Source organism: Ornithorhynchus anatinus, chromosome 7 (assembly GCF_004115215.2).
Source record: "Ornithorhynchus anatinus isolate Pmale09 chromosome 7, mOrnAna1.pri.v4, whole genome shotgun sequence".
NCBI lineage: Eukaryota > Metazoa > Chordata > Mammalia > Monotremata > Ornithorhynchidae > Ornithorhynchus > Ornithorhynchus anatinus.
In genome coordinates this window covers 67,210,309-67,312,263 of record NC_041734.1, presented here as the reverse complement: position 1 = coordinate 67,312,263, position 101,955 = coordinate 67,210,309, and the positions used below count along the sequence as shown (strand labels likewise).

The window sequence follows — 101,955 nt, the reverse complement described above, 5'->3', positions numbered from 1 at the left end:
GCACTCACAGTCATAAGCAGGAAGAACAGTTATTGAATCTCCACTTCACAGTTGAGGAAATTGAGGTACAGAGAAGTCAAATGACTTGCCCGAAGACATACGAAAGCAATTGGCAGAGCTGGGATTAGAACTCAGGTCCTCTGACGCCCAGGCTTGGGTTCTTTCCACTAGGTCACGCTGCTTCCTTGGTTCTAGGGTCTTGGGGGACATTAAGAGGATGATTTTCTGGGCCACTGAGAAAAAGGTGGGCACGGGAGGATAGAGATGTGAGCAAGAAGACAAGCGTAAGGAGGTGATTCTTGGCTCTTGCTGTCATGGGATCCTAAAGCGGGGTGGGACCTCGGTGACCTCTGGACGTGACCTCCTGACCTTCCTCCGGCTACACAGGAGCCTAGGTCATCACGGTCCTGCTAAAGGCCTGGGAACCAACCAACTGCGACTCCGAATCAGGGCCCAGGCCTTCCCGTGGGGTCCCGGTCCAGGGGCCGGGTCTGTGTGCTTCCTTCAGGCCCCGACTCGGGGCTTCACTGGGGGCGAAGGGGAGACGAGCAGACCCAAGCTTTGCATCCTCGTGTGACTGTGCCGCTGGGGTGCCCAAACTCCGGACCCAAACAACCCACTGCACGTGAGTGAGCGGGCCACCTGGAAGGGTATCCTGGGGCCCTTCTGGCCCGGCTCACGCCCGCTCCCACCTCAGGCCCGATGCAGGAGGAGCTGGCAGCGTGAGTCCAGGATTCCTCTTGGGCAAAGAGAGCGGAGTTAGTTTTCCAGGGCGGGCCGGGTTTCCTTGCTGACTCCCTTGCAGGAGCGCCCATCCACCCCTTTCCTCCATCACCACCAGCAGATAGCTCTGAGCTCCTGGCATCGAGCCAGGTCTCAACTTCAATCAGTCGTATTTACTGATTTGTTCATTTCATTCAAGTGTATTTATTGACTGCTTACTCTGTGCTTGGGAAAGCACAACAGTAAACACACACATTCCCTGCCCACAGTGAGCTTGCTAGAGGGGGAGGTGGGCATTAATATAAATATAATGAAATATATATTTTTACATATTATAAATAAACCCAACACCAGGGCACATAATAATAACGATGGTATGTGTTAAGCGCTTACTACGTGCCAAGCACTGTTCTAAGCGCTGTTTTAAGCACATGCTTGGCCCCTCCTTTCTTGGTCACAGAGCTGGGAAGAGGGCTCACACACCACACAGCCTGAAGTCCCTGTTTTAGACATGGCCCTCCTGAACCTTTTGGGGGTAGCCATGGTCCCCTAGCCATAACCCCCCAGTGGATTCAGCTCCAGCTACAGAGAGTAGGGGATCCCTGGCCAGGGGAAGAAGGGTTGTGGATGGACCCGCCTCATTCCCCCGGTAGCTGCCTGGACATAATTAATTGCTCCTTGCAGAGAGCGGGCTCCTGACGAGGCTTTCAGAGAAGATGACCCTGCCCGGGATTAGATCATTCCAGGATCTCTTTGCTTCCATCCTCTAAACACAAAAGCTTTTGTTTTCAAAACCTAACTCTCACAGTACCCCTGGGCAGAAAGCTGCAAAACCCCCTTATGACCAAGAGGAGACAAGGCAGCCTGGGTGACTCGCGGGCAAAGCAGGAGTGTGGCGACCCAAGAAATGAAAGGATTATTATTACGGTTATTATTATCACAGTTATATTACTACTGTTATATGTATCCAGCACTGTTCTAAGCCTGGGGTAGATGCAAATTAATCAAGTGGGAGACAGTCCCTCTCCCACATGGGGCTTGGTGCCTAAGTAGGAGGGAGAACGGGCAGTGAATTCCCATTTTACAGTTGAGGAAACTGAGACACAGAGCAGTAAAATGAATTGCTCAAGAACACACAGCAAGCATTCGGCAGACGCAGGATGAGAACCCAGATCCTCTGACTACCAGGCCAGGGCTCTTTCCATTAGGCCATGCTGTTACTCCAGCACCTATCACTGCCTTCTTTATCCTTCCAAGCACAAGCCCCTCATCCAAAGCTCTGGTCCTCATGCCCCTCTATGTACTGGGGGTGAAAGCCAAGCTTTGGAAAACTGACCGGAGGTTTTCCAAAATGGGTTCCGCAGAGAAAAAGACTGTGTCGGGGTTCACCCGGCCAGTGAGAAGTACAGAGCCGGGGTGGGAACGCAGCCATCCCCACTGCCCCTCCGGGGGCACGTCGGCAATCAAACAGGAGTCTTAAAACCCCGACCAATCTCGTCACCTTTCCGTGCTGCCAGGTCATCGAGGCGCTCCAGGCCTTTGGGCAGAATCCCTGGCAGCTCCAACGCTCTCCCCAGCTGCACTGAGCTTTTTACTCTGCATGGGAAAGGGCAGGAAGCAGACTAATAAAACAAAGGGCAGAGCAGAGCTCATCGGCAGCTCATCAGAACAATCTCGGCTTCTGACTTTGGATGTAAAAATCAACATCCTCCGTGGCCAAAATATGACCCAGAAGATGAAGCAAGGAGATGGAAGCCATGGGCTCTGGAGGCTAGGGCGGGGAGGGAAAGGAAGAGATGAGCCAGTGGGACACATTTGGAGTTGAACGGGAGCCAGGTGGGATGACTTGCAGCTGGATTCTGGCCTGTTTAATAGCCATATTTTTTATGGTATTTATTAAGTCCTTACTATGCGCCAGGCACTATACGAAGCGCTGGGGCAGATGCAAGCTAATCAGGCTGGACATAGTGCACGACCCACATGGGGCTCACGGTTTTAATCCCCATTTCCCAGATGAGGCAACTGAGGCACGGAGAAGTGAAGTGACTTCCCCAAGATCACACGGCAGACAAGCGGCAGAGCCGGGATTAGAACCCAGGTCCTCTGACTCCCAGGCTCGGGCTCTTTCCACTAGACCACGCTGCTTCTCATATTTCTCCTCACTTTCCCATTTCCTTCCTGAGTCCCCATGAAATGGGCTCACACCAAATCATCTACGGCTAACCGAGCAACAAAATACCATCGCCGCACACCCGAGGCAGTTGGAATTTCCCTCGACCTTTCATTTACAGCTCCAAAGGACAACCTTACAAGCAGGTGTCTGTTTGGACTTTCTAATGCCCAGGGTCCAAAGTAGGGTAAAGCAAGGAAGAGGGAAAGGTTGGGTGTCCAATTATGTGCCTTGAGCTGGGGTATATACAAGATAATCAGGATAAGATAAAGTTCCTGTCCCCCACGGGGCTCTTAGACTCGCAGAACGGGTGGTTTATTCCCATTTTACAGATTAGGAAATGAGCCACAGAGAGGCTCAATGCCTTGACCGAGGTCACGCAGAGGGCAAGTGATGGAATTGGTATCAGAAGCCAGATCTCCTGCCTCCTGGGCCCGTGCTCTTTCCACTAAGCCATGCTGTCCTTTCACCCGGAGAAACACCTGGAAGTGGGATGATTTTTTGACAGGGACAGGCCACACCCCTAGAATAATAATAATTGTGGTATTTGTTAAGCACTTAGTAAGTGCCAGGAACTGTACTAAACGCTGGAGGGGACACAAGCAAATCGGGTTAGACACAATCCGACCCAGGTGGGGCTCAGGGTCTCTATCCCCATTTTGCCGATGAAGTAACTGCGACACAGAGAAGTGAAATGACTTATCCAGTGCTCAAAACGAACAAGTAGCAGAGCCGGGATTAGAACCCATGACCTCTGACTCCCGGGCCCGTTCTCCATCCACTACACCGTGCTGCTTCGCCGAAGGAAGCGTGCGACCCTTCCCCTTCTCCCTGCAGCAAACTCTAATATCCTTTCCCTTCCCGTGTCCGAGCCCCCTTAATGGGATGGAGAGGTTTCCCTGTAGCCTGCCCCAAACAATGACAGCTCTCTCCGTCACTCCCCATCCCGACTCCCTGACAGGTTGAGAGTCCTGAACGGTATGAGGAAACTCGCTAAAATCCGGCAGCCTGCAGAAGGCAGCGAGCCAAGGTTTCCCAATAGTACGGACGTGAGAATCGAGCCTGGGGAGGCAGCGCAGGCCGCCCTCACGATCGAGCAATTAACCAGATAATTATGCCGACGCGAACCCGGCCTTGGCGACCCTCTCCTTCTGAGAGCGGAGCAGAGTGGATGGCAGCCGATGTTTCCCTTCCGCGGTGCGCGTTAACCAAATGAAAAATCGGGCAATCGCGCACCACAACGCGGCGGAGGGTGTTAATTCCCTTTTAATGCCTGCATTATTAACACCATCGTTACAAAACAATATTTCTCCTTCCCGGCCTTTTGAAGTACAACTCTGGGGCTGGTTTACTGCGAGCATTTCGCCGTGCCCTTTCTCTTCCCTGCCTTTCCCTCCTCCTTGGGGGGGGGGGCTCATTTCCATAAAGAGAACGGAGGGCTCCGGCAAGTTCGGAAACAGATTTCCACGGCTCGGGAGACGGCTCCTCGGCGCTGGGCTCGGGAGAGGGAGGATGTTCTCTCCCTCCTCGGGCCAGGACCACGTCCGGCGAGCACCAGAGGGTCATGAACTCCCCTGGCGACGGCCCCGACCACACCCCCCACCGCCTGTTAATGTGGCGTGGCTGGATATCCGCTCAAGTGGTCAAACGGTCAAGTCTCTGATTGCTCAGGCAACCGTTTCTAGCCGGGGACGGCGGCAGAAAGGACTGAAGGTGGGGTGAACCCTCCACCGCATCACAAGTTCGCTGTGGGCAGGGAATGTGTTTACCGATTCTGATGCATTCCAAGCACTTAATACGGTGCTCCGCACACAGTAAATACCATTTATTAATTAATTGATTGAACAAAAAGGGTGCTCTTTAACCCATCACCTTCTGACTCCCACGCCCGTGCTAGTGGAAAGAGCCCAGGCTTGGGAGTCAGAGTTCATGAGTTCGAATCCTGGCTCCGCCGCTTTGCCAGCTGTGTGATTTTGGGCAAGTCACAACTTCTCTGTGCCTCAGTTACCTCATCTGTCAAATGGGGATTAAAAACTGTGAGCCCCACGTGGGACAACCTGATCACCTTGTATCCCCCAGCGCTTAGAACAGTGCTTTGCACATAGTAAGCGCTTAACAAATACCACCATTTTAGTCACTACACCATGCTGCTTCTATGGCCCCCGCGGTGCTCTGAGCTAGAATCCCAACCTCGCTTATCCTAGGTCTCTGACAAAACCCGAGCTTCCAATCCAGGCTGAAATGACCTAAAATGGTGAGAAGGAATATGGCCTAGTAGATAGAGCACGGGCCTGGACGTCAGAAGGACCTGGGTTCTAATCCCGGCTCTGCCATTTGTCTGCTGTGAGACCTTCGGCAAGTCATTTCACTTCTCAGTGCCTCAGTTACCTCATCTGCAAAATGGGGATAAAGACTGTAAGCCCCAGGTGGGACAGGGGGCCCATGTGTCCAACCTGATTAGCTATCTACCTACCCCAGAGCTTAGTACAGTGCTTGGTACATAGCACATGAAAAGTACCGTTACAAAAGACAACTGGAGGAAAGGGCCGGGGGCTGAGTTGCGGAGCGGGGCCTCTGAAGGACAGAGAACAGGAAGCAGAGACACAGATTGTAATGATGGCATTTTGTAATGACTGTATTGGTTAGGCGCTTACTATGTGCCAAGCACTGTCCTAAGCGCTGGGGTAGATACAAGGTTAGTTGACCCAGGTGGGGCTCACAGTCTTCATCCCCATTCTCCAGATGAGGTAACTGAGGCTCAGAGAAGTGAAGTGACTTGTCCACAGTGACTCAGCTGACAAGTGGCGGAGGCGGGATTAGAACCCCCGACCTCTGACTCCCAAGGCCGCAGTGCTCCTTCCACTGAGCCACGCTGCTTCTCATTGAAAGCAGCGTCTTCTAAAAGATGAGAAAGGTAGGAGGGCAGGGAGCACAGTGGAGGAGGAGGACTGCAATTTATTCGAATTCCTGTCTTCCCCTCTAGAAGGTGAGCGCCTTGTGAGCAGGTTTCGGGTCTACTGACTCTGTTAGGACTAGGCTCTGCACACAGTAAATACTCACGAGATGCCACTGATTGAAACTGAGAATACGATCCCGGAGGAAAGGAGTTAGGTCTGAGGAAGAGAGTTTAAGATTAGGGACACTTGGGGGAGAGGGGAGGGAACCTCGATTGGGAATGCTATGGAGAGGACAGACATTCCAGGGGTTGAGGGAATAAGGGCTGGGGATATTAGGGGAGAGGGACGAGGCGTGTGATGATGTTGGTATTTGTTAAGCGCTAACTATGTGTCACGCGCTTTTCTAAGCGCTGGGGTGGATACAGGGTCATCAGGTTGTCCCACATGGGGCTCGCACTTTTAATCCCCATTTTACAGGTGAGGGAACTGAGGCACAGAGAAGCTAAGTGACTTGCCTAAGGTCACATAGCAGACAAGTGGCAGAGTCGGGATTAGAACCCACATCTCCTGCCTCCCAAGCCCGGGATCTTTCCACTGAGCCACTCTGCTTCTGGACCCAGGGAGAGAGAAGCAAAGAATAGGGGCCAAAGACTCACCTCCTCCAGGTCACTTCCAACGAATCTATCTTCTCCCCAATTCTCTTCTCCTCCGAATTACCTTTACGCACGCTCACGATCAGTCGAATAATCGTACTCACCGAGCGCCTACTGTGTGCAGCGTACCATACTAAGCGCTTGAGCGAGTACAGTGAAAAAGAGTTGGTAGACATGTTTCCTACTCACGATGAGTTTATAGTCTAGAGGGGGACATCAACGTAAATAACATCAACATAAAAAACACATGAGGGATAGGTACAAAAGTGCTGTGGGGCTCAGGGTGGGGTGAATACCTAGTGCCCAAAGGGAATAGATAATAATGTTGGTATTCGTTAAGCTCTTACTATGTGCAGAGCACTGTTCTAAGCGCTGGGGGAGATACGGGGTAATCAGGTTGTCCCACGTGAGGCTCACATTTAATCCCCATTTTACAGATGAGGGAACTGAGGCATGGAGAAGTGAAGGGACTTGCCCACCGTCACACAGCTGACAAGTGGCAGAGGCAGGATTTGAACCCATGACCTCGGACTCCCAAGCTCGGCCTCTGTCCACTGAGCCACGAGATCCAAGTGGACAGGTAATTCAGAAGAGACAATCCGCCAAACTAAGTCTCTTCCCCCCTTCAAAGCCCTACTGAGAGCTCACCCCCTCCAGGAGGCCTTCCCAGCCTGAGCCGCCCTTTCCCTCCGCCCCTCCTCCCGTCCCCATCGCCCCGACTCCCTCCCTCTGCTCTACCCCCTTCCCCGCCCCACAGCACTTGGGTACATTTGTATATATTATTTATTACTCTATTTTATTAATGATGTGTATATATTTATCTTGATGATATTGATGCCAGACTACTTGTTTTGTTTCACGGTCTGTCCCCCCCTCCTAGACTGTGAGGCCGCTGTTGGGCAGGGATGGTCTCTATCTGTTGCCGGGTTGTCCATTCCAAGCGCTTAGTTCAGTGCTCTGCACACAGTAAGTGCTCAATCAATATTGAATGAAGGCCATGCTGCTTCTCCACATAGTGGGCACTTAACAGAAGCAGCGTGGCTCGCTGGAAAGAGCCCGGGCTTGGGAGTCAGAGGTCGTGGGTTCTAATCCTGACTCCGCCACGTGTCAGCTGTGTGACTGTGGGCAAGTCACAACTTCTCTGGGCCTCAGTTACTTCATCTGTAAAATGAGGATGAAGACTGTGAGCCTCACGTGGGACAACCTGATGACCCTGTATCTATCCCAGCGCTTAGAACAGTGCTCTGCACAAAGTAAGCGCTTAACAAATACCAACATCATTACTATTAACAAATACTGTTATTATTATCATTATTATTATTAACAGGCACCACTACTCTCATGGTTGTTATTATCATTGACCTCAACCCTTTTGGGCAAAATCCCATTAACGAACTCAACAGCCTGATGTTCTGAGGAGAAGCTGGCTGGTTTTAAAAATTATTATTATTTAAATCAGGGTCTCCCAGAGGAGGGTGTCGGATATTAGAGAAGCAGCGTGGCTCAGTGGAAAGAGCCCGGGCTTGGGAGTCAGAGGTCGTGGGTTCTAATGCCTGCTCTGCCACTTGTCAGCTATGTGACTTTGGGCAAATAGCTTAATTTCTCTGTGCCTCAGTTACCTCATCTGTAAAATGGGGATGAAGACTGTGAGCCCCATGTGGGATAACTTGATTCCCCTGTGTCTACCCCAGCGCTTAGAACAGTGCTCGGCACATAGTAAGCGCTTAACAAATACCAACATTATTATTACCCCAGTGCTCAGAACAGTGCTCTGCACATAGTAAGCGCTTAACAAATACCAACATTATTATTATTTTTCTCTGGGTCTCAGTTCCCTCATCTGTAAAATGGGAATGAAGACTGGGAGCCCCATGAGGGACAACATGATCACCTAATATCCTCCCCCAGCGCTTAAAACAGTGTTTTGCACATAGTAAGCGCTTACTAATAATAATAATAATAATGTTGGTATTTGTTAAGCACTTACCGTGTGCAGAGCACCGTTCTAAGCGCTGGGGTAGATACAGGGTCATCAGGTTGTCCCACGTGAAGCTCACAGTTAATCCTCATTTTCCAGATGAGGGAACTGAGGCCCAGTGAAGTGACTTGCCCACAGTCACACAGCTGACAAGTGGCAGAGCCGGAATTCAAACCCATGACCTCTGACTCCCAAACCCGGGCTCTTTGCAGTGAGCCACGCTGCTTAACAGATACCAACATTATTATTATTATTCTCTGAGCCTCAGTTCCCTCATCTGTAAAATGGGAATGAAGACTAGGAGCCCCATGAGGGACAACCTGATGACCTTGTCTCCCCCCGCCCCCCAGGCGCTTAGAACAGTGCTTTGCAAATAGTAAGCGCTTAACAAATACCAATATTGTTATTCTCTGTGCCTCAGTTCTCTCATCTCTAAAATGGGGATGAAGACTGTGAGCCCCATGAGGGAGAACCTGATCACCTTGTAATAATAATAATGTTGGTATTTGTTAAGCCCTTACTATGTGCCGAGCACTGTTCCAAGCGCTGGGGGAGATACAGGGTAATCATTCGGCCCACGTGAGGCTCACAGTTAATCCCCATTTTACAGATGAGGTCACTGAGGCCCAGAGAAGTGAAGTGACTTGCCCACAGTCACACAGCTGATAAGTGGCAGAGCTGGGAGTCGAACCCATGACCTCTGACTCCGAAGCCCAGGCTCGTTTCCACTGAGCCACGCCTTGTATCCCCCCCAGCGCTTAGAACAGTGCTTTGCACATAGTAAGAGCTTAAGAAATACCAATATTATTATTATTATTATTATTATTATTGAGGCGGGCACAACGCCTGCCCAAAGGCAGAGCGAGGCAGCAGCGCCCCTGAAGGGGACGGTCAGGGCAGGACCGACCGCGCATGCGCCAACCCTACCCTCTCTCTCCCTCCTCGGGGTGAAGGCGGGGGTTCGGCCGCCCTACGGCGCATGCTCCGTCCTACCGCGCATGCCCCGTCGCGCCCGCCGGCCGCGCCCTACCGCGCATGCCCCGTCCCGCCCGGGAGGCGCAGGAGGGGGCCGCCAACATGGCCGCCAGCCGCTACCGGCGTTTCCTCAAGCTGTGTGAGGAATGGCCGCTGGACGAGACGAAGCGGGGCCGGGACCTGGGCGCTCATCTGCGGCAGCGGGTGGCCCAGGCCTTCCGGGAGGGCGAGAACACGCAGGTGACCCGGCTCAGGGGGGGGCGGAGGGCAAGGGGGATGGCGGCCCGGCCCACGTGACCGAGCACGTGGCCGCGCACGTGGCCGCGCCGGGGCTCGCCGGCGCCCCCTCTCGGTTCTCTTCCGAACCCCGCCCCGTGCGGCCCCCAGACGGCAGCCTCCTTCCTGGGCGGCTACTACAGTGCCCGGCCCGTAGTAAGCAACAGAGATCATCCCCACCCAACAACGGGCTAACAGTCTAGAAGAGGAGAGAGACAGCAGAGCAAGCAGGCCTCAATACCATCAAAATAATCATAATGATGGTATTTGTTAAGCGCTTACCATGTGCCAAGCACTGTTCTAGGCCCTGGGGTTGATACAGCGTCTTCAGGTTGTTCCACGTGGGACTCACAGTCGTGTTCCCCTTTTAATAATAATAATAATGGTATTTAAGTGCTTACTATGTGGAAAGCACTGTTCTAAACGCTGGAGTTGATACAGCGTCATCAGGTTGTCCCACGTGGGGCTCACAGTCTTAATCCCCATTTTACAGAGGATGTAACAGAGGCATAGAGAAAGGAAGCGGCTTGCCCAAAGTCACACAGCTGATAAGCGGCGGAGCGGGGATTAGAACCCATGATCTCCGACTCCCAATCCTGGGCTCCTTCCACTGAGCCCCGCTGAACCATAGATAAATGCACTTCGTTAGCAAAATAGAGCAATAAATGTGTGCATATACACACACAAGGGCTGCAGAGGGTAGAGCAGAAGGAGGGAGTAGGGGGAATGGGGAGGGGAAGAGGGGCAGAGGAAAAAGCGGTGGGGGGGGGGGGGCTCAGTCTGGGAAGGCCTCCTGGAGGAGGTGAGCTCTCAGGAGGGCTTTGAAGAGGGGAAGAGAGTTTGGCGGAGGTGAGGAGGGAGGACGTTCCGGGACAGCGGGAGGACGTGGGCCAGGGGTCGACGGCGGGATGGGGAGAACGGGGGACGGTGAGGAGGTGGGCTGGAGAAGGAGAGAAGGGAGGTGAGGTAGGAGGGGGCAAGGGGATGGACAGCTTTGAAGCCAAGAGTGAGGAACGCTGCCGCTGTCATAAACTGCAGGACCTAGTGTCAGGAGCCCGGGCTTGGGAGTCAGAGGACGTGAGTTCTTACCCCCACCTCGGCACTTGTCCGCTGTGCAACCTTGGGGAAGTCGTTTCACTTCCTCTGCGCCTCAGTTAAATCGTCTGTAAAATGGGGGTTAAGACCGAGAGCCCCACCCGGGACAACCTGATGACCTTGTATCTACCTCAGCGCTTAGAACAGTACTTGGCACATAGGGCTTAGCAAATACCATAGTCATTAATTATCATTACCAACCCTGTTGCACTGCACTAGCTCGTCGTGGGCCAGTACAGCGCCCGGCACGTCGTAAGCACTTAAATACCATAATTATTCATTGTTATTACTAACTCGGTTGCATTTCACACAAATACCATAATTATTAATTATTATTACCAACTCGGTTGCATTGCATTAGCTCAGATTGGGCCAGCACAGTGCCTGGCACATAGTAAGCACCTAACAAATAACATAATTGTTTATTATTTCCAACTCACTTGCTCTGCCCTAGCTCATGGGCTAGTACAGTGCCCGGCACATAGTAAGCGCTTAACGGATACCATAATTACGAATTTATTATTACCAACTCTTTTGTACTGCACTATCCCGAGCGCTTAGTACGGTCCTCGGCATGCAGAAAGTGCTCGGCAAATACCGACGATGATGACGTGCGTTAAATAGAGAAGCAGCGTGGCTCGGTGGAAGGAGCACGGGCTTTGGAGTCGGAGGTCATGGGTTCGAATCCCATCTCGGCCACTTGTCAGCTGTGTGACTTTGGGCGAGTCACTTCACTTCTCGGTGCCTCAGTTCCCTCATCTGTAAAATGGGGTTGAAGACTGTGAGCCCCACGTGGGACAACCTCATTCCCCTGTGTCCACCCCAGTGCTTAGAACAGTGCTTGGCACATAGTAAGCGCTTAACAAATACCAACATTATTATTAAATACCTCCATTATTATTAGGATTTTCTGTTCCACAAACCCATTGCTAAACCGCTCAGCTTTTCTTTCTCCCCTTCCTGGAGCCAGACCAAACCTTGCTTCTCACAATGGGCCTGCTCCCGCCTTGCCAAAAAGTGCTCACCCCTTCCTTTTAGGGCCCGGCCGAAACGAGCGCTGTCACCACCTGTAATTGCGTTGTGAACATCGAAGTCTGTGCCTGGGGCCCTGATGTGAATTTGCCCGTACATAAAAGTTTAATATGGTAAAGAGGAATTTACTGACACCGGGCGGGGGGGATGCCGAAAGAGCAGAAATGGATCTAGGAAGGGTGCTTTGTCAGCATGACATCTTTTTCATTCACATGCAGCGAACAGGGCTGAACTGTTCATCATCCTCTTTTTTTCCCAATCTAGTGCTGCTATTAAGCCCCAACATTTTAGCGATCTCGTGAGGTGTGAATACCAGATTAGGTCATTTAGAGACCTTCAGGATTCACACTGTATATCATTAGCAGGACTGATGGCGTTAAAAATCCAGAAGGGTTTGAGCCGGGACCTGGGGACAAAGTAGAATGCCAGAAAGCAACTTCTGACCTGTCCAGATTAAACAGAAATCTGTAATAATGTGCCCTTGGGTTGGAAGCGGGGCTGTTTTGGATATCGGCTAAACTGAGGCAGTGGGGAGGAGCATGGCCTAGCGGAAAGAAAACACTCCTGGGCATTAGAAGGACTTGGTTTCTAATCCTGGCTTTGTGACCTTGGGTAAGTCACTTCACTGGACCTCAGTTTACACAACTGTAAAATGGAAAGTAAACCCTCCTCCCTCCTACTCAGACTGTGAGCCCCATGTGGAATAGGGACTGTGACCAACCTGATAAAGTTGTACCTACCCCAGTGCTTAGAAAAGTGCTTGACACTTAGTAAGCACTTAAGTATCATAAAAATAAACGAAAAGCAGGCAACAGGCCCCTGCTGCAGCAATTCCTCCTTGGCCAGAAGCAGACTGGGGCGTGAAACTCCGCAGCTTGGAGATGGCCCCTTCTCACCCTGCGGAGAGCCTTCCTCCTTGATGGCTTGGAGCCTTTGGGAGGACATCGGGCCTGGCCCTGCAGTGGAGCTTCTCGCTGTGAGGCCCAGGATTTCCAACAAGTGGAGAAGAAAGAAGGGGAATAAAAAAGCAGAAGAGGGCATCAGACACCCTGGAACCCACCTTTCACCTCGAGAATGGTGGTAAATTTAGGATGGGGTCTCAAGCCGGGGCGGGACTTCCCAAAGATAGACAAAGGAGAGAGCAAAAACAGATCCGGAGGACAGAGAAGTTGGACAAACCCAGGGAGACAGAGGAGAGAGAGGAAAAAGAAGATGCAAACACAGATCTCACCCCACTCTACCCCCAGGTCGCTGAGCAAAGGGCAGATGTAGAGATGAATCCCCCAAGGGGGCCGGGGTAGAGGGCCAGGGGCATCCTCTTCCAGCCATTGTCAAGAGAGCCTCGTCCTCGGTCCTGATATCGCGGAGCAACCAGAAGCCTACTTCTGGAAGTGGAGTACTGATAGTATTTATTGAGCACTTACTTTGTGCCGAGCACTGTATGAACTGCTGGGAAACTGTATACTGGTGGGAAATAGACAAGGACCCTATCCCTGGAAGGGCTCACGATCAGTGAGTGTAGAAGGTTGGGGAGGACTGGAGACAGACACAGCAGGAGCAATGAAAATCTAAAATATTAAAAGCGGCATAAGGGATAAGGACAAATACACAAAATGGGCCTTTTGTATGCAGCACTTGGGAGAGCATGAGAGAACAGATTCTGTTTCAAGTGCCTTCCTTTTCTTCCTTCAATCCAAGGCATTTATTGAGCATGTACCATATGCTGAGCATAATACTGAGCACTTAGGAGAGTACAGTAGAGTAAATAGGCTTGGTTGATACCTGTTCTCAAGGTGGGGATCTCTCTTTTCCACTTCTCTTTCTTCTCCTCTCCTGTTGCTCGACTTAATTCTTTTATGACGCGCTTAATAGCCCCACCACTGCTTTAGCGTTACAAGAATTAATGCTAAAAAGAAGGCAGTTGAGCAAGGAAAGGCAGTATATCAAAATCAACATAGAGCTGCCTATACATCGAGTCTCGGTGAAATATCACTTGCCCTCCGTTAAGGCCATCGAACGCGGGAACCAAAACGCAGTCCATCAGCTGAAAATACTGTGACCCTCTGAAGGCAATTTCAAAAAAGCACCAGCACTTCAGAGGAACTGGCCCACTGGGTCATCAGAGAAGGGGCAAGTGGGCAAGCCGTCATTGCAGAATGGCTCCCTCCTGGCGTCCGGCGCTCTCAACCCTTTTGGCCAGTGTCAAATGCAAAAAGCCAGCTGTGGGGACTGTGGGGACCCTTCTGGTGGTCTAGAATTTAAGCCAGAATAAAGCTTGTGGTGGGCAGGAAATGTGTCTGTTCTCTGTTATACTGTACTCTCCCGAGCATCTAGTGCTTTACATTCAGTCGTTCAGTCGTATTTATCGAGCGCCTACTGTGCGCAGAGCACTTTACTGAGCTCTTGGAAACTGCCACATAGCAATAGAGACACTCCCTGCTCGAAACAGGCTCACAGTCTAGAGGAATACAGTAAGCACTCAACCAGTACAATTGAATGAATGAATTACGGTTCTTGTTACTTTGTGCCAAACGCTGTTCTAAGCACTGGGGCAGATACAGGTTTATCAGGTCGGATTCGCTCCCTGTCTCCCATGGGGCTCGCGGTCTAAGTAGGAGGGAGAACAGGTTTTGAATCCCCATTTTACCAATGAGGAAACGGAGGCCCAGAGACATGAAGAGACTTGCCCAGGGTCACACGGCAGACACGTGGGAGAGCCTGGATTAGAACCCAGATCCTCTGATTCCCAGGCCCATCCACAGAAGCAGCGTGGCTCAGTGGAAAGAGGCCGGGCTTGGGAGTCAGAGTTCATGGGCTCTAATCCCGGGCTCCGCTGCTTGCCAGCTGTGTGACTTTGGGCAGGTCACTTAACTTCTCGGTGCCTCGGTCACCTCATCTGTAAAATGGGAATGAAGACCGTGAGCCCCACGTGGGACAACCTGATCACCTTGTATCCCCCCGGTGCTTAGAACAGTGCTTTGCACATAGTAAGCGCTTAACAAATACCACCACCACCACCATTTCCATTAGGCCATGCTGCTTCCTGAAGTCCATACAGACCTTGGCATTCGGGGAGCCTAGGCTGGAAGTTTCCAGAGGGTAGAGATCATGTCTCCCCACAGTATTGTCCTCTTCCAAGGACTTCGGACAGTGCAGAGCGCACAAGAAGCATTCAACGAAGGCCACGTCTTGGCAGGGTCGCTCTAGCTGGCCTTCGTCCACCTCTGTGAGGCGAGGCGAGGCGGGCTGGCCACCGTCCCCCTCTCTCAGGAAGCCGAGAGAGGAGCTAAGGGCTTCACTCCCAGACCCCCAGATCCACAGGGCTGATCGTCACCGCCTCCGTCCACCAGTCAGGCCAAGGTATTCGTCCTTCCTTACTAAGCGTGGCGTAGTGGCTAGAGCACGGACCTGGGAGTCTGAAGGTCGTGAGTTCTAATCCCGGCTCTGTCACTTGTCTGCGTTGACCTTGGGCAAACCATTTCACTTCTCCATGCCTCAGTGACCTCGTCTGTAAAGCGGGGATTGAGACTGAGCCCCACATGGGTCGGGGACCGTGTCCAACTTGATTTGCTTGTATCCGTCCCAGCGCTTAGGACAGTGAAGCGGCGTGGCTCAGTGGAAGGAGCCCGGGCTTGGGAGTCAGAGGTCGTGGGTTCTAATCCCGGCTCCGCCACGGGTCAGTTGGGTGACTCTGGGCAAGTCACTTCACTTCTCTGGGCCTCAGTTACCTCATCTGTAAAAAATGGGGATTAAGACCGTGAGCCCCACGTGGGACAACCCGATTACCCTGTATCCACCCCAGCACTTAGAATAGTGCTTGGCACATAGTAAGCACTTAAGAAATGCCATCATTATCATTATTACAGTGCCTGGCACATAGCACTAAACAAATACCGTCATTATCATTACTAAGTGCTTGGGAGAGTCCAGCAGAGTAAGTAGACAGGATCCCTGCCCTCGAGGAGCTGACAATCCAGTGGGGAAGACAGACCCTACAAGAAATGGTACCCGTCACGCCGTGCTTTCTGGAAGTGAGCTGAATCCCAGGCAGAGGGGAGAATTTTCCATCAGGGATTGGTCCCGGAGCAAAAATTCTTTTTCCAGTCTCAGAATTTCTTTTATCCTTTCCTCTAAGAGCATCATTTCCCGTTCCTTAAACGCGGTGACCAATAGGCCGACCTCGGCCGCTCCCTCTCTTTGATGTGAGCGCCCAGGTCTGATGGCGAAAGATTGGTGGACGGGCGGGGATCGAATCAAGTCGGTCTGCCCGGGGGGAGGCGAGGAATCCCTCAGTGGTTGATGAGAAATAATGATAATTGCGGTATTTGTTAAGCGTTTCCTATGTGTCAGGCACTGTACTAAGCACTGAGGTGAGTACAGGCAAGTCAGGTTGGACACAGTCCCTGTCCCTTATGGAGGCCACGGGGGGCTGACGCTTTTACCGTCTGCAGTGCGGGAAGTCGTTCAGGTTCAGACCTCATTGCGTGCCTAGTGTGGTCCTAATCGCCTGGGAGAGTGCAGTACGACAGGGATGGATCATTACTATTATTATTATTATGAATCCCCATTTTACAAATGAGGTCACTAAGGCACAAAGAAGTGAAGTGTCTTGCCCAAGACCACACAGCAGACAAAGGAGATGGGGGGGTGGTCTCAGGATGCCAGGGGAATGTGATAAAATGACAGAGGGAGCCCCAGAACGGAGCAATGGGGGTGGACTCACCTCTGCCAGCACTGACCCCAGATGCCCGTGGCCAGGCTTCCAGTCGGCTGGGATCCTTTTCTGAGGACCGTCTTCGGGGGAGCGGGAGGTCCAGAGCCGGGGACCTAGCTTACCCCCCCCCCCCCCCCCCCCCCCCCCCCCGCCCCGTGGACTGTTTCCTTTTGCAGGTAGCGGAGCCGGAGGCCTGCGACCAAATGTACGAGAGCCTAGCCCGGCTCCACTCCAACTACTACAAACACAAGGTGAGAGGCCCGGGTCCCTCGGGGAGGTGGGGGGCAGGCGAAGCACTCTCCCCGTGCCAACCTCCCCCATCCCCAGAGCCCGCCCAAGGAGGGGCCCGACCAGCCGGGCTCTGCCCAAGGAGCGTCAGCCGTGGGGATGCTTTTTCCAAAGCGACTCTGGTGGCCGGCATTGGAAGGGATGCCACAGCAGTCAGGCCTCACTCCTTCCCTGGCAACCCAGAGAAGTCGCTGTTTGGTTTTTGGTTCTTACGATTTTTTTTTAAGCGCTTCCTATGTTCCAGGCACTGCAATAATAATAATAATGATGGTATTTGTTAAGGGCTTACTATGTGTGAAGGACTGTTCTAAGCGCTGGGGGGGAATGGAAGGTGATCAGGTTGTCCCATGTGGGACTCACAGTCGTAATCCCCATTTTACAGACGAGGGAACTGAGGCATAGAGAAGTGAAGTGACGTCCTAAGGTCACACAGCTGACAAGTGGCGGAGGCGGGATTAGAACCCATGACCTCTGACTCCCAAGCCCGGCCTCTTGCCACTGAGCCACACTGGGGTAGATACAGGCAAATCGGGTTGGGTACGGTCCCTGTCTCCCTTGGAGCTCACAGTCTTAATCCCCTTTGTGTGGATGAGGTAACTGAGACCCAGAGAAGTGAAGTGACTTGCCCAAGGTCACACAGCAAACAGACGGTTCTCCGGGAGAGCAGAGAAGCAGCGTGGCCTAGTGGCTAGAGTCCGGGCCTGGGAGTCAGAGGGTCATTGATTCTAATCCCAGCTCTGTCACTTGTCTGCTCTGTGACCTTGGGCAAGTCACTTTGCTTCTCTGTGCCTCAGTTACCTCATCTGTAAAATGGGGATTAAGACTGTGAGTCCAATATGGGACGAGGGACTGGGCCCAACCAGATTACCTTGTATCTACTCCAATGCTTAGAACAGTGCCTGGTACATAGTAAGCGCTTAACCAATACTACCGTTATTTAGCGGGGGAGCCGGGGATTAGAACCTAGGTCCTTCTGACAGCCGGGACACTAGACCACGGGGTTTGTCTGTTCTCCCGGAGGAAGCCGGGAGTTTGGCTCGGCTGGCTCGGGGTGCCTGATGAGGGCCTGGCACTCTCCTGGGAGGTGGACGGGGTCTGGGGTCCACAGGGCCGGGATGTTCATCCTCCCCTTCTGTCTTCCTCTCCTCTCTGCCGCCCCCGGGACCGGCCAAGTACCCTCGCCCCAGAGACACGGGCTTCAGCGGACTGACCGTGGAACAATGCAGAACCGTTCTGGCAACAGGTACCAAGGCCAGGGCGGGAGGAGACCCGCGGGTGGGCGGGGGCCAGGAGAATCTCCTCATCGCTGCCGGGCAGCCACCGGGCAGCCGGCCGGCCGAGCCCGGGGAGACACCGAGGCCGCTGAGCTCCGGTTAGCTGCGCTTGGTTCCGGGCGGGACCGGGCCGAACGCCCGAGCTACACAGATCCATCTTGGTTCTGTTCGGTCAGAGGGTCGGGGGTAACGGAGGGGGTCAGGAGGGCAAGCTTTTGCCAGATGCAAGTGGTCGAAGTCAGGGTGGAAGGAAAGTGATCGTATTTTTGAAGTCCCAAGGGGGCTTTTGGAACAATGAAGGTTTAATCCACGCCGAAGCCATTCAGTCAGAGTGGCTGCGGATATCCTCCCGACCGTCGTCGGCCCCCGGGGACGGGGTCGGGGGTGGGGGCGAGCGAGGCGGGTTCAGCTGGGGGCCGAGCGGAGAATAGCGAGGCGCTTCGGAGACCCCGTGAACGTGGAAGGAAACCTGCCCCTGCAAACCTGACTTCCTTCTGGGGACTTCCTTCTCCATTGTCCTTGCTCGTCCATGGGGAGTGGGCGAGGAGGGTGCTGCAACGGGGCTATTTATATCGCTCTGAAAGTCGAATACAAAAATAGGCCAGCTTTTTTCCCGGGTTTTGATGTGGTCATTTTGATGTGCCCCACATACCGAACAGAACTCGTCAAAAAAAAGGCACTCTCTCTTTCTGCCCCGCTTCCGTTTCTCGCTCTCTCTTCTCCCTGCCAACGCCCCCACCCCCGCCCTCCACTGACCACCTCCGGTCTCATTCTGCCTCCATTCCTGTAGTAGCACCCGAACTCCATGGGGTTAGGATTTGGGCTTTTCCAAGCCCTTCATCCCCCAAGCAAGGGAAACTTGAATCCCAGATCTGCCTCTCTTGCAGTGGTAGAAGAAATGAGTTTTCCCTCCCTCTTCTTTCCCCATCCTCAACAGCCTTCTGAGAACACACCTCCTCCAGGTGGCCTTCCTTGAGTAATCTCTAATCTCACCACTTTCGGTGCCCCCCAGCTGCCGCCTCGGCCCCTCTGGGCCACCCAGACGCTTCGGCTCCCCCGGTCTCCGCGCGCTTAATGTACATCGCCTACGTCCTCTCCGTCATTCATTTTCACTTGTCGATCGGTCATATTTATCGAGCGCTTACAGCACACTGTACTAAGCGCTTGGGAGAGTACAGCGTAAACGGTGCTGTTAGACAAATTCCCTGCCCACAACAAGCTTATGGTACGTCTCCCCCGCTGCTTGGAAAGCCAGCCCCTCAAGGGACTTCCAAATGAAATTTAAAATTAGGAAAGCAACGAGGGAGGATTTGGGGCGATCATGGCAGAACCTCTTCAAGAGCGGAGCTGCCAATCCCCCAACCCTCAGTTCAGCCTGGCCCGGCCCAGTTGCACCTCCCAAAATAGATGATCGGTTTCATCCGATGGGCACACGCGGTCACGCCCCGCATCTCGAGCCGTAAAGGGGATTGTTTCGGCCCAAACTACCCAGTTTGGCGCTCTGCCCTGAGCAGATGAACCAGACATTGGCCAATACCTGCTTGGCTCTGTGTCGAGTACCCCGTCCCACCCACACTGCCTAGGCGTCTTTCCAAAGAAAGGAAGTTCCAGAGAAAAAGGTACCCGGAAAGAGCGCCGCAGAACTGTTTTGCAAATGTTTGCCACCAGCGGGGAGTCAACGTTCTGGCTGTTTTCAGAAGAGGGAGAAGATGTCCATAAATAAAGCCCATTGATTGATGCAATAAATCCCAAAGACATTCCTTTCTCAGAAACTCTCTGCCACTTTTTCTTTCCTCCATGTAGATGCCTTGGAAGAATTTAAGGAAATGAATAAAGGGCTGTGGAAAAAACTGCAGGAGAGGTTTGCCGCCAAGAACCAAGAAGACAAGACTAAGGAATGATGGAGATGACCCAGAATGACCGTATATTGCCCCCGTGAATAAACTTCCCTGTCACCGGGGACTCGTTCCTTCCCAACCGGTATCCGTATCTGGTGGCAGGGACTGGGCAGGCACTCGCCCTGATTGAAAACCCCAGTCGTCATGGTGGGAGGTTGACATGTGAGGTTGGATGTGGGGGGCAGGGGGTATGTCTGTTGGCAACGCTCAGTTTGCAGTGGAGAGGGTGGGTTCTGAAATAATCTGGAAGCCGCGGTCCCTACCCTTGCATGACAGGACCATCACGGCTCACATAAAGATAGGGGAGGGAGGGAGAGCGGCCCCGGGAAGGTAGACATCCTGCTTGGCCCTGAGCCTTAAGGGCTCCTGGGCTCTCCCCGACTCCATTTCCTCACATTATTGAGTGGGGAGGCAGCTGGAACAGGAAGCTGACAGTAGGTCAGCACCGGATCGGGCCTCCCCGGTGCCCAGCCTAACAGCAGGCAGCGCGAGGCGGGCCTGCTACAGGTCTGGGCCCTGCCTCGACCCCCGACCTCCACGGGCCAAAGAAAGACTCAGCCCCTGACTCCTTCCACTCACTAGCCTTCAGCCTGGCGGCCACGGTTCCGAACCGTTCTGAGTCACAGAGGGAAAGAGGGCGGTGGCTCCATCGTAGAGGATTCCGCCCCGCTCACAGCTCCGTGGAAGGCCTGCCGGAGGGTGGGTCGGGAAAGCTTGAAGCAGCGGCATCTGCCAGGAGAGAGCATGACCCCCCCCCCCCACTGGCCCGTTCCCCTTCAGCACGCTGGAGTCCGGCCCAGATTGCTCAGTCAAGAGGATTCGAATTTAAATTTATTTAAGGCGATTAACGTATTAGTTCTCAGCCATAGAAATTTGTAAAACGTCACCCCAGAGAAGGGAAGGAAAAAAAAAACCCCAAACCACCCTTCACAGCAAGCCGGCCCGGCACCTGCAGGCCCCGCCTCGACTCAGAGGAAGCGTCTTCCTGACCAGAGACGGCCCCGTGAACCACAGCCTCGGTCGTCCCCGTCATCTCCGACGCACCCCGCTGCGGGGCGGCGACGAATCCGCACCTGACGGCTTCCGGCCCGGCGGCTCCCGGCGGCCGGGGGCGGGCGGTGGTAGGCCGGGGGCCTGACGCCTCGGCCGCGGGTCTGGGGCCCCAAGAGCCCGGGCGGGCGTCAGGCGGCATCCGTGGAATAAATTACGGGACGAAGCCCGAAGGTGGCCGGTAACGGTACCGGGGCTAGCTAGGCTCCCGGGATGTAGTGCGTGAAGGCCGGGGTGAGCTCCCCCACGTAAAGGAGTAAAAAGCCCTTCGAACCAATGTTAGGGCCACAGGGAAACGAGTGCCACGTTCCTCTTGCTCCAAGGCAGGGACGGAGTGAACGGTCCAGGAAGGGGAACCCGGTCCCGGCCCCCTTCCACCCCCGGAGGCCCGGCCCCACGTCGGGGGAGAGTGGCGCGGAGCCTGACCCCGCCGGAGGCGGCCGATCCTCGGCGGGGCCGCAGAGCAGTGGCTTCCAAGCCGGGCGTGGGTGTCCAGGAGCCCTCGGGGGTTGGGGGCGCGGCAGGTCTCCCCGCTGAGGGGAGGACAGTTGGGTCTCAGCGGCTCATGCAGTTCTGGACGTCCACGAAGCCCATCCTCTGCCTGCGCTTCCTTTGCTCCGTCATCTGGAGTTCAAACCACAGTCAGATGGCCCGGCGGGGCCTGATCCATCCCCCGGCTCCCCACCAAGGGACCGCCCGCCATCTCTTCTCTATGGGACGAGCAGGGCTGAGCCTGGGGGCCCAGCAAGCGTGGGAGAGGTTCCCCGCCCAAGGAACGTAGAAGCCGGGAGCTGGCGATCTGCTCAGTCGTCCCCCCGCGTCTGGGCAGGGCAACACCAAACCCATCCTAAGCGGAGGGGAGCTGCCCTCTACCCAGGAGGGGCCGCGTTCAGCTGGGAGACGGGGCCGGCGCCGAGGAGGGCAGGGGGAGGGTGAGCTCTTGAGGGAGACGGACCGGTTGGAAGTCGGCAAAAGTGACCCCTGCCGCCCTAGCAGAGCCAGGCCCACGGGCACCCGGCGGGGGCCCGGGCCCCAGGCCTGAAAGGACACCGTGGCAGAAGATCTCGTCCCGAAGGGAAATGGGCCGCAGCAGGGGCGACGGAAGCAAGATGCTAGCTCCTGAGGGACGCTGGGATGCTCAGAGCCCCTCGTGGACTGATTCCCGGGTCTGGCCCTGCCTCGGCCTGGAACCGGCGTCAGGCAGCCTGGCCGAATATCCCAGGGGCAAGAGAAGGGGAAGGGTGGGGCGGAGTGGGTGGGTGGTCGTCCCTGGGGATTGCTGGGTCTTGAGTTTAAGTAGGTACTCAGGAACTTCTAAGCCTATGCACCATCTCCCCAGTTCCTTCAGCAGGGGTGGGCTGAAAAGACCCAAAATGGGATGTGGGCCCAGGCGGAGCTCAACAGGGAGGGGTGGCCTGGTGGGAAGGGAGGAGAGGAGCCAGGCACCCGGCGTTTAGAACGGTGTTCGGCCTATAGTAAGCGTTTAACAAGTACCACGGTGGTTCTATTTTGTAGTCTTGTGAACGCCTCCAATCCAGAGGTCCGGAGCCTTGGGGCCGTGGGTGGGGCGCGGGGCCGGGACTGTGGGGCCGGGGACAAGGTGACCGCGGCCGGGACCCGCGTGAGGGGCTCCTGACCTGCTCCTTGAGCTCATTGAGCTGCGAGGTGAGGTGAGACACCAGCTTCATGGTGGAGTTGAGCTTGTCCTGCAGGCTGCGGATTTCATTCTGCTCGCCTTCGCCCTCGTTGCTGACCAGCGACATGGCTCGCATGCGCGGGAACCAGTCCAGGTTCTTGTTCTGGGGAAGGAGGCCACGGCTCACAGGGTCACAGGAGCTCAGGGGTCAGCGTGCGCCCCGAGGGGCCCCTCGGGTCCGTCCGAGGACCGGCATGAAAACAGCCCGGGCCGACTGGGCCCGTGGCAGAGATGGTGGACTAGCCTGGGTGGGAAGTGACTTCTGCACCATCTGTCCAGTTGGCTGACATATAAGTCTTTCCTTTCAGCTTCTGAGGCTGGAGGGACCTCAAGGCGAAGCAGGAGAGCCCTGAGAAAAGAGCAGCCCAGAGACAGAGCAGGAGAGCCCCAAAAGAAGAGTAGCCCGGACACAGCGGAGCAGGAGAGGCTCAAGAGAAGAGCAGCCTGGACGTGGAGCAGGCGAGCCCTGGGGGAGCGGGTCTGACACAGAACAAGAGAGCACTGAGAAAAGAGCAGCCCGGACACAGAGCACAAGAACCCCAAGAGAAGAGCAGCCTAGAGGCCGGAGCTCCCTCCGGGCCCCCTTTCCCCGACGTCGCCCATGGTTCAGCCATGATGCCAGGGCTCTTGGACCCCTCAGGCTCTGGGCGAGAAGATCCAGCTGGACCAGTGGCTCAGCCAACAGCCCACCTTCCACCGGGGCTCCTTGAGGCCGGGCAATCTATGTAGACCAGTCAAGAGCCGGGGCCTCCGACTCCAGCCGGCCCAGGGTAACTCTGCCCCAGTGGCATGGACACTCCAGCCGCTGGCATCCTCTGCCGCCAGGGACAGGGTCCTGACCCGGCAGAACCCCGCCTGCGGTCCTGGCCCCAGGTACCCGGGACCCCAGATCGCTAAGGCCAACACCAGGAGCTCCTACCAAGACGGAAGGAGAAGCATCTCGAGGCCCCTGAATTCTGCCAGGAGGCGACAGAAAGAGAAGGTCCAGGAATTGGGAGAGACCATCGCCATGATCACACCCCGATAGCGAGACCCTCTCCAGACCCTCCCTCTCCAGACCCTCGCACCTTGATCATCTGGGCCACGTAGCTCTCGGGGCCTGTGTAGTCGGTCTTATTCTTCACACGCACGAGCACGATGAAATACAGGTAGTTCCACATGTTGTGCTCGAATTTGATGTGCTCCTCGAAGGACACTGTTTTGTTGTCAAACTTGTCCCTCTCCAGACCTGCGGGAGGGCTTGGAGTTGGGCCCAGTCGTCTCTCCGCTCGCACCCGTGCTCCCCGCCCACCCGGCCAGGGGGTCAGTTGGGGCTCGCCCCAGGAGCCGGTGCTGGTCCCGCCCCCTTGGGTCTGCCCCGCCTGAGCGAATGCTGGCAGAGTCCAGGCGTCGGCCCCGAGGGCTGATTCTCAGCCCCGGGGTGAGGGGATCTGGGGCTCCCAGTGGCCGGCGACTGGACTCGGAGGGGACGGAGGGACTCTGGGGAGAGGTTCAAGGCCTCGTTGCCCTCAAAGGGCCCCTGAGGGCCACGGGCAGAGGAGGGGCAGACCCAAGGGGGCCGGCCTTGGGGCACAGGTGGCAGAGAATCAGTCGACACTCGGGGAGGCGGCTGGGAAGGTGGAGAGCCCGGGGGTCTGGAGCAAATGTGAGCCTTAATTCGGGAGGGCTTCACGGGAGAGGTAGATTTTGAGTAAGGCCTCAGTGGGGAGGGTTTAGCTTTGGCCAACGAAATTGAAAACTTCTTGAGAGCAGGAAGCGTGACTCTTGCTTCTGTTATACTCTCCCAAGTGCTTCGCACAGGGCTTTGTATTCAGCCCGAGGAGGACAGAATGACCACGTATCGACCGAGAGAGAAAGAGGAGGGAGAGGGGCTGCTACGCAGACTCAGGAGGGCTCAGGTTGGAGGAGGGGTGAAGCGGAGGGAGGGAAGGGAGGGAGAGGAGACCTCTCACCACAGATGAAGCACGTGGTTTTGAGGATCTCCTCCTTCTTCTGCTTCTCGCTCCTCAAGTCGGCAAAGGTGTCAATGATGACCCCGAAGATGAGGTTCAGAACGATGATGATGACGATGAAGAAGAACAAGAGGTCGTAGATGACCCGGGCGGGGAACAGGGACTCCTGTAGGGCCAGGGAAGAGAGACGCCTGAGACAGAGTGCGGGGCTGGGAGCCAGGACTCCCGGGTCTCCCTCCTGGCTGTCTGGCTGTGTGGCCCCGGACCAGACGTTTACCCTCTCTGATCCTCGGCGTCCCCCCACGTACAGAGTGGGGCGGGGGGGGGATGATCCCTGCCCCGCCCCTACACGCAGGAGGCCGCCTAGGACCGGCCCACAGGCCGGGAGGCTTGTCAGAATTCAGACCGCGGGCAAGCCTTGTCTTCCTGGAGCCCGCTGTTCCCGCCTCCCCAGGCGGGATGACAGGACCACACGGATGGGGAGGCAGGAGGGGGACAGACCAAAGAGAGGCAAGGTTTCCCAGACCGGCGTTGTCGAAGGAGAATCCCCTAGAGGGGGCTCGGGCCTTCTCAGACCCTCCTTGGCACTCGGGGCCTGTGCTGGGCGGGGTGCCAATGCCAGGCGGAGTGCCAGTGCTGGGTGAGGATTCCAAGTGCCAGGCAGAGGGGAACGGTGCCCGATGGGGGAGCCCGTGTTGGGAGCCTGCCCCGAGCCCGGTCCAGAAACCCCAACACTGCTCATCTCCCCACAGGCAGCAGCTTCGAGCCCACCCCTGCCCCGGCTAGCCGCCGCCCGGCCCGGTGGGAAGATCGGGGTGCCGGTGGGAGACTGCGGGGCGGAGGGGGGGATGGACTCACGTCTTTGGACGGCTTGCGGAGGATGTCCCCGACGCCCCCGCCGTTGCGCAGCCCGTGGTTCATCACCGTGACGATGCACATGAGCAGGGTGTCGCAGGCTCGCTCCGTGCCGCCCTCATCCTCCTCTGCAACCCCAGCACACCACATGGTGGTCCAGCGCAGTGGCTCCCGTTTCCGCCCGTCACCAGCCACCGGGTCACCGGGTCACCCAGCGCCTCACCCGTTTTTACCTTCCTGAGCCTCGGGCACAGAGATGCCACTGGAACAGCCGACCCGGTCCGCGCCGCACGTGTCCCCGAAGGCCGCCGAGCCATGGGGCATTCCCAGGGGGCTGGCTGGAGAGAGGAGCAAGACAGACCCGGGCGGGCCCTCGGTCTCAGGCCCCCATAGCGACTAACCACCTTCCGGTCCCGGCTCGGGAAGCTGGCGGGCTTGGGCAGGTGCTGAAGGGGTGCCAGGGCCCAGTGGGGACAGGCAGAAGTGGGCACAGAGGGAAGCCAGTGGGGGATGACTCCGCTCCCCCTCCAGATGGCCACGAGTCCGAAGGGGGAAGGTGGTCCCACCCTGGGAGCTTTCCCCAGGTAGGAGGTGGGCAACAGAGATGGGAGAAGTATCTGAGGGACTGTACCCCATCCAGGTCTCAGGGCTGAAGGAGGGGGAAGATGGGGGTGAGTACTTGATATTCATCCTCTCTCAGTCCCCCAGCACTTAAGACCATATCTTTACTCTCAGTGCCTCAGTTACCTCATCTGGAAAATGGGGATGAAGACTGTGAGCCCCTCGTGGGACAACCTGATTCCCCTGTGTCTACCCCAGCGCTTAGAACGGTGCTCTGCACATAGTAAGCGCTTAACAAATACTAACATTATTATCATTATTATTATTATTACACTCTGCCTTTTCCCCTATATCATTATGATATTTGTTAAGCGCTCACTACGTGCCGATCACTAAGCACCGGGGTAAGTACAAGACGGCCAAGTTGGAAACAGGTCCTGTCCCACATGGGACTCACACTCTTAATCCTCATTTTACACATGAGGTAACTGAGGCCCAGAGAAGTTATGTGACTAGACCAGGGTCACACAGCAGACACGCGGCAGAACTGGGATGAGAACCAAGGTCCTTCGGACTCCCAGACCCATACATACTCTATCCACTAAACCATGCTGCCATCCCCCTTTCTAGACTGTAAGCTCGTTGTGGGCAGGGAACGGGTATAATCTCCCCCGATTAGACTGTGAGCCCGTCAAAGGGCAGGGACTGTATCTGTTACCGATTTGTACATTCCAAATGCTCAGTACAGTGCTCTGCACATAGTAAGCGCTCAATAAATACTATTGAATGAAATGAACGAATACCAACTCTGTTGTACCGTACTCTCCCAAATGCTTAGTCAAGAGCTCCGCACACAGTAAGCGCTCAGTAAATACCAATGACTGATTGAAAGCGAGAGGGGTAAGGCCAAAGGAGCGGATGGAGACCTTTGGACTTGTTGTCAGGGAGCCGATCCACCTCCAGGATGAAGTCGTCCTTGAGGAAGAGGAAGCCGACGATGGAGAAGAGGTAGACCAGGATGAGGGCCAGCAGGGCGGTCAGCAGGATGGACCGGCCGTTGCGGGTGACGCTCTTGATCACGTTGAACAGGGTCTCCTCGCGGTAGATCAGGTCAAAGAGCTGAAAGGGGCGGCGGGCTCAGCGGCGGGGGAGGGCAGCGTCCAGGACGCGGGCTTTCTTGCCTCTCCTCCCCCTGCCAGAGAGGGGCGACCCCTCCCCTGGGGGAGAAGCCCAAACCGGGGGAACCCCATAGAGCTAGCAAGGGGTCCGGGAGGGCCTGGGGAGCCAGAGGTGAGGATGCCGGGAGAGAGGGAACTCCCAGCTGTGGCAGAGCCCAGCCTGAAACAGCACGGGGGGGAAGGACGGGTGTGGGTGTACCTTGGCCCAGGTTGGGCTTTCAGCAGGGGGGGCAGCAGGTCCCAGCGAGGAAGAGGAATAGTACGGTGCCACCAGAAGGGCAAATCCGCCCCCAGAGCCACTTTCCCCACCCCACCGCATCCCATCCCTGCCCCGGTGCCCGCCCTGGACTCCGGGCCCCTAAATCAAACCCTCCTCTTCCTCACATCCCCGCCTCCCCGCACCCCAAAGCCCCACAGTAACCCCGGGGGAGGAGGTACCAGAATGCTGTAGAAAAGCTCATGGGCGAAGATGCCCAGGACGCTGGTAAGGATGTAGCCGACGTGGTAGAGAAACTCCATGTCCATGACCATGGCCTTGTACCCCCGGATGAAGGTGCCGCGGTTGCCCACGAAGCTCACCACAAACACGATCTTGTTCGTCAGCTGGGGAGGGAGAACGCGGAGAACGGGAAGAATGGGGGTCTGGGTTCAGGTTCGGGCTCAGGGTTGCTGGGGGGCGGGCGGGAGGGGGAGGCTCTGGCTTCCTTCCACTCAGCCCCGTAGCCCCCGAGTCATTTATTCAATCGTATGTATTCAATCATTCGATTGTATTTATTGAGCACTTACTTACTTCATTCCCTGCCTATAACAGGCTTACAGTCTTCCCGTGCCTTTCCTCTTCCCAAAGGTCACTTCCTCCAGGAGGTCTTCCCTGACTGACCCCCACCTTCCCGAGAAGGCCGTCCCTCAGCCACTGAGCCTGGTTGGCCGCTCTCACGCTTCTGACTACCGCCCGTTCAAGTCGGCTGGTGTTGTCCATTACAGCCAGGCGCCTCGTCCCCAAAGGTTGCCTCATACTTCTCTACAAATCCCTAAGCGGCTGGTACGGCGCCCAGCTCACAGCGAGAGTCGGGTACAGTGCCCGCCGGTCCACAGCAGGCACCTGGCACAGTGCCGTTGCTCATGATAGAGCCAACTGGGGAGCAGGGGAATGAGGGAGGAAAAAAGAGGAGGAGGAGGAGGGCCACAGCAGGTGGGTGACGCCCAGTGTCCCCCTCAAGACAGGGGACCGGGATATCTGGACCCTTAAATGCCAGTTTGGGAAAATCAATCCGTCTGTTCTGTCTGAGGCACCAGAGTGGGAGTAGGGGATGGGGAGGACGGAGATGGCTTTCCCTGCCTCCAGGGCCAGAACTGGGCTTCTGGAAGGCTTCTGGGAGCTCCCAGGATAAGGTCTCCCCTCATTCCCGGGGCTGGAGGATGGGGATGGACGTGGGTTGCCACAAAGGCAGTCCCTGAGCAAGCGTCACCGCGTCCTGCCGGGTCCCAAGGAACACTGAGGTCCCCCAGGGGGGAGATGGGGGGCTATACCCTGCCCCCTCCCCCATTAGACCGACTGCCCTTCGAGGGCAGGGTTCGAGCCCTTCCCTCCCGCTGGCCTTTGCTCCAACACATGGGGCCCAGGGCCGTCCACGGATAGACCAAGCCTTGGTGAGACGCTAGGACCGGTACCCACTTGCCGACCACCCCCTAGCCAACCCAGGTGACCCCGGCCCTCCCTGAACAGCGGCCGCGGCCGCGGACTCACATTGAGAGCTCCCAGGATGTTGAGGGTGGGACCGATGCCCAGGTAGTAGATGGAGCGCAGGATCAGGGCCACGATCAGGGGCCGGATGCTGTAGCGCTTGGTGAACAGGGCCGCGACGGAGAAGCAGATGAGGATCCAGAAGAGCAGGGAGATGAGTGGGGAGCCCAGCACGCCTGGAGGCCCGGGGCCGGTGGGGGGAGAGGGGTAGGAGGGATGAGGCCCGGCCCTTCCGGGAGTCAACCTCCCCCCCGACCCCCGACCCGCCCTGAAGTCCCCCTCGCCCGGAGAAGCCACAGAGCTGGGTGAACGGGATGCCCAGCGGTCCTCCGGCCCTGCTCTCTTCCCCCACTTGTTTCGTGGCTCCAGGTCAATCAATCGATCAATCAGTGGTATTTATTAAGCGCTTACTGCGTGCACAACACTAGTAAGTGCACGCGGGAGTACAATACAGAACCGGTAGACATGTTCACTGCCCACAGTAAGCTTACAGTCTAGAGATCTCAACTCTCTGGGCCTCCACTTTCCCCCACCCTAGCCCAGTGACAGAAGCCACATCCTCTCTCCCCAGATCAAGGGGAGAAAGCCCTCCGGGACCAGGTGCCGGGAGGCCAAAGGCCCCTGCTCCCCTGGCCCCCCAGCTCACCAGTGGAAGCCCCCTCCACGTAGGGGTAGAAGAAGGCGATGATGATGTTGATGAAGACGGCCAGGTTGAAGGAGATGCTGCCCCACAGAGTCATCCGGCGAGAGAACCAGTAGATCAGCGGCATGCCTGTGGGAGGGGGCCGCGGGGGTGGCGGTGAGGGGTGGCAAGGGAGCGGCCTGGACCGGTGGGATGGGGGCGCCCACATCGACCCCATGCTCCGACCCGGCCCCTCCCCCGAGGCGACGCCCTCTCCCGCTGGGGGGGCGGAGGCCACCGAGCCCGGGGATGGACTCAGACTGGGCTTCCCTGCCAGGCGGCGTTCTGCGCCAGCCCGGCCCCCCCAGACACGCATCCCCCCCCCCGGCCGGCCCTCACTGCGCAGCTTCCTCTGCCACTCCATCTCGTTGTGCAGGAACGACGACTGGTCGAAGAAGTCGCTGACTTTACTGCCCTGCTCGTCCTGCTCCGTGGTGGTGAACAGTCGGTGCTTGGTCTCCTCCGTCAGGAACTCGCAGATGCCGGGCACCGGGAACACGATCTGCTCCATGCTGCGGTCCTGACGCACGATCTGGGGCACACCCCCCCGGGCCCCGGTGAAGGAGGAGGAGGAGGAGGGGACCGGGGCAAGACACCCCATCACACGCCTGCCCACAGACATACACAAACACTCGGATCCCAGCACGCACACGCGCACCTCTCCCCACCCTTCCAGCCAAGAAGTCAGGTTTGCAAAATGTTTCGGCTGGAACTCGACGACAGGATTGGGAATGCCCGTCTCCCAGGGTCTAGCATGACGGGAGAAATGTCAGTCGCGGTGAACGTGAGTTTTCCTCATTGAGGGGTTCTGTGAGAACGTGACCCCCGCGTCAGAGAAAAACTGGGGATCCTCACACATCCGTCTTACCCGTCCCTCTTCCCGGCCCAAGACCCACCTCGATCTGGGACGTGTGGTTCTCATAGTAGGCCAGTGGGTCGTCTTCCTCCTCCTGGGCTGGGGCCGTGGACTTGAGCATCTGCGACAGCTGCTTGTTGTTGAGGCTGAGCTGCAGGGACGGGGACACGGACACTCACACAGTGTCCTCAGTCCCCTGCCAGGACCTCTGGGGGGGTTCCCTGCCCATGCTCGGCTCCTTCAGCGCCAAACCTACTCGCCGTACCTCAATCTCCTCTATCCCGCCAACCCCTTATCCACGTCTTCTCTCTGGCCTGGAACTCCCTCCCCTTTTATATCTGACAGGCCATCACATTCCCCTTCTTCAAAACCTTCCTAAAATTACATGTCGTCCAAGACGCCTTGCCCAACTAACCCCTCGTCTCCCCTACTCCCTCTATATTCTGCATCATCTATATATTTACGTCTGTACCCTTTAATCAATTTATCAACAGTGGCGTTTATTGAGCACAGATTGCTGTACTAAGCGCTTGGAAGAGCACAATATAACGGGGCTGATGGTCAGGTTCCCTGTACGTAACTAGCTTAAAGTCTAGAGAGGCACTTAATATTCACCCTACAGTGCTTATGTGCATATCCGTAATTGATTCATTTATCTGTATGACCGTCTTCCCTCTAGAATGTAAGCTCTGGTAGGCCGGGAAGGGGTCTACCAACTCTGTTGTATTGTACTCTCCAGAGTGTTTAGTACAGTGCTCTGTACACAGTCAGAGGTCGTGGGTTCTAATCCCGGCTCCGCTACCTGTCTGCCGTGTGACCTTGGGCAAGTCACTTAACTTCTCGGTGCCTCAGTTCCCTCATCCGTAAAAATGGGGATTTAAAAATGCGAGCCCCAAGTGGGACGATCTGATTACCCTTTCCCTACCCCGGCGCTTAGAACAGTGCTCGGCACATAGTAAGCGCTTAACAAATATCATCATTATTATTAAGCGCCCAGTAAATACCAGTGATTGATTGATTAATCTGGCCTTGCCCCCTCCCTCCTCTCCCACCCTCAGCCATCTCAGGCTCTGACTCCAACCTGGTCCTCCTTCTGTCTAGCCCCAACCACTGGCCTCCAGCACCCAAGAGGGAACACAAGCTTCAGCCCTCAGGGATACTCCAGGAGAACACAGAAAAAATCTCAGAAAATGACAAGAAATCCCCATGGGAAAAGCCAAGAAATCAGATGGCTTAGTGGATAGAGCCCGGGCCTTGGAGTCAGAAGAACCTGGGTTCTAATCCCACCTCCACCACGTGTCTGTACATGTACATGTACAGCTGGCCTGTACATGTGACAGTGGGGACATCACTTAACTTCTCTGTGCCTAAGTTGCCTCATCTGTAAATGGGGATCAAGACTGTGAGTCCCACGTGGGACATGGATTGTATCCAACCTGATTAGCTTGTATCTATCCCAGTGCTTAGCATGTACAGTGTCTGGCACATAGTAATAATAATGTTGGTATTTGTTAAGCGCTTACTATGTGCAGAGCACTCTTCTAAGTGCTGGGACACAGCGGAATCAGGTTGTCCCACGTGGGGCTCACAGTCTTCATCCCCATTTTACAGATGAGGGAACTGAGGCGCAGAGAAGTTAAGTGACTTGCCCACAGTCACACAGCTGACAAGTGGCCGAGCTGGGATTCGAACCCATGACCTCTGACTCCAAAGCCCGTGCTCTTTCCACTGAGCCACGCTGCTTAGCCAACACCATAAAAAAAAAAGAAATAACTCCTGAGGGAAAGCCCCAAGAGATTCTTCAAGGATATCCACTCCAAGAAAAAAAGGCAGGAAACTCAGTTAGGGAGGTCCTGAAAAAGCCCAGAAAATCCAGACAGGAAAGCCTGGAAAAATCTCTATGTAAACCTGCAGAAATCCATAGGGACCTGCATGGTGAAACACTGGGAAATTGTACAGGGAAAAACCCCGGGCAGAGAATCTGCCTGGGAAAACACCAGGAAATCCAGGGGGGAAAAGGCAGGAATTCTCTGGGGAAAAGGGTGGGAAATGTGAATCAGTCAGCCCTGGGAAAGTGTTGTGCGGGGGTTATGGAGGTTGAAGGGGAGAAATAGCCACAGGGCAGAGAGTAGGAGCCCAGAGAGTCAACCTCTCCGGCTCCTACGGATAGGGGTGGGGGAAAGGAGAACCCCATGGATCAAGCTGGCAATGCCCCGGCCGGCGTGAGCCGGCCACCCACGCCCACCCCTTCATTCCCCAGTCTGAAAAAGGCCACAGAGGGGGGTTGACCGCCCTTAGCCCATTCCAAATTGGGTTGTCAGGGATCCCCCACCCAGCCCATGGGCTCGGGACCTAGGCCACCCGGCAAGGAGCAGAGCCTGGGGCCTGAGGCCTTCTGGGAAGGGCACGTGAGGCCCCGGGTCGCGGTCTCTGACCCCTACCATGGACGAGATGCCCTCCTCTTCCTCTTCCTGGATTCGCTTCACGGGCTTCAGCAGGTGCTGCAGTGTCTTGTTGTGGCGGGAGAGCTGGGGGCGGAGGCGGCTGGGGTCACGGAGGTCTCCGCGCCAACCCCAGAGGGTCCCTGCGCTCAAGCCCCCGGGGGCGGACACAGACCCCTCTCAGGTTGCCATGGGTGCCCCCCGGGACAGACTTGTCATCGTCTGCCTCCATCCCCTCCCACCGACCTCTTCTTCCCAGGGAACTAGAAAGAGTGATGGGTGAGGTGAAAAAGGCTCCGGGGGTAACTCAAACGTCCTTGAGAGAGGGTCCAGAGCTGGGAAGAGGAGGCTCGAGGAGCGAGTCGAGGGGAGGGAAGAGAAATCATGTACACACTTGTAATTTATTTATTTATATTAATGCCTGTCTCCCCCTCTAGACTGTATGCTCACTGTGGGTATGGACTATGTCTGTTTATTGTTGTATCGCACTCTCCCAAATGCTTAGTACGGCGCTTTGCACACAGTAAGCGTTCAATAAATACGATCGAGTGAATGAATGAAAGATCAGGGGCTGCTGCCATCAGACAGGGATGGTCACAAGGAGCAGTTTCCAGGCCTGGCCAGTTGGACTCAGAGGGGAGGGGAAAGAGAGGTAGGGGCAGGATCCTGCAGGGAGAAAAGGGCAGGGACTAGGGCATTTCCATGCAGTTTCACAAGAAATGAACAGTATACAAATCAGATAAAACATCCTATGCAAACGATCAGCTATCATCTTTTGGAAGCAAAGATTCGATCCCTGGGTCCCTGGAGCTGCAGCCTTTAGGCTCGGTCTCGGTGTGAGGAGGGAGGAGAGGGAGAGAGGAGAGAGGCGGCAGGGGGAGGAAGAGGAAGAGATGCATCCCGGTGGCCTAATGGATAAGGCGTTGGCCTCCTAAGCCGGGGACAGTGGGTTCGAGTCCCATCTGGGGTGACATCGATTTGTTGGTGTAGCAGCATGGTCTACTGGACATAACATGGGCCTGGAAGTCAGAAGGACCTCCTGGGTTCTAATCCTGACTCCATCATTTATCTGCTGTGTGATCATGGGCAAGTCACTTCACTTCTCTGGGCCTCAGTTACCTCATCTGTAAATGGGGATTAAGGCTGGGAGTCTTATGTGAGACAGGGACCGTGTCCTACCTAATTAACTTTTATCTACCCCAGTGCTTAGTACAGTTCCTGGCACATAGTAAGTGCTTAATGAATACCATTAAAAAAAAAAAGACGGGGGGGAGGAGAGAGGGAGGGAGCAGAAAAGTTGGGAAGATGGAGAGCAAAAAGGTGGAGGGGATGGAGGGATGGATGGAGGGGCCTGACGGATGCCCGCGGAGGAAAGCGGGAGGATGCCCGGAGTGGGTACCTGCAGGGCCAGGATGTAGATGTTATGCCCCACTTCACGGGGAGAGACCTCGGAGTTCTCACACTCCTCCTCCTGCAGATAGGCCTTCTTGATCACGTCCACCTGTGGGGCCACGGCAGGTCAGCGGGACGGCCAGAGCGGGAGGGTCACTGGCGTCACTGAGTCCAGCGCCAAGGCCGAGGGCGGCTCTCATTGAGAGCCCAGTAGATTCTTGGAGCTTGGAAAGTGCCCAGAGTCCTGACCCCTGACCCTCCCTCCTTTTCCTCCTGGCTTCTCAGTAACGGTCTGTGACCTGGGCACGTGGCCCAGCACTGTCTGGGCCCCAGAGGATTCTGAGATAGCTTGCAGGTGGAAAGTTGGGGTGGATTTCCTCCCTGTCCCTCAGACTTCCCAGCCCTCAGCTTCCCCCTTGTTCTCAGCACTCCCGCCCTCCGATTCCTCAGTCTCTCCCGGCTCTTCCCTCCAACTCCCCTGTCCTGGCCTCCTCAATTCTGGGGTCCAGGTCAGTCGGTTCCCACAAACTCGAGAAACCTCAAGTTAAGAGAGCCCCTGGCTTCTGGCTACCACTCTGTGGCCACCTTGGCCGGGTGGCTCAACTGAGAGAATCACAGTGCACCTCCCCTCCCCCTTACTCCCTCCCAGCTTTCCCGATTTGGGCTCAGGGCCCAGGCGCATCCACCGGAATCCAGACCAGGTCCCTGGCGGGGGCCGAGGCCAGAACCCAGGTGTAGAGCACTCCTAGCCCTCCCTTCCCCCCCGGGAGTCCCCCAGTACCAGTTCCTGAGGCCGCAGGCTGATGAGGATGCGCTCGGCGTTCTCGCCGTCGTGCCGGCTCTCCATCAGGGCCAGCAGCAGCTTGGATGCGTTGTCCTGGAGGAGGAAGCCGGCTGAGAACGTCTTCGGGAGCAGTGGGGATGTCACCTCCTCCAGCCCCCCACCGGCCAGCGGGCCCCTCACCCACCCGGACATCAAGTAGCCCTCAGCAGTCCTGGCCGGCCCCGTCCCAGTCCTGCCCGCACAGCCTCCTGGCCAGGTGGCCGGATGAACGCTTGGCCAGCAACCCCTCTCATGGCAGAAGATGCCACTGCCCCTTTCCCTTCCCTAGCAGGACCCCATACCAACCCTGTCCCCAAGTGGGGACTGTTCCCAACTACCTCAGAGCCAACGATGACCTCCAGCTCAGTCACCCGCTCGCTCAGAGTCTCTCACGTCCTCCCCCTCCCTGACCCCAAACACACACGTAAGTCCAACGCAAACACACTCACTCAAATTTCCTCGTGCTCACTACCCCCAACGCATGCGTGCACACGTGTGTCCTACAGGCAGAGGGGGCCTGAAGAGAAGGCATGAGATGGGATTTGGCAGCTTCTCACTGGAGCAGAGGTTGGGGAAGCAGGAAGCCGGGGATCGGGAGTGGCCATTGGAATCATTTCCTTCCCCGCCCCGGGATCAGGATCATGTTGGTCCTGGCATACCCAGGATTCCCACGGGTGTCTTAACAATAATAATAATAATAATGATATTTGTATTTGTTAAGCACTGTTCTAAGCGCTGGAGGAGATATAAGGTTATCAGGTTGTCCCAGGTGGGGCTCACAGTCCCCATTTTACAGATGAGGCCCAGAGAAGTGACGTGACTTCCCCAAAGTCACACAGCTGACAAGTGGTAGAGCCGGGATTGGGACCCACGACCTCTGACTCCCAAGCCCGTCCTCTTTCCACTCAGCCACCCTGCTTCTCAGCTTGTCCAGCCCCTGCAGACCCCTGGACCCTGGGACCCAGTGAAGCAAGTGGGCTATTGACTGCGCTGGGGGTGTGCCCACAGTTTCTGAGACTTGGGCTCCGGTTTGGTCTGGAAGCCCTGGGGCGTTCTGGGTCCGTGGAAGTGGGACTCGAACCCTGCTTGGCCTGCGCAGGGTGAGATTCAGGGTAGACTCAGGCTGGGCTGGGGCAGGACTGGGGCAGGGCCGAGACTGGACAAGGGCCAGGCAGGTGGCCCCTGGATACAGGAGTCTCCGGGGCAGAAAAGTACAGAGCCCTGAGGAATAGCGATGCAGAGGTCCCCTCCCGTGGCCCCTGTGTGGAGATGGGTTACCGAGGGAGGGCTCTGCAGAACTTCCTGCAGGCCAGGATGGGCTCAGATAGGGAAAGTTAATGAAAATAATAATAATAATGATGGTACTCGTTAAGCACTTACTAGGCGCCAAGCACTGTTCTAAGCACTGGGGTAGATATGAGTTAATCAGGTTGGCCACAGTCCCTGTCCCACATGGGGCTCACATTCAGGGCGGCTCAGTGGAAAGAGCTCGGGCTTGGGAGTCAGAGGTCGTGGGTTCTAATCCCGAGTCCGCCGCTTGTCGGCTGCGTGACTTTGGGCAAGGCGCTTCACTTCTCTGTGCCTCAGTGACCTCATATGTAAAATGGGGATTGAGATTGTGAGCCCCACGTGGGACAGCCCGATCGATCACCTTGTAGGATCACTTCGCACATAGCAAGCGCTTAACAAATGCCATCATCATCATCATCATCAATCCCCATTTTACAGATGAGGCACCTGAGGCCCAGAGAAATTATGTGACTTGCCCAAGGTTGCACAGCAGACATGTGGCGGAGCTGGGGTTAGAACTCAGGTCCTTCTGACTCACAGACCCGTGCTCTATCCACTGAGCTAAGCTGTGGGACTCAGATGGTCAGCTCCTAACTATGGGGGGCAAGGAGGGAGGGGGAATTGGAGGGGGGTCAGATGTTCGGTTCCTAACCAGAGTTTGGTGGCCGCAGGGAGAGGGTGGATGGGCCGTCCCTAACCATGAGGAGGGCAGCTAGCATCCTGCCGCCCCTGGGGCGGGAGGGCTGGGGGTGGGGGGGGCAAGGAATCCTGGGTCAAATGGACCACGGCTCTGTCCCAAAGCTGGCACTCTACCGGACGCTGTGAACGGAGCGTATGCCCGATCCAGTTTCCAGCTGCTCTCTAGGGTCCCCGGGCCTGGTCCCTGCACCCCTGGGCCCCGCTGGGCCTGACCACGAGGCAGACCCTCATGCCTGGAGCTCAGGGAGGGTCAACCAAAGTCTGTCTGGCCTAGGCAGTGCTCCATCCACTGGGGGCAGAACCCAAACTTCCCCCAGCTCCTCGGTGCCCCCCCAAAACAGTCCTAGATCCCGTGTCCCCCACCGATGGCGCCAGACCCCCAGGGAGCCACGGACCGGAGGGAACCCGAGCCGACCCCAAAGCGAGGCCGAGGCAGAATCGATCCTGCTTGAATGGCCAGAAGGGAAACAGCAACCAAAGCTAACTGCCTCCTACGCCCCCGGCCCGGCACTCCGGGCCCATACCTTGAGCTGGAGCACGAGGTCCATGCGATACTTGCAGAGCGGGCTGATGTCATTCAGGATCAGGGCCGTGATGATGTCGATGCCGTTGGACTCGTGAGTCACTATGCAGCTCTGGGAGGCGGGACAGATCCGTGGGAGCCCCCAGGCCCGGCTCTGCCCTCCGCCCCCGACCGTTAGCGCCGAGCCCCGGACCTCTAACGGGAAGAGGGGGGTTCTGGGGGCAATGTGGGAGAGGGCTCCGGGAAGGCCCCAAGCTGGGCATCCTGCCCCAGGCCCTAGCAGGGGGCAGATAGGCACGCCCTGCCCCCTCTCCCCCGAGCCCCGTGTCTCGTGCCGGTCCCAGACTCTGGTCGGGCCCTACCTGGTTCTCGTGGCAGGGGCCCTGGCAGTACTCGGTGAGGGTCTCCAGAGTCTGCAGGATGAGGGCCACGTTATCCTCGTTGATGTAGAGCCCCAGCAGCCCCAGGCCTCCGGTCGTACTGCCGCACATGATGTCCAGGAACTGCAGCGTCTCACACACCAAGTTGTAGTTGGTTTTGTTGTTCTGGCAACGCAGGAAATTCTGCAGAGGCAGGAGCGGGGGTTGGAGGGCCGGGGGGCGGAGGCCGCGACCGGGGCCGCGGCGGGAGGCAGGTGGGCAGTCCGGGCCTGGTGGACCCCAGCGGGGACACAATCGATGGCACGTACTGAGCACCTCCCGCGTGCAGAGCACTGAGCAGTTCAAGCACTCGGGAGAGTCCTGCCAGAAATGGCGGGGGGGGGGGGGGGGGCGGGCAAGCTCCTAGAGGTCTGGGCTGGGGGAGTGGCTAGTCCAGGACTGACAGTAGTGGGAGGGGGCGGAGATGGGAGGGCAGGAAATTGGACCCGGGACAGTGACCGAGCTAGGAGAGCTGGCAGTAAGGAGGATGCGGACTCCCAGTGGGTCGCGGCCGGGGAAGGACTGGGCCGGGAGGGCCAGCAGTGGGCAGAAACGGGCAGGAGGGCACAGCAACTAGAAGCAGTGCCCAAATCACACAGGTTTCTAAGTGACTCGAGAGTCTCAGGAGCCAGGGACCCCACAGGGTCCACACCCTACTCTCCCGCTCTAACCTGGTTTCAGCCAAACCTCGTTGTTCCAGATATCTCCCCGGGAACCGGAAGAAGGGTGTGACCCTGGGCGGAGCGCGGACACGCGGGCCGCCCCGGCGGGCTGCCCCTCCCCCCGCCGGCCCGTCGGCGGGCCCCGGGCCCCCACCTGGAGATCCCGGTTGTGGTTCTCGCACAGCAGCTGCAGGAAGCGCAGGATGGGCTGCATGATGAGGACCGACATGCCCATCTCGTGGCTCTGCCCGCGCTGGCCGGCCTCGTGGCCCTTGCGGAAGCTGAGGCTCAAGGAGTAGCGGGACAGAGAGCTGGGCAGAGGGAAGTGGGGCACACGCCCTGCAGGAAAGGGGGGAAGGGGATGAGTTCAGAACTGTAGTCCCCTACCCCACTGACCACCCAAGAACCCCGGGCCAAAGGGCGTCCCCAACTGGACTCCCCCCTTTCCTTGGCTCCGTCTGCTCGGCCTCCACCTCTCCCCAGGCCATACCACCCTGAGCCGAGGTCCCGGTGGCCAACCGGGCCTCCCGAAGCCCCTACTCCCTGTTCCTCTCCACCCAGGGACTTCAGGCCCCGCCCCTTCCCCCGGGCACCCGGTCCCAGCAGCCCCACCCACCGCCCAAGAGCACCTGCCTCAGTGGGCCCAACTGGCCCAGCAGCCTCCCGGCCCGCCCCGCCAACCTTTGTGGGCTTGCTCTCCGGGGTCCCCGGGGTCGCGGCCCTCCCGGGGCTGGCTGCCGAGGTCACTCATGTTCACGGACACGGTGGACTTAGTCTCCTGCTGCGCCCTCTTCATCCGCTCGTGCAGGACCTTGAAAAACCTCTCCGACTTCTTGTCGCTCATCATGAGGTTATAGAAAGATTTCTGGGCGGAGGAGCCGGGGCCAGAGAGGCTTGGGGTCAGAGCTGGAGTCCTGGGGGGACCCTCGGCCTCGGGGACCGTCCCCGGGAACCGCCCCGGCCTCCCCGGCTAGGGTCTAGCACCCAGTCAGGACTGCCGTCCTCACCACACCCCACCCCCCTCACTGCCCTCCTCGGCCGCTCCCACCCCCGCCTGCCCTTCCCCGTGGCACCTGGATCTCGGTGTTGCCCCCATCCAGCAGGCGGATGGCCAGCCCGATGCTCTCCTGGAAGATTTTCTCGTTCTTGGTGCTCATGATGAGGTCCGACACCAGCTTGGTGGCCCCCTCCTTGTCCAGGCGGCACTGGGTGGCAGCAACGAGAGCCCAGTCCTGGTCTTGGCCTGTGGGGCGCCCAGCACAGAAGTAGGTGATTTACTGATCTCTCCGGTGTAGAGGGGGAGGGTGGCTGCACCAAGCTAGGAGCTTGGGAAGGGCAACACCAGAAAGTGACCAATACCCTGCTAACGCTAACAGGGGTGACAGGCAGAAAAGTATCGATCAATCTTATTTATTGAGCACTTACTGTGTGCAGCACACCGAACCGAGCACTTGACACAGCACAACATAACTAAGTCGGTAGACACCCTCCCACCCACAACGTACATTAGGAATCAAAGTGAATAGCTGAATGGACAGGTGTGTAACGGAAATCCCCGGGGGCTAAGGGGGAGTACTAGCGGGCATACGGATGCTACAGATGGCCGACCCATTATGACCATCTGACGTCTGGCCAGGGGTTGATGGGGTCCAGGGCACGGGCAGACCGGCAGAGCGGGCTGGAAATGAGGCCAGGGCCGAGGCAGCCCGACCCTGCCAATAAGGGAAGGGCCAGGGACGGGGCTCTATCTGGAGGCGGGGAGATGGACGACACGACCCTCTGAGATCCCCCCGGACGAGGGGCCAGCCGGCGGGGACCAACGCGTCAGGGCCCTCCTCACCACTTCCGGAGGGATCGGGAATCTCGCCCTTGGAGCTGGATTTTCGGTTCTGCAGATAGTTGTTGAGCAGCATCTTCCGCAGGGTGTTCCCCTGAGAGGAACTCCGTGAGCCCCCGGCCCCAACCCTCCCTTTCGGGCCCTGGGACCCAAGTGTCCTTGTTCCCCGGGGTCTTGGCCGCCCTCAGCCCTCAGGGCAGGGAGAAGGGACCCTGGGAGCCGGATCCAAGTCCTGGGGCGGTGGGTGGGAGAGAGTCTCTGTTCTGTTCTGCTCATGGTCCCTTTGGATCCCTCTAACTCTCTGCCCCCAACCCTCACACCCATCTCTGACTTCAGCGCTTATCCTGGCTCCCGCCACCCAGCCCTGCCTCCCCTCTCCCTCCCGCCCATCTGTCCCCGGTCCCCAGCCCGGCATCCATCTCTCCTCACCCTGTCCCCATACTGGCTCTTCTTCACCAGCATCTGTTGCAGGGTCCTTAGCACCTTGATGCACAGCTTCTCCTCTGACTCCATCAGGTCCTTGGAGTGTTGGATGAGCCTGGAACAGGAGGCCGGGGAGACGCGACGGGGGAGACACGGTCAGCCTGAGGGGCAGCAGGTCCTGTCCTGGACTCTACTTTCTCCCGGGCCCAGGCTCCCAGCCACTGGTACTTCCGAAGCGCTTAGTACAGTGCTCTGCACACAGTAAGCACTCAATAAATACGATTGCATGAATGAACGATGAGCTTCTCCGTCCTGGCTTCCTCTGCCCAAGCCCAGTTCTCCCAGATGGCGGGGCAAGATTCACCGAAGTGGGGACAACCGGGGAAGTAATATTAATAATAATGATGGCATTTGTTAAGCGCTTACTATAAGCCGGGCTTTGTTTTACGCTCTGGGGTAAATACAAGATAACGGGTCCCTGTCCCACATGGGGCTCACAGTCTTAATCTCCATTTTACAGAGGAGGGAACTGAGGCCCAGAGAAGTTAAGTGACCTGCCCGAGGACACAAAGCAGACAAGTGGCAGAGCCGGGATTAATAATGTTGGTATTTGTTAAGCTCTTACTATGTGCAGAGTACTGTTCTAAGCGCTGGGGTAGACACAAGGGAATCACGTTGTCCCACGTGGGGCTCACAGTCTTAATCCCCATTTTACAGATGAGGTCACTGAGGCACAGAGAAGTGAAGTGACTTGCCCAGAGTCACACAGCTGACAAGTGGCGAGCTGGGATTCGAACCCATGATCTCTGACTCCAAAGCCCGTGCTCAGTGGGAGGAGGCCCAGTGGGAGGAGCACGAGCCTTGCAGTCAGAGGACTAGAATTCTAATCCCAGATCCACCGCTTGCTTGCTGCGTGACCTTGGCCGAGTCACTTAACTTCTCCGTGCCACAGTTTCCTCGACTGTAAAATGGGGAAGCAGCGTGGCTCAGTGGAAAGAGCACAGGCTTGGGAGTCAGAGGTCATGGGTTCGAATCCCGTCTCTGCCACTTGTCAGCTGTGTGACTGTGGGCAAGTCACTTAACTTCTCTGGGCCTCAGTGACCTCATCTGTAAAACGGGCATTTAAAGTGTGCGCCTCACGTGGGACAACCTGATGACCCCGTATCTACCCCAGTGCTTAGAACAGTGCTCTGCACATAGTAAGCGCTTAACAAATGCCAACATTGTTGTTGGTATTGTTGGGAGTCAATACCCTTTTCCCGCCTACTTAGACCACGAGCCTTATGTGGACCAGGGATTATGTCCAACCTGATTAACTCGTACTGACCCGAGCACGTAGAACGGTGCTTGGCGCATACTGCGTGCTCAACAAATACCATGACGAAAAGAAAAAACCAAAAAGCCCTCTGACCCCTGACCCCCGCCCCTGCCCCACAGCCAGTCCTGTTCCTGCCGCATCCTCCGTGAACCCGGCCCTCCCGCCCCTCGCCAGCCCTCCCGGCCCCACCCCCCGACTCACTTGGACAGGAAGCCCCCGCTCTCGCAGCGCTGATAGGCGTCCGTCCCCTCCAGGAAGAGCAGCTCCGGCCGATGGAGCACGTCCACCAGCACGGACAGCTCGGCCTCCACCAGAGGCTGCAGCCGCTCCTCCAGGGTGTTGATGATGTCCTGGCCGGGGGTCGAGGGAAAGGACGTCGGGTGGGGAAGGGGAGGGAGCTGGGGGGCTCAAAGCCAAGGGGAAGGTCAGGGAGGGCTGGCGTCGCTAGGTGGGACGCCGGGCTCAAAGTCCCCCGGGAGTCGGGGTGACGGGGGCAGGAAGAGGAGAAGTCCCATCCCGCTCGGTCCAGCGCCCTGCCCACCTGCAGCTTCTCGATGATGTTCTTGTAGTCCCACTGGTTGGCGGGCGTGGAGACGCGGGGGAAGGTGCGGGTGGCCGTCTTGTAGCTGGCGGCGTTCCTCTGGACGGCACAGCTGGCGCTGCTGTTGAGCAGGGAGCTGACGTGGGAGTCCAGGTCCATGGGCAGGGCGATGGCCCGGCTCTTGGCTGCGGGGGGACGGCAGGACGTTCAGCAAGGGAGCCCAAGCTGGAGGGACGTCTCCCCACCAGGCCTGGGGGTGCGGCCGAGTTAGCCCCCCACCCCAAAGGGACCGAGATCCCCTGTTGGCCTCTGGGTTCTGGTCCATTCTGTACCAGTCCGCTCCAGCTCCAGTGGAGGGGGTGGGAGGTGGGCACCTCTCTACCGGGGCAGAGGGACTGGGTTTCAGCTACAGCGGGAGGGATTTTTTTTTTGAATGGTATTTGTTAATGATAATGATAATTATGACATTTGTTAAGCATCTGTTAAGGAAGCAGCGTGGCTCAGTGGAAAGAGCACGGGCCTGGGGGTCAGAGGTCATGGGTTCTAATCCCGGCTCCGCCGCTTGTCAGCTGTGTGACTTCGGGCAAGTCGCTTCACTTCTCTGGGCCTCAGTTCCCTCATCTGGAAAATGGGGATCAAGACTGTGAGCCCCAAGTGGGATAACCTGATGACCTTGTATCACCCCCAGTGCTTAGAACAGTGCTTGGCACATAGTAAGCGCTTAACAAATGCCATCATCATTATTATTATAATTAAGCACTTACTATGTGCCAAGCACTGTTCTAAGCACTGGGGTAGATATAAGGTAAGCAGGTTGTCCCACGTGGGGCTCACAGTCTTAATCCCCACTTTACAGAGGAGGTAACTAAGGCCCAGAGAAGCTAAGTGACTTCCCCAAAGTCACACAGCAGACGATTGGCAGAGCCAGGATTAGAACCCATGACCTCTGACTCTCAAATCTGTTGTCTATGTGCCTGGCACCGTTCTAAGCGCGGGGGTAGATAAAAGTTAATCAGGTTGGACACAGACCACGTCCCACCTGGGGCTCACAATCTTAATCCCCACTTTACAGATGAGGTGACAGAGGCCCAGCAAAGTGAAGTGATTAGCCCAAGGTCACACGGCAAGGCAAGTAATGGAACCGCCATTAGAAACCAGGTCCTTCTGACTCCCAGGCACATTGTCTATCAACTGGGCCACATTCAGACCTGAGAGAGAACTTCCCGTCCTCTTGGGGAGGCGTCCGGGAGGGGTTTCATTCATAGCTAGAAGAAAACCTGCCCAGTCACAGGTGGGGAACGGTGGGGATGACCTGAAGGAAATGCCCGGCCCAAGGCTCCCGAGCCGTCCTTACCGACCATAGCCAGCGTGCGGATGCATGTCTCCACTGAGCCTTTGTGCTGCTGCTGGAGCCACGGGCATTCCAACAGGCGCATGGTCGACTGCAGCAGCTGCACCACGATGGTCTGGTGGGTCTGAATGGGATCAAACACTCAATCGGTCAATCGAGCCATGGTATTTACTGAGCACCTCCTGGTTGCACAGCCCTGGACTAAGCGTCTGGGCGAGTACAATACAATAGGGTTGCTAGACACGACTCCTGCCCATAAGGAACTTGGAATCGACAGAAGACAGCCACTAAAATTCATCGCAGATGGATGACAGAGTATAGGGAGAGGCACTTAACTGCTGTAGGGCTGAGGGTGGGGTGAATATCAATAATAATAGTTATGGTACTTCATAAGCACTTGTGCCAAGCGCTGGGGTAGATACAGGTTAAGCAGGCTGGACGAAAGCCCCTGTCCCACATGGGGCTCACACTCTTAATACCCATTTTTCAGAAGAGGCAACTGAGGCCCAGAGAAGTGCCTTTCATTCATTCGTTCAATAGTATTTATTGAGTGCTTACTATGTGCAGAGCATTATACTAAGCACTTGGAATGTACAATTCGGCAACAGATAGAGACAATCCCTGCCCAATAATGGGCTGCCTTGCCCAAGGTCAGGAAGCAGATGTATGGCAGAGGTAGGATTAGAACCCAGGTCCTGCTGACTCCCGAGCCCATGCTCTTGTCTGGAAGTGCCCCCCTTTCCACGCGGGAGTAGTGCTCAGAGAGCAGGTGGGCTGTGGAGCCCACCAGACAGAGGAGCGGCCCCTACCCCCAGCCCCCGGCTCTGGACCCACTCCACTTTCCCCTCCATTCCCCGGCAACCCCTAGGGTCCCGCCGTGCCACCAATGATGGTTCAGTTCTGCAGAGGTCACAGGAATCTAGAGGAGGCAGGGGCTGCCTGCAGAGCCACACAGCACTTGGAGGCCCAGGTGGCATCTACTAGCCTGAGCCAATACCCTCTGTCCAAGGGGTATCCATTGGCCCAGGGCAGTATCCACTAGCTCAGGCTAGAACCCTCCGAGAGGGTGTCCGTTAGCCCGGAGTGATACCCGCTGACCCAGAGTGGTATCCATTAGCCTGGTGCAGTAACCGTTAACCAGAGGCGGTACCCGCTGACCCAGAGCAGTATCCAGTAGCCTGAGGAGATATCCAGTGGCCCAGGAGTGCACCCTCTGGCTCAAGGTGGTACCCACTAGTTAGAGGCAATAGCCACTGATTCAAAGTAGTATCCATTGGCCCAGGGCAGTACCTGCAGGGACGTGCTATTCTCCGAGAAAGGGGAGCTGAAGAAGGCGGTGATGGTGTCCAGGACCACGGTGAGCACGTACTTCTCCAGGGTGGGGTCCGCGATGCGCTTCTCCCGCTTCTTACACACCTGGAGAGTGATGGGGAGCATGGGAGGCGGGGGGAGGGGGCACTGATCCCGCCCCATGTGGCTCGGGAAAGCGCTAGACACTGGTCTAGCCCGGCCTGAGTGGGGCGACTCTAGTCCCCTCCCCTGCTCCCGCCTTTCCTTCTAAGGCCCTCTCCCCTGGGCGTCCTGGGCACCGCCCTCCTCCCCGCCTCAATCCCCGATCCGAGCCTCATTCCCCAAGTGCCCGGCACTGACCCTGGCCATGTCCAGGGTGAAGTTCTCGAAGAGCGTCCAGATGTGGTTGCTGGTGTAGATCTCCTTCATCTCCACCTCTGTGTCCACGTAGCAGTGATTGACAAAGTTCACGTACGCGATCTTCACCTGGGGGCGGGATTCTGTGTGAGTCCCAGGGGCCTGTGGAGCTGTATCCTCCACCCCTTCCTCTCCTCCTCCCCGCCCACGATGTCGGGTTGCAGCTGGGGCTGGGCTGAGCCTACCGCCCTCTCTCCCTCCATTCACTTCTCCATCCATTCAATCGTACTTGAGTGCTTACCGTGTGCTGAGGACTGTACTAAACGCTTGGGACCGGACAACATAATTAATGGATACAATCCTAACCCACCACAAGCTTACAGTCTATAGTCTTCCCCCTCACCCAGTTGCAACTTTAGACTGTGTTGCTTCTCCCCCTCCCCACCGCTTCCTCCTCCCCCTTCCCCTGCCCCAGCACCTCAGTGATGCAGTCCTCATGCGTCACCACGGACACCACGTCCTCCAGAGGCAGGAGAGACGTGCATTTGATCTCGGTGTATACGTTCTTGCCCTCGGCGCAGGCGGCCAGAAGGTCGACGAGCGAGATGTGGTACATGAGGGGACTGTTCTCCTCCACCCCGTCGCGTGCCGCCGCCATCATCTCCAGCATGTGGGCCAGGGAGGCCTTGTCGTTGTAGAAGACCACTACATCATCTCCCGCGTTGGTCAGCTGCAGGGACACAGGGGTCACTGGCGGCCTCCAGCCAGGCGGAGCGGTCAGCCCCGGTGACCATCCCTCACCTCGTCCCTCGCACACATCCCCGGGCACCGGGTGTAGGGGAAGAGAGAGACCAGTTCCCTTAGGCCCTCGACCTGAGTTCCTGAGCTTCCCTGAGGGAGTCCCCGCCATCCACCTCCCCTAGCCCATGCGGGCCCGCATCGCTCATTCATTCATTGCTGTATTTCAGTGCTTCCTGTGTGCAGAGCACTGTACTAAGCGCTTGGGACAGTACGACAGTGAAAAGACACACTCCCTGCCCACGGCGAGCTTACAGCCTACAGTCCCTCACCTCGGTCATGATGGCGTCCTGGCACTTCTTGACGTACTTGCCCTCGGCCTTGATGACGGTGTGCAGGAAGTCCAGGTACTGTACGTGCCGCCCGTGGGTGGCCAGCAGGTGCACAAAGTGCTGCAGCACGGGCTCGCCGATCTCCGCGCACAGTTGGTAGTTGTTCAGGAAGATGTGCTGCATGGTCTCCGCCTCCAGGAGCTGCTTGGGACCGGCAAAGGGGGGAGGAGGTCAAAGCAGGCTCAAGCCGTGCTCCTCTTACCTCCACCGCGCTTCCCTCGCTCTCCCCTTCTCCCTCTCCAGCTCCCAATCCCTCACCCCGGGCGTGAGGAAGAGGCTGAGGTGTTTGTGCAGCAGAGCTTGGTTTCCAGGGTTCCCGGCACAGAACTTCTGCAGGAACTGGTGGGTCGATCTGAGAATCTCCTGCATCTTGGCATCTCCCTAGAGCCAGAGGCAGAGGAACGGCAATGGGCAATGGAGCTGGCAGAGTCAAGAATGCCAAATAGGACCCGACCCCACCCCAGACCAGCTCCAGCCCAGCCCTAGTCCCGGTCCGGCCCCAGCCCAGTCCCGGCCGTGGCTATCCTGCCTCTAAGGAGGCCACGGAAAAGACACTGGTTAGCATCGATGAGAGGCTAAGGAGGGGATAAGAAAGCTGTGGGAGATATTGAGGTTCCCAAGTCAGGGGCAGAGGTCAGATTGGATCTCACCTTCTCATAGGGGACCTGCAGAAGATCCAGCATGACTTTGTGGGCGTCCATGTTTTTGAGCAGCCGCTGCTGCTTCTTCCGCATCTGCTCGCCCACCCCGCACAGCTTGTTCAGACGCTCCAGGATCTGGGGGGCGGTGGCCCGGAAGATGCAGGGTCGGGGAGAGCCCCGGGATGGTGTTGGGCCAGGAGGAGGAGGTGGGGTGGGGGAGAAATTGAACGGGGACAGCTTGAGCTGAGACCACTAGCTAAGCTGTGTCTGCCCCTTATCTGGATACCTAGACCATTGCCCAATCTGCCCAGTGATGAGGCCCAGTGAGGTGACTAGCCTCTCCCTCCCACTCCTCTTCCCTTCCTCCTTCTCTTGTCCCCCTCAAGTGTGGCCCCTGGGAGGGAAGGTTGTGCAGAGCAGGGGTCCAATCCCCAAATAGGAGGGGATCCAAGCCCAGCCTGGGTCACAAGCGTTCAGGACATGGTTCAGCCCCTTCCACCTCTCCCTCCTCTTCCTCCCTGCCAGCCACAGGTACTCACCCCCTTCACAATCTGGTAGTTCTCGCTGCTTCTCTCCCCAGTGGGGGGCAAGGCCTCCTCGTTGGGGCGCTGGAGGGGGAGGGGAGAGGGGGTACCATAGTACTGAGTACACGCAGAGCCGCCCGACCCCCCCGCCGTGGAGGGGCAACCCGCGCCACGCCCCAGGCCTCGGCATGGTCCCGACACCCAGACCTCGGAGACTTGCCGACCAGCAGCCTGACCTTCCTCAGCCGACAGCGAGGCCAGAAGGGCGGGCGGGGCTGCTGAGGCAGGGGGACTGGAAATGGGTTCAATGTCCCAACCTGGCCCCTTCCCAACTCACCTCTTTCTTCTCCTTCTTGGCCCCCTCCCCAACCTCGTCGCCCTTGTGACTACTCTTCTTGTCCACCCACAGCTCCGACTTCTCCACCATCGTCCGCAGCCGGTCCAGCTCTGACTTGATCACCTTGTAGTTCTCTACATCCTGGGCTGAGATCAGCAACTGCACCTGGAGGGGAGGCAGGAGGGGAGCAGGAATGGGGAGGGTCAGGACTCGGGGGCGGAGGGGTAGGTAGACCACCTGATTGGGGGGAGCTGGTGGTGGCCGGACCGAGCAGCAGACTAGAACCCCACAGCTTGTGGAATTGGATGCTGGAGTTGGTAGGGTATCTGATTTTGATGATATCCATTATTATTACTATTATTATTATTATTATTAACATTATTTGTTAAGCAGTTACTATGTGCCAAGCACTAAGTTAATCAGTTTGGACACCATCCCTGTCCCACAAAGGGTTCAGAGTCCAAGTAGAAGGGGGTAGAATTGAATCCCCTACTTTACAGGTGAGATAACTGAGGCCCAGAGAAGTTAAGTGACTTGCCCAAGATCACCCGGCAGACAAGAGTGGCAGAGCCAAAATTAGAACCCAGGTCCTCTGGCTCCCAGGCCCCTGCACTTTCCACTAGGCTATGCAGCTTCTCCATTCGTTGAACACTTACTCTGTGCCAAATACTATACTAAGCTTTGGGATAGATACAAGATAATTAGGTTGGACACCATCCCCAGCCCACATGGGGCTCGCAGTCTCAGTCTGACTGAGCTCCTACTGCGTGCAGAGCGGTGTTCTGAGTGCTTGAGCAAGTACAACTGAGTTAATAAGTACCATCCCTAACCTCAAGGAGTTTACAGTCCAATCAGTGTTCCCCCATTGTTCCAGCCACCTGAGAAGCAGTGTGGCCTGGTGGAAAGAGCACCAGCTGGGTGTCAGAAGATCTGGGTTTTAATACCTGCTCCACCACTTGCCTACTGTGTGACCTTGGGCGAGTTACTTAATTTTTCTGAGTGTCAATTTCTAGCTCTGTAAAATGGGGATCAAATCCTGTTCTCCCTCTCCCTTAGACCATGAGCTCCACATGGGACAGGAACTGTGCCTGACTGATTAGCTTGTGTCTAGCCCAGTGCTCAGCTCACACCATGTGCTTAAAAAATGACCACAATTAGGATTGTTATCCTCAGACAGAAACCGATGATCGGGGCATCTTTTGCCTCAAGCTTCGTCAAGGACCAGCTTGAAGGGTGACTAGGGGTTTTGGGGGGTGACAGGGGGCCGAAGGAGGGCCGGAAGGGGTCCAGATACCTGTTTGAAGGTGTGCATGACCTCCTGCCTCTGGCTGAAGTGTTTGAAGAGCAGCTGCAGGGCCCCGGAGACGAGGGGCGCGTAATCGTGCATGGTCAGGTGGATGAGCACGCGCAGAAACATGCGCCCGCCCTCGTCGTCCACCTCCAGCATGCTGCTCGTCCTCCTGCGGCGGGGCATGCACTCAGAACCTCCCGCCCCACTCCCAGTCCCAGTCCCCGCTCGGGTCTAGAGCCAGGACACCTCCCTTCTCCCCACCCCTGCCCCCTCTCTGCTAGGGACTCTATCGCAGGCAGACTGGGGGCCCGGGGAACACTGCAGGGCAGAAGTTGGGGGGCTGAGTCAGGGTCATCTACTACACCCCAACCCTCACACTTCACTCCTCTAACCCCAACCTACTCACTGTACCTCCATCTCATCTCTGTCACCTTCACCTCCTTGCCTGTGTCCTCCCTCTGGCCTGGAACTCCCACTCCCTTCATATTCATTCATTCAATCATCTTTATTGAGCGCTTACTGTGAGCAAAGCACTGTACTAAGCACTTGGAAAGTATAATTCAGCAACCAAGAGAGACAATCCCTGCCCATAACAGGCTCACAGTCTAGAAGGGGGAGAGGCAGACATCGAAACAAGTAAACAGGAATCGGTAGCGTCAATGTAAATAAATAAAATTACAGATACGTATACACACACATCAGACTACCCCTCTCCTCACCTTTAAAACCCTGCTAAAATCACATCTCCTCCAAGAGGCCTTCTCTGACTCACCCCTCATCTCCCCCATCCTATTTTCCCTCCCCTCTGCATTGTCTATGCATTTAGGTCTGTACCCCTAAAGCATTTTAATAGCCACCTTATCCCCAGACCCAAAGCACTTCTATCCATATCCCTATATTGTGCCTTTTCCCCTAACTAATTTTAATATCTGCCTCCCCTTACTAGACTGTAAGCTCCTCAGGGTCTGTATCTAGCAACTGTATTGTATTGTACTCTCCCAAGCACTTGGTACAGTGCTCTGCACACCATAAGCGCTCAGTAAGTACTGACTGACTGATAGGTCCAGACAACGGAGAGAGGGTGACTGTTCTCCCCCATGTTCCTCCGAGGTCAGAAGCGTTTCCTGCTTCTGAATAAGGTGGACCTCCTCTCCCATTTGGGTGAGGTTAATGGACCAGAGGACAGGGGATAGACAGGATGACCCCTGTGGGATCTGGCCCAGCTTTGTTCCCAAAGACCCTAACCCTCTGACTGCTTACCAGTCCTGTTCTGGGGGCTTTCAGGCTCAGAGTAGGGGTGGGGGGCCCAGGGGTGAAGTGTGAACAGAGCCAAACAACTCACCCTATCCCGAACATAGCCTCTGCCTGCTCCCCAATCCGTTCCAGGTTCATGGCAGCCGCTGAGGAGGGAAGGCAGAGGGTACAGCTGGAGCTATGGATTCAGGGGCAGGGGAAGTGGGTGGGGGTGGGGGAAAGCAGTCCAAAAAGGAAGAGGAAGGAAGGCCACTTGGGGAGAGGGCTTCCTGCTGGGATTAGGATGTGGTGGAATGGGGTTTGGGGAAGCCCAAAGCAAGGATAGGCAGACTGGCTTGGTCAGCCCCAGGACCACCCAGATGATTCCTGGTCATCCCCTGGATTCCCCCAAATCCCCTCCTAAAGATGAAGCTATTACTGGGGTTGGGGAAGAGGCAGATTCTCAGCTGCGGAGGGGAACAGAGAAACACAACAAGAGGAGGACCAAAGGGGTGGGGGGAAAAGCAGAGGGGAGGGGGAGTGAGCAGGAGAGCTAGCGGGGGGGGGGGGAAGTGGAGGTGGAAATTGAGCAGGGAAAAGAGCAGAGGGGCAATGGGGGGAGCAGAGTAACAAGGGGAGCAGAGGGATGAGGGAGCAAGCAGGGGAGAGAGCAGATGCGTGGAGTGTGGGGAAGCAGAGGCTGGGGGGAGAGCAAAGGAGAGAGGAGGGGATAGAGAGAGAAGCAGAGGAGTAGGGGAGAGAGCAGAGGAGTCAGGGGTCAACATAGGAGAGAGCAAAGGGATGATGGAGGGGAAGCAAAGGGGTAGGGGAGTGAGAAGGGGGGTGGGGGAGCAAGCGGAGGAGCAGAGGGGCGAACAGAGGAATTGAGAGGGGTGGGGGTCGAGCAGAGGGGTAAGAAAGGGGCACAGGGGCAGCAGGGCTCCCTTACTGGAGGAGTCGAAGGCCGGGGCCGTCCCGTCTGCCCCGCTGTCCTGCATAGGGAAGACCTCGACGAACTCCTTCTTGAAGACGGAGAGCAGGTAGGAGATGCGGTAATCCAGGCGCACGTTGAGGATGAACTGAGTGGTGGGAAGGGAGGAGCAGGGGATCTGAGCAGCTCCGCTCCCCTTCCTACCCACCAACCCTGACCCCATCTCCTTCCCCTCCCCACACCCTGAACCCCACCTTGCCCTTCCCCTGCCCCGGGCCTGTCCAGCCCCAGCCCCTAGGGCCTCCACTCCCGCCATTAGCCACCAATGGCCCCGCTCCCGGCGGGCCGGGGCAGCTTCTGACCTGCAGGATCTCCAGAATCTTGAGCTTGGTCTCCATGACCACGATGTTCTCACTGTCGATGCTGCAGCCCCTCTCCAGGGACTCGGGGCTGCCGGCCACGCTCAGGCCGGTGCCACCGAACAGCGACGGCTTGCGGCTCAGCACCATGGTGGACACCATCTGGCCCACGCCCTGGATGGACCGCCGGACATCCTTCCCTGGGGCAGGGGAACACAAGGGAGGGGGCGGGGGGTGAAGTCAGGGTGGGGGCGAGGCCAGGCCTCCACCCAAGGGGAGCCTCTGGCCGGAGCCACCCGGGGAGAGTCGGGAGGCCGCAGGCCGGGCGGTGGTCCCCGGGGCCGCCCCCCAGCCGCTCCCCACCGTTGTCGTCATTGTACTCGGCCTGCAGCAGGGCCTGAGGGTTCTGCACACAGTCGATGATCCCCAGGAGCGTCCTGGTGAGCCGCAGCAGCTCGCTGAAGCTGTAGAAGCCGAAGTAGATGAGGTTGTGGGCCAGGCTGACGACCTGTCGGGGGAGACGGAGGCACGGGGGCCCGAGGGATGGGGAGACAGACAGATGAAAAGTCTGAGTAAGATGGGGGAAGTGGAGGGGTGCCAGAGTGATGGGGGAGATGGTGGTGGGATCAGAGAAGGGGGATGGTGATGGAGTCACAGATGAAGGGGGATCGTTGGGGTCAGAGATGGGGGAGATGGTGGAGAGAGAAGGGTACCGAAGGGTAGGTACGGGTGGTAGAGACAGGGAAAAAGGGTGGGAGCACAGAACCCGTTTTAAGGGGACACAGAGGCAAAGAGGGGATAGGGAGAAGGGGGGCCAGGCTGGGACAGAGATGGGGTTAGGGTCCAAGGAGGTTCTGAACTGCAGCAAGCAAGGGCAGACGGTCCCAGGACAGTGGGGGTGAGGAGGTTTTGCAGGTGAGTGTCTGTCTAGCACAGCCCTGCTCTCCAGCACAGACCCCCAGTCTGACAGATATGCGGCCTGAGGGAAATCAAATGGGCTCGGTCACTGCTCCCTGCCCTAGTTCTGGGGGAGACTGAGGCTATTGGCAGCGGGAAGCCATGGAGGGGGAGAGGCTAAGGCCATAGAAGGGGGAGGAAGCGGAGAGGAGGGGACCCTGAAGCCATAGGTAGGGGCAGGGGGGCGCATGAGGGACACGAGGCCCGTGTCACATGGAGAGCAAGGATACATGGGCTGGGCCAGCATCCAGTTACAAGGCCAGGGAAGCAACTACTGGGCTACCAGAGCCAGGCTGCTCCTCGGATCTCGGGCAGGGAGGCAAACAGAAGGGGAAGGGGAGAGGGGGAATAGTGGCCTTTAAGACTGTGAGCCCACTGTTGGGCAGGGATTGTCTCTATCTGTTGCCAAACTGTACATTCCAAGCGCTCAGTACAGTGCTCTGGACACAGTAAGTGCTCAATAAATACAACTGAATGAATGAATGGCCCTTAAAGCAGGGTTTCTGGGCTCCCTGCCTCCAACATCCTGTCCCAGCTGCCTGGTGAAGCGGAGATGAGGAGTGGGCTCCCTGAAGATGCAGCCCACTCTGTGCTTAACCCCAGTCGCTGCCCCCTCACCCCCCTCAAATCCTGGCAACGGACACCAGACAGCTCCACCCTCTTGTCCCTACACGAAGTATCCTTCCTCCTCCTCCCGTCTGTGCCAAACTCTGCCCTTTGCCCTTGGCTCCGCCCCCACCCTGGGTATCCTTCCTCCCTCTTTCTCCGTGCCAAACTCCACCCCTTGGCCTAGCCTCTGCCCCCCACCCTAAGTATCTTCCCTGATCACTGACTCCAAGCCCCATCCCCTGCTACCAACTCAACCCCAGCCTGGCTCAGCCCCCAATCCCATCAGGGTCTCACCTCGAAAGTAAGTTTGTTCTTCTCCTGGTTGGCGAAAGGCGCAGGCTCGCTGACCACGCCGGTCAGATAATCCTCCACGAACTCCATGGTGCTCGCAAACTTGTTCTTCTTGTCATCCCGGGAGTCGTTCAGGTTGGAGTCGTAGCTGCGGCAGCAGGTTGTTGTGAGTGGATATGGGGTCTCTTGTCTCCATTCCCACCCGGACCTTCCTGCCCATCCTCACTCTACCCATCTCCCCCTGAACGCTCATTCTCTAGACTGTAAACATCGTGGGCAGGGAATATGTCTGTTTACTGTTATATCGTCCTCTCCCAAGCGCTTAATACAGTGCTTCGCACACAGTAGGCGCTCAATAAATACGACGAATGAATGAATGAACTTCCCAGGGGCCTCACTCTTTGATGGTGATGGCCGTGGGGATCTCGGTCCAGAGGCGAGCAAACTTGACGGGAGTGACGAGTTCCTGGGGGTCCCGGTCCACATGCACGTGCAGCATGAGGTGGCAGAAGGAGGCCCGCAGGTCGAAGGGCAGCACCTCATCTGCCAAGCACAGGAAGATGAGCTCCACGCCCAGCTGCTTGGAGATCTCGTGGATGGCCAGGTACTGGCGGTCCAGGCACATGCGGGCAAACAGCTTCAGCTGGTACCTGGGAGCAGGGCAGGGCCGGGCGTGAGGTGGGGAAGAGCGGTGAGTGGAGCCTGGAGGCTGTGAGGGGGGAGAGCAGTTGGGAGGCGGGGCGGGCCTGGATGCTGTGATGGGGAAGAGCAGTGGGCAGGGCCTGGAGGCTGTGAAAGAGCAGTGGGTGGAGTCTGGAGGCTGTGAGGAGGAAGAGCTGTGGGCAGGGCCTGGAGGCTGTGAGGGAAAGAAGCGGGTGGGTAGGGTGGTGGCCTGGACAGGTGAGAGGCTGTGAGTGGGGTGGGGAGGAATCAGCATCTGCTTCCGCTAAAGGCGGATCAAGATGAGGAAAGGCTGAAATGGCAGCAGGATGGAGAGAGATTAGACAACTGGAAGTTTCTCATCTGTCAGGAGTGAGAGTCCCTGAAATGGATGGGAAGTCTCTTCAGGGGATGACTCTGCCCTGACTGCTTGGCTTAAGTCACCGTTCTCTGACAGGCCAGAGGGCCCCGACTCCCCCACCGGGTTGACCCCCCGACCTTCCTCCCTCTGTCCCCGGCCTGACCAAACTACCAGAGGTCAGCTAGACATAAACCCTCCTCTGGTGGGGCGGTGAGGCGTCAGCTGGTCCGGAAAGAATCTGAAACCTCCATAAGAGAAACAGCACGGCCCGGTGGATAGGCCACGGACCTGGGAGTCAGAAGGATGTGGATTCTAATTCTGGCTCTTTCACTTGTGTGCTGGGTGACCTTGGGCAAGTCACTTAAACTTCTCTGTGTCTCAGTTACTTCATCTATAAAATGGGAATTAGACTGTGAACCCCATGTGGGACAGGGACTATGTTTAAACTGATTAGGTTGTTGTCTACCCCGGAGCTTAGAACAGTGCTTGATACATAGCAAGCGCTTAACAAATGCCATCATTTTCATCATCTCCTTTCCAATCCTACCAGAGGAGGAGGTCTGGAATCCCACTCCAGCTAGGATCCTCCCTCCGCCCTCGGAGCCTGGGGTGTGTGGCAGGGTCTGGGGACCAGGGTAGTCACAGGGTCAGGGGATCAGAGGGTGGAATACAGGGGCTGGAATCAGAGACCCAGGGGAGCCGAAGCACCTGTAGTAGCTGAGCACGTTCTCGTCATGGGCATTGCCGGCGCGGGCCTCCTGGGCCAACTGGCGGACGCTCTTCTCGTGCTGCTCGTTGTTCCGGTCAGTCCAAGTCAGCCACACCTCCTCCTCCGAATACTCGATGCTCAGGTATTCGTGTGCTTGGGACATCTCCTTCACTGGTCGCAGCCTGCAATATCCCCCCACCCCCAGCTCCTGTGAGGGGATCTGCTCATGGGGCAGACCAGCCCTTTGTGGCCTAAAACTCTCCTTTTGTACCGGTGATCCCTGGTATGTGTGTGCTGGGAGATTTGAGACTGTTCTGCGTCCCAAACTCTTCTCACTTTACATGGACTTTACCCACTCCCATGGCTTGTGCTCCCACCTGTCTCCCAAATCTACCCGTCTCCTCTGCAATCTCGCATTTCCCGCTGCCTCCAGGGCATCTCTACATGGATGTCCCCCTCTGTCTCCAGGGTATCTCTACATGGATGTCCCGCTGGCCCCTCAAGCTCAACATAACTAAAACTGAACTCATCTTCCCTCCCAAGTCTTCACCTCCATCTGAAAACGATTCAGTACCTATGTGCCCATTAAGCTCCTTGAAGAAAGGGATTGTGTCTACTTCAAGATAGGGATTTCTGTGAAAGAGCATGGGGCTGGAAGTCCCAGGATGACCTGGGTTCTAATCCCAGCTCTTCCACTTGTCTGCTGTGTGACCTCGGGCAAGTCAGTTCACTTCTCTGTGCCTCAGTTACCTCATCTGTAAAATGGGGATTAATTCCCTTCCCTCTGACAGACTTTGAGTCCCATGTGAGACAAGACTTGTGTCCAATCTGATTACCCTGTATCTACACCAGCACTTAAAACAGTGCTTGACACACAGTAAGTGTTTAACAAATACCATCATTTTTTTCTAATTCTATTGTGCTCTCCCAAATGCTTAGTTCAGTGCTCTGTACACAAGAGGTGCTTAGTAAATACTACTGAAGATAGATGGACTTCTACTACTGGGGTATGTTTCCGACTGCCCGGGACAGTACACGGCCCCCAGCAGGCAACCAGGAAATGCTGATACTGACGAAGAGGATGAGGAGGAGGAGAAGGAGGGAGAGTGTCAGAGAGCAGAAGGGAGTGGTGAGGAAACAGTGGAAGATGAGAAAAAAGATCAGAATGGGGAAAGGTGGGCAGGTGGGGGTGGGATGCAGGGAGCCCCCGGCCCCTTACTCTGTCTTGATGAGAATGTCACTGTTCTTGGGGTCCAAAACACACTTGCAGATGAGTTCCTGGGTGACGGGGATGGCGATGTGGTTGGAGACGCACAGGTCTGAAAGGTAGTCCAGGAACCTGGGGATGAGGAAAGAGAAAAGGCCTGGGCAGTCAGCACAGTCGTTGTCAGAATGGCAGGGCAGAGCGTGGAGGGGTGCAAGGCGAGAGGACGGGAAGTGGAGAGCAGGAGGCTGGGGGATGGGGGTGTGGGGGCAGGAGAAGGAGTTCAGGGAGAAGTGCTCGGGGTCACTGGACTTAGTACAGTGCTCTGCATGCAGGAAGCATGCAATAAATACCATTGATTGACCGATTGATGATAGGTGATCAGGCAGCAGGAGCAGGAGCCAGATTAAACAGGAGATGGGACAGAGAACAGAGAGATCAAAGAACAGATAGATCAGAGAGTAAGAATGGGGAAAGGGGTAGGGAAGTGTGTCATCTATACACTTAGATCTCTACCGTTTGGGCATTTGGGATTCACCCCACCCTCAGCTCCATAGCACTTATGTACGTATCCCTAATTTATCTATTTATATTAAAGGCCATCTCCCCCTCTAGTTAGTGAGCTGGTTGTGGGCAAGGAACGTGTTCAACCACCCTGTCGTAGGGTACTCTCCCAAGCACTTAGTACAGTGTTCTGAACACAATAAGGGCTCAATAAATACCATTGATTGATCTGACTTTCCCTCTACCTCCCCTCCCCATTGACTGATTATTTGAGTTTAGGAGGCCAGAGACAGGTAGGAAAATGAGTGAGAGTAGCTCATTGTAGGCAGGGAACGTGTCTGCAGTCTCTGCTGAGCGTAGCGTAGTGGAGACAGCACGGGCCTGGGAGTCAGAGGGTCATGGGTTCTAATCCCAGTTCTGCCGCTGGTCTGCTGGGTGACCTTGAGCAAGTCACTTCACTTCTCTGTGCCTCAGTTCCCTCATCTGGAAAATGGGGATTAAGAGTGTGAGCCTCAAGTGGGACGGGGACTGTGTCCAACCTGATTACCTTGTATCTACCCCAGCACTTTAGTGCTTAGCACATAGTAAATGATTAAAAAATACCATAATTGTTATTATTACTCTCCCAAGAGCTTAGTACAGTGCTCTGCACAGAGTACTGTGTAAGCGGTCAATAAATATCATTGATGATGAAGTGGGCAGGGGAGAGGGGACTGCAAGAACAGGGAAGCAGGGACAGGGGAGTAGCAGCGGAGGGGGAAAGGGCATGGGCAAGGTGTCCACCTGGGTTCCCGGTTCTTGCGCACTAGCGAAACAAAGGTCTCCACCTCTGTCTTGGTGATGTGCTTCTCTAAGAGTTTGCGGTTGTTGTGCAGCAGTGCCGTGATGGTGTCCTCGGCCAGGATGTCATAGCCGATCTGGGACTGCATCATGCCAAACTGCTTGGCAATGTGCTCCTGCAGGCACGGGGCGTGTTGTCAGCAAGCGGCGGAGCCGGCAGAACCCCAGACCCCTCAGCTCTTGGGGCTAACCCCAACCCCAACGCCCCCACTCATACCAACCCAATCCCCAAGGGCTCCAGAGGCAGCCCAGCCAAGAGGAGGGAGGGAGGAGTGCAAGGCAGACTGAACTGGAGTCACGGAGCGTGGGATGGGAGGCTGCTGGTGGGCTGCAGGATTGAGTCAGAGGGTGGGGAAAAGGCCAGCTGCAGCGTGGGGAGGGATCTGAGACTCAGGGCTGGTGGAGGGGTTGGGGCGGGGGGCGGTGGAGAGGGTGAGTGCCGTTCTGACTTGTTTGCTGGACAGAAAGAATTTAGGGCAGGGGGACCGGTCCTGACTGGCCTTTGTCCCAAACTCCACGGACGGTAGAGTTGGGGATGGAGGCAGGGGGACATTCCCCAGTTCACAAGCTGCATAACCAAGTCAGAGTCGGGGGGGGCCCAGAGAGGGGCGGTGGAGGCTGATAAGGTGGGAAGGCCGGAGATGGCTCAGAGAGGCCAGAGGCCGCGGACATGGGGCGACGAGCGGGGAGGGGGCCGGGGTCCCCACACCTGGTTCTTGCGGTAATCCTCCTGGGAGTGGCGCAGGACGCGGTAACAGAGACGGAACATGTACTGGTACGGGGCGTTCTTCTGGTCCGACAGCTCTTCCAGCCTCACCAGGGGCCCCTCTCCGCCTTTGTCCTTGAAAGGAGCCTTCAAGATGCCAAATATCTGGGGGGTGGGGGAGAGAGAGAGAGAAGCTGGAGGGGAGCTGGCCAGAACGGTACCCAGAGGCTCTGGCCAGAGAAGGATCATGCCGGGGGACTGGGGAAAAGGGGTGATCCCCTCTAAACTGTAAGCTTGTTGTGGGCAGGGAATGTGACTGTTTATTGTTATATTGTATTCTCCCTAGCACTTAATTCAGTGCTTTGCATATAGAAAGCGCTCAAGAAATATGATTGATTGGAGGAGGAGGAAGAGTAGCTCTTGCGCAGGTCTGGCTTAGGGACTTGGGCCAAGCTACAGCACCAGCAGCGGCTGATGGGACCAGGGTGGGACTGGGTTGGGGGAGGAGTTCAAAGGGAATACAGGGGAGGGGTCCCCTGGGCAAACTCTCCTCCAAGCACCGGTGCCCCCCTGCTGGACCCATTTCCAGCCCCTTTCACCCCAAACCCTGCCCACCCTTAGGGCCCGGCCCCGTCCAGAACTGCCTCTGGCCCCGCCCCAACCTGTTTGAGGATATTCTGCTCGCGCATCAGCTTCTGCCGCTCACGGTTGGGTTTGGGCACCGCGACGTCCAGCACGTTCTGCCCATTGTTGGGGACGTCGCTGACAAAGAACACCAGATCCTCTAGCAGCTGGATCACAAACCTGCCGGGGAGAGGAGGGGGTTCAGCAGCCCGGCCCTGTCCTGCTCCCAGGCCCCTTTAGGTTGGACCTAATCATCATCATCATCATGGTGGTATTTGTGAAGCACTTATTATGTGCCAAGCACCGTAACGAGTGCTGGGGTAATTACAAGATGATCCGGTCGGACGTAATCCCTGTTCCACAAGGGAGTCACAGCTTAAATAGGCAGGAGAATAGATGTCAAATCCCCATGTAACAGGTGAGGAAACTGAAGCAATGAGAAGTAAAATGGCTTGTCCAAGGTTACCCAACAGGCGAGAGGCCGAGCGCCAGGATTAGAGCCCCCAAGTCTTCTTACTCCCAAGCCTGGGCTCTTTCCATTAGGCCACAATGCTTCAACTCTATGAGGAGTCTGGGACATCCCAATATCTATCGCCCACCTCCCCTGGGCCTCAGGAATGACCGACGAATCCTGAGCCCGTCCATCGATGGGCTGTCCCTTCCCTCTGCCCCACTCGGGCCCAAGGAGGTCTGGATCCAAACACCACCAGACTGGGCAGTCCTTGGTCCACAGGAGTTGGGGAGGGAGAGGGGGATTGGGGGAATCTGTTCCTCAGGGTTGGGATCGCCTTCCTCCCCACCTCGGCACAACAGTGAGTCAGGAAATGTCAGCTTCCCCCTCAGCGGGTAGTGAAGGGACTAGGGCGGAGGGCTCTCGGGTCTCGGAAATATCCAGTCCCACACTGGAGCCCCTGGCCGGAGCCAGCCCTCCCCCATCGGCCCTGTCACTCCCCACACTGGAGCCCGGCTCCGGGCCCCCGGTGAGCCACCTGCGGTCATTCTGACTGATGAAGCCGGCATTCAGCTTGTCCACAGCACTGGCCAGCATGGAGCTGGCGTCGTTGGCAAAGTCGAGGTCGCGGATCTCCGACACCGGCACAGATACGATGGCAAAAGCCTCCTTGTCCTCCTTGGCCGGGCAGGTGCCGAGCTGCAGGGTGAGGCGGTTCACAGGGGTCAGCGGGGAGACCACAGCCCCCGGTTCCCCTGAACACCCAACTTAGCACCTGGCACCAACCAACCGCGCACTGACGTCCTCACAGCTTCCTGTGGCGCTTTTGTGCTCTTGCCGTTAACTAAGCACTCGTTCCCCTCCACTCCCTCCTCCCGCTTCTCCTTGTCCTTCTTTTTCTCCTCCTCCTCCTCCTGTCTGTAACTGATGTTAGTAGAATAATAATTTGAATGATGATGGTATTTATTAAGCGCTTACTTTGTGCCAGGCACCGTTCTAAGCGCTGGGTTACATAGAAGGTAATCAGGTTGACCCACTTGGGGCTCACTGTCTTAATCCCCATTTTACAGATGAGATAACTGAGGCACAGAGAAGTGAAGTGACTTGCCCAAAGTCACACAGCTGATTATGAGGCAGAGCCAGGATTAGAACCCACGACCTCTGACTCCCAAGCCCGGGCTCTTTCCACTGCTTCTTCCCCACTTCAGTGTTAACCCTTTCGTTCCCCCCAACAGCACTCTTCCATTATAGTGAGGTTTAGAAACCTGTTGGGATGATTGTTCCAGGGTTAATAACTGGGAATCATAACCTCTGCAGAAGCTATTGCCCGCATGTGGCAATTTGTGTGATCCTCAAAGGGCAGGGATCATACTTACTAACTCTACTGTACTCCCCCAAACACTTAGTATATACACATTAGGAACTCAATAAATACTACTGAATGATAACGGTAGTGTTTGTTAAGCGCTTACTATATGCCAAGCGCCGTACTAAGCGTGGGGGTTACAAGATAATCAGGTCCCACAGGAGCTTAGTCTACATAGGAGGGGGACCATTCATTCAATCGTATTTATCGAGCGCTTACTATGTGCAGAGCACTGTACTAAGCGCTTGGAATGTACAGTTCGGCAACAGATAAGAGACAATCCCTGCCCAATAACGGGCTCACAGTCTAAACGGGGGAGACAGACGGCAAAGCAAAACAGAACAAAACAGGTACCAGGTACCGAATACCATTTTGCAGATGAGGGAACTGAGGCATAGAGAAGTTAGGTGACTTGCCCAAGGTCACACAGCAGGTATGTGAAAGAGCCGGAATGAGAACCCAGGTCCTTTGACTCCCAGACCTGAATTCTTTCCACTAGGGCACTCTGCTTCGAATTCCTAACCCTGGACCCCACCAAATCCTGCAATGCCATACATAGTCCCCAACTCCCCCTAATATTCCAAGCCCCCGATTTCCAGCCCGACCAAATCCTCAGTCCCCCGTTCCCGCCGCACCATGAGGCGGATGGGTCTCTCCTCCTCGATGTCGATGGGGACGTTTGTACTCTGGATCCAGGTGTTGGTACACAGGTGCCGGAGCCGCACGTACGAGTTTCTGCGGCCAAAAGGGACCGGAGGCCGGGGGCCGGGAGAGGAGGAAGAGGCCAAAATGACTCTCGGGGCAAGAGAGGCTGCCCTCCCACCCACCCTCTGTCCCAGAGCCCCAGGGCCCATTTGAGGATGCGTTGTTTGATATCAGGGTCCATTTGTAATCCCTTGAGGGTACAGGCCAGGGTATCTGCGCCCCCACAGAGAGGTAGATGGGTCCCCAGATAAAGGGACGTGTCCAGTAAGACTCTGAGGGATCCTGGACTTCCAGGTCTAAGAGGAGGATTGTGTGTGTTGGGTGCTTGGGCAGCTCTTATTGGGCATGCTTCAGCTCCAGGACTAATAATGTTGGTATTTGTTAAGCGCCTACTATGTGCAGAGCACTGTTCTAAGCTCTGGGGGAGATACAGGGTAATCAGGTCACCCCACGTGAGGCTCACAGTTAATCCTCATTTTACAGATGAGGTAACTGAGGCACAGAGAAGTTAAGTGACTTGCCCATAGTCACACAGCTGACAAGTACTACAAGTCCCAGAAGGTTTGGCGTCTTTGGCCTGCTTGGACCCCACCCGGGGCTCACCAGTTGGGGGAGAGGAGGGGATGAGGAAGAGATGTGGAGGAAGGAGGAGGGAGGAGGAAAGCAGGGAAGGGAAGGGGAGGGGAGGAGGGACAGACCTAGGTGGAACTTGTTCTGGGTCAATGAAGTATTTGAATGGGCACTAGTCAGGAGCCCAGTGGGGTAAGCGGTGGCAGGGTGGGGACCCATGTCCCTGGAATCTAACACAGAACCCGGCCATCCCCCACCCTGCCCAAGCAGTACCGTGGCACAAAGGAGTCGGTCTTCTGCAGCGTGGTGGGGTCCAGCTCAAAGAGAGAGGCGATGTCGTTGCCGTGGGGCACGGCCACCAGTCGGTACTTGATCTTCTCCCCTACGTTCCTGCGGCTGGCCCGCCCCGGGCCACCCTGAAACCCGACACGGACTCCGTGAATCCCAGGTCCTTTCTCCCGCCCCGGACCACCCTGAACCCCAACACAGGACCCATGAATCCCACATCCCTTATCCCGCTCTGGACCTTCCTGGACTTCACCACAAGCCCCACGAATCCCACATCCCTTGTCCCGCTCTGGATCGCTGTGGACTCCACCATGTGAAGCTCATGTCCCTTCTCCCAACCTGGACCCCTTTTATCCTCCTCCATCAAGAAGCCAACTCCCACACCCCCTCCCCCAATTGGGCACTTTCCACCCCCACGTTCCCCTCCCCGGCATGGAGAGTCCAGAGCCAAGCCTGGAGCCACTCACCGTTTCTGCCTTGGGCTCGGCTGCGTCTCCCTTGTAACTGGGGTTTTCCTGGAAGTGAAACTGGAGTGTGAGGTTCCCCCAGGGATAAAAGTCCCCATCCCAAGCCCCTGCCCTCCCCAACCATCCTAAGCTGTAGGGGCTGAGTGCTCAGCCACTCCCCCACCCTCGGTTTCGGCTGCTCCTCTGTCCCTCGGGCTGCCCCTCCCCGATCCCTTCACTGCCCGGGATCTGCCCCAGACACCTAGCACTCACCTCGGCGGCCAGGTAATTGCCCGTGGCCAGGTGTTTGAAGCGGTACAGGCCGTTCCAGTGGCCGGCCCCTCCCCGGCACGGGTCATGGTGAACCACCTTGGGGGAAGGGCAGGAGAGGAGGCTCGGTGAGTGAGAGGAGGAAGGAAAGCTGTCGGGAGAGCTGGGGAGTGGGCAGGAACCTGTCCCCCTCCCCACCAAAGTCTTCTCCATTTTACTTCAAGCCCCTCAAGGCCAGGGCCTGGGTCTTCCTTCAACTCTGTAGGTTCCCAAGCATCTGTGACAGTACACTGCTGCTCCTCGCCCCTCTTTCTCACCTCCACTTCCCAGAGGGCGTTGGAGCTAGTGGCAGACGTGGCGGACTGGCGTAGGGTCGTACGCAGAAACACCTGCAGCTTGGACTTGTATTCGTCGCACGTCAGGAACTTCTCCTGCTCCGCATGGAACAGCCGCACCACGTCGCCCTGCCGGTGGTGGGGGTGGGGGCTGAGAAGGGGGACACAGGACCCGGGAGGGGCGGGAGCCGAGGGGGGGAAGAAATCGGGCAGCGGAGAATTGCATGTGGGGGGCTCAAGAGATGTGGAGGGAGCAGAGCTGGGAGCTGTCTGGAGGTAGTGCCAGATGGACGACCAAAGTCCTTACCCCTTTCAGGACCTCCTCCAGGTGATCTCGGAACTGCATAAAGAGGTTGATTTTCCAGCTGGTGTTGCCATTGACTGAATTGACCTGAGCAGAAGGAAGAAAAGTTAAAACACCATCATCATCATCATCCAGAATTATTTATTGAGCAACTACTGTGTGCAGAACACCTGTACTGAGTGCTTGGGAGAGAACAAAACAGTCCCTTCCCTCAAAGAGCTTACAATCTAATGAGGGAAGACAGATACACAAATTATTTTCCAATACTGGAAGCAAGAGAAAAAATCATCGCTTTAACTGGTAATATGAATACAGAAATATCAATCAATAAAAATTGTGGTATATGTTAAGTGCTCATTATGTCCCAAGCACTATACTAAGTGTGGTATAGATGATAATAATTGTGGTATTTAAGTGGTTACTATGTGCCAGGCACTATACTGAGCACTGGGGTAAAGACAAAGTAATTGGGTTGGACAGTCCCTGTCTCCCATGGGACTCACGGTCTTCATCCCCATTTTACAGATGATGTAGCTGAGGCACAGAGAAGTAAAGTGACTTGCCCAAAGTCACACTGCAGATATGTGGTGGAGCCAGGATTAGAATCCAGGTCCTTCAACTCCCAGGCCCATTCTCTATCCTCTAGGCCACACTGCTTCTCAGATGCAATATATGCAGACTGGACAGTTCCCGTTCCACTCAGGGCTCAAGGTCACAAACATGGGCTGAGATATAGCTAGAGATTATGTATAGACTGAAAAAAATTTGCATAAACTGGTAATAAGAGTGCAGAAATATCAACAATAATAATTGTGGTACTTGTATGCATTTACTGTATGTCAGGCACTGTTCTAAGAGCTGGGGTAGGTAGGTACAAATTAATCAGGTCAGTCCCTATCCCACATGGGGCTCACACTCTAAGCAGGAGGGAGTGGGATTTAGTCCCCATTTTACAAATAACAAGCGTAAAGAAATAAAGTGACTTGCCCATGGTCACATAGCAGAACCGAGGCGGAGCAGGGATTGAAATCCAGGTCCTCTGACTCCCAGGCCTGTGCTGTTTCTACTAGGCCATGCTGCTTCTCACAGAAAGAAGGGAGCAGAAGGGCAATCAATCACGTGTATTTATTGGGCATTTACTGGGTGCAGAGCATAGCACTGACTGCTTGGGAGAGTGCAATACAATAGACTTGGTAGTCACCATATCTGCCTACAAGGAATTTAAAATTGCGCAGGGGAGACAGACATTAAAATAAATTAGACAGGAGATGCAGAGGAGTATGAGGATACCTACATAAATGCTATGGGGCTAGGGGTGGGTACATAGGTACATAGGTGGCGCTTAGGAAAGGGGGATGCGGAAATGGGGAGAGGTTAGTCAGGGAAAACTTCCTAAAGGAGATATGATTTTAATAGAGTTTTTAAAATGGGCAGTGATGGTCTGTTGGTAATGAAAAGGGAGGCGGAGGAGAAGGCCAGGCTGGGAAAGAAGTGTAGGGAGAGTGGGGCAAGGGATGTGTCTGGGGGGTCGGGATGGGGTGACCTCAGGATCCGAGGTCCCTCGGACCGAGCTCTCCCCACTCCCACCTCACCTCCTTGCAACCGGCATTGTCGCTCAGTTCGTAGTTGCTGGCGTGCAGAGGCTGCCCTGCGTTGACGGGGTTTAGGATCACCTTGTCTCCCACAACAACCTGGGAGGTAAGGACTTGGAGTCAGAGGTGTCCCCAGCGGGGCGGGGGACTCCTGAGTTCCAGATTCCCATTCCTGGAGCCTGGGCCTGGAGGGACCACCAGAGTCCCTGCCCCCAGCACCACCACCTCCCCTATTTTTGCCTTTTCCGCTCCAGCCTGCTCCCCCTTCTACCAGCCCCTCCCCTTCACGCACCCATCGCCCCTTCCTCCTCCTCCCTAGCTGGCCTTCCCAGCCATTTCTCGCCCTTCACACCCCACCCAGTCCCCTCATGCCCATTTTGCCCCCTCACAGCCCCACTCCTCACCTCAACCCACTCCCCACAGCCCCCGCCCTGCCCAGTTCTCTCACCCCCTGTCTCCCACCCTTTACAGCCTCCTTACAGTCCCCTCCTGCTCCTCACATCCCCCTCCTGCCGCTCACAACCCACTCTTGATCCACAAGCCTCCTCACAGCCCCCTTGCTCCTCATAACCCCCTTATATGCCACTCTCCTCATTCTACTCCTGTCCCTCACAACTCCATCCTGATCTTCAGAACCTCCTCAAAGTGCCCTCCTGCTCCTCACCAACCTCCTTGCCCCTCACACCCTCTTCCTGTCCCTCAGCCTCCTCACAGTCCCTTCCTATACCACACAGCCTCCAAACTGCCCCTTCTCTGCCCACTCACAGCCAATCTCTCCCAGACTTCACAGCCTCCTCCCACACCTCACAACCTCCTCATTGCCCCCTCAACTCCCCTATAGCCCTCTCTCACCCCCACATCCCCCTCTGTCCTCTCATAACCCTTCCCTCAGTCTCCTCCTTCCAGGCCTTACGTTGTCACCATTGCTGCGCAGTTTCCAGAAAGGCTGGATGAAGAGCCAGGAGCCTTCGTTGCCAGTGGCGTCCAACGTGACCCGCATGGCATTCTTCTCCAGCAAGGCCGGCAGCCGCTTGTTCACCGTCAGGTATTTGTTGCTCTTCATGTGGAGGAGCTGGGGGCCAGGCACAGAGCTAAACACCCAGGTGGTCCTGGGAGCTGGGGCGGAGCACGGGCCAGGCACCAATCTGGGCGGGCAGGAGGTCTAAGGGGTGGGTGCCCAGGTGGTTGTGGGACTGGGGGAGATGCCCAGGGGATCGAGCAGCCCTGGAGGCTGGGGAAGGACCCAGATGTCAGGAGCAGGGGAGGAGGGCTCACCTGGATGACGCTGCCATACTTCACCACATCCCCATGCACCTTCTTGTTTTCTGTCTCATTCTGCTTCTGCTCCATCTGGGCTGCATGCTGTGTGCCGGGGGAACGAGAGGGGACAGGCAGGGTCAGGAGGGAGCAGAGAAGGGTCAACACAGAGAGCTGGGCAGCAACCCCCTCACCACCATCTCCACCTGCAGCCTCTTGGCCAGGTCCTCTGGAGGTCATCTTACCCAGCTCCTGCCCCTAAGCAAGGAGGGGAGAGCAGCAGGGGCTTTGGGGACTGGAGCCCCTGGGGAAGAGGAGCAAGAGCTAGAGGGGCCAGGGCCACTGAAGGAAAGAGGCAGGGACCGGGGAGATTGGTCATTCATTCATTCATTCATTCAATAGTATTTATTGAGCGCTTACTATGTGCAGAGCACTGTACTAAGCGCTTGGGATGAACAGGTCGGCAACAGATAGAGACGGTCCCTGCCGTTTGACGGGCTTACGGTCTGATCGGGGGAGACGGACAGACGAGAACGATGGCGATAAATAGAGTCGAGGGGAAGAACATCTCGTAAAAACAATGGCGACTAAATAGAATCGAGGCGATGTACAATTCATTAACAAAATAAATAGGGTAATGGAAATATATACAGTTGAGCGGACGAGTACAGTGCTGTGGGGAGGGGAAGGGAGAGGTGGAGGAGCAGAGGGAAAGGGGGAAAAGAGGGTTTAGCTGCGGAGAGGTGAAGGGGGGGTGGTAGAGGGAGTAGAGGGAGAAGGGAGCTCAGTCTGGGAAGGCCTCTTGGAGGAGGTGATTTTTAAGTAAGGTTTTGAAGAGGGAAAGAGAATCAGTTTGGCGGAGGTGAGGAGGGAGGGCGTTCCAGGACCGCGGGAGGACGTGGCCCGGGGGTCGACGGCGGGATGGGCGAGACCGGGGGACGGCGAGGAGGAGGCGGAGGAGCGGAGCGTGCGGGGTGGGTGGTAGAAAGAGAGAAGGGAGGAGAGGTAGGAAGGGGCAAGGTGATGTAGAGCCTCGAAACTTAGAGTGAGGAGTTTTTGTTTGGAGCGGAGGTCGATAGGCAACCACTGGAGTTGTTTAAGAAGGGGAGTGACATGCCCAGATTGCTTCTGCAGGAAGATGAGCCGGGCAGCGGAGTGAAGAATAGACCGGAGCGGGGCGAGAGAGGAGGAAGGGAGGTCAGAGAGAAGGCTGCCTTCTGGTTTGAAAAAGAGACCCAAGAGAACAGACAACCTAGCAGCTGCCAGAGAAGCAGCATGGCCTAATGGTGAGAGGAGGGACCTGGGAGTCAGAAGGAGCTGAGTTCTATGAGTTGAGTTCTAATTCCAGCTCCACCACTTGTCCGCTGTGTGACTCGGGGCAAGTCATTTTACTTCTCTGTGGCTCAGTTACACCATCTATAAATTGGAGATTAAGACTATGAGTCCGACGTGGGACATCGACTGCATTCAACCTGATTAGCTTATAGCTTCCCTTTTGCTTAGTATAGTGCCCGGCACATAATAAGCACTCATCAAATACCATAAAAAGGGCCGGGGGGCTGTGCCCTGGCAGGGTTTCACTCACCTGCAGTTTCTGCAGCAGTACAACATCCGCAATCTTGTCCTTGTCCTGTTTGGTCTGCTTAGCTTTCCAGTACTGCTTCTGGGCTGAGTAGCGGTTCATGGGACACACCTTGAAGAGGCAGTCTGCCGGGGGAAGCAGGGGGAGAAGCGTCAGCCTGGGGAGCAGGCAGAGAGCAGGTTCCTCGTCTCGGGAGACCAGAAGCGTGGCGGAAGGTACCAGCCTCGATGCGGACAGGCTAGGTTGACCGGATGCTGCTGGAAAGGCAGGACTGAACGCTCGTCCCAACTCCGGGGACACCTGGGCACCTGGTTAGGGGATCTGGGCAAGGATATGGGGGAATCACTGCCCGAGGGTGTCTGGGCACCAAGAAAATTGAGAGGTAGGGGAGGCACCAGGCCTACCAATGAGCCAAGGAACCAAGGAAAGACAATTACTCTCCCTCGCTTCAAAGGCTTATTGAAGGCCCATCTCCTCCAAGAGGCCTTCCCAGACTAAGCCCCACTTTTCCTCATCTCTCACTCCCTTCTGCATCACCTTGACTTGCTCCCTTTGCTCTTCCCCCGCCTCGTGGCCCCTCAGCATTTAAGTATATATCTGTAATTATATTTCTTTGTATTGATGTCTCTCTCCCCACTCTAGACTGTGAGCAGGGAATGTCACTATTTGCTGCTGTATTGTACTTTCTCAAGCAATTAGTACAGTGCTCTGCACACAGTAAGTGCTTAATAAATATAACTGAATGAATGAATTTGGTCTGCAAGCTCATCCTCTATGCTGTAAGCTCACTGTGGACAGGGAATGTGTCATATTGTATTCTCCCAAATTCTTAGTACAGTGCTCTGCACACAGTAAGTACTCAATAAATACGACTGACTGACCGAATCATACCCAGCAGGTTGCTGGTGCTCAATCCATGCTGACCCATCTGCACAGGGTTGGGGAGAGCTAACCCTCTGAATCCCCTGGCCCTTCCCAGCCGCCCGTTCTGGACAGGATCTCAGTACAGGGTGGCCAGTTCCAGGCTGCTGAGATGTGCTGCCCCCCAATTCTGGCCGGGCGAGGCAGTGCCAGGGGCTGCCTGGGACAAAAAGGTCTCCCTGGGCCCCATCTCCCAGCCAGTGGAGCCGAGGCCAAAGGGGCCATCCTGCCGACTACCTCCCTCGGCCCCGGGGCCCCGCCACATTGAGCTCTGCCTGGCCCAGCCCAGCCTGGAGTAGACTGGCCCCCCCAGCCCTGCTCTCCTCCCCCCCGAGAGGGGTTGGGCTGGGGAAGCTGTGGGGAGGCCACTGGGGGCTGCCGCGCCCGCTTTGAGATTATAAACTGGCAGAGACCCAAGTGCAGCTCACCAGCCTCCTGCGGCCTCCTCCACCACGGGTTTCAGTGCTTCTTAGCCATCGCTGCCACGGCCGGTTGCAGGGATGGCATCTCCCCCACCCACATGGACCTGGGCCAGGGAGGGTGCCCAGCCTTACCCCTCCCCCATTCCTGGCTGTTTCATGCTCATCCCTGGCTTCTACTCTCCTCCTCCCCCTTCCCTGTCCTACTCCTTCTCTTTCTTCTCCTCCTCCGTCTCCTCCTCCTCCTTCCGCCATCCTCCTTCTCCTCCTCTTACTCATACTCCTCCTCCTCTCTCTGAGGTTCTCCCCAGAACACCTTCTCAGGAACACACACCACCATATTAGTTAAAGGCTTTTTTTGATCTGCAGCTATATTATGCTTTTGGCGGGTGGCTCCTCAGTTCATGAGATTTGGCCAGGCTGGTTCTACCCATGTGATTGCCTACAACACCCAGAAGCCCTTGAGGCACCCACTTGCCACGGCTCCCCCTCGCTCAGTCCAGGCCAGGGCCAAGAGCAGACTTGGGTGAGATCCGGGAAGGAGGAGGGCAGGCTGACCCCCGGGTGGACCGGGCTGCGGATTTCAGCTCGGGCCGGGCTCCCCCACGATCTCAAGTCTGTCCTCACAGCCCCCTGAGGGATGGGGAAAAGCAGGCCAGCTACCCCGGGTCGGGCCAGGGGGTGTAGGAGGTTGTAGGGGTGACTAGGTCCTAGCCTCGGAGTTTGGACATGACCTGCAGCTTACTCCCGGCTGGCCAGAGGGGCATCAGCTCTTCTCAGCTCAGCTTCAGGAAGAAGCCCTCGTTCAGCCAGGGCCTGAATAATAGCCTAGTCTCTGCCCAGGCAGGAATAGCCAAGCAGCCGCACGCCTGTGAGGTTTGTGCTGAGGAAGGGCAGGTGGGGAGGGGGCAGCAGGGTTAGGGGGTGGGAGATAGAGCAGCAGGAAGCAGGGAGAGGAGGAAGCCCTGGTCCAATAATTGGGGCCCTTCCTTGTCTTCCCTCATGACCAGGAGGCCCCCAGCCCTCAAGCATGGCAACCTCAGGGAAGCACATATCGGGTACAACTACAAGAGACAAGTTAGAGGAAGTGGGCAGATTGGGAGAAATCGCCCTGGAATGGAGGGCCTGAATGAATTCAGGCATCAGTATGCCTTTTGAGGACTGGGGACTATTTTAAGGGCAGGTATGTTTCGAGTGGTTCATAGCCCCTTCTTAGGAGACTCCCCCCCCAACACATACTCCTCTTAAATTCTATGTGGCCCTGGGGATTTGGGGGGCTGGGCAGGGTCTTCAGGCCACAAGGTGTTTGGGTCTGTGTCCCCAAGGGATGCCGGGTTTCCCAGAGTGACCCACACACGGGCGGCAGTGTCCACCATGACTAAATGCCTCTCAGGCTAGGTCCGACCACATTCAGCAGAGCTCATCTAGGCCGCTAACAAACAGGAGTCAGGTCAGACTGGAAAAGTCCAGTTCCAAGAGAGCTCTCTAAGACCAGCAACCAGCCCACGGACCCCTTAGGTTTGGGGGGCAGATGGTGTCTGGGCAGAGCTGGGGGGAGGGGGCTGAGAGAATCAGCCCCGGGGAATAAGGGAGCAGAGAAGCAGCACTGATTTAGGCCTGCCACTCTCTCCCAGATCCCTACTACCTCACCGCTCCACCCCAAAGCCAATCCTCTCCCGGCCCTTCCGGCCGCTCCTAAATGAGTGTGGCAGGATGGGTGCTGATTGGCCAGAAACCCTGATGCAGGCACCGGGGCCTCCGATAAGCTTCCCCCACCCTGGCCAGGTTACCAGAGTAAATAATTCCCAGTGGAGCGGAAGAGTTGGAGCAGGGGTGTTGGAGCAGGAGAATGAGGAAAGGAGGGGCAGGATCAGTTTAGACAGAGGCCTCCCACCCTGTCTGCCCTGCCCTGCCCCAAGGGAAGGGGGAGTGGTGGGAGGGGCCCACGAGGAAGTCCCAGGACATGTGGCCCCTGATAATAATAATAATGATGGCATTTGTTAAGTGCTTACCATTTGCCAAGCACTGTTCTAAGCGCTGGGGGGGAATACAAGGTAATCAGCTTGTCCCACATAGGGCTCACAGTCTTAATCTCCATTTTACAGATGAGGTAACTGAGGCACAGAGAAGTTAAGTGACTCGCCCAAAGTCACACAGCTGATGAGTGGCAGAGTCTGGACCCACGTCCTGTGACTTCTAACCCCGTGCTCTTTCCACTGAGCCACGCTGCTTCTCTCATCCCTGATCCCAGCAGCAGTCTCCCCTTGGAGGGCTCCAGACAGCCTGGACCCCACCCCCTGGGAGGGAAGAGAGGAGAGAGTGTCGGGGCTGGCACCCCGAGAACTGACAGCAGGGAAGGAACTCCAGAAATGCAGAGCAGAAGAACAGGAGCCTGGTTGGCAAATGGGCAGGATGTGGCCCTTCCTCTTCCACCCTCAGTCAGACCACTCCCTCTTAATTGTAAGCTCATGTGGGCCAGAATGTGTCTGTTTATTGTTATATCATACTCTCCTAAGCACTTAGTGCAGTGCTTTGCACACAGTAAGCACTCAGTAGATACAATTGACTGCCTCCCACGACCCTAAATCCCAGAAACACGTAGACACACGTGTCTAAACTCTGTTCTCTTCCCCACACCCACAGACTCAGCACCTTCTTCCCCACAGAAACACACCTGGACTCCCACACATGGCCACACCCAGCTGGCTTTGTCTAACCCAAGCAGAGATATCCCCCTCCCCTCTGCCCCCCTTTTCCTTCTTCCCCCTCACCCCCCCTTCACCCAGCCATACTTCCCTGCTGGGCCCCAGATGCCGAACCGGAGTGTCTCAGTTAGGTTTCTCCCAGAGCCAGCAACGAGCGAGTCTGGGCTTGAGGTTTTGAGACTTTGAGGCGCTGCAGCAGAAACCACAGGCAGCACAGAAGAGATGAGATGAGGTGCAGCGAAGAGGGGGAGAGATCGAGCAGGGGAATAGAGAGGAAGGGGAGATGGAGCGGTGGAGAGTAGAGAGGAAGGGGTTGGGGAGGAGGAGGGATGTTGGAACAGTCAGAGAGGAAGAGTAATTGTGCATAGCAGGAGGAGCAGGAGTGAAGGAAGCTGAGCAGAAAAGACGCTACCCCTGGACCCAGCTGCTCTGGACAGGTCCAACCCCTCCTGTTTCAAATAGAGGATAGGGGTGGGGAGGGGATTGAGAAAAGCTGTCCCCTCCCCAAGCCATTGATTAGCAACTGGCCCCAACTGGCCCCAAGTGGTCCTCATGAGCAGGTGGCTGGTGTAGGAGCCCTGGCAGTGGCCTACAAATTTTGCCCTTAAGGTATTTAGTAGGCAACCGGTGCTGCCAATGCTCATGTGTTCAGGTCTGCTGCCTCCCCTTCCCTGTTCCTGGCCCCAATCCCAGGAAGCAGCAGCAGCAGCATTCAGTACTCAATCATAATAATAATGGTGTTATTTGTTAAGCACTTACTATATGCCAGGGACTGTACTAAACTCTGAGGAGGATACAAGCAAGTTGGACACAGTCTCTGCCCCACACGGGGCTCACAGTCTCAATCCCCCTTTTACTGACGAGGTAACTGAGGCACAGAGAAGTGAAAGGGACTTGCCCAGGGTCATACAGCAGATAAGTGGAGTCAGGATGAGAACCCATGACTTCTGATTCCCAGGCCTGTGTTCTATCCACTACATCATGCTGCTTCTCTAGTAGTTTAGTAATAGTCAGTAGTCTGGCCTGGCATGTCCACCCTCCTCATATCTGGCAGATAATTTCTCTCCCCCACTTCAAAGTCTTAATGAAGAAACATCTCCTTCAAGAAGCCTTCCCTGACTAAGCCTTCCTCTTCTCTTCTCTCACTCCCTTCTGCTCTGCTCTTACTTGCTCCTTCATTCTTCCTCCCTCCCATCCCCACAGCACATATGTATATATTTGTATATATCTGTAATTTGTTTATCTATTTCTATCTGTCTCCCCTCTGGACTGCGAGCTCATTGTGGACAGGAATGTGTCTGCTTATTATTTTACTGTACTCTCCCAAACACCTAGTACAGTGCTTTGCACACAGTAAGCACTCAGTAAATACGATTGAATGAATGGTCGGCTGCAGGAAAGCAAGGGCCCTGCCAACGGCCCAGCCGAAGGAAACCCTGAGCCCTGGGGGCAGATGATAGGCAAGTGACATGCCCAAATCCCCGAGAGAGCAAGAGCCATAATAACAGCCTCTGTAACGGTCCCATCCATCCACCTCTCTCTTGGTCTATTTGTCAGTCAGTAGGTCAATCGGTCCAGCAATCAATATGATTGTCGATCCATCTGTCAGCCAGTCTCCCTGCCTGGGCCTGCTGGTCAGTCAGTTGGTCAGTTGGTCTGTGGTCTGCCGTCAGATCAGTGTGACTGTCAATCCATACATGAGCCGGCCTGCCGATCTATATCCGACCTTCAGTCCGTCAGTCAACCAGCCTGTCTGAGGTCTGTAAGTCAATCAAGACCACCCAGTCTGCCTGCCAGTCCACCTTTCCATTCATCAATCATTTCATCTTTCTGGTCATCGGTTGGTCTGTCTGGGGTTGACTCTAAATGGGATGGTTGTTCTATCTCCCTCTGTCAGTCAGTTTTCAGATAATGTCCATCTACCAGTTTAACTGTTGGCTCATCTCTCGTTCTGCCTGTCAATTCACTGACTGTGAGCTGGTCACTGTCTACCTTTTGATCATTCGGTCTCTGGGTCAGTTGTTTGGCCTGCCTAGTCCATCTGTTGGTCTGCCTACCATTTTGTCCATTCTGTCTGTTGGTCCGCCTGCTGTCAATCTGTTCAGGAGAGAGTGGCCTGGACTGTGTCAATTCAGGGGTATTGGCTCTCTTGGCAGGCCCTCTCTCCCGATCCAGACCATGGTGTGGAGTTGGGCTCTCCGCTCAGCCCTGCCCCTCCCCCCGCCCTGCGGCTCAGGCCAGGACCACCAGCATTGACCCTGGGATGATCCACAAGGGAAAGGGCTGGGATGCAGCCACCTCATCCTTGTCTGAAGGGCTGGGCGGGCTCTGGGTTTCAGTGACCGCTCCCCTGTCCCGCTCCTGTCCAAGCCTGTCCCTGGCCCAGTGTGGAACTGGGAAGAAGGAAGATGGGGGAGGGGACAGGTGGATGGGGGAGGAGAAAGGGGGATGGAGTCGGTGAGAGATGTAAGACAGAGAGGGAGGGAGAGAAGACGGAAGGGAACAGGAGAGGGAGGGAGAGGGAAAGGACAGAGAGGAGGAACAGGAGGGGGGAGGGAGAAAAGGAGGCAGGGGTTTGGGGGAAAAGGGAGGCAGGGAAGGAGGGAGTCAATAGAGCGTTTGTTCCTTAAGCGATTTCTTTTTGTTGTTGAAAATTGGCCTGAACTTTCTCAAGCAGCTCCTAAGAAATCCTCCTCTGCCACTCCCACTCTAGACTCTCTCCCTCTCTCTCTCTCTCACACACACACACACACACACACACCCTTTCGGGGATACCCAAGCCGCACCCCAGCCTGTGGGAGCAGGATTAGGGAGTCTCCCAGGCGGAAGCAGGGACACCATCCCGGAGCCCACAGTTCGCCATGGCCGTGCTCCTGCATCCGAGCCAGCCTGCCTTAAAACAGCTTGGAGACAACACAGACCCCCGGATTCCTGTTCTGGGGGTCTCCCTTCCCTCGTTCTCCCCTCTATCTGGTCTCTGGCCCTTTGCTCCTCTCTAGCCCAGCCACAGAGGTCCCTCAGCAGAGGCTCCTGGGCCTGCTCCAGCGAAGGTCTGCCTCCATCCACCCTCCCCTCCCCGACAGTGACAGTCTGCAGCCCCAAGGGGGTTCTGGATCCCCCCGAGACCTCTCCTTGCCCCAGCACCCCCCAGACCTATCCTCTCCCCAGGCCCCACTCTGTCCTACAACCCCATCCGTGTGTCTGCACTCATGTTCAGGGCCCTGCTCAGGCCTCAGTTTCTCCACCCGGCCCCTGGCTGAGCCGGGCAGGGACGGCAATGCCTGGGTCTGGTCTGCCCCGGGCCAAGCCGGAAGTGGGCGGCCGGCGGAGAGGGAGGCCAATGGGGAGACGGCGGCAGTCCCCGATCCCCGCAGGCAGCGCGGTCACGCCCAGGTGGTGTGTTCACGCACGAGTGCTTGCCCTAGTGGCTCCTGGGACTCGTGGCTCTCCAGCCCAGGGAACAACCGCTTACGGGTGGAAAGCTTCACCGGTCGGCGAGCTCCGGGCTGCCCCTCCTTGCCCGAGATGATGCTTACGGGGAGCCCTGCTAGGGTTCGGGGACTGTCTGAGTCTGGACCAAACTCAGCAGGGCTCAGCTCTGTGGGTTCCCGACTCCCAATCCCTAAGGAGCCATGACCCATGGTAGGCGTAAGATGCCCCGCCCTCCGCCCCAGCTTTCACCAGGAAGTGGGGAACAGGTGGGGGAGGGAGGAACCTGGGGCCTGGTGCCCAGACCTAGCCTCTACTTCCCCTAAGAAGGCAGCTGGGAGATGAAGCCTGGCAGGGCTGACAGAAAGCAACTGGACCAGGCTGGGAAGGCATGAGGAGCGGCATGACTTAGTGAAAGAGCCCGGCCCTGGGAGTCAGAAGACTTGGGTTCTAATCCCAGCTCTGCCGCTTGTCTGCTGGGTGACCTTCGGCAAATCGCTTGACTTCTCTCCGCCTCAGTTCCCTCATCTGAAAAATGGGGATTATTATTAATAATAATAATAACCATTATTATTATTATGGTATTTGTTAAGCACTTACTATGTCCCAAGCACTGGGGTAGGTATAAGGTAATCGGGTTGGACACAGACCATGTCCTTCATGGGGCTCACAGTCTTGATTCTCATTTTACAGCTGAGGGAACTGAGGGACGGAGAAATTAAGTGACTTACCCAAGGTCACACAGCAGACATGTGGCAGGGTAGGGATTAGGACCCACGACCTCTGACTCCCAGGCTCGTGCCCTGCTTCTGATTCAATACCCGTTTTCCCTCCTACTTAGACTGTGAGCCCCATGTGGGACCTGATTATCGTGTACCTACCCCAGCGCTTAGTACAGTGCTTGACACATAGTAAGCACTTAACAAACAACAAAATTATTGTTATTATAAAGAGGCTCTTATAGGGTCTGAGCTCACCGGCTCTTCTGCTCTCTCTCCCATCCTCCCTCCCTTCCACTACAGCCCTAGGGAAAAACAAAAAAAATTATGGTATTTGTTAAGCCCTTAACTATGTGCCGGGCACTGTATTAAGTGCTGGGGTGGAGACAAGCAGATCAGGTTGGACATAGTCCCTGTCCCACGTGGGGCTCCCAGTCTCAATCCCCATTTTACAGATGAGCTAACCGAGACACAGACAAGTGAAGTCACTTGCCCAAGGTCACAGAGCAGACAAGTAGCAGAATCAGGATTAGAACCCATGGCCTTCTGACTTCCAGGCCTGTGCTCTATCTACTATGCCACGCTGCTTCTCCCCTTCTCCTCCTCCTCTTCCACCTCCTTCTGAGCACCAGAATGGGCTGGGGCTGGGTGGAGGATCTTCCAAGATCCTTCTGTTCAGTAATTTCCAGGTAATCCCTCTGGAGTCAATGCCAGCGTGAACAGGGCCTCAGCTGCCTGCCAGGACCGAGGGAGACACCTTGTTTCAACCTGCCTGCTGCCACCTGCATCTCCCTCCATGACGGGCAGCGTGGCCTAGTGGAAAGAACACAGGCCTGGGGGTCAGAGGTGTCGCCACACGTCTGCTGTTTGAATTCGGTTCCTAATCCCGCTGCCGCCACACGTCTGCTGTGTGACCTTGGGCAAGTCACTTCACGGCACCATAGATAGAGCACAGACCTGGGAGGCAAAAGGTCATGGGTTCTCATCCCGGTTCCGCCACACGTCTGAGGTGTGGCCTTGGGCAAATCAGTTGTGCCTCAGTTACCTCATCTGTATAATGGGGATTAAGAACGGGAGCCCCATGTGGGACAGGGCCTCCGTTCAACCTGATTCGCTCGTATCCACCAGCACTTAGTACAGTGCCTGGCACAAGTAAGCACTTAAATACCATAATTTTTATTCTCTGTGCCTCTCAGTTCCCTCATTTGCAAAGTGGGGATTCAGTAGATTGTAAACTCACTGTGGACAGGGAATGGGTCTGTTTATTGTTATACTGTACTCTCCCAAGCGCACAGTACAGTGCTCGGCACACAGTAAGCGCTCAATAAATACGATTGAATGAATGAATGAGTGATTACCTGTTCTCCCTCCTGCTTATTCTGTGAGTCCCATGTGGGACCTGATTTTCTTGTGTCTGCTCTAGTGCTTAGTACAATGCGTGGCACATAGCAAGCACTTAGATTCCACAATCATCCCTTCTAGACTGTAAGCTTGTTGCGGCAGGGAACGCTGTACTGTACTCTCCAAAGCGCCTAGTACAGTACTCTGCACATAGTAAGCACTCAATAAATACCGTTGATGATGGTGATCCAACCACCTGCCTGCCAGCCTGTCTCTCGTTTGTCTTTCTGCCCTCTCAGGCTCCGTGTGTCTCTCCTGGCCCCGTGTCTAGAGACCCTGAGTCCAGAAGACAACAGCCTTCTCTCAAAGGCCCCAGTCTTGACGGTGGTGGCTCAATTCTAGCCCCACTAGAGAGGCCTGTGGCCTTGCCCTGGAGGACCTGCCAACCCAGTCCGGTGCCCGGACACCCGGGGGCAATTTGTCCCCTCACCCCAGGGGGAGCAGCACCCCCTTCCCGAGGCCTGTGGTGCCCATATGCCTCCCCCCACTCCCCCTTGCCCAGCATTCCTGAGGCAGGTTGGTCTGAGACTCTGTGGGACTTGGGTGTGGGAGCTGAGGTGGGGAGCTCCCTGTCAGTGGAAGCTTGGGATGGGGGATTTCTGCTGCTCATGGGCTGAATAATAATAATAATTGTGGCATTTGCTAAGCAATTACTGTGTGCCATGCACTGTACTAAGAACTGGGGTGAATACAAGCAAATTGGATTGGACACAGTCCCTGTCCCACATTGGGCTTACAGTCTCAATCCTCATTTTACAGATGAGGTAAACGAGGCGCGGAGAGGTGAAGTGACTTGCCCAAGGTCACATAGTAGACAGGCGGCAGAGCCGGGATTAGAACCCCAACCTTCTGAGCCCCAGGCCCGTGCTCTAGCTGCTGCTCCATGCTGCTTCGCACACGAGTGGCTGCCTGGCCTAGCCTGGCCTGGGCACCCTCTGGGCATGGCCAGACAAGGTGGGCCAGGCAGCTCCGGAATTCTGAAAGGAGCTTTCAGGACCTTACTATCACACCCCAAGCCCCTGCCCTGGGACCTGGGACCCCAGGGATAGAAGTGAGAAGACGGTAGGTACCTCGAAACTTCTTTGGGGGGTTGTCTAGGTCTCCCGCAGCCGGCTCCACCACGCAGCGATCGTCGACCAGCCTACGAGACAGACGCAGAAGTTCAGCCCCCGGTCCCTTTGCTTCCAACCCAACCTCTCCCCACCAACCTCCCCTCTGCCCTGGCCCATAGGTGCGGGCCCAGCTGCCAGGCTCTGTCACTGGCAGCATCAACACCCAACCCAGGCTCCCCTTAGGCAGCTCAATCTTGCCCACGGGTGCCAGCCCAGAGAGAAAGTACGCTGTAGGTGAACGTGATTGGGAGTCAGAGTGGAGACTCCATTCCTGACCCAGCTCCTGCTGCCCCAAGCTTCCCAATCTTGGTGGGTGCCCAAGGGGGATCCCCACACCATCCCATACCCTGGGGATGATTCCACCCCCTCAGTCCCCTCCCTGGTAGAGTATCGCCTCCCCGGGTCCCAGAGGGGAAAACCGGCCCAAGGAGGAGTAGGGATTTTCCCAAGTTGACACAGTCAGGCAGGATTGGGGTGGGCTCTCAATAATTTGGTGTGGATTTTCCAGTTTGGTGAGTGTGGAAGGGCAGTTGCCGGACAGAAGGGGGTAGGGTGGGGCACAGGGCAGAGCACGGGGGCCATCTCTCCTGCAGAGGCCCATTTCTAGAGGCAAAGATGATCCCGAGGCAGAGCCTTGTCTTGCCCAGAGAACTGGGCATCTGTGGCAGACATTCCCAGCCCCCTATCTCTCTCCCAGTAGCTCCTTGGGGACACAATGGGGCAGGGTTGTCCAGTGGCGGACCAGGGGAGCTAACCTCACAGCTTCACAGCTAACCTCATCTCTTCTGGGAAGCTGGAATCGGGGGATTCCCTGAAAGGAAGGCCCCGGCCAAGCCCCTAAAAGCTGGAACACCCTCTTGGAATCACAGGGCTCTCGGAGCCCCTGCAGGCAGAGGGAAAGACCGAGGTACAGAGGTCATCAAGGAGAGAGTTGGCAAGCAGGAGGGCACAGAGCAAGCAGCTGGACAACCCTAACCCCTCATCAACTCCAACCCGGCCCCCATTCCCTCGTGCTCTGTCTGTCTCCGGCAGCTGCTGAGGGGGCTGCCACCTAGGGAGGTAGATAGCATCCTGTGCTGGCATGCCATTGGCACGTGTTACCCTCAGATGCCCTGCGGTGAGAGGCCGGTGTCTCACCTCCCGCCTCTGCCATGAAACCTAACCCCAGGATGGCTCCTGCTGGAGGATGGGATACGGCCCCGGGCAGCTGAGTGCAAAGCAGTTTCTCCTGACAGGGTCAGGGGGTCGGCCCGTCCCACGGCCCACAGGGGCATCAGGCCACCCAGAAGTAGCCGGAGGTCCCAGCCTGTGTTATGGAGGAACGGGCTGAGCCTCAGACCAGGGCTTCTGCACCAATCCTGCTGGCACAGGGCCCCCAGCCCGGAAATCAGGAATTGGGACGAGGACTCGGGTGAGGTTCCTGGTTCCTGCTCCTTCATTTTAGTCAGAACCGAGGAGGTCAAGCTCACAGCCCACCTCTGCAGCCCCCATCAAGGGATTCCCACAGCTGCTGGGAATCCGATTCCCTCCTATGCCCCTTGGAAGTTGAACCCGTCCCCACCCCTCACCCCCCAGGCCCCATAGGGGAGTGCAGGGATTCCCTGGCCCACTGCTAAGGGCTTCTTGCAGTGAATAATAATAATTATGGTATCTGTTAAGTGCTTAGTATGTGTCAGGCACTGTACTAAGCCCTGGGGTGGATACAAATAGGCTTGGACAAAGTCCCTGTCCCACCTGGGGCTCACAGTATTAATCCCTATTTTACAAACGAGGTAACTGAGGCACAGAGAAGCTAAGTAACTTGCCCAAGGTCACACAGGCCAAGCTATCCACTAGACCACACTGCAGTGATATGCCCAAGGCAGCAAGAGAAGCGAGGGCCAACTATGGAGGCAGTCAGACCCTCGATCATCAATCAAGCGTATTCATCGAGCGCTTACCGTGTTCTAAGCACTCGGGAGAGTATTGTACAAAAGAGTCGGTAGACATGTTCCCTGCCTACAGGCTTAAAGTGTAGAGAGAGAGATAGACATTAAAATAAATTACGGTTATGGATATAAGTGCTGTGGGGCTGAGAGTGGAGTGAATATTAAGTGCAAATACATCACGGTTATGGACGTAAGTGCCGTGAGGCTGACGGTAGGGTGAATATCAAGTGCTGAAAGGGTCCAGAGACAAGTACACAGGTGATGCAGAAGGGAGAGGGAGTGGGGAAATGAGGGGAGACCTCTTGGAGGAGATGTGATTTGAACACGGCTTCGAAGTTGGGGAGAGTGATGGTCTGTCAGGTACGAAGGGAGAAGAAGTTTCGGGCCAGAGGGAGGATGTGGGCTAGGGGTCATCAGTGAAAGAGATGAGATTGAGGTGCAGTGAGTAGGTTGGCGTTAGAGGAGCAAAGAGTGTGGGTCGGGTTGGAGTAGGGAATCAAGGTGATAAGGTGGGAGGGGGCAAGGTGATTGAGTGTTTTCCAGCTGATGGTCAGGAGTTTCTGTTAATGCGGAGATGGATGGGCAACCCTAGAAGTCCTTGAGGAAGAGGGAAGACATGAACTGAATGTATTTTAGAAAATGATCCGGGCAGCAGAGTGAAGTATGGACTAGAGTGAGGAGAGACAGGAGGCAGGGAGGTCAGCAAGGAGGCCGACGCGGTAGTCAAGGTGGGAGGAAGAGAGTGAGGCCTAGGCCAATCTTCTGCTCATCCAGGGCCCCGTTCAGCCTTTCCGGAGTGAGGTCTAACCCGCGGGACTGAACCCGGGGTGGGTTGAGCCAGGCCAGAACCCACCCAGCCTCTGTGCGTCCCCCTGTCGTTGTGCATACGGTCCCGAGGACTCCTGCGTTGCCTGGCGCTGCCCCAGGTTGAGGCCCCTGACCTGAACCAAACCTCTGCCTGAATTGACCACGGCAGTGGCGGCGCTGGGGAGCTTGAGCCCGGCACAGGCAGTCACTCTGCAGGCTCTGCAGTCACAGGCAGAGTGACTGCGGGCTCCTGACCTTTCTGAAAGCCCACCTCTTCCAGGAAGCCTTCCTCAATTAATCTCTCTTCTCCCCACCGTTTCCACCTTCCCTATTGCCACTTCAGCACTCGCAGCGGAGCCTAGCGGAAAGAGCACGGCCCGGGATCAGAGGACCTAGATTCTAATCCCAGTTCCGTCACTTGCCTGCTGTGTGACCTTAGGTAAGTCGCTTAACTTCTCTGTGCCTCAGTTACCTCATCTATAAAATGGCGATTAAGGCTGGGACCCCTCTAGGGGACAGGGACTATGTTCAAACTGATTATCTTGTATCTACCCCAGTGTTTAAGAGAGTGCCTGGCACATAGTAAATGCTTAACAAGTGCCATAATTTATTATTATTGTTGCTATCATTATATATTGTAATATATAATAATATAATAAATACCATTAAAAAAGCACAGACTACTTCCCTGCCTCCTAAGATCTTGGGTACTCCCTCCACCCCCATAGCACTCAGGTATATAATCTTCATACTCTGTTGCTTCTTATCCTTATTATCATTATTATCATGTGCCGAGTTGTTTCCGATTCATAGCAACTCCATGGATATACTTTGTCCAGAACGTCCTGTCCCCTGCCATAATACACAACCTTTCTAACCGTTCTTCCGTTATCATCGTTATCCATCTGGCTGCCGGTCTGCCTCTTCCACGTTTCACCCTGGACTTTTCCTAGCATTAGTGTCTTCTCCAGAGAATTGGTCCTCCTGATTATGTGTCCAAAACACGCTAAGTCGAGTTATTCGGCCTTCCAAAGACTATTTTGGTTTAATTTGCTCTAAAATGCGATTGTTTTTCAGGCAGTCCATTCTATTTACTTTATTTTAGTGACTGTAGATGGTAATCCGCTGGAAGGCAAAAGGATCCTATCTACTCCCTCGATGGTATTTTCCCAGCTGCTTAGTACAGTGCTCCTCACAGAGTGGATGCTCAATCAATACTATAGATTGATCGACTGATCCCTTTTCCTATGTTCCTCCTCCCCATCGCCCCCAACTCACTCCCTTTGCTTTACCCCTCTCCTCTCCCCACACAATTGTGCATATATATACATATTTAAAATGATTTTTATATTAATGATGTGTATATATCTATAATTCTATTTATATTGATGCTATTGATGCCTGTTTACTTGTTTTGAAGCCTGTCTCCCCCGCTTTAGACTGGGAGCCCTTGTGGGCAGGGATTGTCTCTACTTGTTGCTGAAATGTACTTCCCAAGTGCTTAGCACAGTGCTCTGCACACAGTAAGCGCTCAATAAAGTCTTCCCCTTGACTCTATTTATTGCCATTGTTCTCGTCTGTCCGTCTCCCCCGATTAGACTGTAAGCCCGTCAAACGGCAGGGACTGTCTCTATCTGTTGCCGACTTGTTCATCCCAAGTGCTTAGTACAGTGCTCTGCACATAGTAAGCGCTCAATAAATACTATTGAATGAATGAATGAATGAATGGTCCAGTCACTCAGCCTGCAGTTCCCCCATGCCAGAGAGATACCTGTTCAGGGAAGCCCCTAAGCAACAAGTGGGGTAGAAGAAATGAACACAGTGGAATAGAGCAAGCAGAGCAAATTGGGTAGGGATTGTCTCTCGATGCTGCTGAATCGTACTTTCCAAACCCTTGGTACAGTGCTCTGCACAGAGTACGCGCTCAATAAATACGACTGAATGAATGAAAGATAGAGCAGAGTTCCTGGAGGCGGGGAGGAGGCAGCAGCAGAGAGCCCCAGGAGAGAGAGAGTGTCTGTGCGTGTCTTTCCTTCTCTGCCTCTCTCTCTGAATATCCACCGAGACTGTGAGCCCCACGTGGGGCAGGGACTGTGTCCAACCTGATTTGCTTGTATCTGCCCCAGCGCTTAGTACAATGCCTGTCACATAGTAAGCGCTTAACAAATGCCATTATCATTATTATCCCCATTTTCTCTCCCCTTCCTGCTCCCCATCCCTATTTTGGACCACCGGCCCCATTCTTAGGGAAGCCCACTTGGAGAAAATGCAGCCCCACTGTTTTGGGGGGTTTTCAGGGGGTTCCAGGCTGCAACTGGGGCACTACTGGGTATGTGCAGCTTTTCCTATTTGAGTGGACAGACACAGGAGACCCAGGTTCTAATCCCAGTTCTGTCACTTGCCGGCTGTGTGGCCTTGGTCAGATCATTTAATAATAATAATGTTGGTATTTGTTAAGGGCTTACTATGTGCAGAGCACTGTTCTAAGCGCTGGGGTAGACACCAGGGTATCAGGTTGTCCCACGTGGGGCTCACAGTCTTAATCCCCATTTTACAGATGAGGTAACTGAGGCACAGAGAAGTTAAGTGACTTGCCCAGAGTCACACAGCTGACAAGTGGTGGAGCTGGGATCTGTTTGGAACCCCGTTTCCATATCTGTAAAAAGGGAATAAGATAGATTGCGTGCCTCAGGGAGGAAAGGAACTGAGTCCTATTTGCTAACCTTGTATTTGCCCCAGCACTTAGCACATAGTAAGCACGAAATAAATGTCTCCTCATAATTACACGGTATCCATCCCCGATATCAGAGGGATCCAGTCCTGGACGTTGGAAGGTATGAGAGGAATCCAGTAGAGAAGCAGTGTGGTCTAATGGATAGAGCACGGGCCTGGGAGTCAGAAGGACCTGGGTTCTAACTCCAGCTCCATCACTTGTCTGTTGTGAGACCTTGGGCAAGTCACTTCCCTTCTCTGTGCCTCAGTTACCTCATCTCTAAAATGGGGATTAAGACCACGAGCTCCGTGTGGGACATGGACTGTGTCCGACCTGTTTAGCTTGAATTTATCCGAACGCTTAGGTCAGTGCCTGGCACCCAGTAAGTGCTTAACAAATACCACTTAAAAAAAAAGACCTGGGCAATGGCAAGAGATGCCAACTCATGGACTTTGAGACCCAGGTGGAGAGGAGGGCCTGGGAGGTGGGAAGGGAGGAGATTAGATAAGAGGGAAACTTCCCCTAGGCGTAGGTCAGAGCTCCTGGGAGTCTACTAGACCGTGACCTCCTGGAAAGTAGGGACCAGGTCTTTGACTTTAATCACATTTGTTGCTGAATTGTACTCTCCAAGCGCTTAGTACAGTGCTGTGCACACAGTAAGCGCTCAATAAATACGACCGAATGAATGAATGAATGAATCGCACCGTCCCTAACGCGCAGCCTGGAGCTCCGAACCAAGTGAGCGTGAGAAATACTTTTGCTGATGAGGACGGGTATGATCTCAGCTCAGAGGGCGGGTGGGTGGGCGGGCACGGTCAGGGGAGATGGGGGCCCAGCGAAGGAGGTGGTGCCAGGGGTGATCATGGAGGTTGGCAGGGGGGCGGTGATGTCCGGGCCTGTGGCTGGGATGACTCATGGCCAGAGGCCCGAGGGAGGAGGCCGTGGGGGCACAAAGAGGGGCGCATACACTGGCAGGAAGGAAGAGTGACCAGGCACATCAGGGTGATTCATGGGCACAGGGTGCAGTAAGGAGGAGGGGAAAGAGATGAAGGATAAAAACAGAAAAACACAGTTAGAATGAAGGGGAGACTTTGGGCATGGAGCAGGGGGGACCCAGATCCAGTGAGGAGAGGCATGGGGGCAATCTCTTGGTGCCCAAGACCCAGGAACTGGGCAGGTATCAGGGCAGAGAGAAAGAGCCGGTCCCCTCCCCTCCCATGCAGCCCCAGCCAAGAAAGAAACTCCTTAGGGGGGCAGAGGCTGCTGGTCCAGTCCAAATGGCTCCCTCTCAAGCCTCCTCTCCGCCTCGGGGTAGCCCCCAACCCACCAGCCTTGCCCCTGAGGTCTCAAGCATCCTCCTTGCCCATCCCCCCGTGGCATCCCCAGAATCCCTGGGCACCTGGGGAGGAGCCCAGGCTTTGTTGCAGAACACCATTGATTGATTAATTAATTCACCCATTCAATCGTATTTATTGAGTGCTTACTGTGTGCAGAGCACTGTACTAAGCGATCGGAAAGTACAATTCAGCAACAAATAGGGACAATCTCTACCTAACAACGGGCTCACGGCCTAGAACGGAAGAGGCCAGGGTAGGTTGGAGCTGGGGAGGGGGCAGGCAGCGAGGGAGGGGAGGTGGGGCCTGAGGTGATCAGCAGGTTGCCGAGGCGGGGAGGAACCTGGACAGGGGAGGGCACCGATTCCCCAGTCTGGACTGGCACCAAGTTTCGGCCTCCTCCTCCCCGTCCCCACCCGACGCCTTCTTTGGGGCACCCGAACCCAGAGGGATTTCCTAAGGTCAAGGGAGAAGCTGGGAGCAGGTCACCCGCCCCCCACCCGCCCCTGCCACCACCAGAAACCCCCTCCCCAGGTCAGGATTGCCTCCCCTCCAGGTCTGAGATGACTGAGTGAATGTCTCTCTGCCCTCTGAGAAGAGTTTAGAAGGGAAGGCTTGGGGGGAAGACTCTTGGCTTAGCATGTCCACCCCGCTCCCGTGGGCAGGGGCCTTTCATGGGCCACCTAGACCCTACAGGGACAGGAGGAGGGGCTTTCCCAGGTGTGTCTCCCTCCAACTCCCCAGTGCAGCTCTTGCTTTGGGGTCCTACCCCCCCTTCACCTGATCTCCATGCAGATGGACCCCTCCCCACCCCAGATGATCTGAGACCCTAATGAGAATGAAGTTCTTCGCAGGCAGGGAATGGGTTTCACACCTCTGTCTGTACTTTCCCCAGGTGATTAGTACAGTGTACTGCACTCAATAAGCGCTCAACAAATTTCATTACTACTGCTCCTATGCCCTGTGTTGCGGGGGTCGGGGGTTCCCCTAAACTGGTCTGGTCCCCCTCTCCTTGCCCCGACTGGCCCCAAGAGCCAACTTGTCCCTCTGCTCTGAGCCTGGGGCTTCCAGTCCCACAGCTGGGAGGGGTTCAGAGCATGAAGGAGGGGAAGCGGAGACAGGAATGCAGACTGGGAGGAGAAAGAGGGAAGAGGGCGAAGGAGGGAGGAGGAGGAGGCAGCAGGGTTCTCGGGGCTCTCGGGGCACACCAGCCTGGCAGGCCGTGACTTGCTGCCATCCAAACAGCGGCCGCTTCCACCCCACCCCTGCCCCCTGTCCCGCGTCCCCAGCAACCACCCCCGCTGCCTTCCGCACTGGCCCGGCCGACCCCATCCTGGGGAGGGGGCCCCAGACTGAGCCAGCCTTGAAAGGGTTAAAAGAAGGGTTTAAAGAAGAATGGAAGGATGGGGGCGGTGAGAAGAAAACATTCTTCTCGGTAGAAACTAGAGTCGTGGAAAGAATGCTGCCCACCCGATCCCAAACTGAAATGGGATGGGGAGACTGAGGCACGGGTGGCTTCTCCATTCCCCACCCCCAACGCCCTCTCAGGGGCCCAGGGCCAGGAGGTCTCAGGAAGAGGGGCAGGAGAGTGGAATGGAAATGGTCCTCCCGGGACAAATTCCGGCAATGTAACAGTGTGCGAGCAGACCCTTCCCCCTACGGAGAAGCTGGGGGCGCTGGGGGTGGAGGGGGTGGGGGGAGGTTGGGGAGTCAGGACACCATTAGATTGTCAGCTCCTTGAGGGCAGGGACCATGTCTTCAACTTTTATCATACTCTCCCAAATGCCAAGTACCAGGTGCCCAGGACAGTACCCAGGATCCCCAGGTCAGCGCAGGCTAATTTTTTATGTGGTATTTGTTAAGAGCTTACTAGGTATCAAGCACTGTTTCATGTGCTGGGGTAGATACCTCATCTGTAAAATGGGGATTAAGACTATGAGCCCCAGGAGGGACAGGGACTATGTCCAACCTGATTATCTCGCCTTAGTGCTTACAGCAGTGCTCGGCACCTACTAAGCACTTAACCAATGCCAGAATTATTATTATTATTATTCAGGTTTATCAGATTGGACGCAATCCCCGTGCCACACGGGACTCACAGTCTAAGTAAGAGGGAGGAGGATTGAATCCCTATGTTACTGTTGAGGAAACTGAGATTCAGAGAAGTTAAGTGACTCGCCCAACCTCAAATGGCAAGCAATTGGCAGATCAGGATTAGAACTCAGGTCATCTGACTTCCAGCCCCATATACTTTCCACTAAGCTAGACTGCTTTTTTATGATACTTGTTAAGCGCTTACTATGTGTCAAACATTTCTAAGTGCTGGGGTAGGTACAAATTAATTAGATTGGGCACAGTCCCTGTCCCGCATGGAGCTCCCAGTCTAAGTAGGAGGAAGAACAGGTTTTTTGTGGGCAGGAAATGTGTTTGTTTATTGTTATACTGTACTCTTCCAAGCACTTAGTAGAGTTCTCTGCACCCAGTAAGCACTCAGTAAATATGATTGAATGAATTAATTAATGAATAATCCCCAATGAATGAATAATTAATTAATGAATAATCCCCATTTTACAGCTGAGGAAACTTAGGCACAGAGGAGTGAAGTGACTTGTCCAAAGTCACGCAGCAAACAATCGGCAGAGCGGAGATTAGAACCGAGGCCCGTGGTCTTTCCCCTGGGCCATGCAGTTTCTACTATTGATTGACGTCGGGCTGTGCGGTCAAGGGTTGGGCGGGGGGGCCCGGGCCTTACCTAATGAGAGGGCTAACCCGATGTGGGGAGCACAGCAGAGAGGAGGGGTGCAGGGGGTGGCCTCACCCTGTCTGTCCAAAGAGAGATGGGGTCAGGCCCTGGCCTTCCAGTCGATGGTGTAGGGGGCAGGAGGTCTGGGGTCACCATGGCGGGGCACGGAGGACCCGCTCCCAGCCTAACCAGCTGGGCAGAGCCGGGAGAAAAAAAGCCCAAATTTGGGGAGCCCACGAAATGGGGAGAGAGGACAGAGAGCTCCCCGTGACAGCAGCGGAGGCCCCCAGCCCCACCGCCTTTGTGGCCTCTTTGGCTCCACCGAGAGCCCGGCTCGGGGCCCGGCTTTTGCCGGGTGCCGGTGAAAGCAGAAGGCGGGATGGGGTGGGCCCGCGGGCTCAGGTGCCGGCAGACGGCGGCAACGGCAGTGGCCTGGTCCCAGCTCCCTCTCCGCCCTGTTCCTTCGGTGGCCCCCCGCGAGCAGCCGCTGAGTTCATGTACAATCCTGGCACGGAGCTCTAATTACTCAGTCTGCTCTAATTGGCCTCCCTGCCTGCCTGGGCCCGGAGAAAGCCTGGCTGACGAGCACTCCGGATCCCCACAGACCACTCTTTCTTTCCTGGGGAGGACTCGGCCCTCTGACCCGTGCTTCCCCTTCCCCCCAACCCCCAGCCTTGCCTCCAAAGTGCTCCAGGCCCGGGGTGGGGAAGCGGGGGTCAAGCAGCCTCGGGCTTCCGGACTGGCAAATGGCCATCCAAACGAGCTGGTGGCTCAGGTCCAAACAGCAGGGGCCTCCTGGGTCCCACTACTGCTCCCCTTCCTCCCATCCATAGGGCAGCCTCGGCAGGTGTTTCCAGTGGGAAGACCTGCTTCAAACCATCCACGCTCTCTTTTCTGCCCAGCGGTGGTAGCCTGCCCCGTATGCCCATCTGCTTAGCTAGAGGATGGGGCCTCTGGCTGTCTGCCCCAAATCTGCTCCTGGAGAGGAAAGCGCTTCTTTCCACAATCTGGGGCAGCGGGCACAGGGCCCACCCTGAATGGCACCTTCTCCCGGATGGGCACAGACCTCCTCCTCCTTCAAATCTGGGCGGGTGCCCACATCTCTCTGGGTGTCCCTGCACTCCAGTGCCTCCCGGAAAGGGGCCGGTTCACCTGTCCCGGCATCTGCTCTACTCCCGCCTCTGCCGCTCGTCTGCTGTGTGACTTGGGGCAAGTCACTTCACTTCTCTGTGCCTCAGTTACCTCATCTGCAAAATGGGGATTGAGACTGTGAACCTTATGTGGGACAGGGACTGTGTCCAAACCCAATTTGCTTGTTTCCACCCCAGCGCTTACTGCAGGGCCTGGCACGTAGAGAATGTTTAACAAATATCATAATTATTATTATTATTATCTGCTGCTTCCAACTCAGCTTTGAGGGTGGCGAGGGTGGAGAGGAAGAAGAGAGTAGGGGAAGGAAAGAAGATGGGGAGGAGGGACAGAAGAGAAGAGAAGAAGGAGGAGGGGGAGAAGGAAAAGAAGGAGGAGAGGGGGGGAGAGGAGGAGGAGGAGGAAGAGAAGGTGGGGATGATGGGGAGAGGGGACAGAGGGAGGCAGGGGGTGGGGAGAGCCACCCCAGACATCACTGGGACAGACACGGTCTCCACCTCTGCGGGTTTAAACTTCTCCCAGGACAGAGCTACCCGTGTCTCTCAGGGGGCCAGTTTCTAGACCCCCACGGCAGGAGTCCCTTCTCCATCCCCTAGCCGAGGGGCCGAGATCTCAGTGGTAGTCCCTTCCCTATCTCCCGTCGCTTCCCCATCCCCCAAGCCGGGGGAGCCGGGGGGCCGTTGGGTTCTCCGGCCAGAGAGGCTGCTGCCCCCAGAGAGCCCACAACATGGAGGTGGGATAGCTCTCTCTGCTCCCGGCTCCCTGCCCACCAACCCCGCTCCTGGATCCCTGTCCCCTCTTCTGGCTTCCCCTCCCCAATCCCTGCTCTGGGATTCCCATCCCCACTCCCCACAGTCCCCATCCCAGCTCCAGGTTTCCCACTTCTGGATCACCATCCCATCTCTCCGCTCCCCATTCCGCATTCCCCGCTCCCCACCCCTGGCTGGCTCGGCCAACCTGACCGTGCCTTGAAAGAGAGCCCGAGGCCTGGCAAGGCTGATGACTGAAGGGCGGCAGCAGGGCAGTTTCTTGGGCACAGGCTCCTCCTGCTTCCCCCAGGCTCCCCCTCCCCTGCGGCTCCTGGACAAAGCGGGAAAGGAGAAGGAGGAGAGGGGATGGTCAGACCAAGAGGAAACTGCTTTGGCTGACAAACGAGGCAGGTGGATGGCCGGAGAAGGAAGCTGGGAGAGGGGAAGAGATCGGATGGGATAGGGGACAAAGTTCAGAGCAAATAGAGGGCAGGGGGCTCCATCTAGTAGTGTCGGGAGACTTGTGGAGTTGCAATTTAAGCGAGGGTGTTTTCCCCAGTTTAGGCCTAAGCCAGAGTGGATGGGAAGTGGAGGTTTGCGGGGGGAGGGCTGGACTAACGAGGAGGAAGGACGTGGGGGCCGCCACCACCTCCCCCAGAGTGGATCTCTTTCCAACTGAACCGGGCCAAGCTTTACCCCCCAAACACTGGGCATTTTCAGCTTGAACCCAGAAGGCAGGGCCTGGGACTAGTCTGGGGACTGGTTGGAGGCCCCAGGGGCATCAGTAGTATAGCGAACCCTGGCACTGGGGCACAGTGGGCAATGGTGAGGGTCAGGGCACTTCTGGATATGTTTCAGCGGCAGGGCCTGGCCCGCCCCTGGTGTGAACGGAAGATAGCCATGTGCGGGCATGTAGATCTGTGTGGAGGGCGTACAGCACTTAATACAGTGTCTGGCACATAGTACACACTTAACAAATACCATAAAAAAAGGAGGGAGAGCTGTGTCTTTCTCAATTAAACTGGCTTGGCCCCGGACACGAAGGTCCAGCTGTAAATGCCAGGAGCAGGGGGACATAACTTTGTGTGTGCGAAGAAGGGGTTCTCAAATAAGTATGCACTGACATGTGGGATACTCTAATCCGGGTGTCTAGAGAGAACAGAAAAGTCCACTGTGTACATAGGGAGAGTAGGGTATTTGGCTGAGCGAGGAAGAAGGTGTCTATGTGTGAGGAGGGAAGATATAACAAACTGTGTGTGGATATGCACGTAGGTACATGTTGGGGGTGGGGAGTGAGGGGAGTGTGTCTGTGTGTGTAGGAATGTCTCAGTTAGACATGGAAGTGTGTTCTGGGGATATGCGGAAGGGAATATTTGGCTTTGGAGAACGGTGCATCAAGTTGCTGAACAAGAAGAGGGGCGCACGTGGAGAGAATTTACTTGGCTGGACGTGTAGTGGAAGGGGTGTACTCAGCTGGGTGTGAACGGGGAAGGGGTGTACTCGTCTGGGCGTGTGCCAGGAAGGGATGTATTCGGCTGGGGTTGTATCAGGAAGGGGTGCACTCGGCAGGATGTGCGGCCCGCAGCCTTTAACTCTCCGTCACAGAGGCGAGAGCAGGATGGCAGAGAGGGACAGGGCACAGAGCAGGGAGCAGAAGCCAACGCGGTACTGCCCTGCGGTGGGCCGCTCCCCTCGAAACCAGCGAAGCTCCTCTCTGGACCTCCGAGCCCTGCCCCCGGGTAGAGAGAGAGCCAGCTCCCGGCCCGCGGCTCCTTCCGGCCCGGCCCGGCCCGGCCCGCTCGGGGGCCCGGGGTATCCTTCCTGCTTGGGTGGAGCCCTGGAGCTGGTGCGGGGAAGGGGAAGCAGAAGCTGCCCACCTCTGCCAAGCAGGAGGGCAGGAGGATGGGTGGGGGAGATGTGGGGTGAGGGGGGATGAGGGAAGGTGGAGTACACCTGGGAGGGAGCAGGAGGGAGGGTCTGGAGGAAGGTCTGGGCATGAGGGGACTGAGGAACCAAGCCAGGGAGGGCCCAGGGAGGGAATTCCCTCGGGGGCCTGAACCCTCCTGGATTGGCCGGGCCACATCCCTCCCCTCTCCTCTTCAGCCCCCTCCCCCCGGCCACACCCCAGCACCTCACCACCTCCAACAGACACACACACACTCACACACACTCTCTCTCTTTCCCTCCCCTCCAGCCCCATCCGACCTAGCACATCCCCCCATCCCCAACCACACACACACACACACACACTCTCTCTCTCCCCCCCCCCCCCCCCCGCTTCCAGCCCCTTCCGACCAGCATATCCTAACCCCCTCACCTACACACACTCCCTCCGACTGGCCACATCCCCCCACCCCTCAAAACACACAAACACGTCCTCCTCTCCAGCCCCCTCCCAACCACTGGCCAAGCCCCTCCACCACCCACACAGCCACCCAGACACCCAGAGACACACAGAGACACACATACCCCTCCCCTCCGGCCCTCTCCACCGGGCCACGACCTCAGCCGCCACCCTGGCAGGGCGGTAGCCCCCCTAAAACACCTGTTGCCGGGGCCCAGCGGGAGGCGTCCGAGGCGGGCCCGGGGATGCCGGGCCGGGCCGCCCCCTCCTCTCCTCCGCCTCCCCCTACCTGAGCAAACACTGACTTCCTGTCTCTCCCAGAAACATGAACTCATTTCCTCGGCCGGCCGGGCTGGGACGGCCCTCGGGATCCTCGGGCCCCGGACCCTCGGCCGGTCCCCGGTCGGGGGGCACGGTCGCCGGCTTCGGCACTGAGCCCGGCCGGAGAGGGGTCCCGGGAGCCCGGGGATGGCCCGGCGAGGGGCAAGGACACCGGGCCGGTCCCGCGGGGGGCACGGACACCGAGCCGGTCCTGCGAGGTGGGCACTGAGCCGGTCCTGCGGAGGGCACGGACACTGGGCAGGTCCTGCGGGGGGCACGGGCACTGAGCCGGCCCTGAGGGGTGGGCACGGGCACTGAGCCGGCCCTGAGGGCTGGGCACGGGCACTGAGCCGGTCCTGCGGGGGGCACGGACCCCCGAGCCGGTCCCGCGGGGTGGGCACGGACACCGAGCCGGTCCTGCGCGGGACGCGAACGGCCCGGGGTTGTCCCGGCCAGGGCACGGGGAGTGGGCAGCGCGGGTCGGGGGCCGGGGACACCGAGCCGGCCCGAGAGGAGGAGGGGGCGGTGGGCTTGGGCTGGTCCAGGGCGGGGCGCGGGGTGGTCCCGGCGGGGGGCACCGAGGGCCCGGGGTCATCCCGGCGGCGGGCAGGGGGGCGGGGCTGGCACCGCAGGGGCCCCCACTCACCCGAGCGTGCTGATGAAGCCGTTGACGGAGCCCTCGGCGAAGAGGGAGACGATGTCTCCGATGTGCAGGAAGCTGGCCATCTCGCTCATGGTGGCGGCGGCCCGCCGGGGCCCCGGGCTCGTCCTGTCCCCGGCGGGGCCCGGGCGGGCACCCCGGGGGGCGGCCCGGAGGGGGCGGCCCCAGCTGTCCTCGCGGGATGGCTCGGCCCCGGCTCGGCCCCGGCCCCGGCCCCGCTCCGGCTCTACCTGCAATGGAGGGAGAGCAGGAAGTCTGGTCTTCGCCGCCGCTGCCGCTCCACACATGCAAATCCAGTCCCGGGGCGGGGGGCGGCCCCGGCCCTCCCCCTGCTCCTGCCCCTACCCCCGGCCCCGCCCCTGCCCTGGCCGGCCCCTCCCCCCGGGCCCTTCTCCCTGCCCGGTGCCCAGCTCTGCCAGGGCAGCTCGGCCCATTCCGGGGGCCCGGGCTCGCACAGGGGAGAGGACGGCTCAGCTCAGATCGGGGGCCTGGGTCCACGGGGGGCGAGGGCAGTCCGGCTCCGGATGGGGTCCCGAGCCCACCCGGGGGGGGAGAGGGCAGCTCGGCTCAGACCGGGGTCCCGGGCCCCCTGGGGACGAGGGCGGTCCGGCCCAGTCCGGGGTCCCGGGTCCGCAGCGGGGAGAGGACGGGTCAGTCCATCCCGGGGTCCTGGGCCCACCGGGGGGGCCAAAGCCATCCGGCTCCAGCCGGGGTCCCTGGGCCCAGTGGGGGGCGAGGGCAGTCCAGCCCGAGCCCACCGGGGGGGAGAGGGCAGCTCAGCTCAGATCGGAGTCCCGGGCCCCCTGGGGACGAGGGCGGCCCAGCCCAGTTCGGGGTCCCGGGCCCCTGGGGGGCGAGGGCAGTCCAGCCCGGGCCAGGGTCCCCAGCCCACCTGGGGACGGGAGTGCTTCAGGTGGGCGCTGGGGACGGGGGCTTCTCCCTCTCCTCCAGGCCCAGGGTCTCTGGGGCAGACGGGGCAGAGGGGAAAGCAGCCTGGGGATGGGGGAGGGGGAGGAGGGTCCTGTCCAGGATGACATTTCCCGGCCCAGGGCCCCAGGGGGGCGAGAGGCTTTTCCTCTGCAGCGGCCGCACTGACCCTGGCCCTCCGCGCTCCCCTTCTCCAGGTTCTGGGAGCTTTAATAATAATAATAATAATAATGACACTTGTTAAACGCTTACTAAGTGCTAGGCCCTGTACTAAGCGCTGGGGTGGATACAAGCAAATCGAGTTGGACACAGTCCCTGTCCCATGTGGGGCTCACGGTCCCAAACCCCATTTTACAGATGAGATGACTGAGGCACAGAGTGACTCGCCCAGGGTCACCCAGCGGACGAGTGGCGGAGTCCGGATTAGGACCCATGACCTTCTGTCTCTCAGGTCCTTGCTCTAACCACTATGCAATAAAACTTCCTGGGCACACACTGCAAATGTAACCTAGAGACACAAACGTGCATAAAATGCATATTAGTCCTTGCAGTGCATGCAGCCTGCATGTAGATCTGTCACGGACTGTGCATTCTGTTTATTTCTGTAATTTATTTGTGTATATTAATGTCTGTCTCCCCTTCTAGACTGTGAGCTCGTTGTGGGCAGGAATGTGTCCGTTTGTGGTTATGTTCTACTCTTCCAAGGGCTTAGTACAGTGCTTTGTACACAGTAAGCACTCAATAAATACGATTGAATGAATGAAATAATCACATACATGCAGAGTGCATAGATCATGAAACAATCATAATAATAATTGTGGTATTTGTTAAGCACTTACTATTGCATTGAGAAGCAGCGTGATTCAGTGGAAAGAGCACGGGCTTAGGAGTCAGAGGTCATGGGTTCTAATCCCGGCTCCGCCACCTGTCAGCTGTGTGACTTTGGCCAAGTCACTTAACTTCTCGGTGCCTCAGTTCTCTCATCTGTAAAATGGGGATTAAGACTGTGGGCCCTGCTTGGGACAACCTGATTACCCTGTATCTACCCCAGTGCTTAGAACAGTGCTTGGCACATAGTAAGCACTTAATAAATACCATCATTACTATTATTGTACGGTTGTAAGTGCTTGGGTTAGATTACAAGGAAATTAGGTCAGACACAGCCATTTACGACGTAGAGGTTTTTTGGTTTTTTTCTGGTATTTGTTAAGTAGATACTAGCTAATAGTTTTGTTTTGTTCTGTTTTGTTTTGTGGTCCGTCTCCCCCGTTTAGACGCCGAGCCCGTTGTTGGGCAGGGATTGTCTCTATCTGTTGCCGAATTGTACATTCTAAGCGCTTAGTCCAGTGCTCTGTACATAGTAACCGTTCAATAAATACGACTGAATGAATGATCAGGTTGGGTACAGTCCAGGTCCCAAACGTGGGGCTCATAGTCTTAATCCCCATTTTACAGATGAGGTATTATCCTTTGTACTTGAAGAAGACCCCCATTGGAGGTGGATGAATGATATCCATGCAGAGCACACGGACCCTGTACGTGCTCTGGGTTCCTCTCATCTAGAATGTGTGCTTCTTATACACACTGTGAAAACACTACCACATGTGTGCCGTGTGTGTGTACATCACACACAACATTACACACACATCACACATTCCAAAACCATATAGCACACGTACAGCTGACTTGCACCACCCAGAAAGAGTGTGGCCTAGTGGAAAGAACATGGGCCTGGAAGTCAGAGGGCCTGGGTGCTAATAATAATGATAATAATGTTGGTATTTGTTAAGCGCTTACTATGTGCAGAGCACTGTTCTAAGCGCTGGGGTAGACACAGGGGAATCGGGTTGTCCCACGCAGGGCTCACAATCTTAATCCCCATTTTACAGATGAGGTAACTGAGGCACAGAGAAGTGAAGTGACTTCCCCACATTCACACAGCTGACAAGTGGCAGAGCTGGGATTCAAACTCATGACCTCTGGCTCTTTCCACTGAGCCACGCTGCTAATCCCTGCTCTTACACATGTCTGCTGTGTGGCCTTGGGCAAATCATTTAATTTCTCTGTGCCTCGGTTACCCCATCTCTAAAATGGAAATTACATCCTACTCCCTCCTACCGTGAGTCCCATGTGGGACTGGACTGTCTCCAACCTGATTGACTTCTATCTATCCCATCACTTAGAACAGTGCTTGGCACATTGTAAGCGCTTAACAAGTACCATAATTAGTAGTAGTACAGAGCACATACACTCATTCGCATCAAACGCAGAGAACGTGCATCACCCTGATTAAAGGCATCACCCAAACTAAGAGTACATACAAATTACATACAAGCGGAGTGATACACCCCACAGTTCAGTGTGTTGCCTGGCACCTAGCAAGCACTTAACAAATAGCATAAAAAAGACCGATATCCTATATCTACATCATATACGTACCCTTTAAATACATCACTCATATCATACGCATAACACATACTTGCACTTAATACAGTGCTAGGCTCAATAGGAAGCACTTAACAAATGCCATAAATTTTTTATCGTTATTAGTATTGTTGCAGGATTACATTTATAGTTATGTTACTTTTTTGTTATTATTATTACATTATTAACATGATTAGACATCTGTTCTCCCCACCCCACCAGAAGCCATCCCTATGTGATCGCAGGTCCATTGTGGTCCAATGCTCTTTTCCGTAGCCCATGGGAGGGGCACCATTTTAAGGGACCCAAACTTCGTGGGCCTCAGCTGTTTGGGAGTCAGAGAGGGTGAGAGGAGAGGAAAGAAGCTGATCACTCCCCTGGCAGGGAGAAGCAAAATGGCTGAGATTTTAATTCATCTATTTAATGATGGCGGTATTTATCAATCATCTATTATGTAGTATTGTGGTATGCACTGTGATAGGTTACGAGATACAAGATCATCAGATTAGACACAGTTCCTGCCCCACATGGGGCTCATAATCTAAGGGGAAGGGAGACGACGTGCTAACCTCAATTTACATTTTTGAGGAAAGCAAGGTCCAGAAAAGAGACAGGGTCAGTCCCAAGTCTTGGTATCTATTAAGCACCTACTATGTACTAAGCACTCTACTAAGCACTGTGATAGGATACAAGATGTAAAATCATCAGATTAGACCAGACCCTGTCCCACCTGGGGCTCACGATCGAAAGGGAAGGGAGAGGATGTTGCTATCTTCCCGAGCTGTCCAGGATATGGTAAGAATGGAGTGTGCTGGAAGGGATTGCCAGCCGCCCATCTGGAGTCAATCGTATTTACTGAGCGTTTAATGTGTGCAGAGCACTGTGTTAGGCGCTTGGGAGAGTACACTAGAACAATAGAACTGACACATTTCCTGCCCACAACGAGCTTACAGTCTAGAGGAGCCCCATTGGGTGAATGCTGATTCATTCAATAGTATTTCTTTATTGAGCGCTTACTATGTGCAGAGCACTATACTAAGCACTTGGAATGTACAAATCGGTAACAGATAGAGACAGTCCCTGCCTTTTGACGCCCCAGGTAAGGAGATGCAGAGTAACGGTCAGAGAGTTGGGAGCCTGAGGGTCTCTGCCCAGGCCAGAGAGGAGAGGGCCCCCCCCTCCAGCATGAGTCTTGGGACCAGAAGGAGAGGATCTGGGGAGCTATGGGGATGTTGTAGACCTGAGTCTGCCTTTCCGCTGGGGTTTCCCTGTTGTGAGAAGGGATCATGGGGTTGGGTCTAGGGGTGGGCAGACAGACTCTCAGAGCAATCCCCCTGCCTTATGTAGCACCTGGCCAGGGACCCACCCCCTCCCTGGCCATCCCATCAAACAGTGTGAAGTCGGACGGCCCCTCGCTGGACGCTAAACCTGAGCATGGCTACGTTGGAACACATACCCGATTCTCCCTCCTTGAACCATCACCCCCATTTTGGTTTCGACTCTGGCGAGCAGGGAGGATTCTGGCATCTGGGTAGGGGTGAGAGAGCAAGAGCGTCTCTCCAAGTCTTACTGGGGAGGAGGGGGCAGGGACAGTAGGAAAGACCACACCCAGTAACATTCATGGTCCACCCAGCCCAATGTTCTGTCTCTTGCAGAGGGAGTGGAAGGCCTGAAAGATAGCAGGATGGCCATAAGAGGCTTAGTGGAAGGCAGCATCGTGTAGTGGGTAGAGCACGGGCCTGAGAATCACAAGGTCCTTGGTTCTAATCCCAGTTCTGCCACATGTCTGCTGTGTGACCTTGAATCGGTCACTTCACTTCTCTGAACCTCAATCACCTCATCTGTAAAATGGGGATTAAGAGTGTGAGCCCCATGTGGGACAGGGACTGTGTCCAACCTGATTAACTACTCCAGTGCTTAGAATGGTGCTTGGCACCTAATAAGTGCTTAATAAGTACCGTAATCATCATCAGGATGTTGACCCTCCTGGACGTCCAGACTCATGGTTTTGGTTGGGTCATCTAACATCATAACAGCAACAGCAACAACGATAATAATTGTGACGTTTTAAATGATATTTGTTAAGGGCTTACTACGGGTCAAGCACTGTTCTAAGCGCTGGGGTAGATATAAGATAATCAGGTTGGACTGAGTCCCTGTCCCAAATAGGGTTCACAGCCCAAGTCGGAGGGAGGAGGGTTTAATCCCCATTTTACAGATGATGGAATTGAGGCCCAGAGAAGTTAAGTGACTTGCCCAAGGTCAAGCAGCAAACAAGTGGTGGAGTTGAGATTAGAACCCAAGCCCTCTGGCTCCCAGACCCATTTTCTTTCCACTAGGCTACGCCGTTTCCCATTTGTTAAGCACTTACTAGGTGCTTAGCCATGTCCTAAGCGCTAGAGTAGATACAAGATAGACCCAAAGAGTCCCAGTGTCACAGTCCAACTAGGAGGGAGAACAGGTATTTCCCTGACTTTCCTTCGAGTAGCCCATTATCAATTAATGGTATTTACTGAGCACTTATTGTGTGCAGAGCACTGAACTAAGATCTCGGGAGAGTATAGTGCGATGGATCTATCGGACACATTCCCTGCCCAAAGCGAGTTATGGACCGCTGACTAGACTGTAAGCTCCTTGAGGGCGTGAGCTGAAGTTCCTTGCCTGCCTCTTTCTCTTGTTGTCTCTGTCTCTGTTGTGCCTTCTCTCTCCCTCTCCCTCTCAAATGACTCTTCACCTCTCTTTCTGCCTCTCTAACCGGCCTATCTCGCCGTCTGTCTTTCTTTCTCTCTCCGCCTGTCTCTGTCTTGTCTCGTGACTTGGAGCTGTGGCTCCCGTGGGGAGAGGAGGAGGAGAGGAAGGGGAGGAGGAGGGGAGTGGCAGACAAGCGGGACTCACCCTGCCCCTATCCCTGCCTCCCCCACCTCCCACTCTCCCTTTCCTTTCCCCCATCCCTTATCCTCCTATCCAGGCCTCCGTGGCCGGGGGCAGATAGAGGCGGTTTTAAAGGACTTCCTTCCTTCCGAGGGCAGGCCAAGGCCGGCTCTCCCAACACAGAGAGCCGCTGTCCACCGCCCGGCAAGGCTCCGGGCTGCGGCCCCCAGGAGCCCAGCAGTGACTCAGTGAAACAGCAGCACAGTCATCCCCTGCCCGCCCGCCTGCCCGCCTGCCGGGTGGGGCTCCTGCCTGGGTCCTCCCAGCAAATTCCTTCCCGGTGCCATAAGAGTCCCACAGAAGGGCAGATACCCAGAGCCCCTTCTTCCCTTCCTGGGCAGAAGCAGCTCAGAGAGGGTGCCGGGGACACCAGCTCCCAACCTTGAGCAAGGCCTGGGGGTTGGGAAGGAGAAAGAAGAGGAAGAGGAGGAGAAGGAGGAGAAGGAAGAGAGGAAGGAAGAGGAGGAGGAAGAGGCAGCCACCCCATCCGCTGAGTTCCGGCGGGCTGGGATCGCTCCGACCTCTCTCTGCGGGGAGGGGAAAGTGAAGGGGGAGGACTCTGAGGACCAGAGAGACAGCAGCGGCATGGTTTAGTAGATAGAGAAAGGGCCTGGGAGTCAGAAGGACCTGGGTTCTAATCTTAGCTCCACCACTTGTCCTGCTGTGTGACCTTGGGCAATTCATTTCACTTCTCTGTGCCTCAGTTACCTCATCTGTAAAACGAGGATTAAGACTGTGGGCCCCGGGTGGGACAGGGACTGTGTCCAACTTGTATCTACCCCAGTGCGTGGCACACAGTAAGCAATTGACAAGTATATTAATATTATAATAACAATTGAAGAAGGGGGAGTGGAGGGAAAGAGTGGGGAGGAAGTAAAGGGGGGTAGGGGAGTCGGTGGGTGAGGAGGGGCAGCATGTCCAGCCTCTCAGGGACCAGGTTGGAACCATTCTCCTCTCCTGGCTGGCTTCCCCCAGGCTCATTCATTCATTCGGTTGTATTTATTGAGCACTTACCGTGTGCAGAGCACTGTACTAAGCATTTGGAATGCACAGTTTGGCAACAGCTAGAGACAATCCCTGCCCAACAACGGGCTCACAGTCTAAAAGGGGGAGACAGACAACCAAACAAAACAAGTAGTCAGGCATCAATACCACCAAGATAAATAGAATCACACATATATATATATATTTAATAAAATAAATAGAGCAATAAATAATATATACAAAT

At 56.2% G+C, this 101,955-nt stretch overlaps 2 protein-coding genes across 3 annotated transcripts; one reads left to right on the top strand and one right to left on the bottom strand.

Annotated features, from left to right (window-relative positions):
- The first annotated feature begins 9,450 nt into the window (after positions 1 to 9,450).
- On the top strand, positions 9,451 to 20,052 carry LOC100681553 (ubiquinol-cytochrome-c reductase complex assembly factor 2). Of its 2 annotated transcripts, XM_029068211.2 has the most exons (4): positions 9,451 to 9,636; positions 16,690 to 16,764; positions 17,975 to 18,044; positions 19,879 to 20,052. In XM_029068211.2, the coding sequence occupies exons 1-4, from the start codon at positions 9,457 to 9,459 to the stop codon at positions 19,974 to 19,976; spliced, it is 423 nt and encodes a 140-aa protein (XP_028924044.2). In that variant the 5' UTR covers positions 9,451 to 9,456; the 3' UTR covers positions 19,977 to 20,052. The 2 variants fall into 2 exon arrangements, with proteins under 2 accessions (XP_028924044.2, XP_028924045.1); XM_029068212.2 differs by lacking the exon at positions 16,690 to 16,764 and having other exon boundaries at positions 9,457 to 9,636.
- A 735-nt stretch (positions 20,053 to 20,787) lies between these two features.
- On the bottom strand, positions 20,788 to 94,578 carry ITPR3 (inositol 1,4,5-trisphosphate receptor type 3). The gene is made up of 58 exons (XM_029069808.2): positions 94,431 to 94,578; positions 79,655 to 79,725; positions 68,994 to 69,115; positions 67,427 to 67,513; positions 67,065 to 67,223; positions 66,152 to 66,250; positions 64,563 to 64,646; positions 64,238 to 64,384; positions 63,924 to 64,019; positions 63,672 to 63,719; positions 63,190 to 63,332; positions 62,277 to 62,376; positions 60,814 to 60,974; positions 59,863 to 60,004; positions 59,204 to 59,365; positions 58,438 to 58,610; positions 57,166 to 57,285; positions 55,946 to 56,128; positions 54,615 to 54,866; positions 54,220 to 54,364; positions 52,723 to 52,867; positions 52,363 to 52,559; positions 52,019 to 52,148; positions 51,179 to 51,236; positions 49,840 to 50,005; positions 48,546 to 48,710; positions 48,224 to 48,292; positions 47,694 to 47,819; positions 47,302 to 47,424; positions 46,984 to 47,184; positions 46,392 to 46,643; positions 45,917 to 46,042; positions 45,557 to 45,682; positions 44,270 to 44,390; positions 42,916 to 43,100; positions 42,576 to 42,724; positions 41,063 to 41,171; positions 40,637 to 40,727; positions 39,870 to 40,039; positions 39,478 to 39,661; positions 38,951 to 39,135; positions 38,078 to 38,278; positions 37,717 to 37,827; positions 35,162 to 35,257; positions 34,388 to 34,489; positions 32,989 to 33,075; positions 30,588 to 30,698; positions 30,031 to 30,223; positions 29,656 to 29,781; positions 29,013 to 29,185; positions 27,704 to 27,868; positions 27,014 to 27,206; positions 25,760 to 25,864; positions 25,530 to 25,654; positions 24,672 to 24,837; positions 23,787 to 23,947; positions 22,661 to 22,822; positions 20,788 to 21,647 (listed from the first exon to the last, which is right to left on the bottom strand). Exons 1-58 carry the CDS (start codon positions 94,517 to 94,519, stop codon positions 21,579 to 21,581), a joined length of 8,007 nt encoding a protein of 2,668 aa, XP_028925641.1. The 5' UTR covers positions 94,520 to 94,578; the 3' UTR covers positions 20,788 to 21,578.
- Between the last annotated feature and the right edge of the window lie 7,377 nt (positions 94,579 to 101,955).

Coding starts and splice junctions, on each gene's coding strand:
- ITPR3 (XM_029069808.2), bottom strand. CDS start 94,519: ATGAGCGAGATGGCCAGCTTCCTGCACATCGGAGACATCGTCTCCCTC. Junction 30,699..32,988: donor AGGAGGGCATCTCGTCCATG/GTAGGGGTCAGA, acceptor CCGTCCCTGCAG/CTCAGCCTCAACAACAAGCA. Junction 25,865..27,013: donor CCCTGACAACAAGTCCAAAG/GTCTCCATCCGC, acceptor TCCTCTCTCCAG/CCAGCCCCCTGGGAATGCCC.
- LOC100681553 (XM_029068211.2), top strand. CDS start 9,457: ATGCCCCGTCCCGCCCGGGAGGCGCAGGAGGGGGCCGCCAACATGGCC. Junction 16,765..17,974: donor CCAACTACTACAAACACAAG/GTGAGAGGCCCG, acceptor GGACCGGCCAAG/TACCCTCGCCCCAGAGACAC. Junction 18,045..19,878: donor CAGAACCGTTCTGGCAACAG/GTACCAAGGCCA, acceptor TCCTCCATGTAG/ATGCCTTGGAAGAATTTAAG.